The sequence below is a fragment of the Quercus lobata genome, chromosome 6 (assembly GCF_001633185.2).
Source record: "Quercus lobata isolate SW786 chromosome 6, ValleyOak3.0 Primary Assembly, whole genome shotgun sequence".
Classification (NCBI taxonomy): domain Eukaryota; kingdom Viridiplantae; phylum Streptophyta; class Magnoliopsida; order Fagales; family Fagaceae; genus Quercus; species Quercus lobata.
In genome coordinates, this window is record NC_044909.1 from 42,048,121 (window position 1) to 42,192,299 (window position 144,179).

At 35.7% G+C, this 144,179-nt stretch overlaps 2 protein-coding genes and 1 pseudogene across 2 annotated transcripts; all 3 read left to right on the forward strand.

The window, feature by feature from the left end:
- The first annotated feature begins 939 nt into the window (after positions 1-939).
- Positions 940-89,213, forward strand: LOC115950312 (annotated as a pseudogene).
- Positions 89,214-97,620: 8,407 nt separating this feature from the next.
- On the forward strand, positions 97,621-97,962 carry LOC115950313 (precursor of CEP3-like). Its single transcript, XM_031067530.1, has one exon. The coding sequence runs from the start codon at positions 97,621-97,623 to the stop codon at positions 97,960-97,962; it is 342 nt and encodes a 113-aa protein (XP_030923390.1).
- A 19,351-nt stretch (positions 97,963-117,313) lies between these two features.
- Positions 117,314-117,820, forward strand: LOC115950314 (precursor of CEP10-like). The gene has a single exon (XM_031067531.1). The coding sequence runs from the start codon at positions 117,314-117,316 to the stop codon at positions 117,818-117,820; it is 507 nt and encodes a 168-aa protein (XP_030923391.1).
- Positions 117,821-144,179: the final 26,359 nt, after the last annotated feature.

Sequence of the window (144,179 nt, forward strand, 5' to 3'; positions counted from 1 at the left end):
TCAATGAGGTACTTGATAGATACATCGAGCTGTTATGGAAACAAGACGTATAGCTTTGGCTAGATATGACAGTCGTAGACACAAAAAGTAGTACAGGTGCAATAAACCTGGTCGTAGTGAATGATTATAGAAGATCTCTTCGGTTGTTAAGATTCAAATATACCACGAAGATTCTTTCTTTTTCCGCCATTATCACTATCGCACAACGACCATTGCACGTTCTTTGTTGCATTTTATAAAAATAACTAGTAACTACTAAGGATCCACGAACGCTAATGCTCAATCTCGTGCACTACAGCCTAGCCCAACAGAGAATCAATTTCCCTTTGTTCCTATGAGTCTATTGTAGTATTATAAAACAAAAAATGATTATCACTGTATTTTAAATGTTACTGCAGTGCGAAAAAAGCTTCCCTGGTATGAGGAGCCAACCACGCAGCAACTTTCTGCAGCATTTTCTATTTTCAATTCTATTCTAAATGGAGTGTGGTTAAGGCAAAGCATTTTAGGAGTCACCATCATCGCTTTGATTTGACTTATTCGAATAAAAATTAGTAGTTATAACTAATTATTTTGTGACAAAGGGAAGTGGTCGGGCCTCCTTTTAGTTTGGTGGCTGTGGTGCGTTTGACTTGGCTTTTTTTGATTCTTGACCATGATTTCCCAATTAAACAATTGCAACTACACAGTTCGAAAAAGTTACGGATCCATTGACATGAAGTGTTGATGAATCTTTCCTCAACAAACAACTCATTGAAAGGCATTGCCATTATAATGTATTTCATTATGCTATCAGAAATTCCTTATGTGCATTACCCAAAATCTGAAACTTTTATCAGGTAATTGACAAGTTCATTCTTTACCCTTTTTTTTTTCCTCGGGTTGTTAAACGAGGCTGAGTGTGAACATAATCATGTACAATTCTTTGCCATTGTATGAATGCAGAGACCAGGAAGTGGGAGGTTTGTGATCCTATTGAATAGTCATGTTAGTGTAAGCTCTAATAGGGAAATATTCTCTGTTGAGGATAGGAGAAACGATATTTCTTCAATTATACAGACTCTAGATAAAGTTTACAATTTGGATTGGTTCAGTAGTGCTTCCGAAAATCAATACTCTGCGGCTGTTGGCTTCAAGTGGATGCTTAATTTATCAGGTAATAAGGTGTTTGAATACAGGCTAATAGACGATTCTCTTGTAGTAATCAACGATTTCTGCTATTCATTATTTATGTTGAATGTGAAACCAAAAGCAGCCATCATTCTGCACTTAAGTTGTTACAAATCATAGATAAGTGCAAGTATTCGTAGCCATTGGTCCAAACATCATAACAGCCGCAGGATTTCTCATGTCAGTTATCTTGTTGATTTATAACAGTTTCTCGTAGTGGAATACCCAAGGTTATTTTTTGAACCAACTTCCCCTTGAACATAGTGAACTAAGTAGTTGTAGATGGAGTAGATGAACACGTGAATCTATATGTACCATCAGGTTGATTCTCTACAATTCTGGCTATAGTAATATTTTGTGATTATCGAATTTTTACTAGCAAACTTCTTCTAGTATAATATAAGAATGCATAGTTTCATGGTGACTATCGTGGTAGAGCGGAAATTTCTTGTTGTTCAAATTAAAGAAAAAAATAGAAAAATATGCAGAGAATAGTAGTAAACACAAGCAATGAGAACAAGAAAGAGAGAATACATAAGGTTATTTGAATTGGCTTGATTTTATGTTTATGGGTAAAGCCCTTGACAACTACATATTTGATATTAACACTCTATGTTGTATAGTCAACTTTGATAGTGTATATATGCAAATTTCATTAAGTGGGGTTAGGTGTACATGAACTTATTACAAATGCTACGACTTGAAGAGAAAACAAAAGCTAAGAACGTTTATTTTTAAACTAACAAATTGTCGGCTAGTGAGGAAAGATTCATGTACAGGCCACCTATAACAGTTTATTTTACTAAGCTTCTTAGGGTTTGGCTTTGATATGGTACATAGGAATTACTTTGGACTGTCCTGTATCGGTTCAGTTGTGTCTGCACATGGCTTGAAAGCTGACCTTGTTTCACTAAAAATCTTAACGTTTTGCGTGAATCATGAACCTTTTTTTTTTTTGGTTAAATACCAGAATAGTGGGGACTAACAACCAACTTGCCGTCCACATAATTTTTACTGGTTTTGTATGTGTTTTCTTAATTAATGAATGCCCAAGAACTAGCATAAATTAAGGTATTCTATGTGAAAAATGATGGTATAAAAATGTAGAAAATAAGTTAAAATAATATTTCCATGCATGACTTTGATCTTACTGTTAAACAAGCCTTCAAAACAATTTTTCCACACACCAGGTTATATTGTAGATTTTTTTTTAATAATTTTTTTATGTAAATAAGAGAATTTGACCTTAAAAACCAAAAAACATAAAAAGGATAGGCGTCGCTAGATGATAAAAACCCCGGCTTAACTGCTTTAATAATCATTACTATATCTATAAAATAGTGAAACCCTAAAATATTGGTATCCATAAGAATTCTCCTTCGATGTTCTAGTTCTTCTCTGCAGTACTACTAATGGTATTGGCGTATTGCCAAATGCCAACAATGACTCTCACGGCTCTATAAATGCACCCACAGATGGAAGGGTTTATGCAACACAATCTTAGTTGAGTCAAGCTCTAAGAAAATTTCTTCGCTTGCTTTCTGAGCTAATTTAGTTAAAACTCCCTCTCCTACTCCCTCAATCTCTCTCAACCAAAATGGCCCAAAGCAAGTTTATCTCAGCTTTTCTTTTCTTGGTATTCATTCTCTCCCGACAAATTCATTCCATTGAGGGAAGGCATTTGCGTGAAGGGAAGAAGAGTAATAAACCCCAAATCCTTCAAACTCAAACTAAAATCTCTGAAACAGAAACTATAAAACACGATGATGTGTTGCTTGGTGATGACAAATCAAACCAAGAGATAACCAGAGAGTCTCCTCCTGCACCACCGACCATGAGTGTAACTCAGCCGCCGCCTCCTACAAATCGTGGTGTCGATGACTTCTTTCATCCCACAGCATCTGGTCAGAGCCCTGGTGGTTTTGGCATTCTATTCAAAACTAGGAAAAATTATAAGGTTCTCATGGTGGACAAGCGACATAGTCCACCATTCCATTAAAATATTCTCATTTGTTTAAAATTGCCAAGTTAGAAATTTTTTTTAAACAGAAACGGATTGCTGACTCATCAATTTTGAACAAGTGGAAGTCTTTTAATGGAATGATGAATAAGTGACCAAAGAATTGTATAATTTTTCCAAAACTAGGGAATTAATTTCCTAGCCTTCCTGGATGTCCCCCCCCCCCCCCCCCCCCCCACACACACACACACACACACACACACACACACACACACACATGTTCTCATTGCTCGCGCAATAAATGTGTTTATTGTATGTATTTATATGTATTAATGGCCTTTTTTCCTAGTAGTTTATGTGCAATTAGTCGTGAATGCAAGACGTAGGGTTAAACTTTTCCCAACTAATTGCTTGTCAAGGAAAAAAGAAAAAAGAAATAAGACGTTTGTATTTATAATCTACTCTCTACTTATGGAATCAAATTATTATGGGTTCTACTTTTTATTTATCTTATAAAACCAGTTAGGTTTGTATCTTTGTATTGATGTGAATACAACAGGAGATCACCCAAAAAAAAAAAGGTGGCAACTGAAACTACGAGTGACTCTAACTCACATCCAAACCGGTTTACCCAAGCTCAGCAACTAAAGGAAACGAATTGACTATAAAATCTATGAAACAAAAACTACCAAACATGGCGGTGTGTTGCATTGTGATGACAAATCAACTGAAGCGATTACTAGCGTGTTTAAAAATGGCGGTGTGTTGCATTTTTTTTCCCTCACGTTCATCTTACTTTTTTACTCAAACTTCTCTCTATTACTACACCACTTTCAAACACATGTTTAAAAAAAATTATAGTTATCACTTATCTCTAAAGTTTATCTTTTTTATTTGTTTAAAAAAAAAATTTCAAATTATAATAGATGCAAATTATTAAACTTTACAAAAAAAAAAAGAAAAAAAGAAAAAAAAAAAAAAGAACCTTTGAGTGCGCACAACGTGCATGCTTAGAGGCTAATTATTTATACTACTATTTAAAGGGCTTCTCTTGTTTGGATTGTACGTTTTTTTTGTTCTAAAATACACCCAACAGTACTTCTAGGTTTAAGTAAAGATAAAACTAAAGGATAGACAAGTAAAAATACATATCTAATTTGCACTGAAACATTGCTTATAAAATAAGAACACTCTTTATTCAGGTATGTGAAATACTCCAACTATCTAAACTCACGTTTTCAAAAAAAATTTCACATTTTATTTATTTATTTATTTTTTACCTTTGATAAGTCTTAACTATTTCACATTTAAAAAAAAAAGTCTTAACAGTTTTTTTTTATTTTTAAATTGCAGTTTCCTTACTCCTAATTTCCTTGGTTTTCATACCCGAACCGTTCAATGAGCCATAAAAGAAAGAGGTTCAAGGTTTTTAAGGTCAAACTGAGGTCGAATTGTGATGACATCATAATTAATTTAATAATTATTTAAATATAAATAAATATATTAAATTAGTATAAATAGAAAATTTAACTAAAATAATCCAATTAAATATAAATATCTATATTTCAAATATATATTTTCATATCATAACTTTCACAAGACAAATAAGAGAAATATCAAATCCTAAACAAATTTAAATATAATATGTATTTATTTATATATTGATTAGTTAAACTTGTGATAACAATAATAATAATATAAGAATTAGAAAGACACTCAAATAAAATATTTAAATTATTTAATAATTTTAAATTGAAATAATTGATATCGCTCCGAATCAGTAAAGTGGATGGCCTGGCTTCGGTGGGCTGTCGAAACGGTTGATGGCCTGCAAGGAAGGAAACGCAATCAAAGAGGAGACCGGAGAAGACCGGTCGAACCCCTTCCGATGGAGAAGTTAGTTTCGTAGAGAAGAAAGTTCCAAGTATTTTGGAAAATTGTCTGAGTGAAAATCTTACTTCTGTCGGGTTCAGACCGGTCCCTTATATAGGGAGCCTGGGACGGTTACTTGTCCAATAACCGTCCCAGGATTTGTGGAAACCAACAACTCCGGAGTTAACTACCTCAACGGATATAAAATTGTAACTGCTAATGGAAGTTAACTTATTCGAAGGGTTTGTTTGAGATAGTTGTGGGTTTAGTCGAAAGTCTAAGTGTTGAACTTCCGTCCGTCTGGCGTAGGACGGTTTAGTCGTCCAAGGATATCTAACGATTGTTCATGGACGAACCTAATGGACGATCATGTCTTTAATGGAGGACAGTTTATGGAGTGGTGCTATTATTCATGGACGTTTCTTCTTCTTCTGGATAAATACTGGGATCAACCTGCGTTGTAGGCTCTGGATGAGCCGTTTGGACGAGCTGGAGATGGATTATTTTCCGCTTCTCTATCAATAATTATTTAATAATTATTATATACTTAACTGTAAATATTAATTAAAATTAGAGCAATAATAGTAACATAACATTTTATACAAATTTTGCCACAATTTACCACACGACGAGATGTGAGTAGTAGAGATGTATACCCACAAATTTTTTTTTTCATTACTCACCCTTTGCCATGTGGCAAATTATAGCAAAAAATTGTGTGAAATATTGTGATACTAACATTACTCTTAAAAATACTTAAAATATATATTGCAACTGTACGGTATGGGATCCCCGAGCCCATTGAGCCTTTGACCTTGGCCCAATGGTACGAACCCTGGCCCTATAAGTATGTGTTAACCCATTATCATTTTACCGTTGAATGCAAATTACTTTAATATTATCTCATCATTTAATAAACATAATATCAGTAATACTTCATTAATGAACATACATATTAATAAATCGATCTACCACCATTGCGCATATATTATTTGGACATGAACCACCACTGGACACATATTTTTTGGGAATGAACTACCATTAGACATATATTATTTGGACATGGACCATTTATGGACATACCTTATTATGTTGAACATGAACCATAAACTGCAGCTGGATATGGACTATTGGACTTATCCTATTATTGGACATTTGATACCTAATTAATTATTTTCTAATATTGGACATCACTTAATATACATAATAATAACATATCAACTCACCATTTAATCAGAGCTATGATGCTAAGCATATTATTTATTTATTTCAACCATTATCATGATTCTAAGACTTTGGGCTTTATCTATTTTGTAAGCTTAAAAATACACCGGAAGCCATTGGTCTATGCGGCCCAATGTTGAGTTCCGGGTTGAACTCCCCAAAACAAATCTGGGCTTAGCAAAGTCACACTTCCAGCAGAAGACACGTGACTACGTAGAAAAAACCGCCCCTGACAGAGAGAAAACAAACCCTTCAACATATGTCCAATTTTTGGGGATTCTAGTAATTATCTTCTATAGTTGTGCTTTTCTTTTTGGTTGTCAGTTGTCTTGTGCAGTGTTCATCAAAAAAAGAAAAGAAAAAAAGTTGTCTTGTGCAGTATATATATGTAAGGAATATTTATCTTTAGGCCAGCCCAATGTTTTTTGATTTTTTGGATGGTTTAGTGCATCAACCAAATCTTGTAATATTGAGGTATTATTATAAATTAGTTGCTAACTCATGTGATGTAAGGGATAGTTAAATTTAAAATCACACATATTTCTAGTAAAAGAAATAAAACAAATGTGTGGTTACTTTTTAAACATCATGCACCTCTAAATTCTAATTAACATGGAATATCAACAAAAGCCTAAACCCCAAATTAATTTTAGGGGTTTTCAGTATTTTTGCAAATAGGAAAAAATTATAACTACCCATGGAATCAAAAACGTTTTTTTGTAATTTAGTATAATCAATTGGTTTTTAAGAATCGAGCTAGCTTTTAAGGAAATCTACCCTTTGAAGATACTCCCACATAGATTAGAAGAAGAAGCAAGAAAAACTAATTTCAACCACAAATTTAAGACTATCTTAACATTTAAAAAAAAACACACACACACACACACACACACACACACACACAACAGTAATTTATGAACAACCTACTTGGTTATATCTTCACAAAAGGATACAATTAGGAGATAGAGTTTTGATTGAATATATTATATCCAAATAGAAAAATTTAGCAAATAGAAAAGGCCTAACCTTGATTTGATTTCTCAAATGTAGCAACCGAAGGAGTGCTAAAGAAGGAGAAAGTATGAATGGCTGAAACTGTTAAAGCCTTTCCAAGTACTTATACTCTAGTTGCACCTAGCTCTTATATATAACAAATGTATAACCTCGTGTATATGCATGGGTACTATAAGGACTATGATTGTGGCCTAGGCCCACTTAGACCAGTGTGACCCAGTACACCTACAACAAGCCCAAAATAATAGATTTGTAAAAGAATGAATTCTATGAGCCAACTACAATGCGCAATTCTAGACTTGAGATAATTGGGCTGGTGCGATTATTATAAGTGCAAGAGACATAAATTTAGCATAAAAATCTTCCTCGGGCAAGTCCGAGGAGTTGTTCATTAAAAGTCAATATTGATCCTTCCACAATAAGCTTCAGTTTTCTCTTCCTTTCTCTTTCGTTGTGTTGAATGTGCATCCCCTTTTTTAGGAGAGTTTCTTGCTTTATATAGCCCCTCCCACTGCATCTCAGCCATCCATTTGTACGTTTCAGGGAGAATAGTTTGGATGCTTATCCCATCAAGACCATTTTGGAGGTAGCTAAGAGATTTGTGAGCTACTGAGTTACTATTTAGGTGTCTTTTCCTCATAAATGCAGCCAACACAGTTGGTACAGAACATTGAATGTGGAGGTGATGGTCACCTTCCCAGATTTTTCCCTTTTTTCGTTGCTTGCATGATTCTAATTCCTTCAGTGGTACTTCATTTTCTGGTGCAAGGAACCAAACAAGGTTCTCCCAAGGTGCACTTACTCCTCGGTCTTCTCATATGACGAGTCATCTAGTCTTTTTTCCTTGGGCCTCTAACCTTAAATTTTAGCTCGGTTTCACGTGGTCTTGATGCCCTCTATTTTCGGTCTAGGCCCACATGTCAAACTTGGGTTAACACATGTGTGGGCCTTTGATCATCCTCGGTCAAGGCCTAGGAGCTTTTGGGTGTCCTCAGATCATGTGCTCCAACAATAGCCCCTCAAAACTTCACTCCTTCCTATTTTATGGAAGATGGGGTTTTGTTTTACTAGTCTCCTTTGATTTTTCAAGAAGCGGTCCTAAGTGCCCCAATCTCTGACTTTGTAAGTGTCTCTTGGTTTTCGTGCAGCTCTTAGAGTCCTTTCTTTCTTTCTTTCTTTCTTTCTTTTTATTTTTTATTTTTATTTTTTTTTTACCTTTCTTAGTGAAATGGGTAGATTTATTAGTTTAGTTAATACGCCTGAGATGAGGCATGCTTTTAAAGCCAAATACAATTTTCTTGTTGGGGTAGAGATAGAACACTGCCATAAAAAAATATAAGAGAACTACCAAATGTGACAAAAGTACTATCAAATGTGATGTTGAAACTGTACAATATAAGGATAGAATCGTCAAATGTGAAAAAATTAAGTGAACCATTAAATGTGACAAAAGAACTGTCATATGTGATGTTGGAATTGCACAATGTGAGGATGAAACTGTTAAATGTGAGAAAAAAAAAGGGAACCACCAAATGTAACAAAAAAACTGTCACATATGATGTTAGAACTGTACAATATAAGGATGGAATCGTCAAATGTGAGGATTTAGTAATCTGGTATAGTAGGTTGCCTATTAGTGGGTATCATACCAAAAAAAAAGGGAGTTACGGTAGAATTAACCTTAAAACAAATCACCTTAAAAAGGATTACATTATTTATAATGTAGTGAAATTAAACCCTATAATATTGGTATCCATGATAATTATCCTCGAATGTTCTGCTAGCTTTGTACTACACTATTGTTAAAATAAGTATGCAAATGAACGATTTGCATGGGGCCATGCACACTTTTGACAGGGCATCCTAACCTAAGGTATGCAATATACAATTTAGTTAGAGCAAAACTTAGATACAGTACTTAGGTGCTGTTCTTTAAGTTCTTATTTTAAGATTTTGTCATGTAGATTTTTTCTCATGGGAAGGAAATGTATTTTTTAGTTAAGTAACCACATGGCTGAATCTTAAGAGGGGAATTTAAAAAACTGTTAGGTTTTTAGACCCCTTAACACAATATATTTAACATAATATTAAGACAAGTTGATTGACAAGTTTGTTATTCAAGTCTAAGTTAAACAATTGTGAGTAAAACAAATATAATGCGGAAAGTAAAGAACATAAAGAGCTGATGACCCAAGAAAACCAAATTGGTAAAAAACCTGAGGAGGATTTAGCCTAACTATCCTTAAGGTAAAAACAGATCTACTATGAAAGAATTGAAGTTTTACAAAAGGACTTAGACCACTAACATCTTAATGCTACCTCGTGTAAAAAACTTACTACCACGACTATGTGATAGCTCTAAGTCCACAAACTACTTCTTTCCTTGAATCTGCAACAAACACAAGTTCTCCTACTTATGACTTTGAGACTTTGCTCAAAGGTTTTGTTATTCCTTGAATGTTCTTTATGCAGCAATTGAAACAACCATCAAGTTCTTGATGTAAATCTTTATCTTGATAGCTCTATGTGTGTGTTTGAAGGTACAAATCTCTCAGATCTCAGAAAAGACTCAACACACAACTCAACAACCACTTCTAAAACGTAGTTAGGGTTTTTTCTTTTATTTTAGGAGTGAAACACTTAACCCTACATGTCATATGAGCTTGAGCTGTGTTTGAAACTTTTGCAGAATTTTCTGTGCTGCGATTTTCGATCAATCGGATCTTGCAGTTTTACACAATAAATTCCTGCAAAACACTCAGTTCAAACTTACACTTAAGCAAATTTTGAGCAAGCCTAAACCTAGACTCATTGTTTTGATCATGGTTTGCCAACATATACAAAATAAAGTTCTAACACATTTAGTTCTTAAAGTCTTAGAACCTAATAAGAATTGCATCTAAGATACTGTAACTAAGTTTTGTCCATCAAGCTCCACGAGAGAAAGATTTGAAGTTTTCATTAATTATAACTTAAAAAACGTCTCCCACTGATATAGAATTCCTACATGGACTCTGGCATTTCTATAAATACATCCTTAGATGGAAGGGTTTATGCAACACACGCTTAGTTGAGTCAAGATCTAAGAAAATCTCTTGCTTACATAGCTGATTCTAAAGCAAGTTACTTGACTAGCTGTTTTAAGCTCAAGGAAACTTCTTTGCTTGCTTGCTTAGCTGATTTAATTAAAACTCTATCTCCTTCTCCTCTCTCAAGTTTCAACCAAAATGGCCCAAAGCAAGTTAATCTCTGCTTTTCTTTTCCTAGTTTTCATTCTCTCCCAACAAATTCAGTCCATAGAGGGAAAGCATTTACGCGAAGGGAAGAAGAGTTTCGAATCCAAAACCATCCAAACTCAAAGTAAAATCTATGAAATAGAAACTATCAAACACAGCGGTGTGTTGCATGGTGATGACAAATCAAACGAAGAGATTACTAGCATGACTAGTGTCTACTACTACACCACCAACTGTCAATGTATCTCAGCCAGCTCCTCCTCCAAATCATGGCGTCATGCTTCAGACCCACAGCCCTGGTGTTGGGCATTCCATTCAAAACTGGGGTTATTAATTTCCTTGCCTTCCTGCATGTTCATGCATATATATATATATATATATATATGTTCTCATTGCTCCACAGTAAATGTCTTTATTGTGATCTGTATTTATATGTATTAATGGCCCTGTATCCTAGTAGTTAATGGCGTCATGCTTCAGACCCACAGCTCCAGGTCACAGACTCACAGCCTTGGTGTTGGGCATTCCGTTCAAAACTGGGGCTATTAATTTCTTAGCCTTCCTGCATGTATATATATATATATATATATATATATGTATGTATGTATGTATGTTTTCATTGCTCCACAATAAATGTGTTTATTGTGATCTGTATTTATGTGTATTAATGGTACAACGGGTTAAACTTTTCCCTACTAATTGCTAGTCAAGGAAAAAACAAGAAGGAGAAATAAGACGTTTGTATTTATAATCTACTTTCTATTTATGAATCAAAATATTATATATTGCTCCGGATTTTTATTCATTTTAGAATGAGTGGGGTTTGTTACTTTATTGGTGTGAATACATTAGGGCACCATTAAAAAAGGTGGTAATTTAATTCCTTAAAAACTACCAGTGACTAACTCACATCCAAACCGGTTTACCCAAGCTCAGCAACTAAAGGAAACAAATTGAATATAAACTCACCGACCCACATTCATATGACTTTTAAGTTGATAAACTTTCCAACTATGTTCGACATGACCCCCTATAGCTACGGAGAATCACCAAGCGTACCTCGTGCGTAATTCTTTGTGGACCCAGAAATACATAATTTCTCACACTCGCTCTGACATAATCTCTTCCATGAGCCAATAGTTCGTAAGCCACCTGACTTCTTACATCGTCAATTCCACGTGTGAACTGAATACTTTGTCTTAATGGAAGAAATGCTAATGGTCAGAGATTTTGTGTCTCCTGCACGACCACATTAACAATATAGCATTTACGCTAGGGGTGTCAATGTTCGACCCAATCCGTAAACACGACACGAACCCAACACGGGTTTTTTCGGGTTAGGGTTGGACCTTAATGGGTTTGGGTCATAAACGGGTCGACTCGAAAGTGACACGATAAGAAACGTGTCATAAGCGGGTCAACCCGCATAACCCGCAATAGATACGTTTGACACGCTAATTTATTTGTGTCAACCCGAAATGACCCACTTAACACAACCCGACTAACTCATTTAACAAATAAATATTTATTTTATTTAGATTTGTCAAATACATTTTATGTCCAACATATATTTTAAATTTAAAAATAAAAGTGAGTAATTACACAAATTTATAAAGGATATAATTGGAAATTAAAACTTTACAGACCTTAGAACTACTAATATATATATATATATTTTTGGCATAGAACTTGCACAAATAAAATTGGATGAGCTTGAGGAAGATGTTATGAATTTGGACATCAACAAAGAATCTATGGATGATAATCGTGGTCAAAGTCAGGATTAGTCTACTGTTTACTCAAATTCTTTTAATATTGATACTTAGCATTTGACGAGTTTTAAGGATATTATATATTTTTTTGAACCATGTTATTTTATTTTTGTTAAAATTAGTTATTTTGAATTTGTGTTGAAGTGTATGCACTTCTTTTGGAGTATAAAGAACTTATTTTCTAGATGAATGTTATATTTTTGTTAAACTATATTATTTTGAATGTGAGTTGAAGACTAAAAGTGTATGCACTGCTTTTTGGAATGTAAAAAAAATTATTTCTAGATGGATGTTATATTTAATATTATGCAGGTTGAAATGGGTTGTGTTATATTCGTATTAACCCAACACGACTCGTTTATTAAGCGTGTCAAATGGGTTGGGTCAGGTTAACCCACCTTATTAAAAGGTCGGGTTAGGGTTGAAGGATCATGACACGATTATTAAATGGGTCGGGTTAGGGTTGAGCCATTTAGTCGAATACCCCTACCTTGACATGACACGAACTCGACACGCTAACCCGAATTGACACCCCTAATTTACGCTTAATTTTTCAATGAGATACTTGATAGATACATCGAGCTGTTATGGAAACAAGACATACAGCTTTGGCTAGCTATGACAGTCATAGACACCAGCGACGGAGCTATTCTTGGACTAAAGGGCTTGATCGCCCGAAATTTTTCCAAAAAAAAAAAAATAGTAGTACATATTAATTTTAGCAATTTATTTCGATGAAATTGCATTTTGCACCCTCAACAATATTATTGATCTTTTTAAAGAAAAAGACACCCAACACACAAGACACTAAAAGGAAGAATAAAAATTAATTAATTAATTAATAAAAGAAAACCTAAACTAAGTGTGTCCTGGAACTGGGAGGCAAGGAGAGGGAGGCGCTAGGCCTGGGCAATTGGGCAACAGCAGCACAGGTTGCGCAATACAACACAGCAGTAGCCGTAAAGACTAGCACCACACCAGCACCAATCCACCTTCCTCAAATTTGGTATTATATCTAATCTCTCATCTTTTTGGGATTTGAATATCTTATCTCTCATATCTGAATCTCTAGTGCCAAAAATTACTGAAGTTTTGTTGGTTGATTAGCTTGATTTGATTATCTAGTTGTGAAGAAAATAGAAAGAGAGGCAGAGATGAGAGAACTCTCTCCACAATTTACACTCACGGAAAATAGAAGAGAGAGAGGGGGCAGAGAGCATCTAATGCTCCATCTTTCTTTTTTTTTTTTTTTTTTGGGATTCAAAAAAAAAAAAAAAGGTAGAAAGGGGCGACTAGTGTGGCTTCCTTACCTGAGCATGACTATAGTAACACCTTACCCGCTCCGAACGAGATCCCATACTCCCGGCCCGTGAGAAACTCACTTATTATTTTTGGACCGTTTGAGATGGAGATCAGATATAAGGAGCACCAACACACAAATTTTTTTTTTTTTTGAGGAAGAACACACAGTTAATTGTTGAGATTCAAACTTAAGTCCTAAAACTTGTTAACCCAGTATCTTAGCTATCAACTGGGCCACCTGAGTGTTGGTAATGCTCCATCTTTTTTCTTTCTCTTTAGTAAAGTTATAGTAATATTTTATTATAAAAAATATTGTAGTGGTGACTAACACATCAACCACGACCTAATCTATGTATTTTTTACTTGGACAGTGTTAGATATGGTGTATAGAATAGAAACAAAAAACGTAGTTTACTAAAAAAATTAATTACTTTATTATTTTCCTATTATCATGTAAAGTTGTGTAAAAATATATGATGTAATGACACGATTTTGTAACGAACCTAAACAGTATTGGGTTCGCACGTAAAAGGCCCAGACAATATGATTTGTAGAGCGTGGGTGTAAAGAACTAGGTTAACTGTGGTCTCTCTTCAAAAGATTCACTCTCAAGAATGTTAAAGGTTTAAAGTTGGTACAATGAATGTTTTCTTTAGTCACCAGTGCCACTCTTTGTCTCTACTCTTACTTTCTTCTTTTTTGTTTATGTCTGTTCTTTCTTTTTCTTTTTCCATTCCCATCCTTTCTTCATGCTCTTCTTTTAGTTTATATACTCCCCTTTGCGCTCCATCCTTACCGCACACGTGTAGGTTGGGTCCGGAGGATTTCTTTCTGTCTCATCTGGCACCTCCTGGAACTTCCTATGGGCAACTGTAAGGCTGCTTCCTTACTGTTCAGGTATCACCTCCACATTAATGCGGCCAGAGAGTTGGTTGAGAGGTCATTAATGCGGAGGCAGCTGTAGTTACAGATATTTGTTTGCCTTATCTCTTTCATCCTTAGTCGGTTACTCTTATCCTTTACGGTGACCTAATTCTGAGATCTGATCGTAGTAAAACCACGTCCCGATCGTCCTCAGACGCATACTGTCGAGGAGTATGGTGTCCTCGGACGGATACACATCCTCGGCTGGGTCACGGGCCCAACAATCCTGAATTAATTCTGAACCCTATGGGCCTATTAATCGAACGGTCCCCACAATAGCCCCTCAAAATCCTACTTTTCGACTCCTCGGGAGAAAAGGTGGATTTTGACGTCATAAGCCTGCACCTGTGCGTATCTTGGGGCATGCCCTTGACGCTTCAGCACCCCGATTTTGGCAGCATTAAATTCTGACAACTCCCTTATCTCCCACGTTCGACGGTGAGATCTAAATCAGACGGCAGGGGGCTTCTCTTGTTTTGTGAGCGGGAATTTCACCGCTTACAATCCTCACATGACTATAAAGGCGCTCCCTAATTAAACCTGCACCTTACTTTTGATGATTACGTGGTTCCACAGCTTATACATTGAATCTGCCTTCTTCCAGTCTTCGCTATTCTCCTGGCGACTACAAATAATCGTACGTTGTCCGAGGTCCTTCCTTTGAACCTGTAAGTTCTCTTGAAGTTTTTACTATTTTTGTTTAAAGCCAAAAAGTCTTTTCTACTAAGTTTTTTAGAAAAATGGGGAAACAGAAGAATTCCTTTCGATGTCTCGTTGACTCCGAGGAGGGTATTAGAAACTTCCGCTCTAAGTACAAGATCCCCCTAACGGTAGGGATGAGGTATACAGCCCAAGGGGAGTGGGTTGATGCCAGGCAAACTGGGGAAGTAGTTATCCCCATGATCGCCTTTATTGAGGGCGGGATGACTATCCCTATGGGTAGTATCACTAGGGGTTACCTCAACTTCTTTAGCCTATCCCTCACCCAATGTGCTCCCAATATGTTTAAAGTCCTGGGAAATGTAAACGCTCTGAATCAGAGAATGGATCTAAAGCTAACCCATCACGACGTGAATTGGGTGTACAACCTTCACCACCTAGCTGACCAGGGCTATTATCTCAAGTCGAGATATCCTGAAGTAAGGCTAATTCAGTGCCTCCCCACTTCAAATAAGAACCTAAAAGAGGATTTCCTTATTTTTTCTGGGGAATGGCATGATGGTCTACCTTGCCCGACAGTAGAGGGAACACCAGGTGGGTGCGAAGTTATAGACCTATGCTATTTAGCTTGCGAACACATTTTACTTACCTTTATTATTTTCGTGTCTTACAACTTTAACTTTAGAATCAACGGTTTTGTAGATAGACGCTACACGAAACTCAATCTCAGATTAGTCAATAAAGCGAGCCTAGACAAGTTATTATTGAAAGCTGAAATATACGTGAACGAGACTGATGGTCAGCTACGGGCAGCACATTTAATTCTTGGCTATACCCCCCTTTCTTTTGGCTTTCAGGCGCCGAAGTGCGTGATTAGGGCACGCAATCCTCGGTTTCGTCGTATCAGTGTTGCCTACGAAGGGTTTATTGTTCCAGAGGGTATTCCACTTTCCAAATACACACCTCGCACAAAGTCTCTTTTCGTGGCCAGCGTCTCGGCGGGACCTTCTTCACCCTTACCTTCCCTCAAGAAAAAGGGAACCAATAGGGGAAGGAAAAGGGGAAAAGACGAGGAAACCGTTGTAACAGTATCTGAATCCGCGGACGATTTCGGGATTTTTGATCAGCCCACAAGCCCCGAGGAAAATCCTGACGAGATGGGGATACAAAGGAAACCCCAGAAAAGTTTGATGGAGCTGATGGAAGGTCAACAGGGAAAGTCTGCACCTGCCAAAACAATACCATCCCAGGCTTCACCTCTTCCAGCCAGGTCTCCTCCTCCAGCTCCTCGCCACCCTCCTCGATCATCTCCGCAACCAGCGCCGCTCAGCGCTGCCGAGTAGGAAAAACGCAGGGAACAGAAGGACAAGGATGTGGCAGATGCGAGCAAGTCTCGTCCCACTCGAGAGGAGGATGTCCAACGAGCTGCAAAGCAACAAAAAACTAGGCACCCCGCTACGCGGGGCCAAGAGAAATCCGATTCCCCACATCCTGAGTCACAAGCGTGGCTGCCAGTTCCTATGCTCGGTGGGGAGTCCCTGCGAGACGATGCCTCTATAAGGGACTTTAACGGCGGCATTGGGTGTCATGTAGCCTCGGCCATAGAGGAGGCCTTATTGCTCCCAAAAGATATGGCTGAGATAAAGAATATGAGGAAGAATCAAATCATCCTTGACAACAAACGATACTTGGGCATGGTGAGAAGCTGTCTTTTACACTATTTCATTCTATGACTGTTACTTACTAATGCGCACTTTTCATTAACTATAATACTAACCCCCCCCCCCCAAATTTTTTACAAATCATCCAAAATACTTTCAAGCTAGATGAGATGCTCAATGCTTGCTCCAATCAGCTAGATGGTGAAAGGAAAAGAAGGGTAATGGCTGTACAGACCTTGTCCAAATCTAAACAGGATTTAGTCGACGCAAGGAAAAAACTTCAGGTCGAAGAAGAAGCTCGTAAGAGTGCTGAATCAACATCAGAAGGCTACCAGAAGCAGGCCGAGGAACAAGCAAAGCTTCTGCGAGAGGCGAATGCCGAGCTGAAGAAGACTCAGGAGCAAGTTCTTGTTCTTAAGAAGCATTTAGAAGAAACTCAGAAGCTAAGGGAGCAAGCTGAAAAACTCAAAGAACAAGCCGAGAAAGTGAAAATCAAGTCTGAACAGGCAATGAATGAAGCCGAGCAGAGGGGCTACGAAATTGGGATAGCTGAAACTGAGAAAACTTTAAGAGCCGAGGTTCCGGAGGTGTGCCGCATCTACTGCGCGAGAACCTGGAGCGAGGCTCTTAACCGTGCTGGGGTTGAAGCCTCATCTGAGCTACGTAAGCCAGAGAACGTATATTACCCCGAAGCAATACGCTCCTCAGCTCCTCAACCATACCAGGCTGATACTCCTTCCCCAGCTATTAACCCTAACGAGGAGGTTTTGCCTCGCAATTCCCCTCCAGGAGCTTCCCCAAACAAATCCACCACTGCTTCGAAGGCAGAGACGGCCTCACAGGGTTTCAACAAGAATTGGACTCCACAGTTCTATCAATTTCTTATCGTTCTGATGGCTCCAAGTTACCTTCACACTCATTTATTTTGTCGTCGTAATTTTGTATGGGTTCATTTCAATCACCTTTTTCATTGTACGCCAATCTTGCGTTCGAAGCTCTCTCTTTCTGACTCCTTAATGAATGTTCATAGGGCATTATTTTCATCAAGTTTATAATTTAGAAAACTCATCACAACTCTATTATCATTCAATAATTCAATACACAACTTAGAAGGTCAATTTCTACAGAGTTTGTGGTCCGAGGATTTGGCATAACTTAGCTTTTGTTCCACGTTTTAATATAAATCACAAGATGTTAATTTCCACTAAGTTTGCGATCCAAGGACCTGGCATAACACAGTTTTTGTTTAACAATACAGTATGAATGATAGGATGTTAATTTCCACTAAGTCTGCGATCCGAGGACTTGGCATAACTTAGTTTCTGTTTAACAATTCAGTATGATAGGATGTTAATTTCCACTAAGTTTGCGATCCGAGGACCTGACATAACTTAGTTTCTGTTTAACAATTCAGTATGATTGATAGGATGTTAATTTCCACTAAGTTTGCGATCCGAGGACCTGGCATAACTTAGTTTCTGTTTAACAATTCAGTATGATAGGATGTTAATTTCCACTAGGTTTGCGATCCGAAGACCTGGCATAACTTAGTTTCTGTTTTAACAATTCAGTATGATAGGATGTTAATTTCCACTAGGTTTGCGATCCGAGAACCTGGCATAACTTAGTTTCTGTTTAACAATTTAGTATGATAGGATGTTAATTTCCACTAGGTTTGCGATCCGAGGACCTGGCATAACTTAGTTTCTGTTTAACAATTCAGTATGATAGGATGTTAATTTCCACTAGGTTTGCGATCCGAGGACCTGGCATAACTTAGTTTCTGTTTAACAATTTAGTATGATATGATAGGATGCAAGATTTACAGGATGCATAATTGACGTAAGTTAAAAGAGAATATTTGAATTGAAACTTCTTTACTAATAATAATACCTTCTGAGATTATTTATATTCCAAGGATGGAGTACAGGTTTTTTATCTAGGTCCTCTAGATAGTAAGCCCCTATTCCTGCTACAGAAGTAATTCGATATGATCCCTCCCAATTGGGTCCCAATTTTCCCCAATTTGGATTCTTAGTGGCCCTCAGGACTTTTCTCAGCACCAGATCTCCTATGGCTAACGGCCTCATCCTCACATTGCTATCGTAGCCCTGCTTGAGTTTGTGCTGGTAGTAAGCTAGCCGAACCATCGCGCTCTCCCTTCGTTCTTCAATCAGGTCTAAACTTTTTTCCAACATCGCATCATTATTACTCGAAGAGAATGCACTGGTTTTTAACGTTGGGAATCCAGTTTCCAGGGGAATGACGACCTCGGCCCCATAGGTCATGGAGAAGGGAGTTTCTCCCGTCGAACGTCGGGGTGTTGTCCGATACGTCCAAAGCACATGTGGCAGTTCTTTCACCCATTTTCCTTTCGCGTCATCCAGTCTCTTCTTAAGCCCATTGACAATAACTTTGTTAACAGCTTCAGCCTGCCCATTGCCTTGCGGATAAACTGGAGTGGAATATCTGTTTCTTATTCCCAGTTCTGAACAATATTTCCTAAAGGCGTTGCTATCGAACTGGAGCCCGTTGTCCGAAATAAGAGCTCGTGGGATTCCAAATCGCGTAACAATGTTCTTCCAGACAAACTTCTTCACATCTACGTCCCTGATGTTCGCCAAGGGCTCAGCTTCAACCCATTTAGTAAAGTAGTCTGTGCCGACCAGCAGATACTTCTTGTTTCCTATGGCTTTAGGAAAAGGGCCGACAATGTCCAGCCCCCATTGTGCAAAAGGCCAAGGGCTTGAGAGAGGGTTAAGAACTCCTCCCGGTTGGTGGATATTCAGAGCATATCTTTGAGACCGATCGCATTTCTTAACGTACTCCTGCACTTCTCTCTGCATATTCGACCACCAATAACCTTGCGTTAGTGCTTGGCATGATAGGGACCTTCCTCCTGTATGACTTCCACAAATGCCCTCATGCAACTCTTCCAGGATTGATTCTGCTGTCTCAGGAGGCACGCAGAGCAAGTATGGCCCAGAGAAGGACCGTTTGTACAGCTTTTTATCCTCGGATAACCAGTACCGAGGCGCCCTCCTTCGTATTTTCTTAGCTTCCACCTTATCTTCGGGCAATACGTCACTATCGAGAAATTTTAATATAGGGTCCATCCAGCTTGGCGATAAACTAGCTTGACGGATTTGGCAAACCTCCTTTTCTGGTGAAGTGGGAGCACGCAAGTCTTCGACGATAATCACCCGAGGGAAATTTCGTACTGAGGAGGTGGCAAGGGTCGCCAAAGAGTCAGCGTGGGTATTTTCACCTCGTGGAATGTGTAATACGTCGAAAGATTCGAACTCAGTTCGCATATGCCTAACCCGGTCCAGATACCCTTGCATCCTTGGGTCTCTGGCCTCCAATTCTCCGGTCACCTGGCCAACGACCAGCCTCAAGTCCGAGAACAGTTTCACCGCCTTTCCACCCATTTTATGGACCATGCTCATTCCCATTATCAAAACTTCGTACTCTGATTCATTATTAGTAGCCGAGAACCCTAGTCTTAGCGACTTCTCAATGATGACCTCTTCGGGGGATATCAAAACCAATCCCAATCCAGCTCCCCGTTGGTTTGCGGCCCCATCCACGTATACTTTCCATAAAGACCCTCCTTGTGCGGATATCACACCAACCGATTTTTCATCCATGTGATCTTGATTCCTACTAATTTCCTCAGGGCACTCAGCGAATTCAGCTACCAGATCGGCGAGAACCTGACCCTTTACAGAGGTGCGGGGCATGTATTTGATGTCAAAAGCACCCAGAATCGTACCCCACTTGGCAATTCTGCCGGTGTAGACAGCACTTCTAAGTATGGATTTAAAAGGCAATTGGGTCAAAACAACTACAGTGTGAGCTTGAAAATAGTGCGGAAGTTTACGTGTTGCATGGACCACCGCCAGTATGGCCTTCTCTAATGACAGATATCTCACCTCGGCTTCATGGAGAGATTTACTTACATAATAAACTGGCCTCTGGACGCCATTATCTTCTCGCATCAAGACGAAACTGACTACGTGAGGAGCTACCGCCAAATAGGCATACAACACCTCATCCACTTCAGGGCTAGACATGATCGGCGGTTTGGACAAATAGTCTTTCAACTGCTGGAACGCCTCAACGCACTCCTCGGTCCATTCGAATCCTTGCCACTTATGTAACAGACGAAAAAAAGGACGACACCTCTCAGCCGACTTGGAGATGAACCGGTTCAACGCAGCAGTCATCCCAGTCAGCTTCTGCACCTCTTTTGGATTCCGAGGCGCTTGCAAATCGTTAATGGCCCTAATCTGGTCTGGATTCACCTCAATTCCTCTATGGGTCACCATGTACCCCAAGAATTTCCCGGAACCTACACCAAAGGAGCACTTCGAAGCATTCAGGCGCAATTTATGTTCTCTCAGTATCCCGAAGATGCTAGTGAGGTCCCCCACATGTTCAGTCACTACTTTACTTTTCACAACCATGTCATCAATATAAACTTCAATACTTCTGCCCAGCTGTGGCTCAAACATTTTCGTCATCATGCGTTGGTAGGTAGATCCAGCATTTTTCAAACCGAAAGGCATCACCTTGTAATGGTAGTTCCTAACCGGGGTCACGAAAGCAGTCTTTTCTTGATCATCGGCGGCCAGCGGTATTTGGTGATACCCTTGAAAAGCATCCAAGAAACTCATCCTAGGGTGGCCCACGATCGCATCCACCAACTGGTCAATCTTCGGCATAGGAAATGGGTCCTTAGGGCATGCCTTATTAAGATTCGTGAAATCCACACACACTCGCCATTTCCCCGTTTTCTTCTTCACTATCACCGTATTGGCCAGCCATTGGGGGTAAAAGACTTCTTTGATAGCCCCAGCCTGTTTTAGCTTGACAACTTCACTTTTGACTGCCTTGGCAGGCTCTTTCGATGGTCGCCGAGGAGTTTGCCTCTTGGGGAGAACGGCAGGGTTCATGTTGAGTCGGTGACAAATGAAACTTGGGTCTACTCTTGGGGTTTCGTACGGGTCCCATGCAAAGACGTCCACATTGGCTCGGAGGAACTCCAGCAAACTCGCTTTCTCTTGCAAAGGCAACTTGGACCTAACTCGGAAGAATTTTTCTGGATCATCAGCAACAATCACCTTTTCCAAATCTTCACACTCTACCCCATTGGTTGGTACGTCTAAACCTGATGCTGGGGACTTTAATTGCTATGACTCATTATCGGCGGTAGCCGAGGTTTTTACCTCTGGCCGATGCTGAATAGCTGCTACTTGGCATTGCTGAGCAGCCGCTTGGCTCCCTATTATCTCCAGCACTTGGTCTCCGGATGGGTACTTCACCTTCTGATGTAGGGTGGATGAAACTGCCTTAAGTGTGTGAAGCCAAGGTCTGCCCAAAATAGCCGTATACGGAGAAAAAACATCTATGACAATAAAATCCACCTCCACCACCTCCGTGCCTGACTGCACGGGCAGCCTGATTAGCCCCATAGGAATGACCAACCTTCCCTCAAAACTGACTAGAGGGGAATTATAGGTTGTCAAGTCCCCTGGTTTCAAACCTAGCCCCTTGTACAAATCCGGATACATCACATCCGTTGTGCTTCCCTGATCAACCATCATTCTTCAGACATCGTACCCACTAATCCTCAGCGTTACCACCAAGGCATCCTCATGGGGTTGTATGGTTCCAACCAGATCTTCGTCTGAAAAACCCAAAATTAAGGGGACACGCCTCTTGGCTCTCTTCAATGCTTGAGAACGATTCTCGGCCGGGGATCGGGACACCGACAACACTCTCGTGGGGCAAGATCCAGTCCTTCCCGGGGCCACAAAGATGACGTTGATCGTACCCAGGGGGAGCCTTGATGAAGCATCCCCATGCACCTCGGAACCTGCTTGGCTCGCCCTTCCGCTGGAGTGATGCAAGAGTTGCTTTAATTTCCCTTCCCGGACCAACTACTCCAAATGGTCCCATAAATTCCTGCAGTTATCTGTCGTGTGCCCATGGTCCTGATAGTAATGGCAATACAAACTCGGGTTGCGTTTTCTAGGCTCTCCCGCCATCCTGTTCGGCCATTTGAAGAATGGCTCGTCCTTTATCTTCTCCAAAACCTGCTGAACAGGCTCCCGAAATACTGCATTAATAACCTGGGCGTCCATCGAGCCCGACTGTCCAACAAAGTCCCTCCTTGGTCGGCTATTATTATAACGATTCGACCTGAAATCCCTCCTCTCCTGAGGGATCATCTTGGCCTTTCCTTTCCCCTGAAGTTGATCTTCCTCTATCCTTTTGTACTTCTCTATTCTGTCCATCAGCTGGCGCACACTGGTGACAGGTTTACCCGTCAAGGATTTCCCCAAGTCGTGATCAGCTGGGAGACCGGCTTTGAAAGTGGTTATAGCCACAAGGTCATTCTTTCCCCCTATTTCGTTAAACATTTCCCAGTACCTATCCGAATAGCTCTTGAGTGTCTCGCCCTCTCGCATAGACAAAGTCAACAAGGACCCCAGAGGCAAAGGAGTCCGGCTGCATGTAATAAAGCGAGCACCAAAAGCCTGGGTCAGTGTTTTGAAAGATCCAACAGAATTGGCCCTTAAGCCATTGAACCACCTCATTGCCGTTGGACCCAAACTCGATGGAAAAATCTTGCACATCAGAGCATCATCCCTGGAATGAATAGCCATCTTCTGGCTATAATAGCTTACATGTTCCACCGGATCTGAATGGCCATCATACAGAGATAACGTAGGTTGATTGAACCGCCGAGGATGGGTAGCATCATCTATGCTTCTTGTAAAGGGTGACCTGGAAATTTGACTCAGGGCTTTGTTCATGGCATCGTTTCCCAAGCCCCTGCTAGTTGGACTTCTACGCCTACGCCTATGGCGATGTTCCTCTTCATAGGAGAAAGTCTCGCTTTGCGGAGTCCTCGACCTCCGCCTGTAGCTAGTTCCATCCGACTCCCCAGATGATGGTTCAGAGCGAGGTGGGGAATGTTCCCGTCGTGCATGGCGCAACTCTCTCTTCAAGTCTGCAATCTCACGTTGCAGATCCCCACCATGCTTCGCGTGGGAAACGTGACTCTTCCCGCGTGTATGGCTCATTGTGGTATGAGTGGTATGTATACTCCCCTCACGGACTTCCCTCCGTTCGGGACTCCTTCGAGGACCACCATGCTGAGAGCCCCTTGACTTCGCCTGATGCAGGTTGACATCATTCTGATGCAGCCCCGCTGCGGGATGAGGTAGTTCCACTCCTTCCATCGGAAACGTTATATCAGAGGTTGTACAAGCTAACACAAGCTCTTCCCACAGACGGCGCCAATTGTAAGGACACGATTTTGTAACGAACCTAAACAGTATTGGGTTCGCACGTAAAAGGCCCAGACAATATGATTTGTAGAGTGTGGGTGTAAAGAACTAGGTTAACTGTGGTCTCTCTTCAAAAGATTCACTCTCAAGAACGTTAAAGGTTTAAAGTTGGTACAATGAATGTTTTCTTTAGTCACCAGTGCCACTCTTTGTCTCTACTCTTACTTTCTTCTTTTTTGTTTATGTCTGTTCTTTCTTTTCTTTTTCCGTTCCCATCCTTTCTTCATGCTCTTCTTTTAGTTTATATACTCCTCTTTGCGCTCCATCCTTACCGTACACGTGTAGGTTGGGTCCAGAGGATTTCTTTCTGTCCCATATGGCACCTCCTGGAACTTCCTATGGGCAGCTGTAAGGCTGCTTCCTTACTGTTCAGGTATCACCTCCACATTAATGCGGCCAGAGAGTTGGTTGAGAGGTCATTAATGCGGAGGCAGCTGTAGTTACAGATATTTGTTTGCCTTATCTCTTTCATCCTTAGTCGGTTACTCTTATCCTTTACGGTGACCTAATTCTGAGATCTGATCGTAGTAAAACCACGTCTCGATCGTCCTCGGACACGATCGTCCTCGGACGCATACTGCCGAGGAGTATGGTGTCCTCGGACGGATACACATCCTTGGCTAGGCCACGGGCCCAACAATCCTAAATCAATTTTGAACCCTATGGGCCTATTAATTGAACGGTCCCCACATATGATTATTACAATAATCGTGTATTGGTACTATTTACTTTGTAATTAATTTGGAATAAAATTTAATTGCAAAATTAATTGTAGTCTAAGGCTACAACCTTACTCAATAAAATAAATATTACTATATATTTTAAAAATCCAACCGTTGAATCGTATGTTCTTTACACTCATAATACACATGTCAAATTTTGTGTCAATCGGATATTATTTAATATATGACCTATAAGCTTATATTTTATGCATAATTTTAAATTACAAAAACTTGCAATTTAAACAATTTATTGATGACATAATTATTGATCTTTAATTTTTTTTTTAAATTTTACAAGTATGGAAGATATGAATAGAAAGTATAATTTAATGATGGATTTGTCAAAATTCACATTCAATAAAAATATATTGAGTAAGGTTGTAGCTAAATACTACAATTAATTTTATAACTAAGGTTTGTTTTTAATTTTGTATCTCAAGAATAACAAAAAAGTGGACGATAGTTATTGTATTTGAGTAAATTGAAACAATTAAAAAATTAATATTTAAAAAAAAAAATATAATGTAAAAAATAAACGTGAAAAATAAAATAAATTTTTTTATATTAAAGTAAACATGACTTTTTGCAAGCAAATGCTTTGCGGTGGTATTTTACTATTTTCATTCGCAACTACTTTTTAATATTTAAATTTATCCCATGTACTTGAGACAAAAATCATGGGTTCTGTTCTGTGCAACACTCCCACTGAGTCATAGAAAGAGAAATAGACAGACAGAGATAGAGAGAGGAAGAGAGAACTGATAGAAAGTGAAGAAGAATAGGGAGAAGATTGACAGCGAAAATCCGGGTGCTAACAACTCAGCTGTCAAAAATTGCACAGGGAAAGAATGGGCAGTAGAATCAGGGAGGAAGGGGAGCATTGGAGACTGGACAGCGCTCGCACTCATCTTCCTCAAACCCACTCTCACCCCATTTCTTTGAGTAATCTTAATTTGGTTGCTTTAAGTCAATAATGCGTCTATGTTTTGGTTGCTCTCAGTATGTGCAGTTATGTTATTATATCTTATGTTGAGATGAGTATTATTTAAATTTGTGTAGAAAATTTCTATGTTAATTTCATGTTAAATTTTCTATTGTATTGTTGTCTTTTACATTAGAAGCTTAATAGAAAGCACGGGCATTGCTGGTGGCACTAAAACTAGTTTTTAAAGAAAGAAAAAGCGTAAGAAGGAAGCCATTCATTTTGGTCACAGGATACTCTCATAATAAAGCCTCCAAAGAAATCTCCGTTGTTATTGTTTGCAATGGTCTGTGGCATTTATATCTACTCAATCTGTCTCAAACAGTTAAGCATCCACACCAAAACTAAATTTCTAAAATCCAACTCATCCAATTCATTCTATGCTTTCTTTTTCTTTTCTTTTTTCTTTTTTTTTTTTTGGGGGGGGGTGGGGGGTGATTGTTTCATCCAAACTTGGTAATTTCTGCTTGTTTGTACATCAGGGCTGAGTGTGAACATAATCCTGTACAATTATTTGCATTGTATCAATGCAGAGATCAGGAAGTGGGTGGTTTGAGGCCCTATTAAATAGTCATTTTAATGTAAGCTCTAATGGGGAAATATTCTCTATTAAGGATAGGAGGAGCAATATTTCTTCAATTATACAAACTCTAGATAAAGTTTACAATTTGGATTGGTTCAGTAGTGCTTTGAAAAATCAATGCTCAGCGGCTGTTGACTTCAAGTGGATGCTTAATCAGGTAATAATGTGTTTGAATTCAGGTTAATAGATGATTCTCTTGTAGAAAGCAAACATTTCTGCTATTCACTATTTATTTTAAATGTGAAAGCATAAGCAGCCATCATTCCACACTTAAGTCATTACAAATCATAGATAAGCACAAGTATTCATTCATAGCCATTGGTCCAAACACCATTACAGCAGCAGGGTTTCTCAGGTTAGATTAACTGGTTGATTTATCACAATTTTAAGTGTTAGGGTCATATTTTGTATGTGTTGGAAAATCTGAGTCAAAATGCACTTTTGATGTATTTGAGTCTTATTTTAGCATGTCTAGAACATCAACAAGTGGTATCTTTTGAAGAAACATTCAAAACAAGTTCAAAGTCTGCTCAATCAGTGCTGCAATTTCTGTCTGGTCTAATTGCTTGATAGCAGCCGATCTATTGAGATCACTTAACCTTGACAACAAGCGCGATAGACGACCAATCAATTGAGCTTTGTATAAAAAGGATTCCAATTCTGTTTCAGATGATGTGGCAACCTTGGAATTCTTGCACTAGGATTTCAGGACAACTTAAATACCATTTTTTAGGGTCGTCATCATACACAGCACAGACACGCATCTATTGAGAAATTGCTGCGTGCCTAGGGTATTGTACTGAGCTACTTTTGGTTCATTGTTGAAGCATCTTGCTGCAAAGAACTTTGCACAAGTCAACTAAAATAATCCAGAATTCCTGTAGGGAGTCAGTCATGTTGATAGGAGATATGTGCAACTGTTAGCTATGTTGAAGAAAATCTGTGCTAAGTGCTAACCAAAGAAGTCTATTATCAATCAAAATCTATTTGGAGGGAGCTGAGCTAGGTTCAATAGGTTCTATAGTTTGTAGGTACTTGGGATTGGGTAATCTCTGTACTTGTATCTCTAGTTTTGATTAGTTGATTATTCAGGAGTGGTGACCTATATAATGGCTTGTTAGGGTTTTTCTTGCGAAGGTTTTCCCCATTGTAACCATATCGCTTGACAAATTTATTTTCTACTGCACTTAGTTTTTACAATATGGTTGTGCCCATCACATTGTAATTGAACTTTACATGAAATTGGACTAATTAATCAACTTGGATAATTGATTTATTCATTGGGGTCAAATTACAACCCAACACAGAGTTTCTTGTTTTCCAATTTTAATGATGTATTGTATCTATTATAGTCTCTACATTCCGAACTGTCTAACAGAAAATAATATGAATCTGTGTAACCTTTTGCTCCCAAGACTTTTGGGGGGAAAAGTCATTTCTCATCCCGACACTTTTGATTAATTAATTATTTATACTTCAAAATTCTCAATCATTTAACTGTCTGATTGGGCTTACATCTGTAATGAAAATACACCAATTTATAATTATTAGCTGCAATTATTCTCCACTAAGTTGTACAATGACTATGTTTATCTTGGTGCAAGATTTGAATCGAAAACCTATTCCAATCCACCCCTTTTCCAGCCTATTTATAGCCCAGTGGAGTAATTTTGAAAAGATTTATTTGCACAAAATTTGTACAGATGAAATTTTTAATTCCTTAATGACTCGCATATGGGTTTGCAATGATTGGAGCTGGGTCAGCTTGCCTCATTTTCTTTGAACTTCAAAATGAGAAAGAATCTTTTGGTCATGATTTTTAAATATTTTATGAAGGTTATGCATGTAAATCAATGAATCTTGATTGCACTAATTACGATTGGATTGGAGAAATTTTGTTTAGTATAATGAAGTAGAAGTCTTGTGGCTGTCATGTATTCGCAAGCTTTCTAAATTTGTTCTTTGAGATGCTAGTGCAAGTTGCAGGGTGCAGCTTCTAGTTTTTCCCTAGCTCAAGAGTAGAGAACACAGAAGGCATTGTTGGGAGAGTTAGGGTCTCTAGGTTGGATTATAATGGAGCATTGGGTAGTAAGAGATTTATTTAGAAGGTGGCAAAATGGTTCTTCCATCCTTCAGCTCAGAAAATCTTACTGATAGCTAGGTCCTCTAATATGCACTTTTTAGAGATTTTGAGAAATATGTAGGCATATATGAAATTTTAAGGAGCATAGTTGGAAACTCTGGCGTTTACAAGACTTAGATGCTGCGTTGCTTTGAAAATCTAGTAACACTGAGCATTTATACAGCATGAAGAAATGTAATGAGAACATTGGAGTATCTTTACTTCCTTGCTTTAATAGTATGTTTTTGCCAATTCATGTTCAATTGGGAACAGTGATCATCATCCTCCAAAATTGAGTAATCAGCACATGGTTTACAGAAAATTATCAGTGTACATTACATGGACTTATGCTCTCTTCTTTTGAACTAAGGTCAAACAGGAGGGATTGAACCCCGTATATTACCCCCACAAAGGGGGGCAGCATGCCAATAGGCCAGAAGGTCATTGGACTTACCATGTGTTAATTACATATAATAGCATTCTTACCTGAGTGACAGTAGGTTTTGCTGATTGCTTTTGATATGGTCTGGAGCAATTTTCTTTGAGTATTGCTGCCAGTACATTTTCAACTTCGTTATCCATGGACAGCAGATGTATGTGTAGCGGAAGTTGTTTTACTCCAAAAGCTACTTGATTAATTAAAGATATACAGTGTTCTTGGAAGCTATTGAGTAGCGTTGTCCTTCACTCATATGGTAACTTCATACTGGAATAGGACATTTTATGAACCTACTTCCCCTTGAACATAGTGTACTCAGTAGTAGTAGATGGAGTAATTGAAAATGTGAATCTGTTTTATATTTGTATCATATCTCTGCAATTCTGGCTATAGTAATATTTTGTGAATATGATGCAGGGATTTTAAGGGGGCTGCTGTTTAGGCTTAGAATTGATTAAGGGAAATGAGAGTTGCTTAGATCAAGGAACAAGGTGTGACAAAATCTTCTTAAGAGAAATTCATTTTTTGAAAATAGCACTAGCCTAATCTGTGTAAATGTATTAAAAAACTGATCACAAAGTAATTACAATCTGGTACTTATACTAGTTGTTTGTCATTGACAGCCTTCTAGATTCTTGACAAGTGTGTCTAAATCCTGTTGGCCAATGCTTAAGCAACCATCTAACTAACTAATTAGTTACAAGAGGATTAGGATGCAACTACTTGAAATGCCCTGCATCAGGACTCTCCCTCTTAAGAAGCACTTGACCTCAAGTGCTCTTATTTGCCACTAGATTTGTATGAAGTTCTAGCCTTCTAGGATGATACAATTGCCTTGTGTAATGAGTTTGCTGCTGTCACAGCATACCAAAGGCAGCTGCTTTGGTACAGCTTATTCCCACAAAACTGAATCAACCTTCATTTTGATCATAGGCTTGGGGTCTACTTTGCCCTTTTTTAGTTGCAAATAGTAGGGCTGTACCATCTTGTACATAATGTGTGTGCTACACCTTCTACCATGGATGGTTTGCCTATCATGTTGACATGGTCTTCCACCTGCAAGTAAGGAATGACAAACATTCATGGTCTTCCCATAAAGAATACAATCTTGAAAGCTATTGGTTCATAAGAACCCTAAGCACCCTCTTGAGGCTCTAACTTCACCTCCTCCTATATTAGCATCTATTTCTTCTTTCACAAGTCAAGCATACATGGGTTCTTGAATGCATTCCTCCTCTTTATTGTTTTCAATTGGCAATATGCTATCACTCACTTCTTCTTCTTCATTTTGATCATACACAGGTGCATTCATTAGCATATCTTGCTTGGGTGCTTGCAAGGTATTATCAAGGATCAAAGGTATGGATGATCTTGAACTCATAGCGTTTTAATTAGTGTTGGCTGGTATACTTTCAAAGTACAGAACTTCAATAAACTCCACAACGCTGATTACTGAACTGGAGGACATGGAGGTGACAATAGCCAAGGCTTTAGAATTCTGCAATAACACATAGCACATCATTCTGAACTATGAGGATCTTATCATGAACCGCACTGTAAGGACTTGCTCATAAGAACTAAGAGAATTCTATTTCATATGAAAAACGCATAATCCATTCATCTCATAATTTCTAAAAGATGCTATATAATACCAAAACCATAATCCTATAAATATTTGTTTGTTACATGTTCAGTGTAAAGATGTCTGTAATTATGCCTCTTCTTGTTCTAGGTGGTCCATATTGTCCATTTTTCTTGCAGAAACTAAAAGATGTTCAAGATTCTTAAAGCTTCCACAGATGGTATTGACAAGCTGGCAAATTAAAATACAAATGGCCATTGTCAGACAACTGGGAAGATGTTTACAAGACGCTTACAGGCTACAGCAACAGCTTATGAGAGTTTTCTCCATGCAGACTATTGGACAAAGTCCGCTAACTTTTGAAATGGAGTATATACCACTTTGACTAATTCTTATAACATAAGCTGACAGGATACCAGCCCTGATTGAAAAGTTTCGGCTGTAACACCACCATGGAGTTTTGATGCTTGTTTCTTTCAAAGTCTAAATCAACACTCCGTTGATGAGTATATTCCTTTTCATTATTTTCTTGTTGGTCATACAGACGCCACGTACATGTGAACTAATCAGTCTGAATGATCAGCAACTGTTTAAAAAGTGCAAGTAGCTCTGCATTTTCTGGTTTGTGTTTGTACTTGCAGTCTGGTAACTAGTGTCATTGCTTGATAGTTACATGGTGCGGTAAATGTTGTCATAGTTTAACTGGTTGCTTTCTGGACTATGGACAGGGGCTCTAATTGTTTATGTTTTGGAGTCCATATTAACTTTCGGGCTTTATAAAAGGCATTTGTCTTCGGTCCAAATAATGTCGGAGATAGATTTTTTTTTTTTTTTTTTCAGGGACCTAGTTAAATAATAATAATAATAAATCCCCAGGTCTGGTTAAATAAAATTATCTACCTGATTGATGGACATTTAAAAAAAAAAAAAAAAGTTACAAGGGAGAGGCAAAACTTGGACCTTAGATATCTTTCTTGAAAACTCTAGGAAGTGTTAACAATTGAGTTACAAAACTCTAGGCTGGATTCACGGCAAAAATGGCCCATTAGCATTAATTTTTGAAATATTTAGCAACAGAGCACTGTTTCAGAAATAATTAGGGAAATACCACTTTTTCCGAAAACGCCGCTATAGGGCCCGAAAACGTCACTATAGGGCTTAAAAAACGCCACTATAGGGCCCCTTGAAACTGTTATGGGACTTACAAAAAAATTTTGCAGGAAAACGCCGCTATAGGGCCCAAAAACGTCACTATAGGGCTTAAAAACGCCACTATAGGGCCCCTTAACCTGTTATGGGACTTATAAATTTTTTTTTCAGGAAAACGCCGCTATAGGCCCGAAAAAGTGGTAGATTGCTATATAGTTCGGAAACAGTGTTTCTGAGCAAATTATTTCCAAAATTGATGGTAATGGGCCATTTTTGCCTGGATTCACAGACATAATAAGGCAATATATCTTTGGTAATAGTACAGTTTTTTTATTTTCAATTTTTTGTTTTTTAGAATAAAAATAAGAAATAGTTTCCTTTTGTTTTTAAAGTTAGAAACATGATATGTCTTTTTAAAAGACAATAAATTAAAAAAAAAAAACATGATATCTAAAAAAAAAAAAAAAATGTAGCTTTCTTATCCTAGAAGCAAAGTAATTATTTGTAAAATTTATTTCGTAATTTCATAAAAGAGTTTGTCACCATCGTCTCCACCAAGAACATAGTCTTGAAGAGCATCGAAGCAGTGGAGATTGAGAACCGAAGGTTGAGAACAGGATTTGAGGAGTTGAAGATGAAACTAGGAGATTGAGAACTAAAGGATGAGAACGGGATTGGAGGAGTTGAAGATAAAACTTGAGTATGAGAGGAAATAAGGCGAGAAGAATATGAAGCCAATGCTGGTCAAAATCTTAGACTTGAGCAAAACATTGAATCACAACAAAGAGGATTTGATTCTTGAACGAGCTATGGTCTTCACAAAGGTTCCAAGGCCTAATGAAGGTGTTTGTGAAATCCAATCTCAAAAGAACTTGAAAAAGCCAATCAAGTGTATGAACGATGTTGATTCGAACTTCAAGAACCAGAAACTTAACAAAACCAATTCAAAGAAAGAGGAAATTGAAAATGAGAGGTGAAGGCACTCTAAGAGTAACTTAAGAGGAACTCACAGAGTCTACACTCTCCATCCTAAGATCTAGACCTCCAATCTCGAATGCTAGTAATCATGGATTTTCGATTTTGATGAGAAAGTAAAAATAGATAATGCCTTCTTGTTTAAGAGAAAGAGAAGGAAAAAAAAAAAAAAAAAATACTAAATTCTGTTTTGTTGTTAATATGGCTAGAGAGCATGAGTCCATTAAAAGTGTTTCTTTTTTGAACTGTTTTCTTCCTAGTTTTATTGGTTTTTAAAAACCAAAAATTGAAAATAATTTTTGAGATTTGGAAATAATTTTTGTTTTTATTTTTTGAGTTACCAAACAAATTTTCTTACATAAAAAATAGGAAATTGTTTTTAAAAACAAAAAATTGAAAAGAAAAAAAAAAAATAGTTACCAACGAAGTGGGTGTCTATATGACAATCAAAGTATTATTTAGCTCCCTTATAGCGAGATCTTCTATAAACAAACAAAACATATTAAGATTGATCAAAGTTTCATTTATCATTTATCATTGAGCACTTGTTACAACGATATACTGAGTTATAAGATTATCTAATTTTAATGAGAAATGTTACTGTAGGGACAGAAATTGGATTGATTCCAAAACAGGATTGGGCTCAAACCCAAATGGCCCAAACAATAAATTTGTAGAGCGTGGATGGAAGAATTAGATCTATCCCATAAGAAAAATGATTAGATTTAATGGTTTCAGACTGTAAGACACAATTCAGATTAGAAAATCTATTCTTGGAATGGTCTAAATAGTACGTACCATATGGTTTTGTTGAAAAATCAAGTTGTACTAGAGTCCCCTTCTTTAATACATCTCTCTATGTTATATATTCCAGCCTTGGTGCAGTCCCTACCACACACGTGTAGGTCAGATTCGGAGAACTCGTTCCTGTCCCATCTAGCACTTCCCAGAACCATCAACTAATAGCTGTAAGACTACTTGATCACTGTTCAGGCGTCACTTCCACATTAATGCGGCTAGAGAGTTGGTGGGGAGTTATTTAATGCGGAGGTAGCAACTTTTTGCAAATATTTGTTGCCCTTCTCTTTTCTTATCCTTTATCCGACGTCTAACCCTTAGTGATGATGTGATTCTGAAGTAAGTCCGTGATGATATGACACTCAGATTGACCTCAGACACATGTTGCCGAGAGGGCTTTTGTCCTCGGACACTTGTTTGACCTATCTCATATTGTCTTTAATCATCTCTTCATTCTATTCTCCTTATAATCTTATTTTGACCTCCTCGGATGGTCTAACGTCCTCAGATCGAGCCATAGGCCTAGTTAACAATGTCTTAACAGTACTTCCTAATTGATTGGCCCCCACAGTTACATTTACAACATTTTTGCAATAATTTCACAAAAGAATTATATGTGATAAGTTGTTACTACTTTTAATTTGAACCCACTATTGAAATTATTTTTTTACTCACCAATATTAACTAATAACAATTTGTCACTTACAATTTATTGTGAAAATATTATGGCAACATTTCTCAATTTTGATTTCTTATTCTTTATTTTATTTTTCCTTTATTTTATTTTATTTATTTATTTTTTTGTTTTTTCTCCTCCACACATGTATTACACACTCTCCTCTTTATCTTCAACTTTTTTTTTTTTTTTTTTTTTTTTTTTTTTCTATTTCACTCCATAACACCCAACAACTTCTCTCTTTCTCTATCTCCTCTTTCTATCTTCACTTTTGTTCTTGTTTTTCTACTTCTTGTACTCCTGACAATACATAGTAAATCATATGGGTCTCTCTCTCTTTTTTTTTTTTTTTTTTTTTTTTTTTTTTTTTGGTTTATGAGAAAAATTGTTTTTGTATTTGGATTGTGTTCTGCGTTTTGTAGCCGTTGAGATAAAGAATAGAGAAAGAGAGTGAGGAAGAAAGAGAAATGGAGGAAAGAGGAAAAAATCATTTTTATTCAACTGGGTGATTATTTTAAGGGATAATAATGTTTAGAGTTGCTAAAGTAATTGCTACAGTGCTCTCTTCTTCAAGAGAGCTACTATAGCAACTCTAAAAAGAATTTTAGAGTTGGAAAGGTTGTTGAGGCTGTTTTGTGTGTGTTTACTCTCCAAAAATGACTTTAGAGAGCCTATTGGAGATACTCCAACAGTGAAATTTATATATCCTCACTTTTTTTTTTTCTTTTCATTTCATTTGGGGTTAGGTATAGTAGCTCAATTTAAGGTATAGTTAGGTAAATGAACTGAACCATCTAAAAACTCAGAAAGCATTGGGCCGACCTCAAGGATTGGGCATATACAGATATGCTTAATATTCAAAGCAAGATCCCAACCCGATGAGTCTAACTTATATGACTCACCTATTGTGAGTGAAGTATGTGGGTTATGGCCAAAATATTAGTTTAACATGTTATATATAGAACACAATTTAACTTAGAAAGTTAAAACATGGTCAAATATAATTTTGATCCTCAAACTATGTGTTAGGTTTTGATTTCATTGATGAATTATCAGTTAATTCAATTCAGAACTTCAAATTTTTAATGACTCAATGTTACCCTTATCTTATTTTTTTGTCACTATGTTAACGATAATAGTTGTGGTGACATGTTTTAATGCACAAGTCATCGTAATGTGACATGAAGTGGGTGACCAAGTACGAGGGATTCATTAAGTGGTTCTTAAAGCCTGGTGCCATTATGTAGTTTAGGTTTAAAATTCTTAGATAGCATCTTGAGGCCATCTTCAAATTTTTTTTTTTGGTGGTAATTATCTGATGTGTGTGAAACAAGAAACTATATATCAAGGAAGTCAATCTCGTATCGGAGGCTGTACTGGTTTGACTAGTGGAATAATATATTTTGGTACCGGTGTACCGTTTTAGATTTACCGTTATTTTTTATATTTATAAATATATATATATATATATATATGTATGTATGTATGTATGTATGTATGTATGTATGTGTGTGTGTGTGTATTATAATAAATATGAAAGTTTAACATAAAACATTACCTCAATTCAAAAAAAAATTATTCATGATTTTAGACTTTAGCATCAATTAAAAAAAAAAAAACACAATATAAAAAATAGAAAGCTTAATTTTTCATTGCATACTAAGAAAACAAATAATACTAATAAGTTAATGCAAGTAAGTTATCATTCTGTCCTTACAAAAATTCAAAAATTACAAAACTAAAATAAAAATAAAAATAAAGCTTTTTTCCTATATCGGCCAGTACGCCTGGTACTGGACAATATGACCAATACAGTCGGTATTTAAACTGGTATGAAATGTTGACGTTTCAATATTAGTATATGTACTAATACGGTACATACCAGCCGGTGCCGGTATGATATCGACTACCCTGTTATATATAACTAAAGGAATAGTTAGATACTTAAAAAAATTCTGAATTCTCACGTTACCCTCCAAAAAGAAAAGTGAAGGGTCAAATCTAATTACATTGGAAGTTTTTTTGGTTTGTTTTAATAGTCTGGCTTGTGTTATATATCCAAGCTGCAAGATTATTTATTTATTTATTTTTATCTTGCATTTAATATTTTTCTGATTTTTTTAGAGATAGAAAGAAAAAATATACACACACATGATATGACATGCTGGCTTCATAAAATCAATGTTTAGGGAGCATATATGATTTCTATTTATTTTATTTTTTGAATATTAAATTCATGTGTACGCATATATTTTGATTTTATATATTTATTTTTAAAAGGTATATATTTTGATTTTATGAGATCAATATGTGACCTAATATGTAGAAAATGATTCTCTTGATCAATTGATATGAAAGATGTATCATAAATATGAAGTCCCAAATTCAATATACTACATTATCAATTTATGAGATTTTTAACTTTTAAGGTATCTCATGGGTAAAGAGTAGAAATATAGTCTAATTAAATCAAGGTTGAGATCCATTATATAAAAATTAGGGGCGGCTGCACTTGTAATTCAAGGGGTTCAAATGAACCCCCTGACTTGAAAAGAAATAAATATTTATATATATAAAATATTTTTTTATTAATTTAATTACCCTCAAAAATATTTTTGCACAATTTGGCTTAAATCTTGCACACCCTAATCACATATAAATACTAAAAATCAAACAACATAGATTAGCTCATCCCAAAACTAATTAACAACACAAATCACTCTCCATTTCTCTCATGAATCTCATCTCATCTTTGTTTTCTATCTGACTTTCTATGTATCTCCGACTCTAAGAGTAAAATATGAGTCTTTCTGAGTTCTGAATTTCTCTCTTTATTATAAATTTATTGTGTGTGTGTGATACTAATAATGTGCATTACATTTTTTATTTTTTGATATAATGTTATTTGTGTGAATTATGAAGTCTATGAATATGTACATGGTATAAATATAATATAACTTTATATAATTTACTAACCAACTGAGGATTTGTTACATGTGTATATTGTTATCATGTTATAATAAATATTTGTTATAAAACTAGTGATCCAAGAAAAGAAAAAAAAAAAGTAAAGTTAGTGATTGTTAAATGTATTATTTATGTATGAATAAGTGTGGTTATATAGATCAATAATTAATAAAAAACAATAATAAATAAATAATGACAACTACATAAAGATAAAAATGTTATACAAACTTAACAAAATAAAATAATCACATCTACATTGACAATAGATAATGACAATTGATAATAAATTATAATGTGATGATTTCAAAATACGAAAACTTGTAAAAAAAAATGGTTAAATTTCATATATTTTTGTTTTTTTGTCAATAACACAATATATTTAAGTTCACTTTTTATTAAAAAAATTTGTTTAATTTAAGTTTCTTAACAACCCCCTCAAAAAATTTTTTGGAACCACCACTGATAAAAATTAATAGTTATTTATATATAGAGGAAGAATGAAAAGAAAAGGACAATCATAGAAAATAATTAATAAATAAATCCCTTAAAAAATTGAACATATGCCAAAGGGTTGAGATTCTCTCGAATCTCCACTCCTTTTCCTTTCTCACAACCATCGGGGGTTATAAAGTTGGCTGGTTAGAACTCAGAATATAATTTAAAGTTTAGAATTGAATACGGTCAAGCCACTATGAAAAGCATTCTGGTTTCTCTGCTCTAAGGGTACGGTTGAGGTTTAACTTTTTCTTCCTTTTTTAAGAAAGTCGACTTGTATGGAAATTTTATTATTTATTCATTCAGAGCATAGCCTTTTACAATGATGATTTTATACTCTAAATTCACCCAAACCTCAATTAATTAACAAATGCTACAATTTGAAGAGAAAACAAAACAAAAGCTAAGAACGTTTATTTATAAATAAACTAACAAAGACGGCTAGTGGGGAAAGATTCACGGCACTAAGTTAATATTCAGGCCACCTATAACAGTTTATTTTAGTAAGCTTCTTAGGGTTTGGCTTTTGTATGGTACATAGAAATTACTTTTGGACTGTCATGTATCAGTTCAGTTGGGTCCACTAGTGTGAGTTCTGCACTAGTCTGCACATGCTTCCCTCTAGTGAAGGTCGGCTCTTTCTACAAATAGGAGGTGGTATAGATAATAGAAATCGAGCTGAAGATTTGTGAAGTAAAACTTTTTATATACAAGAGTAGTAAGAGAGCTCATTTTGTTAGGTTCTAAAAGTTTATAACAATTGGCAAACCGTGAACACAAATTTGTCTAGATATAAATCCTAGAGTCTATAGGTATTATTAAACAATGATCAATGTGACTCAAGTCAAGATTCAAGAACATACAAGCTGCAGAAAGAAGATTTTAGAATCTGTCTGGTTCGATCGATCGAAGAACAAACTTTACTGATTGAAATATGGGTCTGTAGAATTTTAAGTTCAACCCAATAGCAGTTCAAGCTCAAAAAGAATTAGGGTTTCAGATTTACTTATCCTAGTATATAAAGGAAACCCTAAACAGGTTTTTATAAGGCCTTTTAGAGAGAGAAAAGTGTGCCTCTTTTGTAGATCTAGGGTTTTGTACCCAAAAGCTCTCTAAAATCTTCTACCGGTGTTATTCCTTAAAGAATCTCAAAATCCGTTTTTATAGAAGTTGCTATATACAAGATCAACGTCTAAAAAGATCCAAAACTTTTGAGTGAAGTCTCAAAGTCACAAGCAGGTGAGCTTGTGCTGGTGCAAAGTCCAAAGAGAGGAGTCTGTGGATTCATAGCTTGCATGTGCTTGTATCAGTAAGTTCTACATGTGGTAGTAATAGGATGTTAGTAGTCTAAGTCTTATTGTAAATTTCAATTCTTTCTAATGGATTTGCTTTTTACCTTGAGGATAGCTAGGTTAAATTTTCCCCAGGTTTTTTTACCGGTTTGGTTTTTCTAGGTGATCATATCATTGTGTTCTTTATTTTCCGCTGCTTTACATGATATGACTTTAATGTTTTAATCTAGATTTGAATAATAAACCTAAGAATTCACTTGGTTAATTAATTAGGTTAAACAATCTAGTTTATAGGGGTCTAAAGCTTAACACATTTTAAACTATATCGCGCCTAGGGATGACAATTTTGTCCTGCCCCGCTTGACCCGTCTCTCCCTGCTTCCCCCCATGCGGGTTTTCCTCGCTCCACAAAGGTGATGGGGCGGGGATGGAGAGAGATTTTAGCCCCGCATCACAAGGCGGGGCGAGGAGATGGATTTAGACTTTTTAGATCCAACATGCCTTGCCTCGCATTGATAAGGGTTAGATTGTAAATTTTCATACCCTAAAATCCTACCATTTAAACAAACATATCATCAACATATTTTATTCTACCTAACAAGAATTTCTGCCTCTTTTTTTTTTTTCTCTAGCAAGGCTAGAAATAAGGTACCAATTTTAACATTTTTTGTCTTTATTATAAATAAAATTTCTATACTATTGAATTATTTATTTTGTATTATGAGATTTTATTTTTGTTGTGATATTGTCTTGTTAAACACTTTAATAATATTATTCAATTTTTGCCAAAAATTGGTTTGATTTAATGGGATAAATTTATTCTTAATTTCAAGTATATTTATACTAACAAAATAGGTTTTCTTAAAAATTACTGCAATAATTGTGGGCAAATTAACAAGACCTAGAGTTTTATGAGGTGGAGTGAGGCTTCAAGAGGCTCTAAGGGGTGAGTGGGAATGGGACAAGAAAATTTTTCCCGTCATGCGGGGTAGGATAGGAATGGGGTAAGACTAAACCATGTGAGGCAGGGGCGAAGACCCCATCTTTTGAACCTTCTCCACCCCATTGCTTCTCGCTCCAAATCCAAAAGAGTCTAGATCATGAGAAAAAAGACCATCCAAAGAAACTGGGACTTGGGGCGTGACAAAAACAAAGTATTACATGATACCGGAGACGAATTCAGTAATCTTGGGCAAATATTCTAAGGTCGAAAGTGACTCTTCCACTCTTTGAAGGGTTAGTTTTATATGCCCATGTGCCGACTGAAAAGTCATACGATCGAAGAGGCAGAGCCAAATAAATATTTTTATAGTGTACTTCCAGCAGCTAGATTGGGAGGTAAAAGGCTGCCACATACAAAAATAATGGGGTTCATCAGAGTTCGGAGGCATGGCTGGAAAGCTGACCCTGTTGTCTCACTAAAAATCTTAACGTTTTGCTTGAAACATGAACATTTCTTTTTGGTTGAAAACCAGAATAGTGGGGACTAACACCCAACTTGCCCTCCACATAATTTTTAGTGATTATATATTTATTTTCTTAATAAAGGCCCAAGAGCATAAATTAAGGTATTCTATGTGAAAAATGATGGTACAAAAATGTAGAAAATAAGCTAAAATAATATTACCACGCATAACTTTGATCTTATTATTAAACAAGCCTTCAAAACAATTTTTTGCACACAGCAGGTTATATATTGTAGATTTTTTAAAATAATTTTTTTTGATATAAATAAGAAAAGTTGAACTTAAAAACCAAACTACATAAAAAGGATGGGCGTCACTTGACTATAAAAACACTGGCTCAACTGCTTTAATAATCATTACTTTATTTATGGAGTAGTAAAACTCTACAATATGAGAATTCTCCTTGGATGTAGTGCTGCTGTGTACTACACTTTTTTTCTTTTTTGCCGAATGCTCCGTACTACACTTGGTATTGTTAAAATGATGAGTATGCACATCAATGAACGGTTTGCATGGGGCCATGCAAACTTTTGACAGGGTATCCTAACCTAAGCTATGCAATATACAATGAAAAAAGAAGAAGAAGAGAACGAATTAAAATTTTCATTAATTATAACTAAAAAAAAGTCTCCCACTGATATGGAATTGCCAACTAGGACCTTTACGGCTCTATAAATACATCCACAGATGGAAGAGTTTATGCAACACATGCTTAGTTGAATCAAGCTCTAAGAAATTTGCTTGCTTACTTAGCTGATTCTAAAACACTAAGCAAGTTACTTGGCTAGCTGTTTTAAACTCAAGAAACTTCTTTGCTTGCTTGCTTAGCTGATTTAATTAAAATTCTCTCCTTCTCCTCTCTCAAGTTTCAACCAAAATGGCCCAAAGCAAGTTAATCTCTGCTTTTCTTTTCCTAGTTTTCATTCTATCCCAACAAATTCAGTCCATCGAGGGAAGGCATTTGCGTGAAGGGAAGAAGAGTATCGAATCCAAAACCATCCAAACTCAAACTAAAATCTATGAAACAGAAACTATCAAACACGGCAGGGTGTTGCATGGTGATGACAAATCAGACGAAGAGATTACTAGCGTGTCTCCACCAACTGTCAATGTATCTCAGCCACCTCCTCCTCCAAACCGTGGCGTTGATGACTTCAGACCCACCAGTCCAGGTCACAGCCCTGGTGTTGGGCATTCCATTCAAAACTAGGGCTATGAATTTCCTAGCCTTCCTGCATGTCCATGCATACATATGTGTTCTCATTGCTCGCACAGTAAATGTGTTTATTATCTGTATTTATGTGTATTAATGGCCTTGTATCCTAGTTGTTTATGTTCAATTAGTCGTGAATGCAAGATGTACTACGGGTTAAACTTTTCCCTACTGATTGCTAGTCAAGAAAAAGAAGTAGTAAGACGTTTGTATTTATAATCTACTCTCTATTTATGTAATCAAATTATTATATATTGCTTCAGATTTTTATTCATCTTAGAACGAGTGGGGTTTGTAACTTTATTGATGTGAATTGAATAGGGCCCATTAAAAATGTGGTAAATTAATTCCTTAAAAACTACTAGCGGCTAACTCACATCCAAACCAGTTTACCCTTAGCAACTAAAGGAAACAAATGGACTATAAACTCACCGACCCACATTCATATGAGTCATATGACTTTTTAAGTTGATAAATTTTCCAACTATGTTTGACATAACCCCATATAACAACTATGTACATGAATTATGCTAGGAATACAACTTTTGACATAATTTTGTGTCACAATTTATCATATGTAGCAAATTGTAATTAATAAGAATATGTTAGTGGACCTTATGAAAATATATTCTTACTAATTACAATTCACTGTATAACAAATTATAGTATTACAAAATTATACTAAAAATAGTGCCTTTCGCATAATTCTATACGTTGCACCTACCATGCTAGTTAATCATTTACTCTCTGACAGCTGCCATGATCTAATAAGATCCTCTCTAATATTTTAACGGTAAAATTTCAAGTAAAATGTAAAGAGTCAATTTCACCTCTAGAATTTTATTTATTAAATTTAAAAGTGTATGTATAGTACTACATCATTACAATTTTAAATGACTTGATATATATATATATATATTTATAGATTTATAATATTTATTTTGAATTATAAACTGAGAATCATTTTTCGTAAAGAATATACAAAATCTTGTCCAAGAAGAAATCCAAAATTCTATTTGTTAAAATTTTAACGTTTTTAATAAGGAAAGTCTCGAGCTTACAATAGACTGGCCGCAGTCCTGCAACATACCTTCACAAAATGATAATGGTCACTCTTCATTCATATACTAATTTCTTTGGTTAGACTTTAGATATTTATGTCATATAAAGACCACTACTTGTTTGCCCTTTCTTATTTGTTAGTCTAATTGAGAGTGCAGTTTTAGTAGTTATATATATATATATATATATATATACACACACACATAAACACACAAATTGATTTGAATTAGTGTGCACGTATATTTGTCATTAATTTCTACCTTCTAATTCAAATCATGGAAAGCTGTTATTTTAAAAGCAAAATTTGACACGGTCTCCGGCCATTTTATATAAAGTCAAGTGCAGCTACATAGTCACTACCAGATAACTCTCTCTCTCTCTCTCATATTATTCTTTACCAAGACACAGTAATAACTACCAAACATGCTTTCCTTCACACCTTGCAAAACCTTTCTATTGCATGAAGGAAATTTAAGGTTTCATACATGCATCTAACTCTCTCAACCTGGACCCAGTGATATAGTTTCTCACACTTGCAATGACATAATCTCTTCTATGAGCCAATAGTTCGTAAGCCATCTGACTTCTTACTTCTTACATCGTCAATTCCATGTGTGACTTGAATACTTTGTCTTAATGGAAGAAATGCTAATGGTCATAGATTTTGTGTCTCCTGCACGACCATATTAACAATATAGCATTTACGCTTAATTTTTCAATGAGGTAATTGATAGATACATCGAGCTTTTATGGAAACAAGACGTATAGCTTTGGCTAGCTATGATAGTCGTAGACACAAAAAGTAGTATAGGTGCAACAAACCTCGTCGTAGTGAATGATTATAGAAGATCTCTTGGGTTGCTAAGATTCAAATATACCACGAAGATTCTTTCTTTTTCCGCCATTATCACTATCTCACAACGACCATTGCACGTTCTTTGTTGCATTTTATAAAAATAACTAGTAACCACTAAGGATCCACGAACGCTAATGCTCAATCTCGTGCACTACAGCCTAGCCCAACAGAGAATCAATTTCCCTTTGTTCCTATGAGTCTATTGTAGTATTATAAAACATAAAATGATTATCACTGTATTTTAAATGTTACTGCAGTGCGAAAAAAGCTTCCCTGGTATGAGGAGCCAACCACGCAGCAACTTTCTGCAGCATTTTCTATTTTCAATTCTATTCTAAATGGAGTGGGGTTAAGGCAAAGCATTTTAGGAGTCACCATCATTGCTTTGATTTGACTTATTCGAATAAAAATTAGTAGTAATAACTAATTATTTTGTGACAAAGGGAAGTGGTCGGGCCTCCTTTTAGTTTGGTGGCTGTGGTGCGTTTGACTTGGCTTTTTTTGATTCTTGACCACGATTTCCCAATTAAACAATTGCAACTACACAGTTCGAAAAAGTTACGGATCCATTGACATGAAGTGTTGATGAATCTTTCCTCAACGACCAACTCATTGAAAGGCCTTGCCATGATAATGTATTTCATTATGCTATCAGAAATTCCTTATGTGCATTACCCAAAATCTGAAACTTTTATCAGGTAATTGACAAGTTCATTCTTTACTCATTTTTTTCCCCTCGGGTTGTTAAACGAGGCTGAGTGTGAACATAATCATGTACAATTCTTGTATGAATGCAGAGACCAGGAAGTGGGAGGTTTGTGATCCTATTGAATAGTCATGTTAATGTAAGCTCTAATGGGGAAATATTCTCTGTTGAGGATAGAAGAAACAATATTTCTTCAATTATACAGACTCTAGATAAAGTTTACAATTTGGATTGGTTCGGTAGTGCTTCCGAAAATCAATAATCTGCGGCTGTTGGCTTCAAGTGGATGCTTAATTTATCAGGTAATAAGGTGTTTGAATTCAGGCTAATAGACGATTCTCTTGTAGTAATCAACGATTTCTGCTATTCATTATTTATGTTGTGTGTGAAACCAAAAGCAGCCATCATTCCGCACTTAAGTTGTTACAAATCATAGATAAGTGCAAGTATTCGTAGCCATTGGTCCAAATATCATAACAGTCGCAGGATTTATAACAGTTTCTCGTAGTCGAATACCCAAGGTTATTTTTTGAACCAACTTCCCCATGAACATAGTGAACTAAGTAGTTGTAGATGGAGTAGATGAACATGTGAATCTATATGTATCATCAGGTTGATTCTCTACAATTCTGGCTATAGTAATATTTTGTGATTGTCGAATTTTTACTAGCAAACTTCTTCTAGTATAATATAATAATGATTAGTTTCATGCTGACTATCGTGGAAGAGCGGAAATTTCTTCTTGTTCAAATTAAAGAAAAAATAGAAAAATATAGAGAGAATTGTAGTAAACACAAGCAATGAGAAAAAGAAAGAGAGAATACAGAAGATTATTTGAATTGGCTTGATTTTATGTTCATGGGTAAAGCCCTTGACAACTACATATTTGATATTAACACACTGTTGTACCATCAACTTTGATAGTGTATATATACAAATTTCATTAAGTGGGATTAGGTGTACATGAACTTATTACAAATGCTACGACTTGAAGAGAAAACAAAAGCTAAGAACGTTTATTTATAAACTAACAAATTGTCGGCTAGTGAGGAAAGATTCATGTACAGGCCACCTATAACAGTTTATTTTACTAAGCTTCTTAGGGTTTGGCTTTGATATGGTACATAGGAATTACTTTGGACTGTCATGTATCGGTTCAGTTGTGTCTGCACATGGCTTGAAAGCTGACCTTGTTTCACTAAAAATCTTAACGTTTTGCATGAATCATGAACTTTTTTTTTTGGGTTAAATACCAGAATAGTGGGGACTAACAACCAACTTGCCGTCCACATAATTTTTATTGGTTTTGTATGTGTTTTCCTAATTAATGAATGCCCAAGAACTAGCATAAATTAAGGTATTCTATGTGAAAAATGACGGTATAAAAATGTAGAAAATAAGTTAAAATAATATTTCGCATGACTTTAATTACTGTTAAACAAGCCTTCAAAACAATTTTTCCACACACCAGGTTATATTGTAGATTTTTTGAATTTTTTTTTTTATTGTAAATAAGAGAATTTGACCTTAAAAACCAAAAAACATAAAAAGGATAGGCGTCACTAGACGATAAAAGCGCCGGCTTAGCTGCTTTAATAATCATTACTTTATCTATAAAATAGTGAAACCCTAAAATATTGGTATCCACGAGAATTCTCCTTCGATGTTCTAGATCTTCTCTGCAGTACTACTAATGGTATTGGCGTATTGCCAAATGCCAACAATGACTCTCACGGCTCTATAAATACACTCACAGATGGAAGGGTTTATGCAACACAATCTTAGTTGAGTCAAGCTCTAAGAAAATTTCTTTGCTTGCTTACTGAGCTGATTTAGTTAAAACTCCCTCTCCTACTCCCTCAATCTCTCTCATCCAAAATGGCCCAAAGCAAGTTAATCTCAGCTTTTCTTTTCTTGGTATGCATTCTCTCCCAACAAATTCATTCCATTGAGGGAAGGCATTTGCGTGAAGGGAAGAAGAGTAACAAACCCCAAACCCTCCAAACTCAAACTAAAATCTATGAAACAAACTATCAAACACGATGGTGTGTTGCTTGGTGATGACAAATCAAACCTAGAGATAACCAGTGAGTCTCCTCCTGCACCACCAACCGTGAGTGTAACTCAGCCGCCGCCTCCTACAAATCGTGGTGTCGATAGCATCTGGTCAGAGATATATATGTTCTCATTGCTCGCGCAGTAAATGTGTTTATTGTATGTATTTATATGTATTAATGGCAGCCTTTTTGCCTAGTAGTTTATGTGCAATTAGTCGTGAATGCAAGACGTAGGGTTAAACTTTTCCCAACTAATTGCTTGTCAAGAAAAAAAGAAATAAGACGTTTGTATTTATAATCTACTCTCTACTTATGGAATCAAATTATTATGGGTTCTACTTTTTATTTATCTTATAAAACCAGTTGGGTTTGTAGCTTTGTATTGATGTGAATACAACAGGAGATCACCCAAAAAAAAGGTGGCAACTGAAACTACGAGTGACTAACTCACATCCAAACCGGTTTACCCAAGCTCAGCAACTAAAGGAAACGAATTGACTATAAAATCTATGAAACAAAAACTATCAAACATGGCGGTTTGTTGCATTGTGATGACAAATCAACTCAATTACTAACGTGTTTAAATATGGTGGTGTGTTGCATTTTTTTCCCTAACGTTCATCTTATTTTTCTTACTCAAACTTTTTTCTCCATCATTACACCACTTTCAAACACATGTTTAAAAAAAAATTATAGTTATCACTTATCTCTAAAGTTTATCTTTTTTATTTGTTTGAGAAAAAATTTTCAAATTATAATAGATGCAAATTATTAGCCTCTACCAAAAAAAAAAAAAAAAAGAACATTTGAGCACACGCAACACACGTGCTTAGAGGCTAGTTATCTATATTATTATTTAAGGAGTTTCTTTTGTTTGGACGGTACGTTTTTTTTCTTTTTTTTGGTTCTAAAATAGACCTAATACTCCTAAGTTTAAGTAGAGATAAAATTAAAGGATAGATAAATAAAAATACATGTCTAATTTGCACTAAAACATTACTTATAAAATAGGAACACTCTTTATTCAGGAATTTGAAATGCTCCAACTATCTAAACTCATGTTTTAAAAAAAAAAAAATCACATTTTTTTTTTAACCTTTGATAAGTTTTAACCGTTTCACATCAACCAAAAAAAAAGTATTAACAATTTTTTTTTTTTTTAAATTATGGATTTCTTTACTCCTAATTTCACATTATTTTTTTAAATTTTTTTGAAAAAAAAAAAAAAACTGCTCCAAAGTTAATTTTTTATGGGTAAAATAATTTGTTTGTATATAAATCTCATCACATCCCTAGGTATTTTGTAATTAAAAAATTCAGCAACCCCTAATTATGATAAATGGAAATTATTAATCTTAAAAAAAAAAAAAAAAAGATTGAAGAGCCTCTAAGCACATGCTTAGAGCCTAGTAGTATTATAAAACATAAATAAATGATTATCACTATATTTTAAATATCTCTAGTATTACTTCAGTGCAAGAAAAGTTTCCTTGGTTTGAGGAGCAACTTTCTACAAGATTTTTTATTTTTAATTCTATTCTAAATAGGGGGCTCGGAGTGGGTTAAGGCAAAGCATTTTGGGAGTCTTTGATTTAACTTATTCAACTAAAAATTAAGATAATAAGAGATTGTTGGGTTTCATCAATTTTCATCACTCATTGCTCAAATTTGGTGGGTCCCATGCCTAAGAAATGTGTTTGTTAGGTTTTCATTTTTAGTTCTTATCACTCATAACTCAACAAAATGAGTAATGAGCGAGTCAAAATGAAAACAATATCTTGGTGTTTTTGAGTGATGAAAATTGAGTTATGATAACAATTTTGTAATTTCACTCAATTTGTGGGGCCCATAGTTTGTGAGTTGTCTAATCCTTGCCAGCCCAAATTAGTCTCCCCAACGACTTTCATACCAAACTATCTCTCATACTAGACTATCTCTTTTCTTTGTTCTTAGTTTTCTTTCTTCCATTTCTCTTCCTAAGCCGCTCTTCTCTTTCTTCTTTTCTCTTTTCTCTCTTTCTCTCTATCTTCTTCATGTTGGTTTCTCTGATCTCACCTTCCCAAGCCGCTCTTCTCTTTCTTCTTTTCTCTTTTCTTTCTTTCTTTCTTTCTTCTTTACGTTGGTTTCTCTGTGCTCATCTCTTCTTCTCTTTCGTTTTTTTCTCTCTTCTTTCCCTTTCACACTAGGTTTCTGGGCTTGGCTTCTCTCTTTTTTTTTTTTTTCTTTCTTTCTTTCTTTCTTCTTTTCTCAGCTTTTTTTCCCCTTCTTTTCTTTCTTTCTTAGCTTTTTCTCTTTTTGGGCTTGGAATTTGATGTTTAGAGTTTGTGGGTTTTATGAGGTAATTTGTTGTGGTGTTGAAGGTGTTGGTCGTATGAATGGATTTGCTATGGTGGATGGGTTATTTTTTGTGATTTGTGTTGTAGTAAATGGAAAACAACGACGGTGGGTTGGGTTTTTGAGGGTTGTGATTGGTGGATTTGTGGATTGTTGGTGGTGGTAGGAGGTGGTATGACTGGATATTTTTTAGTTGGGTGCTAGGTTTGAGGTTTTTTCAATATAAAAATGAATGGTGATATCCAGTTGGTTTAGTTTTTAAAATTTTTGTTTCTTGCTACTTCTATTTTGTTTTGTTGTTTAGGCGAACTGATGACTTTTGAAGAGAGAAAATTAATGAGAAAGAGGAGAGTGAAAGGCATAAAACTGAAAAAAAAAAAGAAAAAAAAAGAAAAAAAAAAGAGAAAGTTGAAGAGGAGGAGAGTGAGAGAGGGAGACAGAAAACTAAGGAATGGGGGAAGAGAGAAAAGTCATGGCAGTAAGGAAAGAGTACCGTTCTGACTTCAGTTAGCACATGGGCTCCACTAATTTCAGTAAAATTTGAGTCTTTTAGTTGAGAACTTCACCCGAGAATAAGAGCCAAACACAACTGGGTTAGATTTAAGAGAAAAATAGTGATAAAGATATGAGATATGGGTTAGATTTTTAAGTGATGAGAAATAAATATTGAGAACTAAGTTTTGAGTCATCATTAAACCAAACACAACCTAAATCTTACACATACTAACACAAACATAGTAACCATATATAATTTTTAATTGAGATTGTAACTTCGATTTTAATTTAAAACATTTTAAATTGAAATCCTACTTTGAGTCACAATTTTAGTTAAAAAAAAATGTGTGTATTAACTGCCTTAAAAATTAATAATAATAATGATTTTTTTTTCCTGAAAAGGGAAAGTGGTCGAGCCTCCTTTGAGTTTGGTGGCTGTGGTATGCTTGGTGGCTTGGGAATCAAAATGGAAAAAGGGCCATTAAAGATATGGGTACGTGGAAGAATGGTAAGATAACTAGTTTTAATAAGAGAAAGAGTTATATTAACGGGTGCCCTTAGGGCAATTGTTGATAAACCATATTAGAAATACATGTAAAGTTGTATAAAAATACATGATTATTATAATAACAGTGTACTGACACTATTCACTTTTCATTTAATTTTGTATCTCAAGAATAATGAAGAGAGTGGATGATAGTTGTTGTGTTTGAAGAAAAAGAAATAATTAAAAAAAAGGCGAAAACATCATTTTAGTCCCTATATTTTGGGGTTACAGTCAATTTGGTCCCTACATTTTGGTAATAGTCAATTTGATCCTTGCTATTTTCAACTCGCAGTTAATTTGATCCTTACCGTTAACTCACTAATGGAAAATGCTTACGTGGCTAACAGTTTGCATAGTTGGCACATTTGATACTAACATGGCAAATAAAATAATGAAAATAATGTTTAATAAATATTTTAAAATCCCACGTTGGCATTTCTTCAATTTTAATACAAATAAAAATAAAAATAATTTTAATTTTGCAATTTTAAAGGTGGAATACAAAATTAGGAATCCCAAATTTTCTTTGATTTTCTTCCATTTTCATGGCTACTGTAGGGACTCAATTTGTAACGACCCCAAGATAATGTCGGGTTCGTACGTAAAGAGACCCACACAATATCATTTGTAGAGAGTGGGCTTGAAAGGTATGACCTTGGGCACAGATCAGCAGTTAGTCATAATTCCAATGGGAAATACTGCATGGGCGGGCTTGACTAGCTAAACTCTCCATTAGCAAGAGTTGTAAGACCTCCCCCCCCCCTCTGCCAGCTTTGTTTTCTTCTCCTTTTATACTGGTGTTCTCTTCCCCTTTTTGCGTCCACATGTTAATTTTGCTTTTTGAGATGCAAGCATGTCCAGTCAACCTATACCTGAAGTGGTTGGGGGTTGCTGGAAAAGCACAAAGGCATGGGTTTGAGTAGGGGCTTGTCAGACGCAGAATTCTGTATTACTGTATTAGTGGCTTTTTCCCTTGCCCTGCCCCTACTCTCAACTTGCTCCTTTCTTTGGGCATTTAGTGAAGCGCCGAGCAGGAGGTCGTCCTCGGCAATGGCTCTCCTCGGCTTGGGCCCTGGGCCCTAATGTAGAGTGGGTCTGGGCCGCGAATTCTCTGGCCCCACAATAGCCCCTCAAAAGCCTGCTGTCTAACTTTTACTTGGGGAGGAGAGTTTTGATAATGTTGGGTTTTCATCATGGCTTGCTCTGATTCTACACTCCATTAATATTTGTATTTTTCCATTTACACGGGGGACGTGCCAAACTAAGAGGCATTCCTTTACCCACTCATGTGGAGTCCTTTGACACTTCTGTACTCGAGGTGCGCCTTCACGAGGATCTTCAAATCTTATGGTCACGAATGGCGTTGGAACTTGAGCCAACTATTCCTTGGGACTCTGTGTAAATTAAATATCTCCTCCTTTCCCTTTAAATAAGTAGGACAGGAGGTTATTCCTCCTACATTCAAACCCTTCGGTTTTCTTCACAACCGTAATCCTTTAGCCATAATCACAGTCTCCATATTTAGTGCTTCCCACCCTTGGTGCAATATGCCTAAGGCACGTGTAGGGGTGAAGGAACTACACCCACCACAGAGGCACTGGGTCCCTCCGAGGCTCTGGGTCCCTCCGAGGCTCAAGGTGATGTGGTCTGGACAAGGTAGACACAGACTTAAGATGATCTTCCATCTTGGTCAGATGGGGATGATATCTCTACCTCTTTTAGCCAAAATCCGAAGCAAGTACTGGTCGCGTCAGATTCTTGACGCGTCAGAAGTAAGGTTTTCCGCCATCAGCGCCGTCTGCTCTATCGCAGGCGTGGTTATACGGAGGCTCCTTAACTTCCGGCTCTCTGCACCTTTTCTTCAATGGTGCTATCCTGAAGTTAGGTTCCCTGCACCTTTTCTTCAACGGTGTAGGCCTCAAGCTGGGCTCTTTGGCTGCCTAAGTTATGGGCATGTAAAAGTGTTGAGGAATAGTTTCCTTAGACGACATCTTAGAACAGCAGCCAACCTCTCCTCTGCACTTCTTTTTCGGCTTTCTCTTCATTCGCTTGTATCTTTTCCTTTTCGCTTATGTAGTTAGCCTTAGTATAAGCTTATTCCAGCTTTTCATTGTATAATGTACTATTTCTTTGTCTTAATAAAAGTTGAATTTATTTCTTTCTAAATACTTTTCCTTTCGGCAGCAATTACTTTGTGAACGGGTGTGCTATGTATGTATTTTCCTTTAGTGATGTTTAGAGAAGGAAATTTTCAAACAGAACCTTACCAATCTGAATTTATCGGCATTATCAAGCATTATCAAGTATAATAACAATAATTTCTAGCCAGTTAAACTTAGAAAACTAACCGAGATAACGGCTTAATGCCCCGTAATGCAGGCACAGCGATCGTCCGAGAACGATAGGTACTAAATATACCCTCCGAGGGGGCTGCCGAGCAGTGAGGGGCTTTGGCCATGTTTTAATAACACCTGGCCCTATAACAGTTGCACCGATTCCCTTGGTATTGAGGATCCGAGGGTAGGCTGCGGATTTCAGTCGGTCTAGGAATTAACCCAACTATCAATGGATAGCTCTCATCTGGGGTAGACTCTTAGGGCCATATAACGTCCAGGCTGTGTCTAAACCCTGCAATTTTCCGCTTAAGCAGTTGGTTTCCCCAGAGGCTTGAGTCCGAGGACCATACAAGGCCTTGATTCTGTCCAAAACTTATAGTTTTTCTTCTAAGTAGTTGGTTTCCCCAGAGGCTTGAGTCCGAGGACCATACAAGACCTTGGTTCTGTCCAAAACTTGTAGTTTTTTGTCTAAGCAGTTGGTTTCCCCAGAGGCTTGAGTCCGAGGACCATACAAGGCCTTGGTTCTGTCCAAAACTTGTAATTTTTTGTCTAAGTAGTTGGTTTCCCCAGAGGCTTGAGTCCGAGGACCATACAAGGCCTTGGTTCTGTCCAAAACTTGTAATTTTTCTTCTAAGTAGTTGGTTTCCCCAGAGGCTTGAGTCCGAGGACCATACAAGGCCTTGGTTCTGTCCAAAACTTGTAGCTGGTTTTTCTCATCTATGGGGCCTTGGCTTTAGGGGAATTAGATTCTCGGCCGAGCCCCTTGAACCATCTGTGTGGCTGACGCTATGAAGTGCAGCCCCTAGTCAAGAATCATAGCCCCTAATGAAGCTTTACGCTAAAACACTGTAACTGGCTGGTAGAAATGACAAGGGAACTGTCTCAAAACATCACTTATGCCAAGACGCAAACCCTCCTCACAAACGGCTCCAATTGTAGGGACTCAATTTGTAACGACCCCAAGATAATGTCGGGTTCGTACGTAAAGAGGCCCACACAATATCATTTGTAGAGAGTGGGCTTAAAAGGTATGACCTTGGGCACAGATCGGCAGTTAGTCGTAATTCCAATGGGAAATACTGCATGGGCAGGCTTGACTAGCTAAACTCTCCATTAGCAAGAGTTGTAAGACTCCCCCCTCTGCCAGCTTTGTTTTCTTCTCCTTTTATACTGGTGTTCTCTTCCCCTTTTTGCGTCCACGTGTTAATTTTGCTTTTTGGGGTGCAAGCCTGTCCAGTCAACCCATACTTGGAATGGTTGGGGGTTGCTGGAAAAGCACAAAGGCATGGGTTTGAGTAGGGGCTTGTCAGACGCAGAATTCTGTATTACTGTATTAGTGGCTTTTTCCCTTGCCTTGCCCCTACACTCAGCTTGCTCCTTTCTTTGGGCATTTAGTGAAGCGCTAAGCAGGAGGTCGTCCTCGGCAATGACTCTCCTCGGCTTGGGCCCTGGGCCCTAATGTAGAGTGGGTCTGGGCCGCGAATTCTCTGGCCCCACAGCTACCAAACACAAAATCACCTTCTTGATTTTTCTATATTAAATCCTTGAATTCATAAATATATTCCATAGCATTTCACCTCTATACAATTGAGAAAAATCCTCATAAAAAATAACCAATAAAAAATTGAAATTTTAGAATACAAAAAAGCTCAACAAATTTTCTCTAGCAAACTTTCTTGGTAACCAAATAGAAACCAAAAAATAAAAAGAACAAGAACAAACCTAGAAGGGGACCTTCTTATTTCGGGTTGAAATCTTTGTGTTGAGTCAAATCTAGTGGCTTTGATAGGGACAAATCCAACTAAATTTTTTTACACAAGACCTAGATAATCCAGTGGCATTGCTAAATGCTCCGCCACAAAGCAAGCTCTCCCAAATACGAGAGATGCGGAAGTGGCTAAAGAAGTCGGAGGAAGAAAGTTGTTGGGCAACTGTATGCATGAGGGTACATTATTAGTATTCTGGGAATTGGCAACATTGACAGAAAGGGGAAGAAAAGGAGGTAGGAATACGCTTGTTTAAGTGCAGCTATACTAAAGTAAGTAGTCGGCCTAACCTTCAATTCCCGTAACCAAGTTTTTCTTTCTCACAAATTATGTACTTTTTTTGAAGTGTGGGGCAAAGGGCGCCCTCTATTTCTACTTCTAACTAAAGGCGAACAGCCGGCATTGCAAGCAAATAGAGAGCCCCCGCCCGTTTAAGTCGTTGCGAGCTAAAAAAGCGTACCAGCAATTTGAGTCGTGAAAGGACCGCTTGCTTTATTATATTATTACAATTAATAATAGATATATAAAAACCAAACCAAAAACCTCAAAAAACCAAATCAAAACACCAAACCCACGAATCTAAAATCAACCTCAAAACCCCATTTTCCAAACCCTAACACATAGAAGAAAATCCATTACAAAGGAAAGCAATGAGATCTCCATTTGGTGCTAGGATTTGATGGCTGGTGACGACATAAGGCACGAATGGCGACGGTGGCGTAAGGTAGGAACAATCGAATCATCTTGGGTTGGAGCACGTGTGGAGCTTTGGTGGTGTCACAGCGTGGTTTGTGGCTGTTGGGAATAATACACAAAATAATAAAGGAAGAACAAGAATAACACAAAAGACAAACATAAATAGATAACTCGGAGGCACAAAATTATTATCCTTAGACAATATTTGCCCCAATACTTTTGTTGCTAAAGGGTTAACACAAATTTGTCCCCAAGATATAACTAAATTGTTGGGTTCTATAGATAACAATTCTGGAGAATAACTGTAGGATTTCTTTTGTTTTCTCTAACTTATACCCATAGGGTTAAGCCTTTATTTATACCCATAGAGTTATATTTCATCAAACCGTTCATAAGACTTAAAACCTCTTCAAACATTAAAAACAGTTACTAGAAAATTCTGCAAAAAACTCAATTTTACGAGTTTCGATCGGTTGAGAGTTCATTTTGATCGATTAAATGCTCTTTTCAATTGATTGAATAGGAATTTAATAGTGACTGAATCATCCAGAGACTCTAGGATTATTTTCTTCATCATTTTGATCAATCAAGCAAAAGCTTCGACCAATCGAAAATCCTTTAGTTCTAATTTCACTAAGAAAATTCCAGAACTTGAATTTTCACTTTATGAAACAACACTCTCCAAACTCAAACATCATTATTATAACCTATCCATGTATATACCTATATATACAATAGTGGCAGCCTGATGTAAACCTAGATAACGAATTCATATCGAATGACAGAACGTTTCTCATTGACTGGGCATAGTGATGATAAGGGATTTATCTTAGCCACCATGTTTTATCAATTCAATAATTTCGCAAAAGGTGCCAATGCACACCTAGTTTTTCTTACCGAAAGATACATTTTCTTGAGGAAAACCGCTTACAATGAAAAATATTGTCGTCCATGCTTTCTCATTGATTATCTGGTAACCTAGAAAACTGTTCCTATCATAGCCATTACAGAAAATGGCTCTATCTGGCGTGTGGGGTTTTTTGGTCTCAAAGTTTGTTTGGTGTAATCAGAATGTGGGGTTTTCAGCATTTCAAAAGTGGTTTGGTGATAACAGAGTGGGTCTATTGGCTGTAGTTTTGGTTGTTTACATTTGTAATTGAGATTGTGAGGGATAAACTACATTAAAAGGTTATGAATGTTGTGGTATCTCAAATGAACTGAGTATTTGTGTTGATTTACTAATTTGATATTTGTATTTTTTGTTTTTGGTTGCCAAGAAAGTGCATGAAGACATAAAGAAAATCTAAGATTTTAATTTTAATTTTTAAAATTGAAATGATTTTTATTTTATTAAAATTGGGGAAATGCCAATGTGGCATTTTAAAATATTTATTAAACATTATTTTTATCATTTTATTTGCCACGTCAGTATCAAATGTGCCAAATGTGCACACTGTTAGTCACGTAAGCATTTTTCATTAGTGAGTTAATGGTAGGGATCAAATTGATTGCAAGTTGAAAATAGTAAAAGCCAAATTGACTATTACCAAAATGTAAGGACCAAATTAACTCTGACCTAAAAATGTAAAGACCAAAATGGTTGTAGGGTCACAATTTTAGGGCCCAAGTCCAACGTGTATGGAGTCTTGGTCTAATAAGCCCAATACAATGAATTCGTAGAGAATGGGTTGAAAACTTGGACCTTAGCGAATCAGACGTTCAACCAACAGGTATAAATGATAAAGAAAGAAAGATAACATAGGTTTAATAGGGAGAGACGTCCTCGGATTTTATCCGAGGAGGTTGATTCTTAATATATTGTTTGTAATCCTTTGTGACAAGTCCCGTCCCCCTTTTTGTTCTCCCTTCCCCTCTATTTTATACTATCTTCTTCTCATTTCCACGGTCCACGTGTAGATTTAAATTGATAGTGTTGATACTTGTCCTATTAGCCCCTCCCCAAAGTCTTTGGGAGTGGCTGTAAAGGCTAAAAAAGCATGGTTCAATTAGTTGTAGAGCACTTAATGCAATAGTAGCAGCTTTCTCTCAGATATTTCTATGCCTTCCTTTGTCCTTTTCTTTCTTAATACTTATCATTTTCCATGGAATGGTCCAGAGTATCACTCTTAATGGCAGGCCGTTCCCTTTGTCCTTCGCCTTGCTTGACTGAGGAGGAGTTATTCCTTAGACTGAGCCCTTGGCCCAACATATACATTGGTATGGGCTCCCTGGTCTGTCACCCCCACAATAGCCCCTCAGGATTCTTCTTTTCTTCTCCATGGGAGGAAAGGAGAATCTTGATGTGATAATAGCCCCTTTGCGCCCATTTTACACTATCTTTGATTGCAATATATTTTTTAATTTATCCAAGTCGTGTTCCTGACGTTTCGGTACATGAGGCTCGCCTTCATTAAGGTCTTTACGAAGTAACGCAGATCCAACGGTTAAAGACTTCTTTGGAAATTGAGCGGGATTCATCTCACTCTTAACTCTTCAGGCATTCCCAGGGACCTTGCCAAGATGGTGATCGAAGTCTATGGAATGAGGTGGCTAAGGATAAAGGTGAGGGCAAGGAAACCAAACCCTCCTCAGAAACCAAGGATGCCACCAAGATCCAGGATGATGTAGTTAAGGTAAGGGAAGCAAAGGCCAAAGACGTTTCTTCCTTTCAACCGAGCAAGAAAAAAGTCCCTCCTCCTTCAACTAAGACCCAAAGCAGATATAGATCGTATCAAATTTTTGGTGCAACAAAATCTGGGTCTCACCTAGCGACATATATCATGTGTGCGCAGATGTGAAGATGACCTAAGGTTGATCAAGCAAATCAACAAGGACATGGATGGACATGTTTCCTATTTCTCAACCTTGATAGCAGAACATCTTGTAGTTAGGAGAAGAGGGGTCCATCAAGCGTTCCCGCCTCTTCTTCTTTCTCATCGCCGGTACCATCCATACTGGCTCGATTGCTGCTAGAATAAGATTGTGGATCTAGCGTCTCCGCTTCTTCTTCTTTCTCATTGCCGGTACCATCTATACTGGCTCGATTGCTGCTAGAACAAGATTGTGAATCTACCATTCCAATGAGCTTTCTCTTTTATAGTTAGCTTTTGAAATAGGCTTGCCTAAGCCATTTTGTATATGATGTACTTTTCCTTTATTTAATAAAAAGAAAACTGCACTTTTACTTTATGAATCTTTCCTTTTTTGCAATAATTGTTTCATGAATGGGTGTGTTGGTATTTTTCCCTCAAATAGGACTTAGAATTGATGCTGTTGATTGTAACGACAAGTTGTCACCCTGATTTTATCAAAACTGACAGTGGTACCCGATTGCTAACTTTAAATAAGTTAACTATGTAGAAATAATCAGGAAAATAACCATGTGCTCTATACTGCGAACAGTGCAACCATCAAAGAATGTGGAATTTAAAGTAAGTGATCCGAGGGGACCATCGTGTTGTAGAGTTCTGTTCAACATTTATGATGATGTTATAGCGTTAATTTTCCCTAAGCGTCTGGTTTGAGGACCCAGGCATGTGTTAGGTTCAGTTTAAGCACTTTATAGAGAAGTCATAGTGTTAATTTCCCCCGAGCATTTAGTCTAAGGACTCAGGCATGTGTTGGGTTTTGTTTAAGCACTTTATAGAGATGGTATAGTATTAATTTCCCCCAAGCATCTGGTCCAAGGACTCAGGTATGCCTTGGGTTCTGTTTAAGCACTTTATAAAGATGGTATAATGTTAATTTCTCCCAAGCATATAGTCCAAGAACTCAAGCATGTGTTGGGTTCTGTTTAAGCACTTTATAGAGATGGTATAGTGTTAATTTCCCCCAAGCATCTTGTCCGAAGACTTAGGCATGCGTTGGGTTCTGTGTAAGCACTTTATAGAGATCGTATAGTGTTAATTTCTCCCAAGCATCTAGTCTGAGGACTCAGGTATGCCTTGGGTTCTGTTTAAGCACTTTATAGAGATGTTAGAACTAGCCCCACTTTGGATCATCTTTGATTTGTAGTGCTATCAACATGCACCATTCTGGACAAAGGATTCCATGCAGCGAGACCATGCCAACTAATTTTCCATCTACATGCTGTGCTTCTGTCATTTCATATAGCAAGGGTTCAGCGGTCTCGGCTGTCAGGTCCGTGAGAACCTGGCCCTTGATGGAGTCACGAGATATATATTTGATATTGAAAGCCCCCATTATTGTTCCGTATGGAGCAACATACACCATTCTGGACAAAGGATTCCACGCAGTGAGACCATGCCAACTAATTTTCCATCTACGTGCTGTGCTTTTGTCATTTCATCTAGCAAGGGTTCAGCGGTCTCAGCCGTCAGGTCCGTGAGAACCTAGCCTTTGACGGAGGCACGAGATATATATTTGATATTGAAAGCCCCCAATATTGTTCTGTACGGAGCAATCCTCTGCATAGCATGCGCCACGACCAAAATGGTCTCCTCCACCAATGGTCGATATATCGCTCCATTGCCTCGATATGTTGAGCGTTCAACTCGCTAAAACACCAAGTTCCCACAGACGGCGCCAATTGTAAGGTCACAATTTTAGGTCCCAGGCCCAAGGTGTATGGAGTCTTAGTCCAATGAGCCCAATACAATAAATTTGTAGAGAATGGGTTGAAAACTTGGACCTTAGCGAATCAGACGATCGACTAGAAAGGTATAAATGATAAAAAAAAGAAAGATAACATAGGTTTACTAGGGAGAGACGTCCTCGAATTTTATCCGAGGAGGTTGATTCTTAATATATTTTTCATAATCCTTTGTTACAAGTCCCGTCCACCTTTTGTTCTCCCCTTCTCCTCTATTTTATACTATCTTCCTCTCATTTTCATCGCCCACGTGTAGATTTAGATTGATAGTGCTGATACTTGTTCCATTAGCCCCTCTCCAAAGTCGTTGGGAGTGGTTGTAAAGGCTGAAAAAGTATGGTTTAGTTAATTGCAGAGCACTTAATACAATAGTAGCAGTTTTCTCTCAGATATTTCGATGCCTTCCTTTGTCATTTTCTTTCTTAATACTTATCATTTTCCATGAAATGGTCTGGAGTGTCACTCTCAATGGTAGGCCGTTCCCTTTGTCCTTGGTCTTGTCTGACCAAAGAGGAGTTCTTCCTTGGATTGGGTCTTGGCTCAACATATATATTGGTATGGGCTCCCTGGTCTGTCACCCCCACAATGGTGTTTTCACCTAAAAAAAGAAAAATTAATATTTTAATAAAAAAATATAAAATAAATAACCTGACATAAAATATTTAAAAAATAAATGTGTAAAATAAAATAAAAAGATTTTATGTTAAAGTAAACATGAATTTTTGTGAGCAAATGCTTTGTGTTAGTTTTTTCATTCTCACTTTTTTTTAAGAGAAGTGCTATGTCTACAATATTTTTACAATATTTTCATAACAAATCATGAGTGGTTAGTTGCTATTGGTTCAAATTTGACACTGAGATTATTTTTTTAATCCAACAAGAATAACCTGTAACAACCTGCCATTTAGGATTTGTAGTAAAAATATTGTAGAAATGTTGTTGACATATATATATATATATATATATATATTTTTTTTTTAATATTTAAATTTATCCCATCTACTTGACAGTTGACACAAAACTAATGGGTTCTGTTCTGTGCAACACTCCCACTGAGTCAGAGAAATAGACAGACAGAGATAGAGAGAGGAAGAGAGAAGAACTGATAGAAAGTGAGTGAGAATAGGGAGAAAGATTGACAGCGAAAATCCGGGTGCTAACAACTCAGCTGTCAAAAATTGCACAGGGAGAGCATGTGTTGTAGAGAAATTCTACCGTAGAATCAGAGAGGAAGGGGAGCATATTGGAGACCGGACAGCGCTCACTCAGCTTCCTCAAACCCATTCTCATCCCATTTCGACTAATGCAATATTTTGCACACCCAATGTTTCGGCATTCAAGGAATTTTTTTTTCTTTTATTTGCAATTTTTTTGATTGGATTAGAATAGATGAAAATAGTTATTATTATTATTATTATTATTATTATTATTATTTGTTGAGAAATAGATAAAAATGGCATTTAGTTGTCTAGTTGATGAAGTTGCTAAGGAATTAGAGAATGTGATTTTTTATGTTAGTATATGTTAGACTAATTGGCTAGAAAATTAGACAAGTATTACATTGGTCGAAATTAAAGACCACGGACACAATGCATATCTGTGCTTTAAAAAAAAAAAGATTATAAATTGTGTATATATTGGCTGTATGTATGATTTTTTTTTTTTTTTTTTATAATAATATCGTAACTTTATTAACAAGAAGATAAAAACACTACATGCCAAATCTGACTCAATAATAATAGGATTTTCCACTATCCAATCTACAAAATCGACACAATTCTCTCAGTAAGTACATTTATGTTATTATATCTTATGTTGAGATGAGTATTATTTAAATTTGTGTAGAAAATTTCTACATTGTTATTATTATTAAGGATGGTGATCTTATTGTTTGCAATGGTCTGTGGTGTTTATATCTACTCAATCTGTCTCAAACAGTTAAGCATCCACACCAAAACTAAATTTCTAAACATCAAACTCATCCAATTCATTCTTTGCTTTCTTCTTCTTCTTCTTTTTTTTTGGGGGTGGGGGGTTGGTTTCATCAAAACTTGCTAATTTCTGCTTGTTTGTACATTACCAGTGATGACGTTGAAAATTGTCACCAATAGGTCACACCGTACTCGCGACTCAAAGCGAACCTGCACGACAAGAACAATCGAAGAAAACCTTTAGAGAGCACCGGTGTGGTGCCGGCCAAACGCTCTCCGAAGGTCAAGTCAGAATTCGTCTCTTCACTTTAGAGCGTTAGAGAAGGTCAATTAATTGTACCTTGATTTGTGAGAGTGTCAGTCCTTTTATAGTGGTGGAGAGGTGGCCTTTCTTCTTGATTACCAAATCTTTCCAATGTGGGATTCCAAAACGTGGTGTGCGAGGATTTCCCTTTTTAGGGCTTTTCTAGGCGATAGGGATTTCGGATCATGGGCCTTCACTATGTCTGTCAGCGATGGGCCTTCGAAGTGCGTGGGACCATTTTTACACAGGCCCAACGGTTCCGATCCGTCAAGCCCATTAAGGTAGGCCCATCAGGCTCTATTTTATCATCTTCAGTTGCCCCTTTCACCCCAATGATCCGTCCGCTTTTAGGTCAAAGGATCAATGGGGTGACGATCCTAACGTAGGGGTGTGACGGGTATTTTTATGACGGAATGGGATCCGTGAGACAAAAAGAACGTTTAAACTGATTGACGGATTTAACCATCAGATAGGATGACGGTTTAAGATGGATCAACCGTCAGAAGAAGAACGAGTTGACGGTTACATGAAGGGCACAATCTGTTGATGCGTACTGACAGGTTGTCAACATTTATTGAGCATGCCACGTGTCAATCTCTGAATGGCCGTTGTATAGGATCGAAGCGTCGCTTCGTCTTCCGTACATCTCCTATATATATAAGGCGCCTCAATCTCTCATTTTCGCAATTTTCAAACAGAAATCGTCTGTCAGAGCGAATCCGTCCACCTTGTCAGAGAACTCCGTCGAGTAGGGATAACTACCAATTACAACAACCGTCACCAATCCTCCGGCAGGCGTGGTAAGTATTTACTTTAATATCATAATCAAGTAACATTTTCGTCCCTGCATTGTTGTTAGGCTTACTATACCCGTCACTGCTTTCAAACCCGTCAAGTCTTAGGTTTCATCATCAATTGTAGGAAATGTCTAGTGCGTCAAGTAACCAGTCGGTGGTTCGTGACGGGACGGAAGACGAGAATGTATACCCGTCCGGTCATAAAGACCAAGATAGTCCTGGCGAAGATAGGAGTCCGTCTGCATCGTCTTCGTCCTCAACAAGTGAGGATGTGGAGATAATTGAGATAGAGGGTCCTGCTGATGACGGGAATCAAACACTGGAGCCCGTTGTAGGTGCTGATGGACTAAGGCAGTTCATCATGTTACCAGAGTGGACCGTGCATAGGTTCACCTCCGTCATCAGGGAAAGACATTTCAGTACCTTTAGAACAAACTTTCAGATTCCAGATTACATTCCCATCCGTCTACCCTACGTGTCGGAGAAATGTTATTATGATGGGGTAGACGGTGTTGGAGTGTACGAGCAGGTGTTGAAGGCAGGACTTCGGTTCCCGCTCTCTACACTTCATAGGGAACTCTTGCATTATCTGGGACTGTCCGTCACCCAGATTTCTCCGAACGCCTGGAGGGTCTTCATAGCAATGGAGATTCTTTATGGTGCAATGTCAAATGGAGAAAGGAGATTGACGGTCCGTGAGTTTCTTCACTGTTACCGTCCTGACGAGATTGATAAATCAAGGGGGATGTATCGTTTTGCTAGTCGAAGTCCCTTGTTGAAGATTATCTTTGAGACCCCAGACTCAAATAGAGACTGGAAGAGTCGCTACTTCTTCCTGGAGGGTGACAGATGGATGAACCGTCCAGGAGAGACGGCGTACATGCCTGTTGATACAACCTGGGGAGTAATAAACCAATCGTGTATGCACCCGTCCCCCTTTTTTTTTTTTTTTAATACTTTTTCATACCCGTCCACTTTTATGTGCATATTTTGATCGTCTTTCTCTGTAGGTAGACGGCGCCCGCAAGTTAGCCTTGAGGAATTCAGTTTCCTTGAAAAGATTTGCAGAAAAACTAAGCCGGAAGAAAGGACCTGGGCCAAGTTAGTGAATCCAAGAACAATACACTGGTATTGTGACGGTCCAGAACCTACCCGCGAGGCCATTGTATACGACGAAAGAATACACAAACGTGAGTCCGTCAACTTTTACTCTTGAAATTGGCCTTCAATTTGAGAAAACATCTTCATCCGTCCTGTATTGCAGAAATGGACGACGCAAAGAGAAGGGCAATGATGAAATCGCTAGCCGTCGAGCAAAAGAAGACGGGTGAGATTGTGGTTCCCAATGTGCCGGGGTCATCGGCTAAGAGGAAGCAGCCGCTAAAATCTGACCGTCCACACAAGCAGCCGAAGGTTTCATTGGAACCCGTTGTGGGCTTGATGGCTGAGGGTGCTAAGACCGTCACCCCAGCTAAACATGGATCCGGTAAGGGCTTAATGCATGCCCCACCCGTCAGCGAGGAGAAGCCCCCTCCCCTTCTCCGTGACGACTCGAAGTTCGCTTTGGAGAAGTTTTCGTCGATAATTTCCGCAGAGGATTATGAGGATCTGGGGAATCATTCGACGGAGGTAATGGGGGAGACAGGGTTATTCGCCGTTGCACAGGTAACCTTTTTTATCCGTCATTGTATGTCCGTCCACTCTTCTTAGTTTTCTATTTAACACTTTTAATTTTGTTTATTTCAGTCCTTGGTTATGATGAAGGGCTTGATGGACCGCTGCCTCAATCGTGAAGCGGCTCTGGAACGTGTACGGTCAAAAGCTGACCAGACGGAGGAGGAGCTTAGCCAACTGCATAAGTGGAAGTCCACAATGGAGAAGAAGTTCGAACTGTCTGAGAAGACCAGGAAAGAGTTTGAACAGATGACGGAGGAAGCTGGGAAGGCCTTGAAGGGTAAAGAAGATGAGGTGAAGGATTTGAAGAAGAAACTCCGTCAGGCCAGGGAGGATGCCGTCAATGAGTATCGCGACTCTGAGGCTTTGTTGAAGGAGCTGGGAGGATCGTTCCTTCAAGGCTTTGACGATGCACTCCGTTAGATAAAAAAGGCCTACCCAAATCTGGACGTGTCCATGATAACCGTTAGTGATCAAGATCAGACGTCTGCTTTGCCCGTCGCTTCGGAAAATACGGATGACCTTTTCGGTGAAGATGCTGTTCAGGGAGACGGAGAGTCTGCTCCGTCGAAGGATGTCCAAGTTGCTGGGCCGAAGAAAGTAGATTAATATCTTGTAAATGTTGAGGAAGATCCGTCCCCTTTTTTATATGTTTTAAGTACTTTGAAGACGGTTTGTTTTAAGTTACCTTTTGTACCGAACAATGTTTTTCTTTCATTTTATGTTTACGCATATTTTTGTTGCTGGTTAAGTATTTGTATCCGTTAAGGATTTTTTTTTTTTTTTCCGTCTTCTTGTATGTTAAGTGTTAATTTGGACAAACTGGTCTGTTTATCCGTCCACTTTAAAAAGCTTTGCTCACCTTTGATCGGACCCGTCTATTGCGGATAGGATATACTATCCATCCACTTTGTGGTGGCTGACCTTTATCGTCTTGTTGTTCGTCCACTTCGTGGGCGTTTTAGAACCGTCCGTTTTGGGAGCATAATTATTTCAGCCGTTTTTATGGTCCGTCCACTTTTGTGGGCAGCTTTTTATCGAGTCGATGAACCGTTCACCTTGTGGTGGTTATACCGTCCAATTTATGGACTTATAAAATTACTCATCGTTTTGGGTGATCCGTCCACTTTGTTGCGGCTATACCGTCCACTTTATGGACTTGTAAAATTATTCACCGTTTTGGATGATCCGTCCACTTTGTGGAGTCTCTTTTACCGTCGTATTTATCCGTCCATTTTTGTGGCGGTATACCGTCTAGTTTACGGACTTTGCAAAATATTTTCACCTTTCAGGTGATCCGTCCACTTTGCGGACAGTTCTTTTTGTCATCCGTGTGGGATGGCTCGTCTGATCAGACTATATTCGTCACCCCTGGGGGGGCGATTCGTCCAACCTTCGGACTTATTTCATCCGTCCGTTTTGGACTGCATTCGTCACCTTTGTAGGGCGAGCTGTCCACTTCGTGGACTTTTGTTTGTCCCGTGGGACTTCGAGTGGTCAGCCTCGTAGGATAACCGTCCATCCTTTAAGCGGACTTTTAAGTCCCTTGTCATCCCTTTGGGTGACCGTCTCGTAACCACCTTGTATTGTACTTTAAAGGATGAGGACATTGTGGACTTCTTTGTAAAGAAAATTCCATCCGTTCGACGTGTTACTATCACTGGTAGTATTTTCTCAAATGCTCGGCATTCCATGGATGCGGTAGCTTCTCTCCATCTGTTGTCTCCAGGTGGTATGTTCCTTTCCTTTTCCATGCCGTGACTCTATAAGGTCCTTCCCAGTTGGAGCCGAGTTTTCCCTGTGTAGGGTCTCTAGTTGCACCTATGACCCTTCTGAGTACGAGGTCTCCTACTTGGAAGTTTCTGTGTCGGACCCGGGAGTTATAATGTCTGGCCATGCGATCCTGGTATCTAGCGATCCTTTGCTCCGCCGCCGACCTGACCTCATCTATCAGGTCCAGCTGTAGCCTCATAGATTCGTCGTTCCTGCATTCGTCATGGTTGTGAACCCTGTAACTTGTGAGCCCGACTTCTGCTGGGATGACCGCCTTACTCCCGTACGTCAGTCGGAATGGCGTCTCTCCTGTTGGAGTCCTCGCCGTTGTCCTGTATGCCCACAGTATGGTCGGCAATTCTTCGGGCCATATGCTCTTTGCCCCCTCGAGCCGAGTCTCGATAATCTTTAACAGGGATCGGTTCGTGACTTCAACCTGGCCATTAGCCTAAGGATGGGCGGGTGATGAGTAGTGGTTTTTTATCCCTAGCTGTGTGCAGAAATCCCGGAAATGGCCGTTGTCGAACTGCCCCCCGTTATCTGAGACAAGGACTCTAGGAATACTAAACCTGCATACGATGCACCGCCAGACAAAACTTCTAATGTTCTTTTCTGTAATGGTGGCCAAGGCTTCCGCTTCCACCCATTTTGTGAAGTAGTCAATACCTACTACCAAGAACTTTAGCTGCCTTACTGCCGTTGGGAAAGGTCCCATGATATCTAGTCCCCACTGAGCGAACGGCCATGGAGCCGTTATAGGGGTCAGCTCCTCAGCTGGCTGTCCGATAAAATTGCTGAACCTCTGGCATTTGTCGCAGCTTTTAACGTAAGACTCGGCATCCTTCTGCATGGTTGGCCAGTAATATCCAGCTCGTACCAGTTTGTGCACCAACGACCGCGATCCAGAATGGTTCCCGCATATCCCTTCGTGTACCTCCCTCATTACGTAGTCTGCCTCTTCGACCCCGAGGCATCTTAGATAAGGGCGGGAGAAACCTCTCTTGTAAAGAATGTCTTTTATCAAGACGAACCTTGCTGCTTGGACTTTTAGCTTTCTCGCTGCCTCCTTCTCTTCTGGCAGTAACCCGTCCTTTAAGTATGAAGTTATCTGTGTAGTCCAGTTTCTTTCGGAGCGTATCTCCTGCATGTTGTCGGGGTCTATTAGTGGAAAGAGTTGAACAAAGGAAAGTACATTACCCGGTGTCATCATATGTTCTGCTGAAGCGGCTTTGGCTAGCCGATCGGCGAGCTCATTTTCTCCCCTGGGGATTTGGACGACCGTCGCTTTTAGCCCGTTGGCTCTCGCCCTTGATCAAGATATCTCTTCAACCTTTCCCCCTTGCATTCATAATCTCCGTTTACTTGATTGGTCACGACTTGAGAGTCGCAATAAACGACCACACTTTCAGCTCCGGCGGCTTTGGCTAGGTCGAGTCCTGCCGTCACCGCAATACTATGCCGGCCCCTCCAATTCGCCGATTGGATGATCCGTCGGTGTAGATGCTCCACTGGGGGGGTTCTTCTGCCCCCTTGTCCTCGTCACGCGTAAACTCTGCTATGAAGTCGGCTACAGCTTATCCTTTAATGGCCACACGTGAACGGTACTTGATATCAAACTCACTCAATTCTATTGCCCACAGCGTCAGTCGACCTGCGGCTTCAGGATTACTCAGTGCCCTTCGCAAAGGCTTGTCGGTCATTACGTTCACGGTATGGGCTTGAAAGTAGGGTTTGAGCTTGCGAGCCGCCGTGACCAACGCAAAAGCGAGTTTCTCCATAGGTTGGTATCTTTCTTCGGCACCGCGGAGCGCCCGGCTGGCGTAGTATACAGGCTTCTGTGCATTATCCTCTTCTCTAATTAAGGCCGCGCTGACGGCGACAGAGGAGACAACCAAGTAGAGGAAAAGTTCTTCACCAGGTTGCGAGGGACTCAATAGGGGTGGTGAAGATAGGTACGCCTTTAATTCCTCGAACGCTCGCTGACACTCGTCCGTCCACTCGAAGGATTTCTTTAATGTGCGAAAGAAGGGCAAGCATTTGTCCGTGGCTCTCGACACAAATCTATTTAATGCCGCTATCTTGCCGTTAAGGCTTTGTACCTCCTTCACATTTCGTGGGGGGGCCATCTCTACTATGGCTCGGATTTTGTCCGGATTAGCCTCAATCCCCCTCTGGGAAACCATGAACCCTAGGAATTTGCCTGCCGTTACGCCGAATGCGCACTTTCCCGGATTGAGCTTCATGTTGTAGGATCGAAGTGTACTGAATGTTTCCTTTAGATCTTCCAGGTGGTCTTCCTCCTTCCGGCTCTTCACCAGCATGTCGTCGACATAGACTTGGACATTCCTCCCGATTTGCTGCGCGAACATCTTGTTCATTAGCCTTTGGTATGTTGCCCCCGCATTCTTCAGGCCGAATGGCATTACTTTGTAACAGAATAGTCCTTGGCTAGTTACGAACGAAGTCTTCTCCTGATCGGCCTCGTGCATGCGGATCTGGTTATAACCCGAGAAAGCGTCCATGAAGCTTAGTAATTGGTGTTGAGCCGTCGAGTCTACTAAGACGTCAACCCTTGGAAGGGGATAGCTATCTTTAGGGCACGCTTTGTTAAGATCGGTGAAATCCACGCACATCCGCCACTTGCCGCTCGCTTTCTTCACCATTACCACATTCGCCAGCCAATCGGGATAGTAGACTTCCCTGATGAAGCTTGCCTCTTGGAGTTTGCGGACCTCTTCCGCTATTGCTTGGTCTCGTTCCGGTGCGAACACTCTCTTCTTTTGTCGGACGGGTGGAAATGAGGGCAATACATTCAATTTGTGTACCATGATCGAGGGATCGATTCCCGGCATATCGTCATGGCTCCAGGCGAACACATCCTTATTGCTCCTCAAGAAAGCTACGAGTTCTTGACGGATTGCGGGTTTGGCAAGCATTCCGATCTTGGTTGTTCTATCCGGATTGGAACTGTCAAGAGTTATCTCTTCCAGCTTCTCTGTGGGTTCTGCCATCGTTCGGTGCTCTTCTATGTTCAAGGCCTGGATTTGGTCTTGCATCTCCATCATAGCTACGTAGCATTCTCGTGCGGCAACTTGACTTCCGCGTAGCTCTCCTACCCCATACTCCGTTGGGAACTTGATCATTAGGTGGTAAGTTGATGTTACAGCCTTCCACGAGTTGAGCGTAGGTTGTCCAAGAATAGCATTGTAGGCGGACGAGCAATCGACCACCAAGAACGTCACGTTCCTGGTTATTTGTTGGGGGTAATTCCCTACTGTCACCGGCAACGTTACTGCGCCTAAAGGGAATACCCTACTCCCTCCGAAACCAACGAGCGGGGCGTTTGTCGGTATTAGCTGCTCCCTGTCAATCCTCATTTGCTGGAATGCCGGATAGTACAAGATATCGGCCGAACTGCCGTTGTCGACCAACACTCGATGCATGTTGTAGTCTCCTGTCCGCATGCTGACGACGAGGGCATCGTCGTGTGGATGGTGTAGGCGCCGTGCATCCTCTTCCGAGAACCCAACAACAGGGCTTTCTCTTTTTGCCATCTTTGGCACTGTGCCCGCCAACTGGACATTCTGTACCATCCGAAGGTATGTTTTGCGAGCCTTTTTTGACGATCCGGCCGCAGCAGTTCCTCTGATAATCATTCTTATGTCTCCTAATGGGGGTCTTGGTCGCTCGTTTTCTCGACGGGGGTGTTATTCTTGTGGGGGTTGATCCGTTCTCCCCTTGTTGACGAACTTCTGCAACTTCCCTTGTCGGATAAGGGTTTCGATTTGCTGTTTCAAGTCGTAGCAATCGGCGGTGTCGTGGCCGTGGTCACGATGGAAGCAGCAATATTTGTCCCTGGACCTTTTGCTGGGGTCACTCTTCAGCTTTCCTAGGAACGTCAGGGACCCTTCGTCCTTAATCTGCATTAGGACTTGGTCTATCGATGCGGTTAGCGGGGTGAAACTTGTGAACCTTCCGCCCGTGGGTTTTGGACGTCTGTCCTCCCTTCGGTCTCCCATCCTTCCTTGTCTTCCGCCCCTGGTCCTGTGGAAGCGGCAATATTTGTCTCTGGACCTTTTGCTGGGGTCACTCTTCAGCTTTCCTGGGAACGTCAGGGACCCTTCGTTCTTAATCTGCATTAGCACTTGGTCTATCGGCGCGGTTAACAGGGTGAAACTTGTGAACCTTCCGCCCGTGGGTTTTGGACGTCTGTCCTCCCTTCGGTCTCCCATCCTTCCTTTCTTCCGCCCCTGGTCCTGTCGGGGATCCTCTTGTCTGTCTCTTTTCTTGGGTCTATCTTCTCGGGCTAATAGCGCGTCTTCAGCGTTCATATATTTGGTGGCCCTGTAAAGCACCTCCGACATGGTCTTAGGGTCGTTTTTGTACAAAGAGAACAAAAACTTACCCCCCTTCAGCCCATTCGTGAATGCTGCTACCAATATCTTGTCGTCGGCCTCGTCGATCGAGAGCGCTTCCTTATTGAAGCGTGATATGTAGGCTCGCAACGTCTCCTCCTCTCGCTGCTTGATATTCATTAGACAAGCCGTGGATTTTCTATACCGATGTCCTCCGATGAAGTGCGTAGTAAATTGAGCACTCAGTTCCTTGAAGGTGCTGATGGAGTTGGGTGCTAGCCGACTGAACCAAATCCTTGCTGCGCCCTTTAGGGTTGTAGGAAAGGCCCTGCACATAATCGCGTCCGCCACTCCCTGAAGGTGCATCAGGGTCTTGAAGGTCTCTAGGTGATCTAGAGGGTCCTTTACTCCGTCATAACTATCCATATTTGGCATGCAGAACTTACTCGGCAGGGGGAAGGAGTTGACGGATGTCGTGAATGGCGAGTCAGTCCGGTTGACAAGGTCGTCAAGATCACTTGACACTCGACCCTTGAGAGCGTTCATCATTACATCCATCTGTTCCTTCATCGCCTGCATCTCCGCGATGAAGGATTGTGGAACCGTATCCGTCGGGGAAGGGATGTTAATGTCCCGTCGCACTGGTCTGCTCGGGGCGTTACTCTCCTGTTGTCCGTCCTGATTTCTCCTCTCAGCGCTGGTCCCTTTTTGATCCGCTCCTTGGTTATTGACCGCCGCATTCTTTTGGTTTAGCTGCTCTTCTAGGTCGTGGTTTTGTTTAGTGAGGCGCTCCACGGCTGTGGCGAGCGTCCTGACCTGTTTCTCAAGGGCAGTCGTAGGGGCTTCTTCTTCTTGAACGTCATTCGTGGTTGCCATTGAGCGAGTGAGTACCATGTAACTCTTTTGTCTAGGAAGTGATCTTCCCCACAGACGGCGCCAACTGATGACGTTGAAAATTGTCACCAATAGGTCACACCGTACTCGCGACTCAAAGCAAACCTGCACGACAAGAACAATCGAAGAAAACCTTTAGAGAGCACCGGTGTGGTGCCGGCCAAACGCTCTCCGAAGGTCAAGTCAGAATTCGTCTCTTCACTTTAGAGCGTTAGAGAGGGTCAATTAATTGTACCTTGATTTGCGAGAGTGTCAGTCCTTTTATAGTGGTGGAGAGGTGGCCTTTCTTCTTGATTACCAAATCTTTCCAATGTGGGATTCCAAAACGTGGTGTGCGAGGATTTCCCTTTTTAGGGCTTTTCTAGGCGATAGGGATTTCGGATCATGGGCCTTCACTATGTCTGTCAGCGATGAGCCTTCGAAGTGCGTGGGACCATTTTTACACAGGCCCAATGGTTCCGATCCGTCAGGCCCATTAAGGTAGGCCCATCAGGCTCTATTTTATCATCTTCAACTAGAATTGAGTGTGAACATAATCCTATACAATTCTTTGCCCTTGTATCAATGTAGAGATCAGGATGGTTTGAGACCCTATTAAATAGTCATTTTATTGTAAGCTCTAATGGGGAAATATTCTCTGTTAAGGATAGGAGGAGCAATATTTCTTCAATTATACAAACTCTAGATAAAGTTTACAATTTGGATTGGTTCAGTAGTTAATGCAAGAGCATAACCAAATGTTATTTGAATATTTCATTTTAGATTTTTAGTGGATAATTTCAGATTGTAACCTAGTTATTTGTTTATTTTGGATTAGTATCTAAGTTGGTTAGGATTAGTTGTTCATCATTATCCTTTGTTTAGGATTATCGGATTGGTATTTGAAATTGCGTAGGATTATCAAATTAGTATTGTTTAGGAGAATTTATCCTTATCTTTGTGATTCCTGGAAGCTGCATATAAAGCTCTGGATGATTTCCTTTGTATTCACAGACTATGACTATTATTATTCAGATTATTTGCAAAAATTGCATTGTGTTTGTTTGGTGGTGAATCCAAACACCTTAGGTGGGAAGCCTAAGGTCTACGGTGGGACTAATCTAGGTGGGAAGCCTAGGTTGTCCTGCATTAGTAGTGCTTCGAAAAAATCAATGCTTTGTAGTAGTTGGCTTCAAGTAGATGCTTAATCAGGTAATAATGTGTTTGAATTCAGGCTAGCTAATAGATCGATGATTCTCTTGTAGAAAGCAAACATTTTTGCTATTCACTATTTATTTTGAATGTGAAACCATAAGCAGCCATCATTCCACACTTAAGTCATTACAAATCATAGATAAGTGCAAGTATTCATTTACAGCCATTGCTCCAAACATCATTAGAGCAACAGAGTTTCTGATATCAGATTAACTTGTTGATTTATCATAATTTTAGAATGTTAGGGTCATATTTTGTATGTGTTGGCAAATCTGAGTCAAAACACACCTTTAATGTATTTGAGTCTTAGTTTAGTGTGTCTAGAACATCTGCAAGTGGTGAAGAAAAACTTTAATTCCAAGATTAACTAAACTAGTCAACGAAGCTTGTGATTGTGAAGCTTAAGAATTGAAGAGTGAGAAAGTGATAGAAAGTAAGGGAAAAGGTAAGAACATGAGAGAAACGAAGAGAGAAAATCTTGAGAGAAAGAGCTGTGTTCATTAACAGTAAAATCACAATAATACACATCTGAGCTTGATGCTCTGTATTTATATTACATAATAATCATAACTGCTCAACTAATCCTCCACATTATGCGGATCTAATGCCCATAAATTCTGGAATTTCTATTCAGAAACTTCTACAGAATTATGCGCGTATTTTAACTAATCTTTGAACATCAAAATGCCCCATATCACCATTAAGACTCCTTTTAATGAAAACAGTTCATTTGACACTTATCCATTTAGTGAAACGGTATGTTTAGCTGAATACAAAAACACAGTCGTATTGAATCATCTTCAACCTCTGTTCTCCTTCTCCTTCTCCTTCTTCAACCTCTATCGTGGTCTCTATGGAGTCTGAGTAGTGCTATCTTCAACAAGTGGATTCTTTTGAAGACACATTCAAAGCAAGCTCAAAGCCTGCTCAATTCAGTGCTGCAACTGCTGTCTCAACTGATTACTTGATAGCAGCCAATCTATTGAGGTCACTTAAACCTCGACAACAAGCTCGATAGAAGACCGATCAATGGAGCTTCGTAATGGCAACCTTGGAATTCATGCACTAGGGTTCCAGGACGACTTAAATACCATTTCTCAGAGTCGTCATCATACACAATACAGATACACATCAATAAGAAATTGCTACAACCTTTGTGCTCCTAGGGTATTGTACTGAGCTACTTCTGGTTCATCGTTGAAGCATGTTGCTGTGAAGAACTTTGCACTAATCAAAGCAAGCTCAAAGCCTGCTCAATTCAGTTCTGCAACTGCTGTCTCAACTGATTAATTGATAGCAGCCAATCTATCAAGGTCACTTAAACCTCAACAAACAACAAGCTCAATAGAAGACCAATCAATTGAGCCGCTGCTGTGAGATGTTTGGACCGAACATCATTGCTACGACCTTTGAGATGCAAGTGCAAGTTGTAGGGTGCAGCTTCTAGTTTTATTTTTTTCCTAGCTCAAGAACAGAGAACTCAGAAGGCTATGTTGGAGAGTTAGGGTCTCTAGGTTGGATTATAATGGAGCATTGGGTAGTAAGAGATTTAGTTAGAAGGTGGCACCATAAAGAAATAGCTGAGTACTTCAGTCGCAAGGGTGTTTCTGCAATCTTTCTCTTTCTAAGAAATTTATTGCATCGGATGGTTTCAGTGCTTGCCAATTCCTATGATTGATAAGCTAAGCTATTGAATGGAACTCACAAGTCACATGTGCATACACCCGAAGAGATCTCTCTCTCTCTCTTTCTCATGGATAATCTTGAAAGCTTTTTAATTAATGTAGGCTGATATACTCTCAAAGTACAAGCATTCTCCTTCTCAAAAAAAAGAAAAAAGAAAAAGTACAAGCCTTCAATAAACTCCACAGCGCTGATTGGTTATCTGGAGGACATGCAGGTGACAATAGCCAAGGCATTAGAATATTTCAATAGCACTCGGCACATCATTCTGTACCATGAGGATCTTATCATGAACCTAGTGAGGAATTGTTGATAAGATCCAAGGGTGTGTTTGTTTGGAGGTGAAATAGGGAGGATGAAAAATTTTGGAGAGAAAATAGAAAGGAAAATTTTTTTAGAGTGTGTTTGGTTGGATGGGGAGAAAGGAAAATAAATGGTGAGGTCTACGTGTTTTCTCTCCTAACTCACCAAAAAGTTTTTTCTTCAAAATAGAGATAAAATTGAGAGGAAGAAACTCATGATATAATCTTTCAAAAATACCCGTAAAATTCACCCTCAAGTCTCCAATGTGTTGACTTTTTTTCTTTTTTTTTTTCCTTTCATTTTTTCTTCCTTTGTGACCAATGTGTTGACTTTTTTTTTCCTTGATTTTTTTGCTTTGTTACTAATGTGATGGTTTTCATTTTTAATTATTTTTTTCTTCTTTTCTTTTCTTCTTTTTCTTTTCTTTGAATTTTTCTGGATGTGTAGCTTTCTTTTTTTTTTTGAAAACATTTTGTTATGCCTTTTTTTTTTTAATATACTTTAATTAGTGCCTATCTATACATAATTTTTTTTAAAAAGTATTATGTGTTTTATTTAATAGATATATGATGGTCAATTTCTACAAACTTTATTTTAAACAAAACAAAAAAGTTTTCCATTTATCCACTTTTCTACCCTCCCAACTAAACACAAATGAGAGAAACTAAAATCTTTTCTTTACTCCCACTTTTCTATCATCTCTGCATTTTCTATCCTCCCACTTTTCCATCCTCTTAACCAAATAGACCCTAAGAGAATTCTACTTCATATGGCAAAACACATAATCCATTCATCTCATAAATTCTAAAAGATGCTATATGATACCAAAACCATAAAGTCCTGTAGATATTTGTTTATTACATGCTCATTGTAAAGATGTCTATAATTATGCTGTTAGTTTTTAGACTCCTTAAAACCACAATTAGATTAACCTAGGTAATTAGCCAAGTAATTACTTAGTCAAATTAACAAATCTAGGTTATCACAATCAAACAATCATATCATGCATAGCAGCGGAAATATAAATAATACAAAGATATGATGACCCAGGAAACCACACCGATAAAAATCTGGGGAGGATTTAATCTAGCTATCCTTAAGGTAAACCTAAATCCACTATGAAAGAATCGAAGTTTTACAATAGGACTTAGACTACTAACATTCTACTGCTACCCACCAGTAGAAACTTACTAACACGACCATATGCAAGCTCCGAGACCACGGACTCCTTCTTTCTTGGATTCTCCAGCAAGTACAAGCACACCTGCTTGTGTTTCTTTAAGCTTCTTAGTGCAGCAACTGAATGATCATCAAGCTCTCAATCAAATCTATTTCTTGATAATCCTAAGCATGTGTGAAGGCAACCACCTCTAGATCTCACAAGAGATTCACACACACAGCAAAATAGAGCAACATCAAAAACGTGGCTAGGGTTTGCCTTTTATACTTAGGGCAAAACATAAAACCTAACACGTTTTAATAGGCTAGGGCTGAGTTGGAAAAATCTGCAGAAAAAACATTATGCCCGAGATTCGATCGATCGAGCCTGTTCTTCGATCGATCGAGCCAAGCCGTAAGTCACTAATACTTCTGCAGCCACTCGATTCCAACTTTACATACAACGCACACACTTTGAGTAAGTCTAAACAAGACTAACAACTGTTTTGATCATGGTTTACCAACATTACACATTAGAGTTCTAAATACATTAGTTCATAAGTCTTTAGAACCTAACATATGCCTCTTCTAGTTCTAGGTGGTCTTTATTCTCCATGTTTCTTGCAGATACTAAAAGATCTTCAAGAGTTTCTAAAGCTTCCACAGATGGTATTGACAAGCCGGCAAATTAAAATACACAAAGGGCCATTGTCAGACCATTTAAGAACTGGGAAGATAACAAGACGCTTACGGCAAAGCTTATGAGAGTTTTCTCCATGCAGAGAGTTTTGGCTGTAACACCACCATGGAGTTTTGATGCTTGTTTCTTTCAAAGTCTTAATCAACACTCCGTTGATGAGGCTATTCCTTTTCATCATTTTCTTTTTGGTCATATAGACACCATGTACATGTGAACTAATCAGTATGAAATGATCGGCGATTATTTAAAAAGTGCAAGTAGCTCTGCGTTTTCTGATTTGTGTTGTTTGTTGTCTAGTGTAATTACTTGATAGTTACATGGTGCAGTAAATGTTGTCATAGTTTAATTGGGTGTTTACTGGACTAAGCACAGGAGTTCTAAGTTCTAACCGTTTATGCATGTTATGGAGTTCATAAAATCTGTTTTATGAACTCCATAGAATTTATATATATAAATAAATATATATATATATATATATATATATATGTATGTATATAAATTCTCCCAGCTCTGATTAAATAAAATTATCTACCTGATTCTCCAAAAATAAAATAAAAGCCAAGGTGGCCATGCCCCCCTGCCCCCTCCCTTTGCCATTGGGTACAAATGTCCAATATTTCAACTTGTTACATGGATTGATGCGTGCGCTCACACACATATATAAAATAATAATAATGATTTAATAATTACAGTGGAGGAGGAAGAATTTGAACCTTGAATGTCTTCCTTAAAAGTTCCAAAAGGTGTTAATAGTTGAGTTGTAAGACTCTTGGTCGAATTGAAGGACACAATAAGGCTATATATGTTTGGTACTTGCTTTGTTTTTTATTTTCAACTTTTTGTTTTTAAGAATGAAAATAAGAAATGGTTTTCTTCAGTTTTAAAGTTAATTAGAAACATGATCTTCTTTTTAAAAACAAAATATCTTTAAAAAAAAAAAAAAAAAAAGAAGAAGAAGAAGAAGAAGAGACTAGAAACACATTTGGTAAATGATAAAAATGAACATTTTCTATCTACTATAAATTTCTTGGATTAATAGCTAAAAAATGAAATTTTCTTATATGGAAGCAAAAAAATTCATTTGTAAAATTTATTTCATAATTTCATAAAAGAGTTTGTCACCATCAATCTCTACCAAGAAAGCAAAAGTTGTGGGTTTTAGTTAACTCAATTAGTAAAGTCTCCAATGGTTGAATAAGAGATTTGGGGTTCAATCTCTATCTATATCAAAAATTATTTGGTGTCTTGATCTGATGATAAAAAACACAATTATCAAAATCAGACACCATAGGTTAGAACTCTATTAAGAAGAAGAAGAAGAAGAAAAAAAAAAAAAAGCAAAAGTTCACAGAGCCTCAAAGTGCATTGATGCCTTGGAGATTGAGAACAAATTTGGAGGAGAGAAGATGAAACTTGAGGATGAGAGGGAATAGAGGGAGAATAAAATGAAGCCAATTAATGTTGGCCGAAATCTCAAACTTAGCTTGAGCAAAACTTCAAATTGCATCAGAGAGGACTTGATTCTTGAATGAGCTATTGTCTTCACAAAGGTTCCAATGCCTAATGAAGGTGTTCGTGAAATCCAATCTCAAAAAGAACTTGAAAAAGCCAATTAAGTGTGTGAGCAATGTTGATTTGAACTTAACAAAACGAATTCAAAGAAAGAGGAAATTGAAAATGAGAGGTGAAGGCACTCCAAGGGTAACTCAAAGGAGCTCATAGAGTATGCACTCTCCATTCGAAAATCTAGACCTTCAATCTCGAATATTAGTAATCATGGATCTTCGAGTTTGCTGAGAAAATTAAAATAGATAATGCCCTCTTGTTCAAGAGAAAGCGAGGTGAAAAAAAAATCACAAAACTCTTGTTTTTATTGTTAGTGTGGTTTGAACTAGAGTATGAGTTCATTAAAATGTGTCTTACCAAACTGTTTTCTACATAGTTTTATTGGCTTTTAAAAACTAGAAATTGAAAACAATCCTTTAGTTATTTTCAATTTCCTTTGCATTTTGAGATTTAGAAATAATTTTTGTTTTGATATGTTCGAGTTTCAAAAAAAAAAAAAAAAAAAAAAAAAAAAAAAAAACTAACTTACCTAAAAAATAGAAAACTGTTTTTAATAACAAAACATTGAAAAAAAAAAACTATTTACTAACCACAAGGGTGTCTCTATTCTTAATGCCACATCAATTTATTGTCATAATCAAAGTATTATTTAGATTTCTCTATTCTCTCTCTCCTGATTGTTATGTCTACTAACTCGACTTGGATTTAACATATTGATTTCCTGGGCAATATTAGATATACTCATATACATTAGAACCCATTAGGTCTAAACGTGTTGTAAATCCCAAGCCTATTTTTGCAGGTCAAGTATTCTAGTCCTACTAGGATTATAAGAGGTTTAGGTTTCACTCCTTATTAATTTGTTTTATTTTACAATTTTACATGCAAATATTCAAATTATTTCACTCCCATTTCTTCACATATCCCAAGAGTGGAATTTATATATATCTACTGTATGGGACAGGGCCCCGGGCCCATTGTTCCTAGGACCCTAGGCTTGTGGTGCTGCATGGGGCAAGGCCCCAAGCCCTTTGGGCCTTGGGCCCTAACCTTGTGAGACAATGTATGACCCTATCCCTATTGACCTATGACCTTGACCCGGACATACCTTGAGGCCCAATCTGAGCCTAAAAACCGAAATGAGACCATTCTGTCTTGAACATCAAAAGCGAGCCCCTCCTGGTCGGAAGTGTGATTACTCGGAGATATAAGGCCTTGGCGGCCCGGTATTGCCATGAGGAATATCGTTGCCGAACAGCCTTTAGAGGCAGGAACCAATTATAATGCCATTACCACTGTTGCCAACAGAACATCCACTTAGGACTGATGGAATTGAACTTCCATTCACATAAGTGAGATGAGGAAGTAATCATAACACCTTCACTTATCTCAAGCTATAAATAGGAGAATAGAGTGAAAAGTGCGGATTGGCAATTTTGGAGAGAAAAAAGTGTGAAGGATAATAATATCAGCAGTAAGGAGAGCAACTTAGAAAGGAAAAAGAGTGGAGTTCGCGTAAATTGGAGCGTGCATTTGGGTCTCTGAGCAAGGAACTACCCATAGTAAGAAACCTAAAGCCCACAATACAAATAGGTTGTGAGCCAGCCCATTAACTATATTTTTGGTGCGCACATCTCCTATTTTACTTTTCATTTCGTTTGGTGTTAGGTATGGTTTATAGTAGCTCAATTTTACAAGATTTGGTAGATGAACTGAACCAATCCAAAAGCCGGCCTTAAGATAGATAGTCACGCAGACATGTTGGGTATTGGCTTCAGCCTGGAGAGATAGAATGCATCTATTTCTTGGTACATAGACACCAAAATTATATTTTAACCTTCTTGTAATTAATCACTCACTTTGGTATTAAAAAAAAAAAAAATCAACTTTATCATAACGGTTTAATATGACACTTTTCAATTATGTTATATATAGATACAAATAAATTTTTTCGACATAAACTTAGAGTTCCCAAAATTTTATGTATTGCACTATTAATTCATTAGATTACTTTCTCAAAAAAAAAAAAAAATATATATATATATATATTCATTAGATTACAACGTTAATTCATGAGATTTTTAAGGTGTTAATTCATGAGATTTTTAAGGTGTCTTATGCATAAAGACTAAGAAGTAGAATAGTCTTCAGTCATTCTATAAAAATTATATTTATAAATAGAAGGAGAAAAAATGAAAAGAAATGGACAATTGAGGATAAAAAAGAAAAGGACAATCATAGAAAATAATTATTAATAAAAAAATCCCTTAAAAAATTGAACATATATATTGTAAGAGGCAAAATTTTAAGCCAATTATAAAATGCCACATCAAAGTTTAGTGGCAAATTCTAAATTAATGTCATTAAATTAATTAAATTAGATAATGACATGTGTCATCCAATTTGGCACCACATTGGCATATCAAAATTTGCCATGTGTCATTTGGCCCACAAGATAAAGATAAATTTCCTATTCAAAATTTATGGGTAATTATCTTTATTAAAATAAATAAATAAAATAAAATAAAGATAAATTTTCTATTCAAAATTGGTAGATAATTATATTTTTTAAATAAATTAAATAGAGATAATTATTTATCTTTGTTGATTATTATCTTTATCATAATAGATAAATAGAGATAATTATCTTTAAGAAAAATTTGGGCCAATCAAAAGTCTGCTACATACTTTCAAACATATCAATTCATAGTGGAGCTTATCCTCTGAAATCACTATAAATAGAAAACATCCCCTCTCATTTTCACGACCAAGTTTTAAGGGGTTCAAGCTCTTGAGAAATTCTGTCTCAAGAATTTTTGAAGATTTCTCAAGAGCTTGAAGCATCTTTGAAGAACTTGAAGAACATTCAAAGGGCTTGAAGAACTTGAAGAACAACAAATCTCTAGCCTTGAGCTTGCTAGAGATTTGTTGAGAAGAATGTTCAATCCATCTTCCAATCAAAATCAAGAAGATCTCTTGTTCGAGTTCTTTGAAGTTCTATTGGAATTAAGCTAAAAAACCTCCATAAACCTCAACAAACCCAAATCTTTGAAACTCAACGGATCAAGCCTCTAAAGCCCCAAAGAACTTCAACCTAAGAGCCTTCACGTTTGAAGACTTGAAGAACAATAAATCTCTAATAAGCGCAAAGCTAGAGATTTGTTGAGAAGACCGTTCAATCCATCTTCGAACCAACCAAAGTCAAGAAGATTTTTGTTCGAGTCAAATTCAATGAAGATAGAATTAAAGGGTATTCTTTTGTAAAAGAATCGAAATAGAGATTATACTCATTATACATCAATACAAATTTATATTTGCAAACCTATTTCTTTTCAATTGTTTGATTTTCTACAATTGAGAAAAATTTGTGTTTACATATATATATATATATATATATATATATATATATATGCCAAAGGGGTTGGGATTCTCTCGAATCTGCACTCCATTTCCTTTCTCACAACCACCGAGAGTTATATAGTTGGCTGGTTAGAACAATTTAAATTAAAGTTTGGAATTGAATACGGTCAAGCCACTATGAAAAGCATTCTGGTTTCTCTGCTCTAATAAGGGTACGGTTGAGGTTTAACTTTTTCTTCCTCTTTTAAGAAAGTCGACTGGTTTGTCAATTTTAAATTTTATTCATTCAGAGCATAGCCTTTTACAATGATAATTTTATGTTAAAACTCTAAATACACCCAAACCTCAATAAATTAACAAATGCTACAACTTGAAGAGAAAACAAAAGCTAAGAACGTTCATTTATAAATAAACTAACAAAGTCGGCTAGTGGGGAAAGATTCACGGCACTAGGCTAATTTTCAAGCCACCTAGCTATAACAGTTTATTTTACTAAGCTTCTTAGGGTTTGGACTGTCATGTATCAGTTGGGTCCACTAGTGTGAGTTCTGCACTGTGTGTCTGCACATGGTTCCCTCTAGTGGAGGTCGGCTCTTTCTGCAAATAAGAAGCGGGATAGATCATAGAAATCGAGATGAATTGAAGATTTGTGAAGTAAAACTATATATAATAGTAAAAGAGCTCATTTTAAACTATATCACGCCTCAAATCTAAAAGAGTCCAATGCATGAGAAAAAAGTCCTCCAAAGAAACTGGGATTTTGGGCGTGACAAAAACAAAGAAAAAGTATTACATGAAGCCGTTTTGGACGAATTCAATAATCTTGGGCAAATATTCTAAAGTCGAAAGTGACTCTTTCACTCTTTGAAGGGTTAGTTTTATTAGCCCATGTGCCGACGTTAAAGTCAGACGGTCGAAGTGCCAAATAAAAATATTTTTATAGTGTACTTCCAGCAGCTAGATTGGGAGTTTAAAGGCTGCAAAGTACAAAAACAATGGGGGTTCATCAGAGTTCGGAGGCATGTGGCTGGAAAGCTGAGTCTCACTAAAAATCTTAACGTTTTGCTTGAAACATGAACATTTGTTTTTGGTTGACAAAGAGAATAGTGGGGACTAACACCCAACTTGCCCTCCATATAATTTTTAGTGGTTTTACATTTGTTTTCTTAAAGAATGCCCAATAACATAAATTAAGGTATTCTATGTGAAAAATGATGGTATAAAAATGTCGGAAATAAATCAAAATAATATTACCATGCATAACTTTGATCTTATTTTTTTTTTTTTTTTTTTTTTAAAAAAAATATATATTATATATATATATATATATATATAAAAGAGAATTTGGCCTTAAAAACCAAACAACATAAAAAAAAAAAAATGGGCATCACTTGACGATAAAACACCGGCTCTAACTGCTTTAATAATCATTACTTTATTTATAGAGTGGTGAAACCCTATAATATTGGTGTCCATGAGAATTCTCCTTGGATTTTGTGCTGCTCTGTATTACACTTTCCTTTTTATTTTTTGCTGAATGCTCTGTACTACACTTGGTATTGTTAAGATGTGTATGCTATGCAAATGAACGGTTTGCATGGGACCGTGCAAACTTTTGACAGGGTATCCTAACCTGAGCTATGCATATTCAATCTAGCAATAGGACAGAAAGAATTAAAAATTTCATTTATTATAACTAAAAGAAGTCTCCCACTGATATGGAATTGCTAACTAGGACTCTCATTCCTCTATAAATACACCCACTGATGGAGGGGTTTATGCAACAAATGCTTAGTTGAGTCAAGCTCTAAGAAATTTGCTTGCTTGCTTAGCTGATTCTAAAACCCTAAGCAAGTTACTTGGCTAGCAGCTTTAAACTCAAGGAAACTTCTTTGCTTGCTTGCTCAGCTGATTTTATTAAAACTCCCTCTCCTACTCCAATCTCTCTCAAGTCTCAACCAAAATGGCCCTAAGCAAGTTAATTTCAGCTTTTCTTTTCCTGGTTTTCATTCTCTCCCAACAAATTCAGTCCATTGAGGGAAGGCATTTGCGTGAAGGGAAGAAGAGTATCGAATCCAAAACCATCCAAACTCAAACTAAAATCTATGAAACAGAAACTATCAAACACGACGATCGGTTGCATGGAGATGACAAATCAAACGAAGAGATTACTAGCGTGTCTCCTCCTACACTACCAACTGTCAACGTATCTCAGCCACCTCCTCCTCCAAACCGTGGCGTCGATGACTTCAGACCCACCACTCCCGGTCACAGCCCTGGTGTTGGGCATTCCATTCAAAACTAGGGCTATCAATTTCCTAGCCTTCCTAAATGGCCATGCATATATATATATATATATATATATATGTTCAGATTCCTCGTGGAGTAATTGTGTGTTATTGTCTGTATTTACATGTATTAGTGGCCTTGTTTCCTAGTAGTTTCTGTAAGTCGTAAATGCAAGATGTAGGGTAAAAATTTTCCGCACTAATGGCAAAGAAAAAAAAAAACTTTTCCCTCTATTTATGGAATCAAACTATTATATATGGCATCGAATTTTCATTCATCTTAGAACGAGCGGGTTTGTAACGTTATTGATGTGAATGTGAATACAATAGCACATCATTAAAAAAAACGTGGCACTATGAACTCACCGACCCACATTCATATGACTTTGTAAGTTGATAAATTTTCCCTAAGAAAAACAAGGTTCTACGTGACAAATCATAGATAATTGACTATGAACTCACCGACCCACATTCATATGACTTTTCAAGTTGATAAATTTTCCCTAAGCAAAACTATGTTCTACGTGACCCCATTTAGCTAGGGAGAATCACCAAGCGTACCGCGGGCGTAATTCCTTGCGGAATCACTCTTCCTGAAGCAACTATGTACGTGGTAGTGGAGAAGCACCTACCATGCTTTGTGGAATTACTCTTTGACAGCCGCCATGATCTATCACAGAATTTACACATTTACCAAACATTTTCCACCTTAAAAATCACTTATATCATCTTGGAAGAATAAGATCCTCTCTAACATTTTAACCGTGAAATTTTAAGTAAAATGAAAAGAGTAAATTTCATGGCTAAAATTTTATTTATTAAATCTAAGATGATATATGACGGTTACATCATTAAAATTTTAAATGACACGACATATATTTTTTTAGATTTATAATATTTGTTCTTAATTATAAATTAAGAATCATTTTTCAAAAAGAATATACAAAATATTGTCCCAGAAGAAACCCAAAGATTCCATTTGTTAAAATTTTACCCTTTATAGTAAGGAAAGCCTTGAACTTACTGTAGACTGGCCGTAATCTAAAATGATAATGGTTACTCTTCGTTCATATACTGATTTTTTTGGTTAGACTTTAGATATATATGTCATGTAAAGACCACTACTTGTTTGCCCTTTCTTATTTGTTAGTCTAATTTAGAGTACAGTTTCAACAATTGTGTGTCTATATATATATATATAGTTACAAGCTTATAAATTTAAAAACTTCAAAACAAACGCTTAAAAAGAATTTTTTTTTTTACAAATTGATTTGAATTACTGTACACCTATTTTTGTTAAATCTTCTAATTCAATTTATGGAATGCTGTTATTTTAAAAGTAAATTTTGCCAAGGTCTCTGGCCAGTTTATATGAAATCAAGTGAAGCTACCTAGTCTCTACCAGAGAACGAAGACTCTCTCTCTCTCTCTCTCTCTCTCTCTCTCTCTCTCTCTCTCTCTCATATTATTCTTTACCAAGACACAATAATAACTACCAAACATGCTTTCCTTTACACCTTGCAAAACCTTAATTTCTATTGCATGAAGCAAATTTAAGGTTTCATACATGCATCTAACTCTAGAAGATCCAGTGACACTCGCTATGACATAATCACTTCCATGAGCTAATAGTTCGTAAGCCATCTGGCTTCTTACATCGTCAATTCCTTGTGTGACTTGAAAACTTCGTCTTAATTTTTCAATGAGATATACATCAAAGTATTTTGGAAAGAAAACGTATAGCTTTGGCTAGCTATGGCATTCGTAGTCACAAATAGTAGTATAGGTGCAACAAACCTAGTCGCAGTGAATGATTATAGAAGATCAGTTGGGCCGTTAAGATTCAAAGATACCACGAAGATTCTTTCACTTTCCGCCATTGTCACTATGGCACACCGACCATTGCACGTTCTTTGTTGCATTTTATAAAAATAACTAGTAACCACTAAGGACCCACAAACGTTAATGCTCAATCTCGTGCACTACAGCCTAGCCCAACAGAGAATCAATTTTCCTTTGTTCTTTTTGAGTCTATTGTAGTATTATAAAACATAAAATGATTATCCCTGTATTTTAAATGTCTAGTATTTCGGTGAGAAAAAAGCTTCCCTGGTATGAGGAGCCAACCTCGCAGCAACTTTCTGCGACATTTTCTATTTTCAATTCTATACGAAATGGAGTGCGGTTAAGGAAAAGCATTTTGGGGGGTCACCATCATTGCTTTGATTTGACTTATTCGACTAAAAATTAATACTATTTTGTGACAAAGGGAAGTGGTCGGGCCTCCTTTGAGTTTGGGGCTGTGGTGCGTTTGACTTGACTTTTTTTATTCTTGACCATGATTTCCTAATTAAACAATGGCAACTACACAGTTCGAGAAAGGTACGGATCCATTGACATGAAGGGTTGATGAATCTTTCCTAATCATCCAACTCATTGAAAGGCCTTGCCATGATAATATATTTCATCATCACCCAAAATCTGAAACTTTTAGCAGGTAATTGACTAGTTCATTCTTTTTTTTTTTCTTTTTCTTCAGTTGTGTGTTTTTTTTTTTTTTCTTCGGGTGGTTAAACAAGGTTGAGTGTGAACATAATCATGTACAACTCTTTGCCATTGTACCAATATAGAGGCAGGAAGTGGGCGGTTTGTGATCCTATCGAATAGTCATGTTAATGTAAGCTCTAATGGGGAAATATTCTCTGTTGAGGATAGGAGAAACAATATTTCTTCAATTATACAGACTCTAGATAAAGTTTACAATTTGGATTGGTTCAGTAGTTCTTCCGAAAATCAATATTCTGCGGCTATTGGCTTCAAGTGGACGCTTAATATATCAGGTAATAATACTTTTGAATTCAAGCTAATAGACCGTGAGGGATTTCACAATTCGCTCCAATACCAATGATCTTGGTTTACAATCAAATGTTATAAAAGACTTGTCCCCCTCATCCTTCACCAATTGGTTGTTAGATGGATCGGTAAGGCACACTATCCGACAAGTGGTATCAGAGTCCGGTCATAGGTTCAAGTCGTTGGAGCCGCATTGTGAGGGAGAGATTGTGAGGGATTTCACAATTCGCTCAAATACCAATGGACTTGGTCTGCGATCGAATGCTATAAAAGATTTGTGCCCCCTCATCCTTCACCAATTGGTCGTTAGATGGATCGGTAAGACGTACGGTCCAACATAGACGATTCTCTTGTAGTAATCACCGATTTCTGTTATTAATTATTTATGTTGAATGTGAAACCATAAGCGGCCATCATTCCACACTTAAGTCGTTACAAATCATAGATACGTGCAAGTATTTGTAGCCATTGGTCCAAACATCATAACAGCCACAGGATTTCTCATGTTAGTTATCTTGTTGATTTATAACAGTTTCTCGTTCCCTAATGTTAAATATGTATTCTATGAAGCCTTATCTACTGCTCCCATGACCTTTTGGGGAAATATCATTTCTCAGTCCAACAGTTTTAATCAATCATTTCTGTATATCTCAAAATTCTCAATCATTCAACTGTCTGATTGGATATATGAACCTACTTCGTAGTGGAATACCCAAAATTATTTTTTGAACCAACTTTCCACTTGAACATAGTGAACTAAGTAGTTGTAGATGGAGTAGGTGAACATGTGAATCTATATGTATCATCAGATTGATTCTCTACAATTCTGGCTATAGTAATATTTTGTGATTATCGAATTTTTACTAGCAAACTTCTTCTAGTATAATATATGATGGTTTTTAGACCCCTTAAAAACACAATTGGATTAACCTAGGTAATTAGCCAAGTTGTTACTTAGTCCAAATTCCAAATCTAGGTTATCACAATCAAACAATCATATCATGCATAGCAGTGAAAAATAAAAAACACAAAGATATGATCACCCAGGAAACCAAACCGGTAAAAACCTGGGGAGGATTTAACCTAACTATCCTCAAGGTAAACCTGAATCCACTATCTTGAAAGAATCGAAGTTCATACAATAAGACTTACAAGCCTCCACGCTCGACTTCTTATTGCTACTCACCAGTAGAACTTATTAACACAACCACGTGCAAGCTCCGAATCCACGGATTCCTTCTTTCTTGGATTCACCACCAGATACAAGCACACCCACTTGTGTTTCTTTAAGTTTCAATGGTAGTAACTGAGTTGATCATTAAGGTGTAGATAATATCTACTCCTTAAAAACCTTAAGTTTATGTAAAGGAAAGCTCCTCTAGATCTCACAAGAGATTTACACAAACAGCAATATGAGTAACACTAAAACGTGGATAGGGTTTGCCTTTTATACTTAGGACAAATTAGAAAACCCTAAACGTTTTAAACAAACTAAGGCTGAGTTGGAAATCTGCAAAAAAATGCATTCTGCCCGAGATTCGATTGATCGAGCCAGGCCGAAATGCACAGTAACTTCTGCATTAGCTTGATTCTAACTTTACATAAAAGATACAACTTTAAGCAAGTCTAAACACTACTAAACATATTGTTTTGATCATGGTTTGCCAACAATACACATTAGAGTTCTAAATACATAAAAACCTAAATCTTTAGAACCTAACAATATATATAAGAATGCATAGTTTCATGGTGACTATAGTGGAAGAGGGGAAATTTCTTGTTTGTTAAAATTAAAGGAGAAACAGAAAAATATAGAGAGAATTGTAGTAAGCATAAGCAATGAGAGAAAGAAAGAGAGAACACAAAAGGTTATGTGATTTGGCTTGATGGTCTATGTTCATGGGTAAAGCCCTTGACAGTTACATATTTGATATTAGCACTCTATGTTGTACAATGAACTCTAGTAGGGTATATATACAAACTATAATAACTAGGGTTAGTGCATGTGAACTTATTGCATAATCGAGTCTCTTGTGCCAATACATAAATTAATATAAACCCAATATCTATCTTTTAATCGGGTCAGGTCAGAGCGTTGGATTTGAGTCACATTGATGAATCAGATCAAGCTAGATTCAATCCTAAAGAGACACTACAATGTGGTAGTTGTTTTATAGATGACGTAGCATGATGATGTCATGCTACCATAAGGGTTGATGTGGTAGTTGTAATAACTTAAGAAAAAAACACTAACCACATCTACGTTATACTTCAAAATGACTAGTTTAGTCGCAATTGAAGTTTTTTATAATTGTTAGTAAAATTAATTAAATCATTTATCTCACATTTTGTGTTCCACTATATACTTTACCAATTATGGTGTATCATATGGATAATTTTTCTTTTTCATGTTAAACTTTGATTATTTTATGAGAAAATTCAAGTGAATATATACATGACACACTATAATTGGTGGAGTATAAAGTGGAACACAAAAAGTGGGATGTAAAATTAGTACTCTATGCATGCATGTGAAGGTATTAAATGGAACACACAAGTTACATGTATGTACATACACCCAAAGTGGTCTCTCTCTCTTTCTCTCTCTCTCTCTCTCATGATCTTGAACTCATAGCTGGTTAGTTAATTTAGGCTGATATAACTTCAAAGTACAAGCCTTCAATAAACTCCACGGTGCTGATTACTAATCTCTCTCTCTCTCTCTCTCATGATATTGAACTCATAGCTGGTTAGTTAATTTAGGCTGATATAACTTCAAAGTACAAGCCTTCAATAAACTCCACGGTGCTGATTACTAATCTGAAGAGGAAATGGAAGTGACTATAGCCAAGGCTTTAGAATACTTCAATAGCGCACTCGGCACACCATTCTGTACAATGAGGATCTTATCATAAACCGCACTGTAAGGACTTTTTCATAAGATCTAAGAGAATTCTATTTCACTAGAAACCACACAATTCGTTCATCTCATAATTTCTAAAATATGCTACATAATACCAATACCATAAACCTATAAATATTTCTCTATTACATGCTCAGTGTAAAGATGTCTGTAATTATGCCTCTTCTAGTTCTAGGTGGTCCTTATTCCCCATGTTTCTTGCAGAAAATAAAAGATGTTCAAGAAGTTTATAAAGCCTCCACAGATGGTATTGACAAGCCGGAAAATTAAAATACACAAAGGGCCATTGTTGGACCACATTATGAACTGGGAAGATGTTAACAAGACACTTACAGCAACAGCTTATGAAATCTTTTTCCATGCAGATTACTAAAAAAAAGTCCGCTAACTAATTTTGGAATGGTTGAAAAGGTTTGGCTGTCACACTAGACACCATGTACATGTGAACTAATCAGTTTGAATGATAAGCAATTGTTTAAAAAGTGCAAGTAGCTCTGCGTTTTCTGGTTTGTGTTTGTTTGTGTAAGTCTAGTCACTAGTGTTATTGCTTGGTGGTTACATATTATGGTAAATGTTGTCATAGTTCAACTGGGTGTTTACTGGACCATAGACAGGAGCTATAACCGTTTATGTTTTGGAGTTCATAAAATTTGTTTTATGTTTGGGGCTTTACAAAAGAAATTTGACATGGGTCCAAGGACCAGACCTAGAATTTTTTTCAGGAGAGTCTAGGGCTGTAAATGAACCAAGTCATTCATAAATAGATCAGGCTTGATTTGATAAAAAGTTCGTTCATATTTATTTGTTTATAAACAAGTCAAGCTTAAGCTTTAGTTTTAAGCTTGTTTAATAAACGAGCCGAGCCCATGTAAAAAATATTGTTCATGAACAAGCTTGTGAACACCAAAACTCGATACAAAAGTAACAAAACAAGTTGAGTTTAAGCTTATTTATGAGTTTGGTAATAAAAATGATATGAGCTTGACAAGTAAACTCATATCTTTCTAAAATTTTAATTAATTATAAGTTGAGACTACTCATCCAAACGAAATAGGCTAGATAATAAACTTGATACAGGCTTGATAATATACTTATGTTGGATCTCAAGTTCAAAAGCATGATATTGAGTTTGAGTTTGGGCTTGATATCGAGCTCGAGCTTGGCTTGACTAATGAATCAAGTCAAACCAAGCCGAGTTCAAGCTTTTATACTTTATAACGAGCTCAAGCTTAAACATTATTTGTAGGCTTGTATCAAGCTTAAGCCAAGCTTGAACATTCACTACTCAACAAACCTCGGCTCGTTTACAGCCCTACAGGAGACCAACCTAAATATATCAAAAATATTTTTAATCCAAATTATATAAGGGACAAGATCAAATTACATTTGGTGTAACTTTAAAGTAGTATTACATTCTCTAATAACTTTTTCTTGAATTAATATTTTGCATGATCTTACCGTTGGATATTATATGCATGATGTTCTTACCACCCATGCTGAATTTTGTGTCACATATGTTATTTACCATTAGATTTAAAAACTAATCTTTTATTTATAATTTTGAAATATAGAAGTGTAGAATTTAAACATTTGATAAATGACAAAATTATAGATTATTTCTAATCATTTTGAAATATTTCAAATATGTAGGGTATAAGAAGAATGTTCTAAATGTGGATTTGTGAACATTTCATCCAATAAATTTGTAAATTGTGAAATATATTTTAAATCATATTGATCACAATTATTATTGTTTTAACATTTTAGATCATCGTAAAAAAATAGATAAAGATTTTTTGTTAAATAATTTAGACATTACACCGAGTATACTATTATTTTTTGTAATTTAGAAACATATAAAAGAACTAATCCTTTTAAAATAATTTAAAAAATAAATGTTACCTTACATGGCCAATTATATACAATTTTGTCCAAGAAGAACGAGAACTCGAACTCAACAGAGCCTAAAAGAACTAATCCTCTAGTTTTGTCCAAGAAGTAGAATAGTCGCTTGGTGAAATTTAGTTCATAACTTCATATAAGACTGTCACCATCTTCTCCATAAAGAACGAGAACTCAGCAGAGCCTCAAAGTGAGTCGACTCCTCTTGAAGATTGAGAACCTGAAGGTTGAGAACGAAACTAGGGGAGTTAAAGATGAAACTCGAGGATAATAGAGACCAAATTAAGCGAGAAGAAAATGAAGCCAATTGAGGTCAAAATCTCATTATTGAAGAAAACAACGTTGGATTGCAATGTAGAGGACTTGATTCTAGAACGAGCTATCATCTTCACACAGGTGCTAGGGCTTAATGAAGGAGTTCATGAAATCAAATCTCAAACAAAACTTTAAAAAGCAACCAAGTGTGCAGATAATGCCTTGTTTAACTTCAAGAGCCAGAAACTTGATGAATCTAATTCAAAGAGGAAGTAGAAAATGAGAGGTTGAGGCACTCAAGTGTCTATTTGAGAATAACTTATTTAGATATTTTTTGAAATTTTTTTGCTGAAAATGTATTAAAGTATACTTGTATCTTGAAAAAAATATGAAAAAGTGAAAAAATGCAGGAAAAAATAAGGTTTTAAAAAACTATATATAAAAGCAAAAAGATAAAAGCAAAAATTTAAAAGCTAATACTAAAAGCTTGTGCCAAACACACAAGTGTAACTCAAAGGATCTTAGCAAGTCCGTTCTCTCCATTTTAAGATACCGACCTCCCATCTCTCCATTCTATTGTTAGAGTGGTTCGAAGATTGAACTATAGCATAGGTTCATTAAAGTGTGGCTTTCCAAACTGTTTTCTCTATAGTTTTTTCATTTTTTAAAAATCATAAACTGTGAACAACCTTTTAGTTGTTTTCAATTTTCTTTGCATTTTTAGATCTGGATTTTTTTTTTTTTTTTTTTTTTTTTGGTTAAAAAAAATTTCTTACCTTAAAAAGAGAAAATTGTATTTATGAACCAAAAATTGGAGAAAAAACAGTTATTTATAATATGGGTTTATTGTAATAATAAAAAATGCTACTAAGATTTATCATGATGAAGTTTTCCATGAACAAACAAAGAATATTGAGATTGATTGTCATTTCATTCATCATTATACTTTTCATGGACTTCTCCTCCTTGACTCTATCTCTTCCATAGATCAATTCATTGGTATCCTCATCAAGTCTCTCTCCCCTTATCATCTGTGTACTTGTTGAGATTTGCTATTGAAAAGTTTTGTTAGAGTAATAAATTTAGCACTCAGGAAAGAAAAGTATTTTCCAACCTAAATACATTGTAATAAATCTCATTACATTGAAAGAATCCTCACTTTCATATTGTGGGATTTTTTTGGCTATGCACTCGGTATTGGGATTTGATTTCATATTGTGGTGTTGCTGGGTGTTGGGTGTTGCTGGGTATATTGTGTTTGGAAAATAAGAAAGTGCAAGAATTCTAAAGAAAATAAAAGAAAGTGAGGATTCTTTTAAAAATTCATTTTCTTTATTTTTTTCTTTTAATTAATCTTTTCATATTTTTTTTGTCTGACATGGATTTCTTTTATTATTAAAATGCTGATGTGGCTTTTATAATATTTAATTAATTGATTTTATTTTATTATGTTAGCCACATGTGCGCCAACAAGCCAGACCGTTTGCCACGTAAGCATCCTTTAGTGAGTTAACGGTAGGGACTAAATTGACTACAAGTTGAAAGTAACATGGACCAAATTGACTGCTACTAAAATGTAGGAACCAAATTGACTGCTCAAGAAAAGTGCAATCTGCAGGTCTTGATAGTTCCTTGACAGAAACTCGATTTGTCAAGATTCATTAAAACTCGACACATGTCTCAATCTATCGAGCTTACGGGATTCAAACTATAGCCAGTAACATTTTTATTCTAAAAGGCTATTTGTTTATGGGTTTGTATAATTCTTATTGGACTAAGAAAGCTCAAGGTTTGTGTAAATCTATTTGGAATAGGATAGCCCATTAAGCTCTTATTTAAAGGAGGTAGAAAAAGAAAAACCCAACCCTAGGGAGCTTCATAAGTTTTTTTGAAACCCTAGCCTCCTCCTACAGAAGAAAGAGTTCTTGCTGTGTTTCTTGTACGCCTTTGGATTCTGTACCTAACTAAAGTCTCTTGCACCAATATTGAAGATCTTATTGGTGTTTCTATGTGAAGCTGCTGCAAATCAACTACAACAATCAAAGGGTTGTTGTGGAGTTAGTCACGTACTGGGATTCATGCAAAGGAGTAAGCCGCGTACTAGGATCCATGCATCGATTGGTTAGTCACGTACTGGGAGCCATGCATTGAAAATGAGAGATTGTCACTACAGAACAAGTTCAATTGTGTATTGGGGTAAGAGTTCAACTGTAGGTTGGTATAAGGTATTGTGATTCATTTACTTGTAACTACTATTGTGATAATAGTGGATTATCGGGAGTGATGATCTTAAATTCACTCAGTGGGGTTTTTGTCATGTAAGTTTTCTCCATCTGTCAACTTTATTTTCCACTGCATATTAATTTAGTTGGTGATTTTTTTGTGCTACCACGTGTTTTGCATGTTAATTGGATTAATTAATTAACTTGGCTAATTAATCAATTAATTTATCACAATAGATCAATACGTTTTTGGCCTATCAAGTCTTACACTTCTGTCCAAACTCAAACTTTTTTAGATTTATTACACTGTGTTTGAGAGGAGATGTTAGCTATACACTTGAGCCCATTATGCCTAAACATGTCGTAAAGCCAACCTATTCTTACAGGTCATGTATCTTAGTCTTGATAAGATTTTTTTTTTTGGTTAATAGACGTTATATTCAACAAAGAAGAAAATTACATACTGGCCACAGAGGCCAAAGTATTGGCTACCTGCCTATAACAGTACAGTCCATTTCTATCAAATACAATATATTTATCTAAAATTTATTTCACTACCTTTTCACATATCCCAAGAGTGGAATTTGTATCCCCAAGTTTTTGCTTCTCATTGCATTTGGGGTTAGGAATAGTTTATAATAATACCTCAATATTACAAGATTTGGTAGATGCACTATACCATCCAAAAAATCAGAAAACATTGGGCCGGCCTAAAGATAAATATTCCTTACATATATATACAGCACAAGACAACTGACAACCAAAAAGAAAAGCACAACTACAGAAGATAATTACTAAAGAATCCCCAAAAATTGGTTTCTCTCGAATCTATACTCCTTTTCCTTTCTCACAAACATCGGGAGTACTTATATAGTTGGCTGGTTAGAATTTAAATTAAGGTTGGAATTGAAATACGGTCAAGCTAGCGGTCAAGCCACTATGAAAATCTTTCTGGTTTCTCTGCTCTAAGTGCACGGTTGAGGTTTAACGTTTTCTTCCTCTTTTAAGAAAGTTGGCTGGTCTCGCAATTTTAAGGTACAACTTTTAGAATAAGGATACAATTTTTTTTTTCGGATTATTTTTTCCACAATTTTTTTTTTAGAGAATTTCAATCAGACTAAGACACCAATCAATTTTTGGTGTAGGCGGAAATCGAATCCTAAATTTCTTATTCAATTATCAGAAACTTTACTGGTTGAACTAATTGGAACCCACTTTTTCCACAATTGTTGATATCATTTAATATGACATAATCAAAATAATATTAATTAGTGATGAGCTATGATGAAAATAATGTTGCTCCAATCACAATATACCAATTTGTAACAAATTGTGAAAAAGATGATGTCCCTAGCATTACTTGAAATTTTATTAACAAAAGTACCACATACTTGGGGAACCTTTTTGAAAGGAATAAATACGAAATTCTTTGATCTATAAGATGCAAAAACAGAGAAAAAATATGCACAAAAAAAATCACACAAGACAGTATTTATATAGTTCGGTAATTTGCTTACGTCTACAGAGTTGCAAGGATTTCACTATTCACAAGGAAAAAAAATATAGGATGCGATAATACAATTTTCTCTCTAAAAAATAACACAAAACCGAATCAAATACAATTACACTCCACAAAGCCCAACACTTTTTAGATTTCATTAGCTAAGACCCTAATGTTTATTCCTAGCTAGGTACCGCAAACTTTAATACTAATTAATCTATGGTGAGTGTAACTCATTATAATGAGTTTAGAAGAAATAAATATAGACAAATAAATCAAAAATCACACTCAACATCCATGGACGGTGTCTAAGTGAAATTTCACTATTAAAAAAAAAAGCAATAACCCAAAAAGGACTTTCACAAAATCCAAATTCTAAATACACCCCAAAAACTCTATTAATTAACAAATGCTACAACTTGAAGAGAAAACAAAATACAAGAACGTTAATATATAAACTAAAAAGTCGGCTACTGGCTAGTGGGGAAAGATTTAAGTTAATATTCAAGCCATTAGCCACCTACAACAGTTTATTTTACTAAGCTTCTCAGGATTTGGCTTTTGTATAGTACATATATAGGAATTGTTTTAGACTGTGGTGTATCAGTCGGGTCCCAATAGTGTGAGTTCTGCACTTTGTGTCTGCACATGCTTCCCTCTTGTGAAAGGAGGCTCTTTCTAAAACCTAACAAATAGGTGGTGGGATAGATATCATAGAAATCCTGGTGAATATTGAAGATTTGTGAAGTAAAACTTTATATATACAAGAGTAATAGCTCAAGTAAAAATATACGCATAAGGTAAAAAATATATATATATATATTAATATTACATGAAAATCAAGATATAATTACCACACCATTTTGGACGAATATTCAATAATCTTGGGTAAATATTCCAAGGTCGAAATTGACTCTTCCACTCTTTGTAGGGTTAGTTGTATTAAGCCATGTGCCGACTCATGTGATCGAAGAGTCAAAGAAAGTCCAGCCGCTAGATTGGGAATTAAAAGTCTGCAAAGTACAAAAATATATAATGGGGTTCATCAGAGTTCGGAGGCATGTATGTGGCTGGAAAGCTGACCTTGTCTCGCTAAAAATCTTAACATCTTGAGTGAAGCACGCACATTTTTTGTTTAAAACGAGAATAGTGGGGTCTAACACCCAACTTGCCATCCACAAAAGTTTTAGTGATTATATATGGGTTTTGTCAAGGAATATACTAAGAGCATAAATTAAGGTGTTTTATGTGAGAAATGATGGTATAAATATGTAGAAAATAAGATGAATTAATATTACCATGCAAAACTTTGATCTTATTAATAAACAAGACTTCAAAACAATTTTTGCACACACCAGGTTATAAATATTGCATTTTTTTTTTATTCTTCTTTTTTTTAATAAATTTTTTGATCAGTGTAAATAAGAGAATTTGACCTAAACAAATCACCTTAAAAAGGATGCGTGACACTTGACTATACAAATACCGGCTCAACTGCTTTAACAATCATTACCTTATTTATAAAGTAGAGAAATTAAACCCTATAATATTGGTATCCATGAGAATTATCCTTGGATGTTCTGCTAGCTCTGTACTACACTTGTATTGTTAAAATGAGTGCAAATGAACGGTTTGCATGGGGCCATGCACACTTTTGACAGGGCATCCTAACCTAAGGTATGCAATATACAATCTAGCCATATGAGAGAAAGATTTGAAATTTATATTAATTATAACTTAAAAAACGTTTCCCACTGGTATGGAATTCCAACATGTAGTGGCAGCTCCAGGAATTTTGTTTAGGGGGGTCATTAAAAATTTTTAATAAAAAAGAACTTGAATATATTGAATTATCAATAAAATAAAATTAATACATGAAGTTTTATAATTTTCTTCTACAAGTTTTCAAATTTTAAATTGTTATATGATAGTTCATTATGAGTATCTCTGCCCAATGTGGGTAGCTATGACTATAAAGCTATGACTGTTTTATTTTGTTAAGTCTATCTAACATTTTTATTTTTATGCAGTTGTTATTATCTATTTGTTATTTTTTTTATAAAATATTTTAAACTAAATAACTAAACTAAACTCATTAGCTTTGTATTAATTATTGAGTCACACAACCACACTCCTTCATATATAAACTTATACACTTTATGTCTACTTAACGAGCCAAATGCTTGGATAATCACTAACTTTACAATTTTTTTCTTAAATTTCACTAATTTTATATAAAAAAAAAAAGTTATTATAACATGATAACAATACACACATATGTAACAAATCATCTCTATTTCCTAATTATTAAATTATATAAATTTATATTGTACACACATATGTCCACACACATCATAATTCACACAAATAGCATTATAACAAAAAGTAATACACGCTATCAATATTAGACATACTCACACACATTATATAAATTTATAAAAAAGAGTGATACTTACAATTCATAAACACTTACTCTTTATTCTTAGAGTTAGAAATACTTGTAATAAAGATATGCAAAATTTAAGTCAGGATGTGTAAAAATATTTTTAAAAATAAATTAAAGTATTAAACTAACAAAAATAAATAATTATTTTATATATATACTTTTTTTTTTTTTTTGGAAGTCAGGGAATTCATTTAAACCCCTTGAATATAGAATAGTGCCGCCCCTTCCAACATGGACTGGCATTTCTATAAATACATCCTCAGGTGGAAGGGCTTATGCAACACATGCTTAGTTGAGTCAAGATCTAAGAAAATTTCTTGCTTACTTAGCTGATTCTAAAGCACTAAGCAAGTTACTTGACTAGCTGTTTTAAGCTCAAGGAAACTTCTTTGCTCTTGCTTAGCTGATTTAATTAAAACTCCCTCTTCTCAATCTCTCTCAAGTCTCAACCAAAATGGCCCAAAGCAAGTTAATCTCTGCTTTTCTTTTCCTGGTTTTCATTCTCTCCCAACAAATTCAGTCCATCGAGGGAAGGCATTTGCGTGAAGGGAAGAAGAGTAATGAATCCCAAACCCTCCAAACTCAAACTAAAATCTATGAAACAGAATCTATCATTCATGGCGATGTGTTGCATGGTGATGACAAATCAAACGAAGAGATTACTAGCGAGTCTACTCCTACACCACCAACCGTCAGAGAATCTCAGCTGCCTCCTCCTCCCAATCGTGGTGTCGATGACTTCAGACCCACAGCTCCAGGTCACAGCCCTGGTGCTGGGCATTCCATTCAAAACTAAGGCTACTAATGTCCTAGACTTCCTGCATGTTCATGCATATATATATAATTTCTCATTCCATGCACGTTCAGTCTGTTTCTCATTCCTGTATTAATGGCCTTGGTTGTGTCAAGGAAAATAAATAAAAGTTTGCATTTATAATCTACCCTCTATTTATGGAATCAAAATTATTATATATGGCTTCGGATTTTTATTCATCCTAGAACGAGTGGGGTTCGTAACTTTATTGATGTGAATGTGAATACATAAATAGGGCAACATTAAAAATGTGGCAAATGAAACTAATGGTGGAAAATTAATTCTAGAAACTACTAGTGACCAACTCAACATCCAAACCATCCAGTTTATATATCCAAGTTCAGCAACTAAAGGGAAACAGATTGAGCATAAAAATTTTCTAACCGACCTTCATTTTTTTACTTTTCTGTTTATACAAGTTTATTTCTCTAAAAAAAAGTTTCCTAGGCGAAACTTTGTTTTACATGACCCAACCTGGTGGTGGGCCACCCATATATATAGCTATGGAGAATTACCAAGCGTACGACGTGCGTAATTATTTGTGAAATCACTATTACTGAAGCAACCATATACGTTGTAGTTGAGAAGCACCCACCATGCTAATCAATTACTCTTTGATATTCCCCATGATCTACCACAAAATTTGCACATTTACATTAGACCTAATGCTTTCCAGTCAATAGCCTTATAACTCACACTTCTTAATGGCCTCTGGTTAGGATATCAAATTTCTCATTTTCTATAACAACTACCAAATTTTCAAAAAAAAAATTCACCTTAAAAATCACATTTATACTACTCTATAAAATTTTATTTCTTAAATTTAACTTTGTATTACATCATTTAAAATTTTAAATAACATGACATAAATACATTTTTTAATATGAACTATGAAATGAGAAATATTTTCCATCAGCTGTATCCAAAATCGTGGCCCCAAAGAAGCCCAAAGATTCCATTGGCTAACGCTTTCAATAAGGAAAGCATTTAACTTGCTGTACACCAGTGTCTGAAAGCAAGCGATATACCTTCATAAAATGATAATGATCGCTTCATTCATATGATGATTTCTCTGGTTAGACTTTAGATATGTCATGTCAAGATCACTTGTTTACCCTTTCTTATTTGTTAGCCTAATTTAAGGTGCAGTTTCAGCAATTGCATAAAGTTACAAACTTCAAAAAAATAAAAACTACAAATCAAAAGTATAAGTTTTTTTTTCCTAATTGATGTGAACTGGAGTACAACTATATTTGTTCAATCATGTCATGATTGAAAATCATTACATAATTTGAAGTAGAAGGTAGAAATTAATGACATGATTCTTTTTTTTTTTTTTTTAAAGAATCATGTCATTAATTTCTACCTTCTCCTTCAAATTATGTAATGATGTTATTTTAAAGTGAAATGTTAATGGGTGTTCTTAAAGTACTGGTTAAAAATCTAATTAAAGAAAATTTTTATGAAAAAAAAAAAAAAAAAAAAAAAAATTAATGTTTTAATAACTTTTTTCATTTTTTATAAAAGTAATGTCTAAACTTTTCTAAAATAAATTGTAAGACACTTGTTAACATGATCTCTTTTATAAGCATATTTTGCCTAGATATCATTTGAAGTCTAGGGCAGCTAGTCTCTACCAGAGAACAGTCTCTCTCTCTCTCACAGTTACCTAGGCAATAACAAGTACCTAAGATGCTTTCCTTCAAACCTTGCAATAACTTTCACCTAGACTAAATCTTTTCAATCCAAGGTTTCAACTTTCTATTGCTATGACATGCTCTCTTCCAAGTTCCATGAGCCGAGATTTTGCACGCCATCTGACTTCTTATTACATCGTCAATTCCTTGTGAGAGACTGACATGAACACGTTTGTCTTAAATTCCTAGTGGTAGAAATGCTATGGTCAGAGGTTTTGTCTCCCTGCCGACCATATTACTATTTACGCTTAAACGTTCAATGAAATACTTGATAGATTCATTGAAGTTTTATGGAAATCAACAAGACGTATAGCTTTGGCTAGCTATGACAGTCGTAGACAAAAAGTAGTATAGGTGCATTAACCGCGCAATAAATTAAAACTAGTCGTAGTGAATGATTACAGAAGATCTTGAAACGATTGGGATTCAAAGATACCATGAAGATTCTCTGCCTTTCCGCCATTGTCGCTATCGCACAACGACCATTGCACCTTCTTGTTGCATTTTTATAAAAAAAATAACTAGTAACCACTACGGATCCACGAACGTTAATGCTCAATCTCGTGCACTACAGCCTAGCACAACAGAATCAATTTCCCTTTGTTCTCTATTGTAGTACTATAAAACATAAATAAATGATTATCACTGTATTTAATTTAAAGGCTAATGCTATCACAATAATTTTAAACAGTAAACTATTATTATAAAATTAATTTATTACTCATCAGTTAAAAAAAAATATATTATTATCTAGAAATTTATTATAAAAATATTATAAACATAAAAAAATATATATTATTTTAAATATTTAATATACTTCAGGCGAGAAAAGGTTCCCTGGTATGAGGAGGCAACCACGCAGAAACTTTCTGGAAGATTTTCCATTTTGAATTTTATTCTAGATGGAGAGAGGACTGGAGTGGATTTAGGCCAAGCATTTTGGGTGCCTCCATCATTGCTTTGATTTGACATATTCGACTAAAAATTAATAGTAATAACGTAATTATTTTGTGACAAAGGCAAGTGGTGGGGCCTCCTTTGAGTTTGGTGGCTGTGGTGCTTTTGACTTTGACTTTTTTTGATTCTTGACCATGATTTTCTAATTAAAACAATGGCAACTACACAGTTCGAAAAAGGTCTGGATCCATTGACACAAAGGGTCGATGTACCTTTCCTAACACAAGGATTTTATTATTATTATTATTATTATTATTATTAGAGATTTATTAACGTGAGTCCATAAAATATATATTAGTAAATTATTTTAGAAATTTTTTTATAAAAAAATAAAAAAATAATTCACTATTTTAACAATTTTTTTAATTTTTTATAAAAAAATTTTCAAAGTGGATGATTAATATGTACCTTAAAGATACACATTAATCGAACCGTTATTATTTGTTGAAAACTCTAAAATTAAAATAATAATAATAGAAGTAATAGAATAATATTTATTAATTAAGAAAGTAATAGAAAATATAATTTCAAACGATATAGAATAAAGGAAAAGAGCCGATTCTAATTAATTTGTTAACAATTCAAAAACAACTCAAAAATTTTGAAACTAAGAATTGTTGTTGTTCTATTATTATTATTATAAAAAGGGTAAGAGGGCAACCATTTGTGGCAACTGTAACCTAATTGCAAAGGAACCAATATCTAATGAGTTTAGATGAGCCCATCAGGAAGTGATTGAAGTGGGGGAATCGGATAGTGCTGATGAACTATCAAGAGATCTTGGTCCTAGTTTGAAATTGGCGAAGAGACATTCACAAAATTATGAATGCTTATATCTGATGTATTGATAGGGACTTGACAGAGGGAGAAAATTTTCTTAAGGGGGTCGGTGAATATATTTTTGTGTAATTTTTAAATTTATTACCAAATGTAAAAGAAAATTAATGAAAAATTTCAAAAGCTAAATGGGGCCATGGCCCCCCTTGGCACCCCCATTAACTCCGCCTCATACGTTTACAATCTAAGCAACAATAATATAAGTCTACAGCCATACAAATACTCCCATTGAAGGAGAGATTGTGTTCCTAATAACATTTTCATTCACCCACATTTTCTCTGTAATTAAACAACTATACACCATCCAAATTGCATTAACAATAAAGTTTAAATAAAACCCACCCAAGAAAACCAAGTTCTAGATGTATCCCCATCCGATGTTTCTTATCCATGCATGAACCCAAAAATAAAGTAAATTCAATATTTTAATCATAGAAAATGCTTTTACTATTTTTTTTTAGGATAAACGGCAGAACCTTTTTTTTACTTTAATTTTGTATTGAATTTGAGATGTATTTGTCATTTTCTCTGCCCAAAGTACACAAAAGTTGAAATTGTTGCATGCTTGGCAGGTCGGTTTCCAACATTTAGTTGGAGAAGACACCTACTTCTATATTGATTTATACATGCCTATACATTTTCTACCTTCTAAAAAAAAAGCCCCGCCTTTGAGAAATCAACTTATACTAATTTGCTTGTTAAATATTAGTTACGATATATTCCATATTAAATATGTTTGAATAGATGTGGAAGAGAGAAGTATAAAATAAGAACACAAGAATACAAGAGTTATATGGTTTAGCCTTACGACCTACGTCTACAGAAAAAACCATTTAGGGTTACATCTTTATTATATAAGAGTGTAGTACAAAACCTGTATTACAATGAACCATAACATGGGTATATATAGTATACTAAACCCTAAACTAATAGACTTCTAGTATAAGTAAGAGATTTGGCTTGCACACAAAGTAAAATTAGGCTTGGGCTTATGCTAATGGGCTAATATATCTTTAACACCCTCTCTCAAACTCAAGACGAAAGTTTGAGAATTGATAAAGTTGAGAAGATCATCTCTTGAATGAAGTTTGGCTCTATGACGGTGATTTGAGGAAGGCAATAGCCTTGCAATGTTAATGTGACTTCTAACGATGGCATGATTATAATGGAGAGTTTTGATGGCAATAATGAGAAGTCAAAGAAGATGAACACAGCAAAGAAACATCGAGGAAGACAAAGATTGCTTTTAAATACACTGTAAGGATAGAAAACCATAGCCACAAGAAGGTGGCTCTGATACCATGTTAAATATTAGTTATGATATATTCCATGTTTAATATGTTTGAATAGATGCGGAAGAGGGAAGCATAAAATAAGAACACAAGAACATGAGGGTTACGTGGTTCAGCCTTATGACCTACATCCGCGAAGAAAACTCTTAAGGGCTATATTTTTATTATATAAGAGTATAGTACAAAACCTGTGTTATAATGAACCATAACATGGGTATTTATAGTAGACTAAACCTTAGATTAATAGACTTCTAGTACAAGTAGGAGATTTGACTTGTACACAGAGTAGAATTAGGTTTGAGCTTATACTAATGGGCTAATATATCTCTAACACTGCTAATGTAAGAAACAAGATCCAATTATTGTTGGCTTGTGGTGACTTTGATTACCAAAAGAGAGTAGAGATGAAGATAATGGCAAAGAGCAATATAACCTAAATGGACCTAAACAAAAGTGTGAGAGATTTGTAAAAGGACAAGAGACAATGAGACAGTCTGCCACAAACTCGTTTTAGTGTAAAACACTGATTTTTCCCGGATCAGTGAAATCTCTCCTGGAATCTTGATTTAGGCCAACATTTGGAATGATATAGAACAAGGGATCCTTTGCACCGATCTAAGCTCCAAAGCAAACATTTTCAATTGTTAAGCTAGAACTAATCGAGATTTAAAATATTGGTTGTGGGTTCAACCAATTGTTGATGCAATAGGAGGAGAAAGAGGAAGAAGAAGATGAGCCGGAGCCAACAAAAATTAATGAGTAAGAATACCAAGACGAAGAAGATAGATACCAACAAGTCTTTTCTAAGTGAGATGAACCCAAAACTAAAAGTTTCAAGCCAACATTGTGGTAGCGTAAAGGATGGAGTGAATAGATTTGAAATTGAGGAAGGATTGGACGTTCAGTTGCACATGGGGAATGTGTCCACTGCTAGAGCTGGAGGCAAAGCAAGAGGTGCAATATTTAAATGTGGTAGAGGTAGAAGACACTTGCACTTGAGGTTTTTACCCATTGTCAGTGCGGGAAAAAGGAGTAAGAGGAGGAAAAAGAGGAACTGGAGCCAACACATATCGAGCAGAAATACCTAGAAGAAGAAAATAGAAACTTACAAGCAGTTTCTCAATGAATTTTTGGGGTGCGTACGGGTCAAGTTGGGTCGGGTACTACTACTACTACTACTATTATTATTAAATTAAGCATTAGAGCAACATCACCTTGAACTATTTTAAATTTTAATAGTGCTTCAAAGTTCAAGCCAACATGTGAGATAAGGAGATTGAAATGTGGAAAATTTAGGGTTTGAGTTTTATTTAAGAAGAGAGACAAAAAAGTAAAATAAAAAAAAAATTTGTATAATATATTTTTAAATATATATTTTTAATTTAAATATATATTAAATATAGATGAGTCGGGTCGGGTTAAGCAGATTTGTGAATCTTATGACTCAAACCCAACCCGACCCACTTTAAAAAAAAAAAATTTCCCAACTCACCATCTCCTAAAAACCAATCTAACCTGGCAGGTTGGGTTGAATCAAGTTGGTTTTGGCAAGTTAGGGGGCACACCCCTAGTTGAAACCCTAACTAGAAGTTTCAAGCTAAGAATGTGGTTGGCTCGAGGATGTAATGAACAGATCTTGAAATCAAGAAAAGGACACAAGATTGGAAACTCAATTGCAATGTGGAATGTGCCCAGTGTTGTAGTTGGATGTAGAATACTAAACTATCGTAGAGTTCAATGACACTTATAGTTGTGGGTTCTACCCACTACCAATGCAAGAGGAGAAGAAAGAGAGAGAAAAAGAGGAGCTATAGCGAACAGAAATTCTGAAGAAGAAGAAAAAAGGAGTTTGCAAGTCATTTTTGAGTGAGTTGAAAACTCTTATGAGAAGTTTCAATTCAACATTTTGGTAGACTAGAGGATGGAGTGAACAAAAATTGAATTGCAGGACAGAAAAGGGATTGGATGTTCAGCACTCATGTGTAATGTGCCCATTGCTGGAGCTGGAAGCGAAACAGGAGGTGAAATACCCAACTGTGGTAGACATGGAAGACACTTGCAGTAGGTGGATGCTATCTACTAGTAATGCAAGAGGAGAAGAAAGATAATGGAAAAAAAAAAGTGGAGCCAACAGAATTTGAGGATTAATGTTATGATCCTAATGTCCCACATGGCTTAAGTGTAAGTTTAACCATATATATATAAGCTCTTGGACACTTTCTCCTTATAAGTCAATTTTCAAGAATGAGTTCTACCCATAAATTTGTATCAATCAGGAACACCAAGAAGAAGAAGAAGATAGGCACTGAAAAGTTGTTTCTAAATAAGTTAAAACCCTAACTAAAAGTTTCAAATCGACTTTGTGGTAGACAAGAGAAGGGAGCATGCAAAATCTGAATTTGAGGAAGGAAAAACATATTGGACGTTTGATCGCATATGTGGAATATATGCGCCTAATATTGCTAGAGTTGTAGGCAAAATGGGAGGTGGAAGATAGTTGTAGTTTTAAGTTTGCCCACTATCGATTCAAGAGGAGAAATTGGAAGAAAATGAGGAACTGACCGGCGCCCAACAGTACTTGAGAAGCAAGAAGTCCAAGAAGAAAAAGATAGGCACCTACAAGTTCGTTCTGGGTAAGTTGAAACCCTAACTAGAAGTTTCAAGCCGACATTGTGAAAGACTAGATGATGAAGTAAAAAAATAAATAAATAAAACAATTTTTATAATCTTTATCAGTCAAACCTATTTTGTTACCTTAAATATATAAATATAATGTATACAATACCTTTTTTTTTCTTCTTCTTCTTCTTCTTTTGTTGATAATTTAATAGTTACAATAGAGTTAGAAAAGTTTGAATTCTAAATATCTCTATTGGAAATACTAGAAAATTCCAACTAATTGAGTTACATACAGCACCTTACTTTTCGTGAGAATGATATAATTCATTCAAAACAATTTGTGTTTCAATTGTGGACAAGGAATAGATGCTGTAGCAGATAGGGAATATCATTTTACATCTTTAATAAGAAATAAACTTTCATTTCACTATGCGGAAAGACCCAAACCAAGCTTGGAATCGATGTAGTTCCGAACAAAATCATGATCTGCAGTGTATAGTCTTTAGTAGGATTTTAGCAACAGGCTTTCATCATAATGACTTGTTATTATTGATGGTTTTTAGACCCCTTAAACAATTGATTAAACCTAGGTAATTAGCCAGGTTGTTACTTAGTCTAATTAAACAAGTCTAGGTTATCACAAAAATAAAAATCAAATCATGCAAAGTAGCGGAAAATAAATAACACAAGATATGATCACCAAGTAAACCAAACCGGTAAAAACCTGGGGAGGATTTGACCTAACTATCCTCAAGGTAAACTTGAATCCACTATCTTGAAAGAATCGAAGTTCATACAATAAGACTTCCAAGCCCCCACGCTCGACTTCTTATTGCTACCAACCAGTAGAACTTACTAATACGACCACGTGCAAGCTCCGAATTCACGGGCTCCTTCTTTCTTGGATTCACCACCAGATACAAGTACACCCGCTTGTGTTTTCTTTAAACTTCAATGGTAACAACTGAATTGATCATCAAGGCGTAAATAAATCTTCTCCTTGAAAACCCTAAGTTTGTGTAAAGGAAAGCTCCTCTAGATCTCATAAGAGATTTACACAAATCGCAAATATGAGCAACACTAAAACGTGGCTAGGGTTTGCCTTTTATACTTAGGACAAATAAGAAACCCTAAAAATGTTTTAAAACACTTAGGGCTAAGTTGGACGAATCTGCAGAAAAGCATTCTGCCCGAGCTTCGATCGATCGAGCCTATCTTTCGATCGATCGAGCCAGGCCGAAAGGCACAATCCTTTCCTGCTTTAACTCAATTCCAACTTTACATAAATGCACAACTTTGAGCTAGACTAAAACACTTCTAAACACATTGTTTTGATCATAGTTTGCCAACAATACAAATTAGAGTTCTAAATACATAAAATCCTAAAACTTTAGAACCTAACAAACTCCCCCTTTGACAATCTATGACAAAACACAAATAGAAACTCAAAGTTTACAAAATAAAAAGCCCTTTACAAAATAATGTTCATAAACAAATTCAATCATAACTACTATCCATCAGTTGCAAGTGTAGACAGCAGCTCAATTGAATCAACCTGTATATTTCCTGAAACACTAAACAAAATGCATAACTACTATCCATCAGTTGCAAGTGTAGACAGCAACTTAATTGAATCAACCTGTATATTTCCTGAAACACTAAACAAAATGCATAACCGCATGTGTGGAAACAATACAAGTAAACAAAATAACTTATTGATTTCAAACAACACACAAATAAAGACAAATATCAATGAATAGCTCATAAATATAAATCAATAAGCAGTTTGAAACAAGAAACATATAAAGTACCAATAAAACATAAAACTCCCCCTAACATGAATATTCCATCAAAAACATGGCAAGAGCTAAAAATGTAAAGTACAAAGTAAAGCACCTAGATACAATCTAAACTCCATAAGTTCCAACCAAAAACAAATAAACTCCCCCTGAAAATAAAAACTCTACAAAGTACAACCCCTTTTTGTGATGGAATGCCAAAGGGCAAACAAGATATCCATCATCAAAAGGGAGGTGATCTAAATTATGCCAACTTCGCATGCAAGGCACGGATCTCATCGAGCACGTCCACCAAAATCTATCCATGAGCTGCCTGAACGGTCAAGACATGATCCAACGTGCGATAAATGTTTGAATCATCCGAAGCAGTTTGTGGAGGAACATCAGCAGCAGCAGCACTCGATGTCTCAGCAGCATCAGCACCTGTAGAAGAGGGAGGAGGGGGAACACCACTAGATGACGCACCTCTAGGATGAGAAGGAGCAACTCTCAACTAGGCAGCCCTCTGACGAAGAAAGGTGACACCTATGGGAGCAATCACATGAACAGGCTCACCAGACGAAAAACCATCTAGACCTAAGAAGAGCAAAATCCTATGAATGAAAATAGGATGAATCAGCGCATGCCCTACGGCAGAACTCCTATGAACCTCGTTCAAAGAACGAAGGAACAAGTGAGGAAAACTAATAGACGCTCCAGAAATAAAGGCATACAAAAACACACATCGCTCTAAAGGAATGGTGTGGAAGTGAGAGATAGGCCATAAGGAATGACACGCTTCATAAATAAGAGATAGGCCGTCTCGGTAAGCTCAGCGGACGTGATCTGAGGATCAAAACCCCACTGGATAGATGACCCAGTGATGTAAGACATGACGACATCTAATGAGGGTGACTCATCATAGGGATAGTCAAGCTCCCGAACAACCGGAACCCCAAAAGTCTCAGCCACTACCCGAGGGGTAATGGTGAACTCAACACCACGTATCCAACTCCTAACAAGGGTGTTGGAGTCATAGATGTGGCAAGAGAGGTTCGAGAAGAACTCTTTAATCAGGGCAATCGGGGGTGGATAATCTATCTCTAAGAGAGGCAACCAACCTCTAGACTCAAAATTGGCCCTAATGGCCGGATCAATCTCATCTAAGACCACAGCTCGCTCAACCCATATCTTACGCTTACAGTTCAGGGTCTCAAAGGCTTCTCTAGACTTATCATTCCTAAACAACTCAACCCTAGTGGGAGACTTAGAGGAAGTGGAAGTGGTCCTATGGGCTCTAGTTTTCCTAGGCATGGTGCTAAGATAAGGATCAAAACACAGAGCAAAAGGACAAAATACAAAACCAAAACCAAGGGCAGACTGCAAGTTAGCACAAAAACAGAATATAGAATAAAAATCTATATGATGCATGAACATGTTAAATGACATGATGCATGTTCTAATGCAGTGTTATTAAGCCCAACAAGTTTAAATTCACAAAATTTGGCTTGAACATAGAGGTATTAACACAAAAACCCCAAAATTTTGAAAAACCACTTGATCAATTTAAAAAATGTTGACAAATTGATCACCACACATGATAGAAATCACATATTAATGACCAAATTTATCAATGTAACCAGGCAATTTCATCAATATAACCCAATTAGACAAAAACCCCAATTCGGAACAATTTCAAACCCTAAAATTTTCAATTTCTCAAAAACCACAAAATTGATCAAATTAAACTATAAGAATCATCATTATAGCATCATATAAAAAAAACCCATTGATTAATTTTACCAAAATATGTTCGAATCATCAAAAACCCCAATATTTTGAAAGTGCCGAAAATAGCCACAAGAATGCATGAAAAATATATGAAAACATGAAATAAAATGCAAAAGGAAGGGCAAAAGAGACTTACCGGCCTTCAAGGACAAAAACCTTGCAAAAATCTTGAAGGAAAACGACAAAAAATTGATGGTGGAGACTATAGCCAACGCGGAGAGAGAGAAAAGTTGAAAAACTATTTGAAAAAGTGATTTTGAAAAGTCCAATCTGTCTTTTTTAAAAACCTGTTTCACGAGTTTCGATTGATCGAAAATCAGCCTTAATCGATTGAAACAGACAGAGGCTCTCTCTATCAAATTTAAAAATTTTCGATCGATCGAAAAACAGAATGGATCGATCGAAATAGGCAGAGGCTCACCAAATTTTGAGGAAAAACATAGTTTTTTGAAAAAAAAATAGAATCAACTCAAAGCATTGAAATTGAAGAAAAAAAATGCATGAATATGTGATGATATGATTTTTAAAACAAGAATTTTAAGCTCAAATTCCCAAAAACAAAATTTCTTAAATTCTCCACAAATTTTTCAGCAACAAATTAATTTTACACAAAAATCAAAGTATTTGCAAAACTTGGTTGGTCAGACCATAAACACACACAATAACATGTACAATGTTTAGCAAAGAGTAACTCGTGTAGTGTGTGCAACTAGCAAAACCTTGAGATACATGTACGGTGATATGTGAATAGTAATCAATCACAAAGTCTACAAAATTCATCACAAAGAATTTAAAAGAGACTATTACCTAAAGAGTTACATCATATAACTCCCACATCTCCTAGATCATAAGCTTGCAATCATGTAAATTTCTTGTATTTATGTCTTATAATATACATACCAATTTTAAGTTATGTGAGTTTGGCAAGCCTAATAGTACACACCAATTTTGATTTTAAGAATTAAGCAATTTAACCTGAGGCTTCACATTATGTTCTTTTTGTGCATGTGCTACACTTTCTCGAACACAAAATCTTATGATATGCACTAAGGTGTTCATGATTGGCTAGTGAACAGTGGTGAGATGGTTATTTATGCATTTTTCTAAAAGTTCAAGTCAAACATTTAAAAACATATGACTTCAAGATTAAGACATAGTAATCAAAAAACCATAAACATCTTTCCCACACAACATGCACTACAAAGTTTCAACTAGTAAAGTGCAACAAGTAAGCTCATCAAAGCTAAACAAGGTACAAAAGACATGTTATGTGAAAATAAATTGATCAACCTTGTTTTCAAAAACCAAGAAGAATAATACAAAACAAAATGTGCTTCCTTTTTCTTCCTTTTTTTTATTTTTTATTTTTTATTATTAAAAAAACACCTAGAATGAAATGCATGAATGTTATGCAATGCAAATCCTAAAACCAAAAAAAAAAAAAAAAAAAAAAAAAAAACAATGGTCACAAAGGATAGAGCAATAAAGTACAAGGACCATGTCAAAAAGACTCAGTTAGATTGAGTCTTTTGCATCCAAAACCTTTTAGATGCACCACGAGTATTGAAGTTCTTATTCACATGAGAATGATTACCAACTCCAGGATTGGAATAAAGGTTTAAAACCTTTACCAAATCACCAATAAGTACCATAGGATCAAATGCTTGAGGCACAGGTACTTTTGGTTTGTTTGCTCTCTTAGCAGCTTGCAGCTTGTAGCAGTTTGGACGGATGTATCCAGACTTTCCACAAAAGTGACAAACTCATGTAGGCTTATCATGTGTCTTGTCCTTAGATAGGGTAGGCTTCTTAGACTTAGACTTTTTCAGATCAACCATAATCTTCCTAGATGATGAACCTTCTAAGGGTTTAACAACCTCACTCACAGAGGGTTTGACAGTTTCACTCACTATCTCACTCACTGAAAGTTTAAAAGAAGAAAATGAATGAACAATCTTTGTGGAATGAGGAGCGGACACAGAGATGCTTTCAACATAACCTAATCCAGTTTTGTCAGAAAAAGACTTTTGAACACTCATCATTTGATCAAGTTTAGAACTAGCAGATCTAGGAACAGATAAATCAAGTTCCAAAGATTTTACTTTATCAAGTAAAAGCATATTTTCAGTTTTCACATTGTTCAAAAGATCATTAGCATCAAACAGTTTAACAAGCAAATTTTTCTTTTCAAGCTCAAGAGATTCAATTTTTTTCAGGCCAAGTTCAACATTCATAGCATCCTTTGCAGCAACTTTGCAAAGTTTATTATAGGCCTCTTGAAGATCTGCATCTTCAGAGAATTCTCCATCAGAAGGGTTCTCTTCAACAGATATGCTCTCATCAACTACAGCAGTAGCGGTGAAAGCAATGAAATTTCCATCCTCATCACAATCAGACTCATTATCAGAAACTTCACCATCACTAAAGGTTACAGCCATAACCTTACCCTTAGACTTCAAATAGGTTGGACATTCAGATTTCATGTGTCCATACCCTTGACATTCAAAACACTGGGAGCCCAAGGAATTATTGGAAGATTGACCTACTCTTTCTCTAGGTTTATCATTGTTGTTAACCTTAGTGAGATCATGCTTCCTAAAATTTCTAGGTTCAGCAGTTTTTGTGCCTCTTGCCTTTCTATTACTATTCCTGAGAAAGTTTCTAAAGTTCTTGACAAGGTAGGCAATCTCTGTAGCAGAGAGCTTATCATTAAATCCACCACCTTCAACATCATCAACTGACTTAAGAGCCATTGATTTGGATTTGGTAGTTTTGGGTAGATCCAACTCATAGGATTGAAGAGATCCTGCAAGTTCATCAACAGGGATGGAGTCCACATCCTTACTTTCAGTAATGGCAGTCACCTTGGGTCTAAAGTCTTCAGTCAAAGATCTAAGAATTTTCCTAACAATTTTAGGTTGATTATAGATTTCACCCAAGTTAAAAGCAGAATTAAAAATATCATTCAATTTAACATAGAATTCATCAAAAGATTCATCATCAGACATCCTAATACTTTCAAATTTAGAAGTCAATTGCTGCAATTTATTTATTTTGACAGCCTTTGTGCCTTCATGCACAGTCTGGAGGATATTCCAAGCAGTATGAGCAACCTCAACATTAGAGATTCTCTTAAATTCCTCCATAGAAACAGCGTTAAAGATCGCATTCATAGTCTTGCGATTAAATGCAACTGCCTCTTTTTGAGAAGTTTCCCACTCACTAATAGGAGTAGTGGGCTTCTCCCATCCGTATTCAACAGAGTTCCACACCCTCTCATCAATGGATTTCAGGAATGCTTTCATCCTTACTTTCCAGTAAGCATAATTATTCCCATCAAAGTGAGAAGGAATAACTAGAGAGTGTTCGTGTTCCATGACAACAAGGGTCAAGGATCAGCTCAGTGATCAAAGGATCAACAACAAATGAGCTACCTGCTCTGATACCACTTGATGGTTTTTAGACCCCTTACTTTCCAGTAAGCATAATTATTCCCATCAAAGTGAGAAGGAATAACTAGAGAGTGTTCGTGTTCCATGACAACAAGGGTCAAGGATCAGCTCAGTGATCAAAGGATCAACAACAAATGAGCTACCTGCTCTGATACCACTTGATGGTTTTTAGACCCCTTAAACAATTGATTAAACCTAGGTAATTAGCCAAGTTGTTACTTAGTCCAATTAAACAAGTCTAAGTTATCACAAAAATAAAGATCAAATCATGCAAAGTAGCGAAAAATAAATAACACAAGATATGATCACCCAGGAAACCAAATCGGTAAAAACCTGGGGAGGATTTGACCTAACTATCCTCAAGGTAAACTTGAATCCACTATCTTGAAAGAATCGAAGTTCATACAATAAGACTTACAAGCCCCCACCCTCGACTTCTTATTGCTACCAACCAGTAGAACTTACTGACACGACCACTTGCAAGTTTCGAATCCACGGACTCCTTCTTTCTTGGATTCACCACCAGATACAAGCACACCCACTTGTGTTTTCTTTAAGTTTCAATGGCAGCAACTGAATTGATCATCAAGGCGTAGATAAGTCTTCTCCTTGAAAACTCTAAGTTTGTGTAAAGGAAAGTTCTTCTAGATCTCACAAGAGATTTACACAAACCGCAAATATGAGCAACACTAAAACGTGGCTAGGGTTTGCCTTTTATACTTAGGACAAATAAGAAACCCTAAAAACGTTTTAAAACACTTAGGGCTGAGTTGGACGAATCTGTAGAAAAATATTCTGCCCGAGCTTTGATCGATCGAACCTGTCTTTCGATCGATCAAGCCAGGCCGAAAGGCACCATCCTTTCCTGCTTTAACTCGATTCCAACTTTACATAGATGTACAACTTTGAGCTAGACTAAAACATTTCTAAACACATTGTTTTGATCATGGTTTGTCAATAATACAAATTAGAATTCTAAATACATAAAATCCTAAGACTTTAGAACCTAACAATTATTATTATTATTATAACGCCAAATACTGGAATATAATTTGATTATCAAGAGAATCTTAAATTTACAATGAAAGTAAGCATTTCAATAGATCTTTATGTGGCACACTGTTATTGGTGACAAACACAGCTCTGGTGAGAGTCAAACCAAAAATCTGAAAAGGCAAAATCCAAATAATTAAGGATAGTGGTCAAATTTCGAAAATGATATGAACCATACATCAGTAACCAATAAATCTTTTCCATTAGTGTTACGATATGAAATCATTCAAATTTGCACTAGGCCGACAGTGCTTTTACTGTTACATAGAATATGTATATTTCAGATTCCCAGTAGTATCAGTTAAATTTGTGGAAGATATCCCAAAGAGTAAAGAAACAACATATTGAAATTTGAAAAAAAAAAATTATAGGAAAATTTGAAAATATTTAAGTATAGCTAAAATGCAAAAAAAAAAAAAAAAAAAAAAAAAAAAAAAAAAAAAAAAAAAAAAAAATCCATATTCACGCCTAGCGATGTAATGTTTTTCTCTAACAAAGCTTTAGTTAACAAAATTCAGGTCTTTAATCATTAACAGCACATGGAAATTCATGTGATAAACAGAATATGTGGGTGATATAAATAGAAAGGAGTAATAGAATATCAACAAAACATATATGACTTCGAAAGGTTAATTATCCACAATACAAACCTGAAATTTTGCCCTAGCCAAAATATAGACAACAAAACTTTGAACAAATAAATTTTATTCAATTTTCTGCTCTTCTCTATAATATTCAAATGTCAGATAAATTCTAACTGAAAGGAAAAATTATGTTTAAATGCCTTAAGATTCCTTCCCAAAATTACCTTGAAGATTTTGTAATAGATTCACACACACATGCTCATATGTAGTTATGTATGTGTTTGCTATTTACTTAAAATTGTGAGTAAATGTTTTGGTCGAGTAACTTTCTTCTTTCGCTTTTGAATGAAATCAGCAGTAAGAGTAAGTGTTCTCTTTCTTTCCTCTACTTATTCCGCCCAACGAATCGGCTTTCCTCTCGACCAAATAGTAAAATGTCCGGTCATATATTAGATTGTTCTTTATATTTGTCGATGAGATCAAAACTCTCCAGAACAGAATTAACTAGATTATTAGTAAAAGTATTTGTTCAAATTTTAAGATTAGCTTTATCTCAACTACAAAATTATAGGGAATTTTTCAATTTTTTTTAATTTTTTAATATCATATATAAATTTTGTTTGAATACTATCTTTGATAGAAAATTGAATAAATCATACAATATTGAGTAATTCAAAGATCTATAAGTGTTATATTAAAAATTGTATTTAAATCTAGTAATTTATTTGGTATCTGTAATTTTTTTTTATGTGACTGTAATATATTTTTAGTTTTATTCATGTGTTATAAGATAATTTTTTCTTTATTGAAATTTTTAACTTCTTTAACTTTTGAAAGTTTATTTCGAAAAAATAAAAAACTTTTTTTACCATTCACAATACTAACAAACTCTGGAACACACTAGATGCTAAGCCTATATAACAATTATTTTACGTACAAATGACAAAGCTAAGCAATACACCAATAAAGATTCATTTTAGAAAAATATCATTCTAGTCAATCTCTAAAAAAAATTGACTTTCTTTTCAACTAACATCTAATGTGATTGTGCACTCTTTATTGTCTCAATAATCAACAAAATACTACAAAAAATAAATAACAATTGAAGAAACAATATTTGAGAAGCCAATAAAACTATAAAACGAAGTATATTGAACTCAGTCCAAAAACTGCACCATTGGAACTGGGTTGACAAAACCTAACTTCTTAAATAACATTTTACTGCTCAATTTAAATAAGTATTTTATTTTGGTTTTGATAATGAATTTCTTTAGCCACATGCCTTAAATAAAAATTGTGTTAGAACCACTAAAGAAGTTTCTTGTATTATTTTCACAAAAGTAATGAATTTGAGTGGAGTTATTGTAAAACTTGTATAATCTATTTGTAATCTTTTTTTTTTTTTACGAGATACTACAATGTTTTTTAAAAATATTTTGTTTAAGTTCCTTAAAGGACAAGTTTTTTTTAGGGGGGAATGGCAATTCATATTTTTTGGAAGCCAAACTTTCAAAAGATATTATTTTGAAAAATAACACATATATAAAATAACTAAATGTTGATGGGACTATAGGGGACATGGCCCCCTTGGTCTCAATGTAGATCCGTTTCCGACAACCAGGCTATCAGTCGAACCCTTAATTAAATTAGGTTCCTTTGGTCAAGTTAATTAATTAGTTTAGTTCTAGATTTTTGTTAGTATGTATATTAGTTTATTGATATAAGTCTTAACCTGCTTAGGTACAATATACTCTATTTGTCCTGCACTTCTATTACTTGTACTGCACAAATATTTATAGTGATATATGTATATTACATGTTCATTTCTTGAGTTCGAATTTCTCAAAGATGAGGTGTAAAATTATTTTTTTATTTAAAACTTAATACATCCTACCAAAATAATATCTCAATAAACTTCTAGATGTGTTTGATTTTCAGATTCTTATTAGAAATGATTAGGCGTAATTGTGTTTATTCTTTTTAATATGTAATATGATGATGTGACATGTTGGGATTAGATGATGTAAAACTTGAGTTTTACAGTACATTCTTATAAAATTTAATCTCTAATTTCTTTACTTTTCTTTCTCTCCTCTCTTTGTTTCCACTATTTTTATAGTCCGATCGATGTAGTTTAAGAGAGATTTTCCTTATGCATGGTTTATTCACACTACGAGCGAGGAATCTTAACTATTTAGCCGCCACTAATCATTCAACCCGTTTTAACATTTGCACATACAATTAACAACGTTTTAACATTTGCACATACAATTAACAAAGAATTTCATGGTACAGAGTGCCGACAGCTTTTTTTATTATTATTAGTAACAAAAGACAGATTTTTTTTTTTTTTTTTTTTTTTGCTTTGAATTTATTTGACCAAAGAAAATCTTAAGCTTGTAAACCAACCATACACATAAAATACTAGTACTCTGTAGTGGAGAATGCAGAGAATCCCTATCTTTTTGGTGCATTCATTTCGGTGGTGGGTAAGCCCCACTTATCAAAGAAGAATTGATCAAATAGATTGCCAACCCACTAACATTTAAACAATCAATGTAGCAAGTAGCAACAATATAGTATGAGGAGAAGTCATCATAAGGTCAAGGACTAAGCTTCACACTTCAATGCGTATGTTCAAATGATATATTGTTCAGCATGTCATCAGTGTGGGTGTGTGACCGTTTCACTTAGACACATATATATATATATATATATATATAAGTATTATTATTATCAAGAAAAGATAATTTTAAAAATAGGAGAGGTATAGAACAAAAGAGAACAAGGAAAAACCAAATAAATTATGGGGGAACCCCACGGAATTGAGTACTTGGGTGTGGATTTATTAGTCTAAGACACTGTTGATTTATGGGGTTTTCAGAATTTTTTTTGAAACAGGAACTAGAATAGTTTGATCAAATGTTAGGATAGTATTTTTTATATAAAACAATTATGGAGCAAGATTTTGGAATTAAAATATGCTAAGGTCACTTTCGAAAGTCTATAATCTCCATACAAACCGTTCAAATTTTAAATCAATCCACCAAGGTTATGGAATAAACTAGCGGTTAAGATTCTAATTAGAAGGCTCACTCCAACATTATAAATACCACGCAAACCATAACTTAATTGTCATCGTGGGGTTTGCCTCTATACCTCTTTATCCCTCCTCCTTCTCCCTCTAGCACCCTTTATTTTCTCTGGGCTAGCTATCACTTTCTATCATACAACAAAAACCTTAAACCATTCAATTACTTTCCTTCTTCACCAATGGAGAACTTCAAAGCCATGCATACAATTTTTATTCTTCTTGCACTGGTTGCTTTCCACGAGATTCTGTCTATTGAGGGAAGGCAATTGAAGTCCATAACAGAAAAGAGAGAAGGTAGCCAATCTCTCAACTCCATTGACAATACCCCACAGCACCATGATCAGCCTACAAGCCCAAGCCACATTCCTAATACTGAGGCAAGAAAGAAAGAAGTGTTCCCACCCATGACACCCAAAAAATACAGCTTTAATTTCCATGACACAGATGCAGCTTACAGAAAAGATTTTCGACCTACAACACCAGGGAATAGTCCCGGTGTTGGCCATTCTTTTCCAAATCAGGAAGCAGATATGGAATCAAAGGTAGTAAATAAAGGTAATAAGAGCCCTGGTAATACTACACATTCCCTTACAGAATTCAAAGATGATTTCAGGCCCACATCGCCCGGACACAGCCCTGGTATTGGCCATGTTCTTCAGCATAAATCTGCAGAACCAAATGCATAGACATATATGTACGCACACATATAGGATTTTAATATTTGGTCATTGATATTAGTTTTAAAAATATGTATAAACCACAAGATTGCTGTTTCTTAGTTTCGTACTTTCAAGTTGCAAGTAAACTGTCTACTGTATTTGGCCATTGATGGAGACTGGAATTTGTATTTACTGTAAACTATCTATGCACGTGTGATCGCTGTCAACTGTATGTGGCTTCTTTTGCAAATATGTCATATATAAAATAAATAAATAAATCTCTCTCTCTCAAGTTGGATAGGGAAAAAGAAAAAAGAAACTAAAAGTTATGAATAAATAACAGCTTTCACAATAACTTAGTTCAAGCAAACATGAATATATATAATGAGTTAAGGACAGTTCCTCTTCGATGGCAACATTTGTTACCATTATTAAAGTGGATGACTGCAAATATGAAGATATATACTAAGTCAGTAACAGTCTCTCTATGATTATAACTTTTTTTAAAATTTGCTAAAGTGGATGACTACTAAAGTAGTTGATTGTGAATGATGGAAAATTACTTTTATATGACCTATAATTTTTTCTCTATCATTCAGACATTCACAGTTAATCATATTAAAATTTTTAAAGAAAAATTATATTCCTAAAGTTTTTTTTTTTATTATTATTATTAAAAAAGAATCATGTTCCTAAAATTTCTCTTATAAATATGTAACAACAAAAATCTTTGCATAACAATATCTATCCTTCCATATTTATGTGCATGTGCGCAAGCACACCCTAAATCAAAAAAATAAATAAAAAATGACAGTCAGTCAATGATGACATTATAGACAGTATAAAAGGATAAAAACTAAAAAGTAGAAGACAATGGAGTACTAAATATATACAAGGTGATGAAGAGAAAAAACCACATGACGAAAAGTGAAGAAAACCATTACATAAATATATCATTGTCACAAAATTAATTATCGTGGCAAAAACAAAGAACTATAAAAGCAATATGATGACATCGTATCCTTTTGTGTATGAAATTGGTCAATTGCGTAAATATATTTACACTTCCACATATGCATGCATTTACAAGTTTACAGTCACATCTTCGCACCTGCACCTCAACATATAAACTGACACGTACGTGACGTGGGTATATATGGTTTTATGTAAAACAAATCATGAGAAATGAGGAAAATTACAATTTGTATTATATAAACATAAGTAAATGAATAGTTTTCAATATTAGCAAAAAAAAATTACTTATTTTCAAGCGAGAAGAAAGAAATATGCTTTGAAAAAGATTGTTATTCTTTCGTGAAAGCCCGCATCTAATATGTAACGTAAATTCAAGATAATTAAATGTATGAATTGCTAATTGTCCGTCGTAAAGAATTTTTTTTTTCTTAAAATTTTTTTTTTTTTTTTTGGAGAATTTTTCTTTAGCAATGGTTGTAAATGTTCTTGCTAAATGTTATATTTGTTCTATCAAACGATGGATAATTATTGAATACTCTCGGAGTACCATAAATGTATACTCCTCCATCTCACATAATTGTGGGTCCTACTAATTAATTTTATGGTGGGATCCACAATTCATGTGAGAAAGGAGAGTACGCATTTATTGTACTCTCAAAGTATTCAATAATTTTCCTCAAACAACATTAAGCTTTAGTTTGAGTTCATGTAATTAATTGTGGACTATGATGGTCTATGAAAAGAATATCCCTTTGCAAGTATTAAAACCATTATCTTATCTCCCAAGAAGTTGCACAACCAATGAAAAAATTTTATACCATTTTTTAAACTTACGAAAAAATAATAAATTATCGATTCTCTCAAAAACTTAAACTATTATAAAATTCTGAATTTAGTCGCTTAATCACAATTCTAACACTCTCCTTCATGTTTGAGAACAAAATCCCCCTTAATAAGTGAAGCCCAATACATGATGTTTTAACATTTTAAATGAGAGAGACTGAAGACAATGATCAAACTCAAAACATCCTACTCTGATAGTATGATAAATTACTTATTCTCCCAAAAACTTATACTATTTGAAAATGATGAATTTAATTACGTACCTAACCATAATTCTAACAAAAAGAAAGTCAATTTAAATCATGTAAAAAAATTCCTTTCCAATTACTTTATACTCTAGTTGCACCTTGCTCTATATATAACAAGTGTGTAATATTGTGCGTATATACAGGTACAATTAAAAACAATCATATTTACACTATTTAAATTATACATTTTTTTATAGAAAATATTAAAATTATACATTGTATTAGTTTACATATTTTTTAAACCATAAATTTCTAAAATATGTAATGGTTTCTCATTATTTGTATATATGTGATTTATAATTTAATTGAATTTAGACTCTTCAATTTTTGCACAACTTGCTACAAAAATTTAAAAAGTAGAGGAACATGTGGTGCAAAATTGGACTCCAATTAAAATTCAATTTAGAATCTAATTGGATTTGGAATCTTCTATTTTTACACTCAATAATTCGCTCAGCATACAAATTAAAAATTAGATGGGACACATGGCGAACAATTGGACTGCAATTGAAATTAAATTTGGATTCTAATTTGATATTCTCTAAGTTTGGCTTTTAATATATATATATATATATATATATATAGATTTCATAATTGAGGGAAAGAATTTGAACCCTTAATATTTTTTTAAAAAATATCATAAAGTGTCAATTGAGCTACAAAGCTTTTGAAAATTTGTCATATTTCTTTGAATAATACCATAAGTATACCGCATCAATATTCCTTCAAACCCCTAAAAGCGAGGAAGGGAAAAAAATCTATGTACTAAACCCAAAAAAAGGGGGTGGGGGCTGGGGGTGGGGAAGGAGGGGCTTGGGTGCATGTGGGTATCAGAGCCAAACTATATATGGGGAGAAAAAGATTTTTGGGTATAAAAAAATCTCTTTTTAAAATTTTGTAAATTCCTTCAAACCCCTTAAAGCAAAAGTGGAAGGGAAAAAAAATCTATGTATTAAACCAATATATATATATATATATATATTAAAAATAAACAAAAAATGATTGCCACGGGATTCTTGATCCATTGCCTTCGATTTCTAATCAATTTAGTTAGATGCAATACAAGAGCCAAAAAAAAAGGGGAAATATTTAGCTAAATAAGAAATTAATAAAAAAGGCATAGGGGTACGTATTACTTGGATGTGTTAGTAATCTTTTAAAAATATTAGATAATTAAAAAAAAAAAAAAAAAACCTTCACACCTATTCATACATTTATATAATATAGATATAAGGATAAATTACAGTAGGTGATGCCTAGTTTTTGTCATCCATTTTAATATCAAATGGAAATTTATTGATCCAAGTGATTCAAATAAATTTCCAAATCATAAAAGTAAATATCTTCCACATTTTGTTGAAATGAATTAATAAAGTAAAACGAGTTATATCTTAATTTATATTTAACCAATAACTGACAAGTATATTATATACAAACCAAAAATTAACTAAAACATTTTTATTTATAAAAAACATATATATAATTTATACTTTTTTTTCGACAATCATCACCTCTTATACAATAGTCACAACGACTAAATGCTCTAAGTAGTTAATTACAAAAGCCAACATTTTACTTAAAAATAAATATAGCTCTATCAAAGTTGATAGAAGTTCATCTATATCATCATTTAAGGAATAAAGAGTTGGTAAAAAGTTAGCGCCAGAAGAATGTAAGCCCTTCATATGCGTCAAGGAACAATCCGAATCATAACTAGAAATAGTATTTCAAGGAACCCTACCAAGCTTGGTTATAGTATATAGACTTTATGCAGTGGAGGCAAAAGTGCCCAGGTAGGAAAAGCCAATCCAGCACTTTTTCACATTACTATATTGAGAGTGGGACAAAGAATTGAACAGCATATACCCAAAGGCAATAGAAGGCACATGAAAACCAACGGTTATCACTTCCCTTTTTGATTTCTTTGTTAAAGAATAGCCTCATAAGAAAGAAGCATACAAACAAATTATTCTCTTTTATGCCTTTCTTTCTTAAATAAATGAAAAAGAAGCAAAGCAAATAGTTCTACCTATAAAGGAATGAAAATGATGCACCATCATTTCTATAGTCATTAGTCAAGGATACCGATTTCCGTTTTTCAGATGAGATCAATTTCGTAAACGCATTAGCGAGTTAACCTCTGAAGTCCATTATTTCTGCCCATTAATTCAAAAAGAATTAGAAAAAAAAAATTATTAACTCCTTTTTTCTTTCTTTCTTTCTTTCTTTCAACTTATGGGAATTTTCATTGATTTGGGTTTTTGTTTGGTTTACAGTTGACTCATGAGAGTTTTTATTGATCTGGATTTGAATTTGGAACTTTGAATTGGGGTTTTGTTTCATCAGGAGATCTAAAATTGGGGAAGCCAGAAGAACAAGTCTAAAATTTGGATCTTTCTTGGGTGACCACCGATTGTGGTGAATTGGAGTGGCCTGTGAAATATTTTTGGGTTTGTACATGTAAAAGATTTTTTCTTAAAATTAATATAATATTTAATTGAAATAGTGAAGTAGTATTGAGGCTGATGTATTTGTTGAAAAATAGTAGATAGCTAAACTAAAAGAAAATAGAATTTCTTGGATTAGTTTAGTAAAAAATGTGAGGAGATTGATGTAAATACTATTAAGAGGCAACCAGACCATGATACTTATTATAAGTATACACCTCATTGTACGTTCAGAGTTTCATCAGTATTCTTGAATTTTATTACTCTGTCCCTTAAACTAGTGCCTTTACATATATTATACAAGATTTCATAATAATAGTTGCAACATTGACTTTGCAAGAGAGGTAGGACGTTTATATCATATTTTTTATTTCTATTTAAAAAAAAAAAATCAATCGACAGTAAAATTCTAGCCTCGAAAACCCAATTTTTATAGACTCAATACAAATAAAATTCTCTTTTCATTTCCCTTCTTCTTCTTCCTTTTTTTTTTTTTTTTTTTTCACTTCAATAACTAATTAAATCTAGCATAATTTAAAGGGTGATAAGGTTTTTAAGCTTCTAATTCGAGAAAACAGTGAAAATCTTCCTTAACTTAGGTTAATTAAACTTTGCTTACCATTCATGGTAATAACTAATAACCCTACTAACTTGCTAGCGCAAATAAAAGTTGGATCTCTGAGTCAATCAAATCACAAACAATCGCGTTTTACCTACTAATCGTAACAAAGCAATCCCCACACACAGTCGAAACCCTCAAAAGCCTAAAATCCAAACAACTCAAAATGGCAAAAAAAACAGCAAAATTTAACACCCCCACATACCCAAACAATCGCATAATCTCATGCAGTGAAAATGTAGCCAAGAATGGCACTATTTTAATAAAGGACTAGCTCGACACATTTCAGTCCCAACTCAAAGAATTCGCTTGCAAACACAAGGCCAAGAAGGGCATACACTGCACTAAAATATTAAATCCTACTTAAAATTTGGAAAAAGTCTTAGATTTCAAAACCAGGAAGCTTTGTTGAGCTTTTGCATGAAGAGCTGTGCAGGGATATGATTTTTAAAATCACATGTAAATATTCAGATGAATTAAAGAAGAAACGACATGAGGATTTTGGATACCCTATATAAAAATATATAATTCCTCTCCATTAGCATCTCTAGCCGCATGTGAGGATGCCAGATTGCCAGTGCCAGCACCTCTTCTACTCTTTTATCCTATTAAAAAACAAAATAGAAACAATCTTTTTTTATGGGGGTACTTCTTTACCAGATGCATGAAGCACACTACCAAGCAAGGATATTCGGGGTACGTACGTTGTAATTTAGTTGTAACTAATCAAACTTAATTGGAAAGATAATCAGAAACCATGTGCAGCACCATATATCTTAGCAATTAAACAAAATAGGCGTGACTTCTGACATCCTCCATAACTAATTAGATCTCTGTTCAGCTGGGGTATATAAAATTTCCAGCCGCAAAATTGAGAAGGGTGCATGGGATATCCTTTGGAATCAATACAGTTGCTGTACTTCGCTAGATTCCTGGGAGAGAGTGTGCTAAGAGATTTTTAACTTTTTCCTCAATACCACTTTTCTTCTAGTTCTGTACAGCTTAAAATTGCAGAAGACAAAGGGAATCTTTTTTTTTTTTTTGGTAATCGAAGACAAAGGGAATCGCGGGAGAGAAAGTTTTGGAAATCCTACCATGTGCAGCCCTCATAACAGTCTTTCTATGTGTGCCCTAAATCTTCAAAAGTAAAGGTGGCCATGTAGTTATTATTGTATTTTTATTTAACCCTATAGTTATTTTATATATGCAAAGAATATAGTACAACCGGCAGCTAGGGTACATAGTATCTAACCCTAGCATATCTAAACTGGGTAAAATTGGATCTGTAGTTATTGACCCGTCTAAATTCGAAGGATAAAATGGGTATGAATAAGGTATTTTGAACTCGTAAAAATGGATCAACTAAAATCCATACCACTATCGACCTTTTTTGTGAGGAAAAATAAGTCCTTTTTCTTATGTTTGACATAAACTTTAATTTATTTGTTTCACTCGCTCTTTTAGACTCTCAAATGTTTTTATCTTCTATTCTCACTTTTTTCAGATTATTCTCTTTCACTCTTCAATTTCTCATATTCTTCTCTTCATTCTTCAATCTACCTTTCTCCGAGTTTGATGATGGTTGATCTACCTCTACCAACATCGTGCCTAGTCTTCTTCTCTTTAATCTTGCAATTTCGATTAGCAACCATGAATTTGTTGATCTCCAACTTTTCTTTTCCAGGGCCACTACCCATTGACTATCAATCTGTCATTGCATTCGGCTGTCAACCTTGATGGTAATTTATTTTTGTTAGGATATTTTGTGATGGCTAAATTCCATGCCAAAAATTTAAGTTGTAATTTATGTATTATTTTTTAAAAAAAAAATTATTTGTGAATGTTATCATTTTTTTATATTCAAAAGAAAGAAGAAAAGAAATAAAATAATCAACTTTTATTTATTTATGCGAAAATATATAGGACATACTAGATTGATTCAACGGACAAAAAAAAAACTGGGTATAAGGGTCATTAGTTCTGCAACTTAGCTATCAAAAAACAAAAGGGTAAGAGTCATTAGTTATGCAACTTGGTTTAATCTAGCTTATTTCTAACTTGAACCTATCATAATCAAACCCGACCCATTTACCATGTATAATTTTAAGCCTAGTACTAGTACAAGTCATGACAAATTCTAAGTTGACTCTCGTAAAAACTTTTTCTTTTTTACTCTCGTAAAAACTTCAGCCACTATAACTTTGTGTTTTTAATTTAAAATTTGGATAAGATATACGAAAATTTGTGAAAAAATTTCTTGAAAGTTTTAAATAACAACACCCCTCCCTTCTAATTTATATATCTTAATATATCTGAACTGACATAGTTATAATAATTTAAATAAAAAAAAAAACAGTTAAAAATATATGATTTTCTTAAAAATACTTTTACTTCATGCAGATGACACAGCTTTTGACAAATTTTTTTGTTGCTTTCAAATAGGTAAAAAATTAAAAGCACAACTTCCACTTTTAGAAAATAGACACATTTAGGAATATTAAAAACACAAAATGTTTAAATTAGTATTTTCAAAAACATAAATCGTTTAATACTTTTTCACCCACACATATTTTAAAAAATCTTAAATAACGTTACTAGAAAAACATTACCAAATGAGTCCTAAATTATTTAATTATGTTGCTCTAACCAATACCTTCCATTTTTTTCCCATAATACCGTAGGTTATATTTTCGAGTTGTCTTAGGACCACTAATGTTGTTTGAGTGTTTTTTATATACGTGTAGGTGAATAGGTGTGTTGAAATGTATGTAAAGTTGTTTAAAATGTGAAAATGTGTGTTAGAACTTGCTCACCAAACAGGACCTAAAAAGTGTACAATTTTGTGATATAACTCATCACGTAACGAATTATAACTGATAAAAAAGTATATACAGATCATGTGAGGATACATTTTTACCAATCACAAATAACTATATGCCAAAATGTGACACAAAGTTGTAATATTTTCTATAATCCCAGCAATTTCCAATATTTTCTGCATATCGGTAGCGGGAATGCCAAAATGAAAAGAAACCATTTTGTCGAGGTACACCTCGCCCTCTCATAGGGAATTGGGCCCTTGTGTGATAATGCCAAATCTGACCAGAATAATTGCCCTAAAATGAATCCTACCTAACAACTTTGCTTTGGTCAGATTTTGTCCACTAAAATTGGGATGAAATTTAAAATAAATATTTTAAAAAAAAATTCGTTTTCACGTGCGAATGACTCAAGTACTTTTTTTTTTTTTTTTTACTAAAAGAGATTGCTACAGGAAAAATATTAAAATAAAAAGTAAATAGGCTATATATAAGGTCCAAATAGCTTATTTAACTAAAATTGAAAATTTTTATTAAAATATACTAATAAGGTTTTAAAAAGTTGTATATAAAAATTAAAAAAAAAAAAAAAAACTAAAAACTAAGCTTATAAGTTCGAGTCAAACACACTCTTAGTACTTTTTTTTTTCAAAGAATTAAAACAAACTTTGAGCCCTTTTAAAATACTTATCAATAATTTCTTAGTAGCTTTTTATTTAGTTTTTTTTATAAATATAATGAAGTTTTATCAAATGACATCCACTCTATAATAATTAATCTTAGTTATTACGTTAAAACACCAAATATTGGTTTTTAATATTATAGGCGGAGTTTGAAATTCAAAAATTTTTTTTAACGACAAAAAATTTTACCCATTAAACTAATTAAAATCCACTCTTAGCACCTTTAGTTTTAGTCGATGATTAAAACTAGTTATATATAGTAGTGAAGTTGATTGGGATGGATATAAGTAAAACTAGTTATATTATTACTAACTTAAGTCTTTTTTTTCAATAAGACCAAACAATGCTATTGAGGTCTTGTTTTTTATAGAATTAAGAGACTGTTTTGATGGCCTGTTTCTGTAACTCAATTCTCAGTTTCCATAACTCATAACTCAAAAATGATGAGACCTATAGCTCAATATCCGTTCGGCTGCACGATAACTCTGTTTCCATAATTCTGTTTCCATCACTCAATTCTCTGATTTTTGAGTTATGAGTTATGGAAACTGAAAACACATTTTGGCAGTTTTCAGTTTTCATAACTCATAACTCAATGGAATTTTTGTAATTAAACACACATGGTAGGACCCATTACATTGTATTTTCAACTCAACTCCTGACACTGTCTCCTTCTTTTTCTCTTTCTTTCTTCTCTTGGGTTTGGTCTCCATTGTTCTTCCTTTTTTTTTTTTTCCTTCTTCTTTCACTAGGTTCGGGTTTCTAGGTTTCTTTTTTTTTTTCTTCTTCTTCTTCTTTCACTGGGTTCAGTCTTCAATTCTTCCTTTTTTTTCCTTTTTTTTTTCCTTCTTCTTTCACTAGCTTCGGGTTTCTGGGTTTCTTTCTTTTCTTTTCTTTTTTCTTTTTTTTTTTGGTTCTTCATCACAGAATTTTTTGGTCTGAAGCTACACTCCATGATCGGGTAAGGATAGGTTTGGATTTGGATTTGGGGTTTCAAAATACCCACATGAATGGGTTTCAAAATACTCATTCCTTGAACACAGTAGTTAGGGTTTCCGTGTGGTGTGCCAACTGAGACCGTGGACGAAGATCTCACATCGATTCTGTATTTGTTGATGGATGAAGACCGTGGACCGTGGACGAAGACCGTCGCTGTATTAGTTCTATATTGGCTCGTCGTCGTCGCCGGCTGAGGTGGAGGTGGAATTAGCCGTCTAATTGGCCGTATTTTGTTGTTGTTGTTGTTGTTGTTGTTGTTGTTGTTGCTGTTGTTGTTGCTGTTATTGCTGTTTTTGTTATTGTGGTTGAAGCTGGGTTCGGGTTAAGTTTTGGGAGAGTAACAGGGGTGAAATAGGGGAAATGAGAAAAGAGAAAATGGTGGAGCCCATAAAACAATTTTGCTCTGACCAAGTGAAAGGTATGAGGCCCACAAATAGTGTGAAAAATATTAAGTGATGAGAAGTGAGTGATGGTGTCAAACAGGGTAGGGTGTTTTAAGTGATGAATGATGAGTAATGAGTGATGAGTGATGAGTGATGAGTGATGAGTGACGGAAATTGAGTGATGAAAAAAAATGATCCAAACAAGCCCTAACTAACCTGATTCAATGTCGTGCTAAATAATAAATACCTTATATTTAGGAGTTTGTAGAGGTAGTTAGAAAAATTATTGTTAATGGCCAGATAAATTAAGCTTTTGTGGTTTGAACTTTGTAGTGAAAAAATTCTATTTTAAAAAATAATAAATAAATAAATAAAACTTTCCAAAGGTGATCCGGATTCCAAAGGAAAAGACCATGATCAAGGTTTGTGGTCCAAATTCAAATTTATTTCCTTCAATGTAGGCGCAGCCAATTGTAGATGTGGATTCTTCCTTAATGCTTGGGTTCACTATTTTCTTTATACTTTTAATTTTTTTTTAATTCTTTAGAGAGTTTGGGGCCTCATATCACATGCATGCTCTAGCTTTTTAACTCCATAAATACCAACGTAAGTGATGGGTTTTCAGCATTCATTCCTTCCCTTCTAAACACATTACCCTCAGCCCTTCTCCTACCTATCACACTTGCACATTCATCTTTAAGCTTGAGTTCACTTTCATACATCTAGTTCTGAATTCATGGCCAATGCAACTCGTACTTGCTTATTTTTTCTTTTGATCATTTTATGCCACGAACTTCTCTGCATTGAAGGGAGGAACTTGAACCCAAGGAAGAAGTTGGAATGTGCAAAATGCTTGAGTCCAAATACTAAAGGCATTGCAACGAAGCCAAGAAAAATTGCTGCAAGCCCAAGCAGTGCGAAAACCACAAATGATTACGTTGATGCTTTCCGACCCACAACCCCAGGGCATAGTCCGGGAGTTGGTCATTCCATTCAAAACTAAAGCATTTGATTTGCAAGATTTGGATAGCATGGTGTAACAGTTGTACGTAGTATTGCAGGTCATTAATAATCAATGTGTTGTATTTGGATTTCTAGTAGATGTTTGCACTACGTGTTTTTTTTTTTTTTTCTTCGTCTTGTATTTGGACCTTTTATTTAAATAGTTCTTGCTGTACTCAGGCTTATTCTCTTATATATATAGTTTGTTTTGTTGCTATGTTATCTGTATTCCACAACTCTCTCAAGGTTTATGTACTTCTTTTTTACTTGGTAAATTTATCACTCTTTTTTTTTATTTGAAAGATTTACTTTCATAACCCTCAGCTTCACTCACCTACCAATACTTATGGGGCTTGGAGGTCTCGTTGACCCAAAGGCCATTGATGAGATATTGAGATTGATATATCTTTGTAGAGAACATTTCCACATATATGGCCAAATTTGGCTAAACCCCCACATCATTTTCGTAGCTTTATATATAGTGATATACATAGCCAGTTGAACAAAAGGATATCATGAAACCTCTGGCATATATATGACTTCCATGCAAAATAAAGAAGCAATATTATAGTATCATAAAATATGTTTTTATGAATAATTCATAATTAATACGTGTGGGAAAAAAATCAGGCTAAAGAATCAAGTTAAGGACTTAATTACAAAATCAATTTATTCTCTACATGATCTTGTAGGAAACAATATTGACTTAAAAGCCAACTACTTTGTTCAAGGCATCAATGACTCTGATACCATGATAATATGAATTTAACCTTTTAATAATAATTCTAACTGTCAAATCAGTCAGCATACCAGAGAAAGATAGAAACGTAAATAAAACACATTGTTGTTTGCTGTTTGTTGTTAACTGTTATACAATGTTGACGTTGCTTGGGTATTTTAGAGGTCCCCAAAATTACTAGTAACAAGTTCCCATATGTTACCATATGAGACAATTACATAAACTGGAAGAAAGCACTTAAATATATTTTAATTTTCAGTTCACATGGCTTGAATGAAGACTGACATACATAAATTATTTATATTCATAAAATTCATTAACAAATTATTTAGGCATCAACAATATGTGAATTTCAAATGATTATAGATTCAAATTCATAATATAAGTGATTTGTAAACCCTTTTTTTTCTCTTATAACTCAAATATAATATGAATTGTTATTGTTGTGATTTGTGAATAGGGGAAGTGCATTTACACAAATAAAAGGTATAAGTTATGTTTGGTAATAGTTTTTGTTTTCTATTTTTAAAAACTGGTTTTTGGAAATATAAAGAAAAAAATATTTTCTTGTATTTTTAAAATCAAAAACATATTTGGTTAGTTGAATTTAAAGAAAAAAAAAAGATTTTTGAAGAAAAAAATAGAAAATATTAAACTATGTTATTACTAGGATTTAAACTCTAATGTTAACTTATTAAATGAGATAAATTCATTAAATTAAATGCGTATTTTCATTAATTTTTAAAAATTAGAAACTGAAAATAGCGTTTTGCATGTTTTCAGTTTCCTTTACAAATTGAGTTTTGAGAACAGTTTTTGTTTTCTTTTCATTTTGTGTTGCCAAACAAGTTTTTTAGTCTCAAAAATAGAAAATTGTTTTTGAAAACAGAAAATAAGAAGAAAAAAAAATTACCAAACATATCCTAAGCATCCACACAAGACAACAATACTTAACATGAATCAACTGAGTCCAAGGTTACGACCACAAGCAACACCAAAAAAAAACCCATTATCAATCATATGAATTCTAATTACTTTCAATAAAACTTCTCAATTCAAAATCACAAATTATCACGACAATACCTACAAAACACGCAAAAACAAACACAAACAAAAAACAAAAACTCTCAAAAACCAAACTCATTAACAAAGCTCATATAAAACAACAATATTTAACATGGTTCAACTAACTTCAAACCTACATCCATGCACGAGCAATGTCAACTAAAATCCACTATCAAAAATATAAATTAAAACCACTCTTAACCAAACCATGCAAACAATCTAACACACTCTCACAAACACAAGCACTCTTAAAGTCTCTCACAAGCTTCACACACAAAAACTTACAATCCCAAAATCCCAATACATCTCTCACACTCATACAATAAACTAACTCACACGTGGATATCTGCCAACCCCAAAAAAACTGCCAATTTATTTTTTCAAAGAAACTCATTCATGTTCTTATGAAAGTCTTCTCTCCCTACGTGGGAGAGGATCTTTGGGCTGAATCCACCAAACCTTTGCAACACCATCATATAGAAGATTTCAATACTTATTTGTTGGTGCACTACAAATACCTTTCTTGATAGATAATAGATTACTTCTTTAACAAGGAATAGGCTTCCTATTTATCAAGCAATCTGACTTGTGTATATTACAAACATGTTTAGGTGTTATTTTTCATTTTTAAAGTCTTGAAATTAATCATATATACTAGAGTCGAAGTATAGTGTAGCTTCTAATTACAAATTAATATTGTGTCAGTGTCCAATTCAATTTTTTTTAATTTCAATGTCAAATGACCAATTCATACTACTTAGTATAACAGCTAAGATAACCACCTCATTCACGGTTTACTTATATAAGATCACTTTATTGAATGTTTCAGCAACTAACTAATCGTGGTTTACAGCCTAATTTAATTTTAAAATATTATTACTACCAATTTCAAATTCTTTAGTACAAATACAATTGGTAAGTAATTCCAATTTATTACAAGGCCGGTGCCTAACAGCCTAGCAAACGTGTAGACAGAAAATGCTTTGCTTTCATTATGACGGCGCCAGACTATTCCTCAGTGTGAGGAGCCAATTAGATTAGATTAATTTGCTAGAGAGAGAGAGAGAGCACTTTTGTTATTTATTACGCTCATCATTAGCCTCTAAACACCGAATATTAGAGATCTTTCTAGTCAATAGCCACGATTCTATGCTCTAGCTCCTCTTTGAACTCAAAGGTCATTAGAAGTTTATTATAACAAGTTGACAACCCACCCACCCCTGGTATTTTGTATCACGGGCATGCGAGCTAGGTCTTAAAAAATGAAAACAAATAACGAACAAACAGACAAACTCACTGAAAACCAAGGCCATCTCTCAAAAGCCTACCATGTGAGGACCACGTTGTTCGTTGGACATAAAAAAGAATAAATGAATTCAACATTCTTTATACTATTTTACTATGGTTAGCAATGCATTGCAAGCGCCATCTTGAACCTATCGTTTTCCTAGAACTAGTGGTAGTAGAGCTAGGAGTAAAATTGAGTATCTGTGTATGAGTATGAACTGTGCATGTGTAAGAGATCTAACTCTCTCTCCCCACAAATCTTAGGTGGTTTATTGATTTGTCCTTTGTTTCTGGTGGAACCTTTGTATTGCTTAGACTTGTCAACACAGCTTATCGCAAGCCCTTGATTAACCACCACCAGGAAGAGAGCACTATCATATTGTGGAGTGCATGAGTCAAGACTCAAGAGACCAATCCCATGAGAATGAGATTAAAAAACACAATCCTAATTCTCAGAGTACTTTACAACCATCCCTAAGAAAAGAACTTAGAGAGTCCTAAACTAAATTATCAGTCCTTACACCAAACCCAATGCATCATCGTATTTCTAAACAAAAATATGCTCCATCTGGACCCTCTCACTGGAAAAGCGCTGTGGAGGGCTTAAGCCGACAGAGTCCACTAATTTTTGTCGTCATACTTTCACTAAATTATAAGTAAAACAATACCCAATGATCACTTCCCCAAGCTGAGGGGAGTACGGCCTTTTTTCCATTAACTGCAAGGGAATCATTTTTCCTTTTGGTGGGATAGTGACCATGTTAGCCTGGAAGCTTTTGAAAGGTTGGAGCTGCAAAAAGTTGTAAAGTTACGTTGTCTAGACAATAAAAACAAAATCAAAATGGTTAAAATATCCAATCCTTATAAATATTGAATGAACGGAGAAAACTAAAGTTACTTTAATTTAACTATAAAAAAATGATAACTGATATAGTAAATTAGTAATAAATATGATTTGTGTTACGTCAACACCAATATAAATAAATGGGTAAATTACAAAAACCTTCCTACAAGTTTAGGAAATGATACTTTGACTTAAATCTTTATGGTCCGTTTGGATTGAGAGGGAGTAGAGAAGATGTTAGGTTTTAAAAGTTTAGAACAATTGACAAATCGTAAGCACAAACTTGTCTAGGTATAGATTATAAAGTCTATAAGGTATATCAGATAATACTCAAGGTACTATAAGTCTGAATACAAGAAAAAGAAAGCTGCAAGTTTAGGAATTTGAAACATGTCAGGTTCGACCGATCGAGAAAAATGCTCAACTAATCGAAACACGGATCTGCAAAATTTTATTTAAGCCCATCAGCTCATTAAGCCCATTAAGTGATTAAGGTTTCAAACCTAATTCTCCTAGTATTTAAAGGAAACCCTAAAACATGTTTTAAAGTGGTTTTTAGAGAGAGAAGAGTGCTTCTTGTGCCTCCATTTGTAGATCTATGGTTTATGTGCCCAAAGCTCTTTAAAATCTTCTACCGGCAATATTCTTTGAAGAAACTTAAGATCCAGTGTTATAGAAGTTACTGTCGTCACTAGTCATCAAAGGTGCTAGAGATTTAAACCTTCAAGGGTCGTCTTGAAGTCACAAACTAGAGAATTTGTGTTGATGATCTAAATCTTTAAGTGGAGCTCTCAAAGTCACAAACGGGAGTGTTTGTGTGCAACAAATTCAAATAGAAGAGTCTGTGGATTCGAAATTGTGTGTGATCATATGAGTAAGTACTACAAAAGGTAGCATTAGAGTTAGGAAAAATATCTACTGTAAACACTTCCATTCTACTTAGTGAATTTGTTGCCTTGTGGATTGTTTAGGTTAAATCTTCCCCAAGTTTTTTACCTTGAAACTAGATGGTTTCATTGATTTTCCTGGGTCATCATATTACTTGTCTTATTTAATTTTCCGTTATAGGTCCATTTCAGAACAACTTATTTAGCAGAAATAGAAAACTTTTTGCTAAAAATATTGTAAATAAAGATAAAAACTAGCTGAAATAATACAGTGAGACTCATAAATAATACCAAAAAGTACAATAGGACCAATTAATAGTAACAAAAATAAACTAAATAGTAAAATAAGCTGGCTTTATAATCTGTTCCAAATGCAACCTATATGTGATATGATTGTTTGTATTTAACCTAGATTTAAATAATAAACCTAAGTAACAGCTTGGTTAATTAATTAAGTTAAACAATATGAGTGTTCAGGAGTCTAAATAAACAAACAAGTGGTATTAGAGTAAGTTCGCTTTGATTGGATTAACATCCTGAGTGAGATCCTTGATCCCTGTTGTCATAGATAATTTTAAATGTCTTACTACTTTTGACTGTGATAATTTGAATAAAAAGGACACTAATGCTTCTGTTGATTTTATTGATGCCTGTGAAACTCTTTGTAAGGAATTATATAAATCTATGAAAATTACTAAGAAATTCAAGGAAGAATTAAAATTGGCTAATCTTGAAAAAGAGAAATTGATTGTGAGATTGGATGAATCCAATAAAAAGAATGAATTTTTTGAGAAATCAATTTTCCTCTCAAGATAAAAAGATGAAAAGTTTGGAACAAGAGTTAGTTGAGTCTAAAGTTGATTTGAAAAAATTTTCTTGTACCAAACCTGCTGTTGATGATAGATCTGTTTCTGTTTCCATTAAGCCTAAAGATGAAAAAGTTTATATTCCTCCATTTAAGAGGAATCATAAAGAAAAAGCTTATTTTGCTAGGTTAGACAAAGGTAAAAGTTCTAATGTAGATGCTAAAATTTCTAAATCTAAGTCTAAACCTACTATTAAACTATAGAAGAAATCTGTTTTTGTGCCTACTTGTCATCTTTGTGGTGTTGTTGGTCATTTTAGTCCAAATTATTCTTTGTTGAGGCAAAAACCAAAATCTGTAACTAAATCTGCTATTAGGAATACTAATGTTCCTAAATTTGTTACTGTCTGTCACTTTTGTGGTGTTACCGGTCACATTCGTCCAAACTGTCATAAATTGAAATTTAAGCATTTTGTATTTCAATTTAGGATATATGATAATATTTCTACAACCATAAATCCAGATAAATTGTTTCATATGCTTTTGAAAAATTTAAGTTTGTTGGGTTGTGAAAAGAAACTGCAGGATTTTGGTATTTCTTAGAAGAATTCTGTAATCTCTCAAATACACTCAGTTTTTTATGGTTTTTCACCTACAAAGCTAAAGATGCGTGTTGTATGGGTGAGAAAAGATTTTCTAAGATGAGTGTTGTTTACTTGTCCTTAATTTAATTCTTTCAATTATTTGTATGCATGTTTTCTTTCAGTTTTTGGTTGTTTTGTTTTCAATTTGTTTTTTTTATTAAAAAAATCCAAAAACATTGAAAATTTTCAAAAAGACAAAAATATTTTATTTTGTTTCTTGTTTTATTTTTCTTGAGGATTATATGAATTATAATATCTGTCTCTTGACTTAGAACATGCTTAATATTGTGGAAAAACATAGAAAGTATGTGTTGCATAACTAAGCGCATGAGTCATTTCTGATTTTTTATGAGTACGTACTAGTTTGTACATGTACTCATGGGTTAATTATTCTATAGCTTAGTTGAGCATTGTCATACATTGTATTTGCATTTTAGTCATTTAGCATAATGTGTGCTTTTTTATTTTTGGTCATAACATAAAAAACATAAAAATATTTTTATTTTCTTTTGTATTGCACACCATTTAGTATGTGATAAAGGTTGGCCAATGAAACTTTACATTTCATGACTATATACCTTTTTTTAGTTTTGTTTTTGCATAATAGGCCAAAAACGTATTTACTCCTTATGATGAATTAATTGATTAATTAGCTAAGTTTATTAATTAATCAAATTAACATGCAAAGCGCGTGGTAGCACAAACAAATCACCAATTAACTAAAGTATGCAGGGGAAAATAAATTGATACGATGATTTGTTTATGAATGAGGAAACCTACACGGCAAAAACTCTACCAGGTGAATTTAAGGTCATCACTCCCGAGAATCCATTATTATCAAAACAAGCGGTTACAAATAAAGGAATCCCAGTACCTTATACCAACCTACAGTTGAACCTTTACCCAAATACTCAATTGAACTTATTCTGTAGTGACAATCTCTCATTTTAATGCACAACTCCTAGTAAGTGACTATCCAATTGCACGAATCCCAGTACGCAATTTGATCACCAACTTGAGAAGGATGTTGGCTGCAAAGTTCTTCTGTTCATCATACGATGAAGATCATGAAGTTACTTGGTCACAAAACCCTATGATGCACAAACGTAACAGCTTCTTCAAGAACTATGGCAAACTAGGTTTCCAGTTTCACACTTGTGAAATTTTCTCTTATGCAACTTGTGTTACCTTTTATGACCCTTAAAATAATTCTTATATATGTTTAGGGTTGTGAGAAAAGAAAACCCAAACATACATTCACAAATTGGATGAAAATCTAAACTAAAATTCTGAACTTCATAAATCTCAACAAATACCCTATCTATCAAGCAGCTATCGAGCCTCAGGCTGAAATAACTCTCTTTAAACCTCGATAAATGCTAGCTATCGAGGTAGCTATCAAACAATAAAATCTTGCACTTTCTAACTTAATTCTTGGACAGACTTGTATGGCTTTAACACTTGAACTTGAAACCTTATTTCTTAAAGCATTAAACACATCCTACTGAAATAACTCTCTTTAAACCTCGATAAATGCTAGCTATCAAGCTAGCTATCAAACTATAAAATCCTGCACTTTCTAACTTAATTCTTGGACAGATTTGCATGGCTTTAACACTTGAATTTGAAACCTTATTTCTTAAAGCATTAAACACATCCTAGATCTATCCAATTACAAGTAAAGTGCGTTTTATCAAAGGATTAGTCAATTACATAAAATAGTGACATATGTTCCTAACATTGAAACATATATGTCCTAACAATCTCCCCATTTGGCAATTCGTGATAAAACCACAACAAACAAATGAGATATGAGAGAAGTCATAAATCACTCAACTCATATTTACTTGTTGAATACAATAAAATCTATCCCAATACAAACTCTTGAAAAATTTTGCAAGAAGAGAGTTTATGACAAGTAGACATTGACAACCTGTATTTCTGAAACACTTTAAACAAAACTCATCAAGACATCTTAGTGTGAAACAGAAATAAAAGATTGCATACAATTTATAAGAAACATGTGTGTAAAGAAAGAAAAGAAACAACACATGGAGAGATAAGTGAAAGAACATACATCAATATATATAAACTAAATATAAGTACAATGTATGTCAAACTGATCACAAGACCAATATACAAGATATAATGTATCTGAAATGGAGAGAAAAGAAAAAGATACAAAAATCCTCACTACATCCCTCAGTATGCACACTCCCCCTAACAGAAATCTCCTATACTAACCCTCTCCCTATGTGTATGACTACTCTCATAACCAAAACTACTTCCCCTTTTTGTCATGAGTAACAAAGGATAAGAGTATCAAGTAGACATCTCGTCAGCATTGGAAGAGTTAACATCTCCATCCTCATCATCATCATCATCCTTGGATGCCTCGAAAGGAGGAGAGGGAGACTCCATAAAGCCACCAAGGCGAACCTATCATCTGGCGATACGGCCAACACGGGTGTTCACCTGATACATCTCAGTAGTAAGTGTATCAAGGCAAGCATCCATGCGTTGAAACTGCGTCATGATCGCATTAAGAGTCACACCTCCCGCAGAAGAAGAGGGAGCGGAGGTGGATAGAGGTGAAGGAGTGGGAGGAGCTGCCAACCCAAACCGCCTCGAATGTAGCTGCGCCTTGCTCCATTTAACGGTAGCAATGTCAATGGCACACATAACATGGAAGTGGTCAGATACAAGCAAGGGAATAGAAAAATGGCGTAAAATCCTCATGATAGCCGAAGGGATAATGAGCTTATCATAGGTCGTCGTATCCCTATATACATCTATGATGGAAAAAATAAAATGAAAAGGAAAATCTATAGTGAGATGCTTTAAAAGAGAAAGCAAAAATCAAGCATGGGGCTTAAAAGTCATAACCATGTTAAGAAACCTAGAGCCTTTAGCAAAAGCTGTACACGAGGTGAACTGACAATCACCCCAATCAGAGGGACGCTCATAAAATGAAGATATGAGTTCATCTTTGGACACAGTCCTTAGACGATCACAACTGGGGTAGTCAAGATACTCTACCTTCGGGACACGGAGCACATCGGATACAATATCCGGTGTGACCACAATGCGCGTACCTCGAATGCGAGTAATAAAAAGACGTACTGAATAATCAAATTCGTGCATGTTGGAGTAGAACTCCTGTATTAGCATGGATGGACAAGTAACTGAGACATCACACAGTGACTCCTAACCCCTACTGTAGATGATAGTGGATAGATCAATGTCGGAGAAATCCTACAAAATGACTTGGCATTCCAAATGAATGCCTCGTCTAGAGAAGTTCTCAAAGAATTCCAATTTGGCTTTCTCATCACAGAACCAGAAGTGAAAGGGAGTGGGGTCAGAAGAAGTGGATGCCCCGAAACGAAAAGGGTTTCAGGACGGAGTAGATTTTCATTTAGGTGCCATAACGCAACCAGGGAAGAAAAACTTGATCTAGGTCGAAAAATCCTTGAGGATGAAGTTTGGAGTGAGAGAGAGATGTTTAGGGAGGTGAAGAGACAACAAGAACCAAGAGAGATCGAGAGAAATGAGATCTGTATCGTGTTGACCCTATATATAGAAGCTCAGTAATTCTCAACAGATCGAGAGGTGTCGAGCTTTAAAAAGGTCGACAAATGCAGCTATCGAGCAAGTGTCCAGAGGTGTCCACAGCAAAAAGAAGCTTGATGGATCGAGGAGCTATCGAGCAACTATCGAGAAGCTATCGAGATTGCGATAAAAAGAAACTGAAGGGCTTGATAGATAACCTAGGTATCGAGAGGTGCCGAGGAACTGTCAAGATTGCTTAAAAACAGTTTTTCAAGAAGAGAAAAACACAGACATGAATGCAATCAAACATACAACTCAACCAAGGATCCAATCAACATTTTAAACTCTCTAAAACATCTCTCAACAACAAAAATGATAAGCACAAAGATCCCAAAACACACACACACAATAAACAAGTCTAGCCAATTTTATATTTCAAAAACAAGTTAAAACAGTTTAGTGAACACATATTAACACATGTATTCCTTATAATGGCCAAATCACATTGTATCTGCACGTGTATCAAGAGTAGTAAAGAATATTACGTGTTATGTGTGAAAAATATCGCAAGATTGTATAAGTGTTTACATGTTATAACGATTTAAGATATGAGAAAACCACTTTAACTCACACATAATCATAACTGTTTAATGGGACTATCACCTTAGAAGTACATCTTATAACTCCCACATCTCCTAAAATACACGCTTGCAATCATATATAAAGTATTTTGATCTTTTTCCTTTTTATTTTTCTTTGCATATTTTTCTTTTAAGCAAACTATGCATAGGCATATAAGAGATAGAAAAGAAATACCCAATTATGTTAAGCATTTGACATTCCACTTTTGCTATGCTGAAGTATACAAATGTCATTTCATGATTGACGAGCAACAATGGTGAGATGATTATTTATGTCTTTCTCTTAAGATTTTCTAGTCTTTCCCGTCAGAAAGAGTGATACGAGTGTTAAGTACAAAAGATCACTTAATCTTACTCATCACAAACACGAACCACAAAGCTCACTTACTTAGTTGTGCATGGAGAAGCTCATCTAAGTTACAAAAAATACAAAGTTTAGAAAACTTTGTTTCAATGGTCATCCGAGGTATACAAGTACCAATGTACACATATACACACTGTTTTTGTATTTTTTTATTTTTCAATTTTTTTAATTTTTATATGAAAAACAAAACAAAGAAAAACTAAAAAATAACCAAACAAAAACATGTTAAACAAAACAAAGCAATGCATAAAACTAAATGCAAATGTATGAGGACGAAGGAGAAAAGGAAGAGATCAATCCATGGAGATGACACTGATATTTTGACGAAAAAATTCAAACCATTTGCTATCAAGAAGTTTGGTAAACAAATCAATCTTCTAATCATCAATGTGAATAAACTCAAAAGTAAGAGTATCATCTTCGACAAGCTCCCTAATAAAGTGATGTCGAATTTATATGTGTTTAGTTCAAGAATGTTGAACCGAATTCTTAAAGATGTTGATGGCACTGGTATTGTCACAGTAGATGGTAAGATGCTCTTGACAAATACCATAATCATGGAGGAGTTTTTGCATCCATAGAAGTAGAGTGCAACAGCTACCAGCAGCGATGTACTCAACTTCTATAGTGGATAATGAGATGGAATTCTGCTTTTTGCTCATCCAGGAGACAAGATTATTACCCACATAAAAAAAAACCCTCGATGTACTCTTTCTATCATCAGCATTCCCAGCCCAATTAGCATCAAAATACACAGTTAAGACATCATTTATGTCCTTGCTGTACCACACACCAAAGTCGGCAGTGGTTTTGACATACTTTATGATTCTTTTCAAAGTAATCATATGAAACTCTTTGGGATTAGCCTGATATCTAGCACAAACTCCGACACTGTAACTGATGTCAGGTCTACTAGCAGTAAGGTAAAAAAGACTACCTATCATACTTTTATATAAAGAAGAATCTACACTTTTACCTAACAAGTTGACAGTAAGTTTGACATTTGGACTCATAGGGGTTCTGACAGAACTAGCAGATTCCAAACCAAACTTTTTCACAAGATTCTTAGCATATTTAGATTGAGATAGGAATATCTTTGAATCTTGTTGATGAATCTGCAATCCAAGGAAGTGAGTCAGCTCTCTTATCATGTTATCTCGAACTCAGCCTGCATGAGTTTTGAGAAGCTATGATTAGTCAACCCAAAGATGATATCATCAACATAGACTTGAACAACTATCAACTCGCTGTCTTCCCTTTTGATGAAGAGAGTCTGATCAGCTTTTCCTCTTATGAACCCATATGACACCAAGTATTATGTGAGCTGATCATACCAAGCTCTAGGGGCTTGCTTTAAATCATAAAGTGCATTCTTGAGGTACAACACATGATCCAGAAAGTGTGGATCAATGAATCCTTTTGGTTGAGCCACATAGACATCTTCTTTAAGGAACTCATTCAAGAAAGCAATTTTTACGTCCATTTGGTAAAGTTTGAACTTTAAGTGACATGCTAGGGCTAGGAGAATTTTGATGGACTCTATACAGACAACTAGGGCAAATGTCTCATCATAGTCTACTCTTTCCATTTATGAGTATCCTTGAGCTACAAGACGAGCCTTGTTACGGATCACATTACCCTCCTCATCAATCTTATTACAGAATATCAACTTTATGCCGATGATGTGCTCACACTCTGGTCTAGGTACTAGAGTCCAGACATCATTCCTCTGAAACTGAAGTAGTTCATCATGCATTACTTCAACCCAACTTTCATCCTGAAGAGCTTCCTCAACTTTAGTGGGTTTAACCTGGGACAAATAACAAGAATAAGACACAAAGTTAGCAACACATTTATCAACTATACGCTTCCTTAGTGTGAGTTCATTCATGTTTCCCACAATAACTTCAAGAGGATGATTTAACTTAATCCTGGAAGAAGGTCCTTTCTCTTTATGAGATTTAGAATCTGGTGAAGTGGATATATCTGTAGAATCTTCCACAGCACTTGGAGTACCGAGAGTACTTGGAGATGCAGGCTCTTGTTCAACAATTTCTTGAACTTCCTTTGGCTCAGGAGGAAGAATTTCTTTGAGAAATTCCTCACTAACTTTCTCAAAACCAGAATCTGAAGATTCATCAATAATAACATTTTGTTTCCATTACCTTCATGGTTATTTCGTTGTATACCCGATAAACCTTGCTTGTAGAGGAGTATCCCAGAAATATTTCTTCATCGCTTCAGGAGTCAAATTTTCCCACATTCTCTCTATCCTTGAGAATGAAACAAATACTTCCAAAATTCTAAAATACTTCACATTTGGCTTTCTTTCTTTCCATAACTCATATGGAGTCTTCTTGGTACTGGGTCTAAAGTACACCCTATTAACCGTATGACGTGCAGTGTTAACGGCTTCTGTCATGCCCCAAACCCCAAAGGGTCCAAAGCATGAGAAAGACATCTCAAAGTACCTGTAGATTTTTTTTCTTTCTTTCCTTTTTGACAATCCAATCCACAAAAATTATATCAAGTTCTAATATCAAAAATTATTATAATAATTCCGTTGAATATACTCTCAGAGTAAGTCAGAGCTCTAAGTATTAATTACAATGACCACTGGCCACAAAATAATAGAGATCTGAATAAATAATTACATATCAACAGCTTGTCTCATCAGTGAAAATAAAGTCACAACCACTATAATATACAAAAGAATGAGTCAAGCCTATTCTAAGATGTACAACATCTAATATATCTATTACAAAAATTCAGCCTCCATCAGTAGTTAGTCTAACTACTATTAGCCATCAAAAAGTTGTCTCAAAAGATTGTTATCTACTCTGAAAAGTTTATAAAATAATGGGATGAGACAGAGTCCAGTAAGTAGCACATTTAATGGGGGTAAGGGAAATGCAAGTTTCATCTTCAAAATAATAACGTGACAAGAATGATTAAAAAATGAAACACAAAGTTTCTCAAAGTAAATACCTTGAAACTATATACTATAATCTATGAGCATCAACAATATAATTTCCAATGCCATAATATCTAACATAAGATAAATTATCACAAATATACCATACTATCACATAAACCGGTCAGGGGATCCACCCATTCACAACTGGCATGATATTGTCCTCTCTGGTATGCAGACTCTTGGCCCCATGAACAGCAGCCTCACCCATACCCTCAAGATTTTTCTCTCCCCCCATGGGCAGCAGAGAAAGCGCGTTAAATAGGACCTCTCTTGCATGTGGTCTCTTGGCCAGCAGCACATAGTTCATATCCAAGTAGTTTCAGAAAACCTTAAATAATCTAACTTCTACAAAGTTTGTAAGGTTTTCAACTTCATTCTTGTCAAGAGATTTTTTATCAATTTCCCAAATAATACAAGACAAGATAAACATCTTTAAATTTTTTTAATACACCATAAAATCAATGATTTTCTTATCAAAGATCAAATGAAATATGCTCATTTTTCCATATCAACAATTTATGCATTTCTCCAAATGCAATACCAAATATGATGCATTTCCATATATAATCATATATATATTAAGGTTACGTCATAATAGTTTTTAGGAAAATATAATTTCCATAGGTAGTTTCCAAAAGCATGTCTAACCCAAAAACATTTATATAACATGGTTATTTTTCAAAATAACATTAAAAAGCTACTTACCTCGCAACCTTAAAATTCTAATTCTCCAAGCTCCAAAGAAATTAGCTAGAACCTAAATAATATCAAGTAAACATATCACAATAAGTATAGAGCTTGAAATTGCATCTAGCCACAATTTAGGAATTGCCAAATAATCACTTAATTAGGCAAGTCTAGCATCTAACCTTATCAATAATAATATATTCCACTTCCATAGTTTCTTAACAAATTTATTTACAAGGCATAAACTCCAATTATAAAGTTAACCCATTTAATATCATCTCGAACATTATAACTAGCTTCCATAAAATTTACACTACATCATTAAGAAACTCATGAAAGCAAAATCAATATATCTTCCAAGATAAAAAATTTAAAATTTCAACTAACTCTAAATAAACCCAATGACAATAGAAAAATTAAATTTACCAAACATCACATGTTATAACTTAAAACCCCTAAATTTTTTCACCTTACATAAACCTTAAGTAGTCATCAATAGCACAAAATATATACTCACTCATCAAATAATTCCACCAATACAAAACCCATACATAAAAACACATAAATATCACTTCCAATGCTCATAAATCACATGATGTATCTCTTTCCACCAAGAGACTCGGTTCTAGTTGGATCCATAAGATCCAGATTTAGTAGCTCCAATGGTCTGGATGTAGCAGATGTCTGAGTGCCCGGATGTTTAGCTTTCGTCTGTTTCCCAAGCTGACATGGTCCACACACCACATTGCTCACTCAACTGAGTTTTGGTATCCCCAAGATTGATTCATGCTTAGATACAATTGAAAGATGTTTGTAACTAACATGTCCCATCCTTTGGTGCCATAGATCTTCATTTGGTAAACGAATACTATTGCA

Bases quoted from the DNA above. Each gene is read 5' to 3' on its own strand.
- LOC115950314 (XM_031067531.1), top strand. From the start codon at position 117,314: ATGGAGAACTTCAAAGCCATGCATACAATTTTTATTCTTCTTGCACTG.
- LOC115950313 (XM_031067530.1), top strand. From the start codon at position 97,621: ATGGCCCAAAGCAAGTTAATCTCTGCTTTTCTTTTCCTGGTTTTCATT.